At 37.4% G+C, this 144,179-nt stretch overlaps 1 long non-coding RNA gene and 1 pseudogene across 1 annotated transcript; one reads left to right on the plus strand and one right to left on the minus strand.

Annotated features, from left to right (window-relative positions):
• Positions 1-8,941: 8,941 nt before the first annotated feature.
• LOC143677623 (uncharacterized) lies at positions 8,942-113,733 on the minus strand. The gene is made up of 4 exons (XR_013172757.1): positions 113,408-113,733; positions 112,162-112,252; positions 94,296-94,542; positions 8,942-9,131 (listed from the first exon to the last, which is right to left on the minus strand). It is a non-coding gene; the product is annotated as an uncharacterized LOC143677623 (long non-coding RNA).
• On the plus strand, positions 51,673-52,047 carry LOC143676787 (large ribosomal subunit protein eL22 pseudogene; annotated as a pseudogene).
• Positions 113,734-144,179: the final 30,446 nt, after the last annotated feature.

The following is a 144,179-nucleotide window of genomic DNA, read 5'->3' on the forward strand; positions in this document are numbered from 1 at the left end:
GACTGAATGCTTAACCATGGGTCACCAAGTTACCATGAGAACTGAGTTGCCTATCATGAGTTGGGTGCTGTCTTACCCACCAAGCCATAAAGTTGGGCATGGGTAGCAGCATTCCATCATAAAATGGAAATGGTATATATTTCCATTTTATGGGCCAGAGCAGGTCCTGAAGTCACAAGTGAGTTACATGAGGAAGTGGCCCAAATGTCCAGGGCCTGCCCTCCTGCCACATTACCTTCCCTTTACCAGACCAGAGCCATGGCCTCTTGGGGAGTTCCTTACAGTGAACTGATTGAGGAAGAGAAAATTCAGGCATGGGTTACAGGTGGTTCTGCATGATAAGCAGGTACCACCCAAAAGTGGATAGCTACAGCACTACAAACCCTTTTTGGGATGTCCCTGAAAGACAGTGGTGATGGGAAACCTTCCCAGTAGGCAGAACTTCAAGCAGTGCACCTGGTTGTTCATTTTGCTTGGAAGGAGAACTGGCCAGAGGTGCATTTGTATACTGACTTATGGGCTGTTCTTAATGGTTTGCTGGATGACTGCAGACTTGGAAAAGGCATGAATGGAAAATTCATGACAAAGAGGCCTGGGGAAATGGTAAGTGGATAAACCTTTCTGAGTGGGCTAAAAACATGAAGACATCTTTGTCCCAAATGAATGTGCACCAGAGGGTGACTTCAGCAGAGGAAAGTTTTAATAATCAAGTGGATAAGATGACCTGTTTTGTGGATACTAGTGAGCCTCTTTCAACAGCAACTCCTGTCATTGCCCAATGAGCTCATGAACAAAGTGGTCATAGTGGCAGGGATGGAGGTTATGCATGTGCTCAGCAACATGGACTTTCACTAACCAAGGCTGACCTGGCTACAGCCACTATTGAGAACCCAATCTCTGCCAGCAGCAGAGACCCACACTCAGCCCTGATATGGCACCTATGTGGTGGCATGTTGATTACACTGGACCACTTCCATCAAAGAAGGGGCAGCGATTTGTTCTAACTGGAATGGATACATACTCTAGATATGGGTTTGCTTTCCCTGCATGCAATGCTTCTGCCAAAACTACCATCCATGGACTTATAGAATGTCTTATCCATCATCATAGTTTTCCACACAGCATTTCTTCTGATCAAGGAACACACTTCACAGCAAATGAAGTGCAGAAAAGGGCACATGCCCATGGAATTCTCTGGTCTTACCATGCTCTCCATCATCCTGAGGCAGTTGGATTGATAGAATGGTAGAATGGCCTCTTGAAAATTCAATTATGTTGCCAACTAGGTGGCAATACCTTGCAGGGCTTGGGTGATGCTCTCTAGGAGGCTGTGTATGCTCTGAATCAGTATCCATTGTAAGGTGTTGTTTCTCCCATAGCCAGATTCCATGGGTCCAGGAATCAAGGGGTGGAAATGGGAGTGGCACTATTCACAATTACCCCTAGTGATCCACTAGAAAAATTTTTGCTTCCTGTCTCTGCGACCTTGAGCTCTGCTGGTCTACAGGTTTTAGTTCCAGAAAGGGGAGTGCTTCCACCAGGAGAAACAACAATGATTCCACTGAACTGGAATCTAAAACTGTCACCGGATCACTTTGGGCTATTCATGCCACTAGATCAACAAGTCACGAAGGGGATTACTTTAGTGGCTAGGGTGATTAACCTTGACTATCAGGGAGAAATAGGGCTGCAGCCACACAATGGAGGTAAAGAAGAGTTTTACCATGTCCTGTGACTAAAATCAATGGAAAACTGCAATGCCTCTGAAATTTCAAGAATGAAGGCTTGGGTCACCCCACTCCAACCATGGTAGCTAAAGTGCTTACTGAGGGTAAAGGGAACATGGAATAGGTAGTAGAAGAAGGTAGTGATAAATATAAACTACAACCAAATGATCAGTTACACAACCAAAAACTGTAATGGTATGAATATTTCTTCCTTGCTTTGTAATTAGTATCTATGTATTTATATATAAATCAAACATCTTTGTTTTCCTCTTTATTTTATTCCCTCTATCATATGACATAAGCTGTTTTGTTCATGTTATATAGTATTTAAGTTGTAAGATATCAAGTTTAAGAGTGAATATTATTCAAGGACTTGCACCTTATTCAGGGGAGATTTAATGCATTTCCAGTGTACACGGGACAGTTGAGTATTGTTAGGTGAGGAAAAAATGTGTCTGTTATTGTTTTCTATTTAGAGATTAATATCATTTAAGGTAATGTGTATAGTTGCCAAGTTGACAATGGGTGAATTGTGATGGCCAGGCTTATGTGTCAACTTGGCCAGGTGGTGGTTCCCAGTTGTCTGGTCAAGCAAGCGCTAGCCTGTCTGTTGCTCTGAGGACATTTCAGGGACTTAAATCATGACCATGCATCTTGGCTGCATCTGCAGCTGGTTGCATTTGATTACATTTATAATCAGCTATGGGGAGTGTCTCTGCAATGAGTGACACTTAATCTAATCACTGGAAGGCTTTTAAGGAGGATTCAGAAGAGATAATCACTCTACTGCTTCAGCCAGCCAGCTTCTCCTGAGAGTTCATTGAGGACCTTCATTGGAGCTGCCAGCTATGGCCTGCCCTACAGATCTTATATTCTTCCATTCCCATGGTTGCTCGGCCAGCCTATCCTAAGAGTTTGCTGAGGACCTTCGTTGGAGCTGCCAGCTCACAGCCTACCCTACAGACCTTGGACTCTATATCCCCATGGTTGCGTGAGACACTTTTATAAATTTTGTATTTACAGATATCTCCTGCTGATTGTTTCTCTAGAGAACCCTAGCAAATGCACTTCCCAACAACAATCAAATGAAAGCTGAAGGGCTATATTAGTATCAAACAATGTAGATTTCAGAGCAAAGAATATTACCATGAACATCATTACAAAATGATTTTTAAGCCAATTTATCAAGAAGAATAAAAGTCCTAAAGGTTTAAGCTTCAAATAACAGAGCTGTAAAATACATGAGGCAAAAAATTGATAAAACTACACATAATTTTGGTTAAAGATTTTACCACCCCTTTACATTCTTTTCAAGTGCACACAGAGCATGTACCAAGACAGACTGTTTTCTAGATCACACAAGTATCAATACATTTAAGGTTTCAGATCACATAAAGTATGCTCTCCAAACACAGTGAAATTAAAATAAAATCAATAACAATACATCTAGAAAATCCCTACATATTTGGAAAATTAATAACACTTCCAAATAATCCATGGATCAAAGAAGAAATAAAAAAAGTACTCTAACTAAATAAAAATGAAAATGCAGCAAATTAGTATTTACAAGGTGCAGCTAAAACAATATTTGGAGGGATAGTTACTGCTTAAAATGTCTATATTAGGAAAGAAAAATATTTTCATATCAATGACTTCCATATGTACCTTAGAAACAAGAAGAACAATTAAACCGAAAGTAAGCAGAAGAAAGGAGATAGTAAAAGTCAATGCAATAAAACCAATGAAACCCAAACAGAAAATCAATAGAGAAAATCTATGAAACCAAAAGTTATTTGAGAAGATCAATAAAATTGATATACCTCTAGCCAGCTGATCAGAAAAAAAGAAAAGGCACAAACTACTAATATCAGGAATGAAAGAGCAAATATCACTATAAATTCTACATATATTAAAAGAAAAACAAAGAAATATTATGGATGAACTTAGGCCAATAATTTTGACAACTTAAATGTAATGCACATTTGCTCACTCATGTAGAAAACAGGTAGAAAAAGAGAACTTAAATAGTCCTTTATCCATTAAAGAAAATGAATCCACACACACCAAAAAAAAAAAAAAAAAAAAAAAATCCAACCCAGATGACTTCACTAGGGAATTCTGCCAAAAGTTTAAGGATGATGCAGTACCAATTCTATACAAACTCTTCCAGAAAATTAAAGAGGAGGGAATAGGTCCCAGCTCATTCTATGAGGTCACCTTTATCAAAACCACACAATTAGAATACAAAAAACAAAAAACCTGCAAACCAACATCCTCAAGAACATAGATGCATAAATTCTTGAGTACATGTAAGAAGGATAATAGATCATTACCAAGTGGAGTATATTCCAGGAATGCAAGGTTGGTTTAACATTCAAAAATAAATCAAGGGCACTCTGAAGCTGCATCTCCACGAGCCATGGTGACCAGTGCCAGGTGTGGTGTGAAAAAAAGTGCAGTGTTTGTGGTGCAGCCTGGATGGAAGAGCACAATGTTCCTGCACCCGAGCCCGGCAGAGGACCTCGGGGTCACACAATTGCGGGGATGGAGGACTGCATGGCTGGGCCCCAGCTCGGGGTGGAGGCTGAGGCAGCTGGAGAGGGAGCAAAGCCCAGGATGACACTGCAGCCCTTTGGGCTATTCCTGGAGGTGGCCGAGGCTGAGGAGGGTGTGGTGACTGTAGCTTCATGGACTTCAAGAAGGAGGAGGTGGACCTGCAGGACCTGCCCAGCACCAGCATCACCTGCCACCTGGACCCACATGTGTTAGTATATGGCCTGTACTGGGTTACAACATGTAATTTCTGGAGCACGAGGACATGGCTAGATAATCGCCTGCCAAGTGAGCTGCAGTGATAGTTTAACACAAGTCCACATCTGATTATTCTCCAGTCATTCAACCCTGGGCAAGAATGAATTCATACTTTCCACTGCTGCCAGCAACTGTTGGTTTCCATATCAGCTAAGCCTCAGGAAGATGGAAGGACACACTGTCATTCTTTCCATTCAAGCTGACCCAGCTTGCTATCAAGCCTGCATGTGAATGGGTTTAGCAAAGGGAAGTTGCCACTGCCAGTCAGGCTGTGCAGACCAACCACCATCTCCAGCACACGTAAGGACTGGCAACAGGCAATTGATTTCCCAAAGATGACCTCATCTTACCTGTGGGAGCAAAACTAGCTGGGCCTCGCATAAGGAAGAACAAAGGAATGTCATTACTGCAGGATGCTGAAAATAGATGGTAATTAATATTTTTAAATTTTACCTTGTGTGTGAGAATAAAACAAAAAATGTTTATTTGGTACAAATTTATATTTTGACTAGTGCATTTCCTAATATAACTTATGTAGACAGCTTAATTGAACACCATAAGTACATGGAACCTTGAGTAGGACATGAAATTTTGTTGGTTTGTCCAGAGTGATGCCCCAATGAATCCCAGAGTGATTTGATCAGTGAGCGGAAAAGTGTTTGTAATGTCCCCTTCAGAGAATGGTGAGAATGGGGGAAAATTTAACTTCCCCAAGTTGAATTCTTGATATTCTCAGAAGCAATGCAGACAATCAAAGCTATAGGCTGAGCCCCCAGTCTTGGGGTTTGTTCATATGAAACTTAACTCCACAAACGATAGGTCAAGCCTACTTAAAATTAGGCCTAAGAGTCACCCCCAAGAGAACCTCTTTTGTTGCTCAGATGTGGCCTCTCTCTCCAGCCAACACAACAAGCAAACTCATCACCTTTCCCCTGTCTACATGGGGCACGACTCCCAGGAGTGTGGACCTTCTTGGCAATGTGGGACAGAAATCCTGGAATGAGCTGAGACTCAGCATCAGGGGATTGAGAAAACCTTCTCGACCAAAAGAGGGAAGAGTGAAATGAGGCAAAATAAAGTGTCAATGGCTGAGAGATTCCAAACAGAGTGGAGAGGTTATCTTGGAGGCTATTCTTATGCATTAAATAGATATCCCCTTGTTAGTCAAGATGTAGTGGAGAGGCTGGAGGGAACTGCCTGAAAATGTGGAGCTGTGTTCCAGTAGCCATGTTTCTTGAAGATGATTGTATAATGATATAGCTTTCACAATGTGACTGTGTGATTGTGAAAACCTTGTGTCTGGTGCTCCTTTTATCTACCTTATCAACAGACAAGTAAAACATAAGGAATAAAAATGAATAATAGGGGGAACAAATTTTAAAATAAATTCAGAGTGAAATGCTGATGATCGGTGAGGGGGAGGGGTGGGGGGTATGGTATGTATGAATTTTTTTCTGTTTTCTTTTTATTTCTTTTTCTGAATAGATGCAAATGTTCCAAGAAATGATCATGATGATGAATATACAACTATGTGATGATATTGTGAATTACTGATTATATATGTAGAACGGAATGATCAAAAGTTACGAACATTTGCATTTGTTTGGTGTTTTTTGGTATTTTAAAAAAATAAATTAAAAAAAAAAACTAGCCAGGCCTCCTCCCTCCTTTGGAGTCCTTTATTTGGTTCTCTTTTACTTTGAGCTGTTGAAGACATTACAGTACAGACATTTTGGGTCTGAAAGCAATGTAGTATGACACTCTGGCATTAGTGACAACAATTGTAAAAAGTCAGATGGCTTTATTCTTGGGAAATAGCAGGGATGTTTCTCTCAATTACTGACATAATTGAGAAAGAGCTTAGAATGAATCAAGATAGAGAAAAAATGAATCAAGATAGAGAGTGGTTAACGCAGGTTCTATGACCTTGACAATCTCATAAAGGAGAAGTTGAAGGAAGAAAAAGAATGAAACCTCTGCAGTAGAAACAAATGCTGAATGGAAGTTTGACCCAGCAACCTGAAGTTACATAGGATGTATTTATAGTGAGAGCAAATGGCCTAGTTTTGTACTGTTCAATAATCAGAAGCAGGAGTAAGATTGAAATTTGGGCAGACAAGCACAGCAATGGGACATTGATGAGGGGACTCAACCATGGCAAAGTATTTCCATCAGTGATGGTTACTGTGAGAGATTCGTTAGTACACGTGTAATTAGCTAAACTCCCCTACCCTCAACCCCCATCACCATGCCGAAGTTTGTACCAAAGAGAAGTAAGAGGAAACAGTGTCCTCCAGTCACTGTTCACAAAAGCAGAGCCTCACCCAAGCAAGTAATGCTGCTGTCTTGTATGCAGGATATCCAGCTGGCGTATCATAGGATGGAGGAGTGGAATCCAAACAAGCCAAACTCATTCAGTTTCATGGGCTTTAGAACATCTAGTCTGGGAGGAAACCTTAGAGATCATCAAGCTCAGAGACTCTGTAACTGTTTTGTTGTTTTACTTATTGTATTTTAATAAAGAGCTTTTTCACTGAACCCTACACTTACAGCAGAGCAAAGCAGAGCTGCCTCTGATTAGCCCCCCTTACCTCCTGTGCCATCTTCTCAGACCCCTGAGGCTCCCCATGACTTTATAGTGGTGAGACTGAGCCAAAAAGAGGACAGGCAGGGTCAGCTGAATCTCCGCCCCTCAAATACTCAGTATTGTGGTCCATCCAGTGTGCTCTTCTCTTTGCCACCCAAGAAGTGGGGTCCTGGTCCCAAAGGCATGTGCATGAATTCAAACCTCTGACCTTGTCCCTCCCTCAGAGGACATGGGCAGGAGATAACTCATGTAAGCCTTTTTTTTTTTTTTTACCAAAGGCTCTTAGGAAATCTCTCAGTCCTAAGGGAATTACTCACTTGTGTTCTAGTCCCACAAATACACGCATGGCTTGCAGATAGAGTTCAGGCTCATTCTGCAGATTTTCCAGCCTACCACCCTCATACAGATGGGCAAAAAAGAGGACAAGAGGGCTCTCCTAGCAATAGGGGCTGTTCTCTGCCTTTGCTTGGTCACAGTTACGTTAGTGATAATTAAATGCAGTCCCTGATACACATACAGCCAAAAGCAGTTTGTTATATGTCGTTTACCAAGTTAAATAATTGTCTTAATAATTAATTTTAAAGTCATAAATAATTTTTATCTATATTCTCTGTATAGTCTTGATTTAAAGTGAATTTATCAGCATCTTGAGGAAAATATAACTTAAAATTTTAAATTACATTCATGTTTTAACAAACTTAAAAAAAAAAAATCAATAACATAGGTGCACTAATGGTTCAGTGGTAGAATGCTCACCTTCCTTCAATTCCTGGCCAGTGCACCAAAAAAAAAAAAAGAAAAATTCAATCAATATAATTAACCATATTAAGTGAAAAAAAGAAAGATCATATGATCATCTCAAATGATGCATAAAAATATTTGCCTAAATCCAACATCCAATCCTGATAAAAATTCTCAGGAAACTGGAAATAGAAAGGAACTTCCTCAACCTAATAAAGGGTATCTATGTCAAATCATTTCTACCTGGCATTGTAGGAGAGATTCCAGCAAGTGCTAAATGGCATAAATAAATAGATCAGATAGGTGGAAAGATGGATGGATGGATGGATGGATAGATAGATAGATAGATTACTGACATCCAAACTGTAAAAGAAGTAGTAATTATTTACTTACAGATAACATGATTGTTTAGGAAAAAATTCTACGACATTTACGAAATGCTACTAAAACCTATAAGTGAGTTTAGCAAAGTTATAGGATACCATAATCAATGTATAAAAATCAATTGCATTTTTAAATACTAGCAGCAAACAACAAGAACTTGAAATTTTTTTAAATATATTTTACAATAGTATGAAAATGCAAAATACTTAAGGATAACTTTGAAAAAGATCTGTGAGATCTGTACACCAAAAACAACAAGATGATACTGTTTCCTATATTGTTGCTGAATCCTGGTGATCCACCCAAAATTTCTTGCCCATGCTTCTTGGTTATGTAAGCAACTGGATAGAAAACAGGAAAGGTTGTTATTCTTTGGTCTCCAACAGCCATCCTGACCTGACCAACACCCTCTCCAGTTGATTGAACTAACTTGCTCCAGAAATGTTTTCAATTAGCACAAGATAATACTTTTGGGCATCAGAAGTAGCAACATCATGCCCTACATTTCTGAAAAAAAATCTCTACTCCACGTTCTTCAGGTTTCACATTTCTAAGGAAAAATATATTTGCCAACCATCAAGTGTACTGGGACATTACCCTTGTCCCAAGACAAGTAAAGGAAAATTTATTTTTTTACAGCACTAGGGTAAAGGAAGGAATATGTGAACCACACAGCTTTTTTTTCCAAATACTCTGTTGTTTATTGAAAAGAAGATCTATTGGGAAGAAAAGAATTTATATAATTTTGCTTGCAGAGCTTTTCTCATTACTGGGCCAGAAGCCCAGTGCCCTTAAGCTCTAGGCTGGAAGTCTTTAACTGCTCCCTCAAGATTGGATTCATGCAAGTTTTTGCTCAGATATATTCTCATCAGCTGTATTTACTTTAAGAGACAAAAAGCAGAAAAATATTTAAGGAAAACATTTTAAATGCATTGTTAATAAATAATGACCAGAAGTTTTTCGCTTAATAAATTATCTTAGAGTTTTCAAGAGGCATATTGAAAAGCCACATGTGAATAGCTTTAAATATCTCTACCGGGCCATGGTGGCTCAGCAGGTAAGAATGCTTGCCTTCCAAGCCCGAGGACCTGGGTTCAATTCCCGGTGCCTGCCCATGTAAAAAAAAAAAAATATATATATATATATATATATATATATATACCTATGGATATTTTATAAACTACTATAATAGCATTCTATACCTCATTTCTGCCATAATATATGCAATTACGTATTTAACATTTTATGTTAACTTTTTCAAGTACAGGGAAGCAAATTTCACCTGTCTGATTGGTATGTTCATCTAATGCACATATAATCCTCATTACCATTAATTCAAGTGGGCATTTTCTTACTTTGGTTACATAGCTGGGTAACCAGTTATTTACCTGATTTGTAGATGCAGTTAAATTCCGGTGCCTCAGAGTATTATACTTTCACTTAACAATTCATCTCTCCCAACAGTTTCATAAAGTATGTTGGTATAAATACCAACTTTTCTAAGAGCCCAAGAGACATCACCACTACATTTCTAGGTAAATTTGTGCCAGAAGCATTGTCTTAGCCTGTACAGTTCTAAACTATTACATATCCCAGACCTACCCCATCTCCTGGGAGAGCCAAAATTTGGGGGGCTGTTACAGCAAAGAGTTAAGAAGGTAGATGTCATTTTGAAAATACATTTATAGTACAGGTCATCAATAATTGGCCATAATATGCAATTATAATACTACTGAGCATAAGGGATCTTTTCCAAATATATTTTTCTTTCTTATTAACATGTGTGATCATGGAGGTATAGGAAATTTTAAAACTATACACTACAGAGTTTAAGGTTTGAATTTCTAGGGTGTTTTGTTTTGGCATGAGCAATGGACTTGAAGGGAGAAATGTCTTGAAGTGCAAAATGTTTATCTGCATTTTACATTAGTATTATTTTTTAAGGGTGTATATTAAATAATGTGATTTGGTTCTGAACAGGCTGCTGGTATAAGTTTTATTTAATGCATAGTTAACCAAGGAAATAAGAATATTTTCTAAAACTACAGGAGTTGTGAAATCCCCCTAATTTAGTTTACTAAAATTTTACAAAAGTCAATGAAATCTATGAAAAATAATCTTAAGTGTTTTTAGGCCTGGTCAATTCTCTCTGTCCTGTTAATTCTGCCTCTGTTCCATTCCCAATCCCCTGAAAACAACAAAGTCTTCAATAGTCTTTTTATAGATCCATTCTACCTTAACTCAGGTCCTAAAATACTAAATGAGTGTAGAGGCCCAGAGGCACCAACTATTTGGTCTGTATGTGACCCCCAAGGCAAGCATGTGAGCACAATCAAGCCAGAGGCTTAAGCCAAATCCTCTACAGCCCACAGGTCCAAACCACTGGGACAAAACATTCTTTTATGAAGTACTTCAAGGTCTTTACTATTCATACACAACAGGCATAGCTTCAGCCAAGACTAATGTTTAAGCTCTAGTCTAGAACACACCTATACAAATCAACTTTGAAGTTGACCCAAAGAAGAAGTTTTAGTTAGTTAAAAAGTACAATTAACCCTATTTGGAAACCTATACCAAAATTTATCTAAAAAATTTAAATATATTAATATCTTAATATAAATATATCTATAAAATTCACCAATTTAAAGAACCTGAGATTTGCCATTTGTTTGCTTGCTGAGGAGCATTCTACTGAGAAAGAAAGGAAAAGAGACAGTATATGCTAATTCTTATGGCAGAAATTCCTTGGCCATAAGGTAAGAATTTTTTCACTTTTTATTATATAAAATACAGGCAAAAAAAGTCCCCCTGGGGGAATGGTGAGAAAGGGGGAAAATTCAACTTCCCCAACTGGAGAATTCTTGATATTCTCACAAGCTGTGGGGACAACCAAAGCAATAGGCTGAGCCCTCAATCTTAGGATTTGTTTATATGAAACTTATCCCCCCAAAGGATAAGTAAAACCTACTTAAAATTAGACCTAAGAGTCACCCCCAAGAGAATGTTTTTGTTGCTCAGATGTGGTCTTTCTCTCCAGCCAACACAACAAGCAGACTCACCGCCCTCCCCCTGTCTAAGTGGACATGACTCCCAGGGGTGTTGGCCTTCCTGGCAACATGGAACAGATATCCTAGAATAAGCTGGGACTCAGCATCAAGAGATTAAGAAAACCTTCTGGACAAAAAGGGGCAAGAGAGAAATGAGACAAAATAAAGTGTCAATGGCTGAGAGATTTCAGAGTCAAGAGGTTATCCTGGAGGTTATTCTTACGCATTAAATAGATATCACCTCATCAGTCAAGATGTAATGGAGAGGCTGGAGGGAACTTCCTGAAAATGTAGAGCTGTGTTCCAGTAACCATGTTCTTGAAGACGATTGTATAATGATATAGCTTTCACAATGCGACTGTGTGATTGTGAAAATCTTGTGTCTGATGCTCCTTTTATCTACCTAATGAACAGATGAGAAAAACATATGGAATAAAAATAAATAATAGGGGGAAAAATGTTAAAATAAATTTAGTAGATTGAAATGCTAGTGATCAATGAAAGGGAAGGGTAAGGGGTATGGTATGCATGAATTTTTTTCTTTTGTCTTTTTATTTTTTTCTGAATTGATGCAAAATTGTTTGAAGAAATGATCATGATGATGAATATGCAACTATGTCATGATATTGTGAACTACTGTTCTACATATATAAAAATGTTTATTATATATATTTTTTTAACTTAAAGTTAATTTAAAAAAAGGAAAAAGAAAATACAGGCAGAACAGTACACATAGTAAACAGTTGAATGAATTTTTCACAAAAGAATATGTCTGTTTAGCTACTAGATCAAGAGAGCAAGTCCAGTGCCTCAAAAGCCCACCTCACACTCTCTGCCAGCACTTCCCTGCCAACCCTGCACTTGCACCGCCCTGAGAGTTAGTTTACTTACACTCTGTATCCCAGGCATCTCTCTTGCCTCACTCTAGTCCTGCATAAGACCATAATGGTTCCCATCATTACCACTACCACGCAACTCAATATAAAAATCTCAGTATATAGATATCACCAAAGCCAGGGAGTTGGAGGAATGAGGAGGTAAATCCCAATTTGTGCTGATTTGAAACTGTTATGTACCCCAGAAAAAGCCATGATTTTCTAATGCAATCTCGTGGGGGAATACCTATTGTTGGATGGGACTTTTTGATTAGGCTGTTTCCATGGATATGTAACCCACCCAAATTGTGATGGGACCTTTTGATTAGGTTGTCTCCATGGACATGTAACCCCACCCATTCAAGGTGAGTCTTAATCAGCTTACTGCAGGCTTTTAAGGGAGCTGATACAGAAAGCAGAAAGATGACAGATGCTTGGAGACAGAAAATGCCCTGGGAGATGCTAAGCTAAGAAATGAAATCCAGAGTTTTCCACAGAGAAACTAAGAGAGGACCCACAGAAGCTTGAAGAAAGAAAAATGCTCCAGGAGGAGTCAGAAGGACCCAAAGGAGCTGAAAGAACCATTCTGGAAAACAACCCAGGAGAGAAGATCCAGCAGATGTCACATGTGCCTTCCCCTGGACATGATCAGCATTTCTTTTTTTTTTTTTTTTTTATTAATTAACAGAAAAAAAGAAATTAACCCAACATTTAGAAATCATACCATTCTACATATGCAATCAGTAATTCTTAACATCATCACATAGATGCATGATCATCGTTTCTTAGTACATTTGCATCGGTTTAGAAGAACTAGCAACACAACAGAAAAAGATATAGAATGTTAATACAGAGATAAAAAATAAAAGTAATAATAATAGTAAAAAAAAAAAAGACAAATAAACAATCAGACAGACAAAAAAAAAAAAACAAACAAATAAAAACCTATAGCTCAGATGCAGCTTCATTCAGTGTTTTAACATGATTACTTTACAATTAGGTATTATTGTGCTGTCCATTTTTGAGTTTTTGTATCTAGTCCTGTTGCACAGTCTGTATCCCTTCAGCTCCAATTACCCATTATCTTACCCTGTTTCTAACTCCTGCTGGTCTCTGTTACCAATGACATATTCCAAGTTTATTCTCAAATGTCGGTTCACATCAGTGGGACCATACAGTATTTGTCCTTTAGTTTTTGGCTAGACTCACTCAGCATAATGTTCTCTAGGTCCATCCATGTTATTACATGCTTCATAAGTTTATCCTGTCTTAAAGCTGCATAATATTCCATCGTATGTATATACCTCAGTTTGTTTAGCCACTCGTCTGTTGATGGACATTTTGGCTGTTTCCATCTCTTTGCAATTGTAAATAACACTGCTATAAACATTGGTGTGCAAATGTCTGTTTGTGTCTTTGCCCTTAAGTCCTTTGAGTAGATACCCGGCAATGGTATTGCTGGGTCGTATGGCAATTCTATATTCAGCTTTTTGAGGAACCGCCAAACTGCCTTCCACAGTGGTTGCACCATTTGACATTCCCACCAACAGTGAATAAGTGTGCCTCTTTCTCCACATCCTCTCCAGCACTTGTCATTTTCTGTTTTGTTGATAATGGCCATTCTGGTGGGTGTGAGATGATATCTCATTGTGGTTTTGATTTGCATTTCTCTAATGGCCAGGGACATTGAGCATCTCTTCATGTGCCTTTTGGCCATTTGTATTTCCTCTTCTGATAGGTGTCTGTTCAAGTCTTTTTCCCATTTTGTAATTGGGTTGGCTGTCTTTTTGTTGTTGAGTTGAACAATCTCTTTATACATTCTGGATACTAGACCTTTATCTGATATATCATTTCCAAATATTGTCTCCCATTGTGTAGGCTGTCTTTCTACTTTCTTGATGAAGTTCTTTGATGCACAAAAGTGTTTAATTTTGAGGAGCTCCCATTTATTTATTTCCTTCTTCAGTGCTCTTGCTTTAGGTTTAAGGTCCATAAAACCGCCTCCAATTGTAAGTTTCATAAGATATCTCCCAACATTTTCCCCTAACTGTTCTATGGTCTTAGACCTAATGTTTAGATCTTTGATCCATTTTGAGTTAACTTTTGTATAGGGTGTGAGAGATGGGTCTTCTTTCATTCTTTTGCATATGGATATCCAGTTCTCTAGGCACCATTTATTGAAGAGACTGTTCTGTCCCAGGTGAGTTGGCTTGACTGCCTTATCAAAGATCAAATGTCCATAGATGAGAGGGTCTATATCTTAGCACTCTATTTGATTCCATTGGTCAATATATCTATCTTTATGCCAATACCATGCTGTTTTGACCACTGTGGCTTCATAATATGCCTTAAAGTCAGGCAGCGCGAGACCTCCAGCTTCGTTTTTTTTCCTCAAGATGTTTTTAGCAATTCAGGGCACCCTGCCCTTCCAGATTTGCTTATTGGTTTTCCTATTTCTGAAATATAAGTTGTTGGGATTTTGATTGGTATTGCATTGAATCTGTAAATCAGTTTAGGTAGGATTGACATCTTAACTATATTTAGTCTTCCAATCCATGAACACGGTATGCCCTTCCATCTATTTAGGTCTTCTGTGATTTCTTTTAACAGTTTTTTGTAGTTTTCTTTATATAGGTTTTTTGTCTCTTTAGTTAAATTTATTCCTAGGTATTTTATTCTTTTAGCTGCAATTGTAAATGAGATTCGTTTCTTGATGTCCCCCTCAGCTTGTTCATTACTAGTATATAGAAATGCTACAGATTTTTGAATGTTGATCTTGTAACCTGCTACTTTGCTGTACTCATTTATTAGCTGTTGTAGTTTTGTTGTGGATTTTTCCGGGTTTTCGACGTATAGTATCATATCGTCTGCAAACAGTGATAGTTTTACTTCTTCCTTTCCAATTTTGATGCCTTGTATTTCTTTTTCTTGTCTAATTGCTCTGGCTAGAACCTCCAACACAATGTTCAATAATAGTAGTGATAGTGGACATCCTTGTCTTGTTCCTGATCTTAGAGGGAAAGTTTTCAATTTTTCCCCATTGAGAATGATATTAGCTGTAGGTTTTTCATATATTCCCTCTATCATTTTAAGGAAGTTCCCTTGTATTCCTATGTTTTGAAGTGTTTTCAACAGGAAAGGATGTTGAATCTTGTCAAATGCCTTCTCTGCATCAATTGAGATGATCATGTGATTTTTCTGCTTTGATTTGTTGATATGGTGTATTACATTAATTGATTTTCTTATGTTGAACCATCCTTGCATACCTGGGATGAATCCTACTTGGTCATGATGTATAATTCTTTTAATGTGCTGTTGGATACGATTTGCTAGAATTTTATTGAGGATTTTTGCATCTATATTCATTAGAGAGATTGGTCTGTAGTTTTCTTTTCTTGTAATATCTTTGCCTGGTTTTGATATGAGGGTGATGTTGGCTTCATAGAATGAATTAGGTAGTTTTCCCTCCACTTCAATTTTTTTGAAGAGTTTGAGGAGAGTTGGTACTAATTCTTTCTGGAATGTTTGATAGAATTCACATGTGAAGCCCTCTGGTCCTGGACTTTTCTTTTTAGGAAGCTTTTGAATGACTAATTCAATTTCTTTATTTGTGATTGGTTTGTTGAGGTCATCTATTTCTTCTTGAGTCAAAGTTGGCTGTTCATGTCTTTCCAGAAACCCGTCCATTTCATCTAAATTGCTGTATTTATTAGTGTAAAGTTGTTCATAGTATCCTGTTATTACCTCCTTTATTTCTGTGAGGTCAGTAGTTATGTCTCCTCTTCCATTTATGATCTTATTTATTTGCATCCTCTCTCTTCTTCTTTTTGTCAATCTTGTGGGCCCATCAATCTTATTGATTTTCTCATAGAACCAACTTCTGGTCTTATTGATTTTCTCTATCATTTTCATGTTTTCAATTTCATTTATTTCTGCTCTAATCTTTGTTATTTCTTTCCTTTTGCTTGCTTTGGGATTAGTTTGCTGTTCTTTCTCCAGTTCTTCCAAGTGGACAGTTAATTCCTGCATTTTTGCCTTTTCTTCTTTTCTGATATAGGCATTTAGGGCAATAAATTTCCCTCTTAGCACTGCCTTTGCTGCGTCCCATAAGTTTTGATATGTTGTGTTTTCATTTTCATTTGCCTCGAGGTATTTACTAATTTCTCTTGCAATTTCTTCATTGACCCACTCGTTGTTTAAGAGTGTGTTGTTGAGCCTCCACGTATTTGTGAATTTTCTGGCACTCCATCTATTATTGATTTCCAACTTCATTCCTTTATGATCCGAGAAAGTGTTGAGTATGATTTCAATCTTTTTAAATTTGTTAAGACTTGCTTTGTGACCCAGCATATGGTCTATCTTTGAGAATGATCCATGAGCACTTGAGAAAAAGGTGTATCCTGCTGTTGTGGGATGTAATGTCCTATAAATGTCTGTTAAGTCTAGCTCATTTATAGTAATATTCAAATTATCTATTTCTTTATTGATCCTCTGTCTAGATGTTCTGTCCATTGATGAGAGTGGTGAATTGAAGTCTCCAACTATTATGGTATATGTGTCTATTTCCCTTTTCAGTGTTTGCAGTGTATTCCTCACGTATTTTGGGGCATTCTGGTTCGGTGCGTAAATATTTATGATTGTTATGTCTTCTTGTTTAATTGTTCCTTTTATTAGTATATAGTGTCCTTCGTTGTCTCTTTTAACTGTTTTACATTTGAAGTAATTTGTTGGATATTAGTATAGCTACTCCTGCTCTTTTCTGGTTGTTATTTGCATGAAATATCTTTTCCCAACCTTTCACTTTCAACCTATGTTTATCTTTGGGTCTAAGATGTGTTTCCTGTAGACAGCATATAGAAGGATCCTGTTTTTCAATCCATTCTGCCAGTCTATGTCTTTTGATTGGGGAATTCAGTCCATTAACATTTAGTGTTATTACTGTTTGGATAATATTTTCCTCTACCATTTTGCCTTTTGTGTTATATATATCATATCTGACTTTCCTTCTTTCTACACTCTTCTCCATACCTCTCTCTTCTGTCTTTTCGTATCTGACTCTAGTGCTCCCTTTAGTATTTCTTGCAGAGCTGGTCTCTTGGTCACAAATTCTCTCAGTGACTTTTTGTCTGAGAATGTTTTAATTTCTCCCTCATTTTTGAAGGATAATTTTGCTGGATATAGGAGTCTTGGTTGGCAGTTTTTCTCTTTTAGTAATTTAAATATATCATCCCACTGTCTTCTAGCTTCCATGGTTTCTGCTGAGAAATCTTCACATAGTCTTATTGGGTTTCCCTTGTATGTGATGGATTGTTTTTCTCTTGCTGCTTTCAAGATCCTCTCTTTCTCTTTGACCTCTGACATTCTAACTAGTAAGTATCTTGGAGAACGCCTATTTCAGTCTAATCTCTTTGGGGTGCTCTGTACTTCTTGGATCTGTAATTTTAGGTCTTTCATAAGAGTTGGCAAATTTTCAGTGATAATTTCTTCCATTAGTTTTTCTCCTCCTTTTCCCTTCTCTTCTCCTTCTGGGACACCCACAACACGTATATTTGTGCGGTTCATATTGTCCTTGAGTTCCCTGATACCCTGTTCAAATTTTTCCATTCTTTTCCCGATAGTTTCTGTTTCTTTTTCGAATTCAGATGTCCCATCCTCCAAATCACTAATTCTATCTTCTGTCTCTTTAAATCTATCATTGTAGGTATCCATTGTTTTTTCCATCTTTTCTACTTTATCCTTCACTTCCATAAGTTCTGTGATTTGTTTTTTCAGTTTTTCTATTTCTTCTTTTTGTTCAGCCCATGTCTTCTTCATGTCCTCCCTCAATTTATCGATTTCATTTTTGAAGAGGTTTTCCATTTCTGTTCGTATATTCAGCATTAGTTGTCTCAGCTCCTGTATCTCATTTGAACTATTGGTTTGTTCCTTTGACTGGGCCATATTTTCAATTTTCTGAGCATGATCCGTTATCTTCTGCTGACTTCTGGGCATTTAGTCAGATTTCCCTGGGTGCCAACACAATTTCACAATTTTTCTGTGAAATCTCTGGGTTCTGTTTTTCTCATCCTGCCCAGTAGGTGGCGCTCGTGGCACACGTTTGTCTGCGGGTCCCACCAGTAAAAGGTGCTGTGGGTCCTTTAACTTTGGAAAACTCTCGCCGTGCAGGAGGGTCGCCAGCCGAAGCAGCTTGGAAGAGTGCCAGCCGGCCCGGGGGTCCGAACGCGGGGAGGGTCACCAGCCGCCGCAGCCCGGGAGAGCACCCCTCCGAATTTCCTAGTCAGCCCGGGGTGCCAAGCATGGCAGGAGGGCGCCAGCCGCCGTGGCCCGGGAGAGTGCACCGTTCCCAGCCGGACCGGGGAGTCACGTGTTTGGAAGGGGCCCCCCCGGTCACCGTTCTCCACAGCCTGGGGATTTCCGATCCAATTCTCTCAGTTGGTCCGGGGGGCTACGCGTGGTGGGGGCGCAGCCACCGCGGCTTGAGGGGACCGCCTGCCCAATTCTGCCAGCTGGCCTGGGAAGGAGGAAGGAAGGGACCTCAGCCGCTTGCCGCCCTGCCCAGGGAAGCCCGCACCCCTCGGCGATCTCACCAGAGTGGGTTCTCTCAGGATGGGGTACGCTGTCTTTTTGATCTCTGTCATGGCTCCGGGAGCTGTTCTGTATCGTTTCTACTCCCCTAGTAGCTTTTCTGGAGGAGGAACTAAGATCCGCGCATCTTACTAAGCCGCCATCTTCTCCAGAAGTCCCTGTATCACTTGCACAAAAGAAATGTCAGACACTCTTTGGATTTGATTCAGATGATGAAAGTAAGTTTTCTTCCTTTTCAGTAGATATATCGGCGGGTGAGAGCCGCCTCCATTGTCCGGCCCCAGGGCATGATCAGCCTTTCTTGAGTTTAGGCATCCTCTTCTTGGTTCCTTGCTTTGGACATTTTCATGGCCTTAGAACTGTAAATTTGTACCTAATAAATCCCCTTTGTAAAAGCCAATCCGTTTTTGGTATACTGTGTTTCAGCAGCATTAGCAAATTGAAACATGAATTAAGGTCAAAGCTAAAATTACTTAGTTTACCCAGAATGGGCCATTGTGTGTTTTACTATCAGATGAAAAGAGGGCTTGAAATAACTTTTTAGGTTGAGTTGCAGAAGAGGAAATTAAGTTGAATTTTTTTCATGCCTGTGTAAAAGATAGAACTAAGTTTGAGACAAAAATAACAAAGGCTATTTATTCCTAAACTTATAGTAAGGGAACCCTTCTGCTGTAACTTCCATTTCACTGGAAGTTCAAAGGTGCTAGTAAGGAGAGTAAGTTATGTAGAGTACAAGAGAAAATGCCTAAAATGTCTCTGATTTGAAAGTGTTCTATTAAAGTGGGATCTGGGGTAGCAGGGAGGACTTCTTAATTGGTCTTCATACTCATTTGGCAGTCCTTGATTGGCCACAAGAGGCCAAGCAAGCAGTTTGGGGACATTTCAACAGAGGAAGGCTTATTCAATGCTAAGGGTAAGGCTTCTGTGGCCAGCCATTTCCTGGAATAAGGGGAGATCAGTGGGGTCTTTTCTTCTAGTCAAATGTCATTATGCTCTTATGTGTCAGCTATGACAGGGCAATTTCTCACGTGAAACAGGCACTGAAAATTGAACTCACTGCACCTCTACCTGTTTACAGCTGTGACATGATAAATATGAACATAATGAAAATATAGCAACAATTAACAAAGTATTTGTTGAATAGGCAACCCAATCAATTATCTACTCATCATCTACTATAAGACTAACTTTTCCTTTCCCTAAGATGCTGTTTAGAAGAGGCCCTATCATTATTCTCTCTCTCCAACACCTAGAATCTATTACTGGAAATATTGTAAAGTGGCAGACATTGTCAAATTAGTATCCCAAATTGGAAACTGATTGAAGTCATTCTCTTAACCTATGGTCTCCAAATTTTTGATTAAGTGTTTTTGTAAGTAAAAATTTTACTACATTTCTATGAATTTTCTTATACCTCTCACTATAATAATCTCATTATCTAATATGTCAATGCACAATATATACTAAGACTAATTTCTCCCTTAACACAATGAATATAGAAAATACTGTCTTTTTGTAATCTCCGTTTTTTGGCTGACTTTTGTTAGATCTGATTTGATTAGATTTGTTTTTTCCTCAAGATGTGGTTGATGGAAAGCATCTACTAGGAGTAAGAAAATTGCAACTCTATCATTTTCTTGTTTTTAACCTGTTCTTGCATAATTGTGTATTGTCAATTGTCAGTTTCTTCATACTTTCCTTTTAGGCCACAATTCTATCTTGTGATAGTTGGGTAGTTATAGCAAGATAATCCATTCCAAACATCCTCTTAACTGGGCACAGACTACAATACATAAAAATATTTTGAACACAAACTAGGCTTAGGATGGTGGATATTCCCAAACCCTCCAAACTGTGGTTCTCTCATTCTTCTGTTGGGATACTTCACCTACCCATGCAACCTGGGACCTCTGATGTGCAGACCACCTGAGAATACCAGCATCTATCTGTACATCAAATATTACTAAAGCTTAATATCTCTCTGTTTTTACATAAAACAAAACATAGAGTTCTGTACTTTTTTCAAGAATTCCATTGTATAATTTTGAGTCTTCCCTAGGATTTGTAGACCCCATATTGGAAATCATGGTTCTATTTAAGCTAAACTCAATTTTATTCCCTCATTTACTTCCTCGTCTGCTTAATTAATTGCACTGGTAAATAACTATTTGTGGAGCACATTTTGTTCATAATACTTGGTTTGCAATGTGTAGACCTCAGAAAATATGTAACACAAAATTCTTACCCTCAGATAGCTTTTCAGCTAGTTAGGGAAGCTGTATATTATTAGATAAAATACTTAAAATGACAATATGAGAAAGCCTGTGATTAAATGTGAGCATGAATAAATTGTCAAGAAGTTTAGAAAAGAAATTCATTTAGTCTTTTATTTATTCATTGATTCATTAAATACTTATGAGCATTTGCTAAGTGTTAGCACTGGGAATAATACAACAGTGAACAAAAAAGACTAAAGAAAGGGGGCAGGGATAACAAAGCATTGGCTAGATGAATGAAAAAAATATTATTAAACAATAGATGATGAGTAAAATCTGAATAAGGAACCACAGAATTGTACACTTTAAAATAGTGAGTTTTACATGTGAATTATATACCAATAAAGCTTATTTGAAAAAGAAAGAAGTAAAGAATAAGAACATCTTCAACTGGGAAAAGAATTGAAACTTTAATAAATACTTAAGAGACAAGAATAAACATACTATCTTAAGAAAAATATATTGGGTCCACTTTCTCTGCAAAAAAATATATATATATATTATATAAGAGAAATGTAAGATATTGGAAAAGTAAGTTTTGGTTCCATATGGAAGACTTGCCACAACAAGTTAAGAAATTGATATTGCATATTAAGAATGGCAGCTGCCAGGCAGAGATCCTGAGGAATCCACAAAGGGTGGTAGTTCTGTTTAAAACCCAGTGGGAGTATGGAGGGACTTGCTCTAATGATCTGCAGCGGGTGCTGTGTCAGTCTTCCTGCTAAGGCACACCTAATAGTGGAACTTACAGTGAACATCTCATGGTTTTAACTTCTCCACCTAACAGTGGAAAACTCCTCTGAGGAAAAATGCCCTTCTACACTCAGATATTTGGATTGTGGCTTCACCCCTGGTTCAGGAACGAAACATGTGACATAGCTTTAGGCAATTAGTACATGCATTTCTCTGGCAACAAGGACTGCTTCAGAGATGGGCACATGACCTTTTCAGACCCAGTGAGATATGAGACTATTTCTGGGAATGCTGGAGCCAAGACTTTCAAAAAAGGCAAAATGAATTTTCAGCCATCTTGCAACCATGTGGAGACATGCAGTTTAAAAATAGCCAAAACATAGAAACTAGATCCTGATCTCATTTAAATCCCAATACGCAATTATGACTGCAGTCTTAAGCCTGACTTTCAGTTATAGGACCCAATTTCCTTTTCTTAAGCCAATTACTGCATGGGTCTGGTTTATATTTTGTATTATTTTGTTTCTTTTTGTAAAGAGGACTCTCTGTTAAAGAATTTTTTAAACTTTGGGGCCTATCTAGGATCTTATTTATTAGACTCATAAATTCCTAAAAAGTTTTGGCAAAATATTCTGGAAAAGGAGCCAGAAACAAAAAAAATTCCCTGGCAGGACAACAAATCAGAACTAGCATCAAGGGTTCAATGAGTGGCAGAATATAATACAAAATTCCTGAGAAGAGAATTAAAATGTCAACCACTGAATATTCATTGAGCTACATACTAATATGTACTTTCCAGTACATACATGCCAGTTTGAAAGTATTATGTACCCCAGAAAAGCCATGTTTTAATCCTGATCCAAACTTGTGGGGGCAGCTGTTTCTTTTCATTCTAATTCAATCCTATACGATGGAAAACTTTTGATTAGATAGAGTTATGACTCCACCCATTTCTAGTGGGTCTTGATGAGTTCACTGGTATCCTTTAAAAGAGGAAACATTTTTGCAGAGAGCGAGAAACAACAGACTCCTCAGAGCTGATAAAAGAGAGCAGATGCAGACGCTTGGATCACAGTTGCTTCAGACAACAGAGACATGGACATTTGTTGCTGCTTGGAGCCCAGCAGACACCCACCATGAGATGTTAAGCAAGCCAGAACCTGGAGAGAGTGAAAGGAAGCCAAGAGATGAAAGCCAGCCTGGAAAATCAAAGTAAGGAACACCCACAGGAACAGAGACTAAGGCAACAGAGCCCAGGAGCACCAGCAGATGCCAGCCATGTCACTATCCAGCTTGCAAACGTGTTCCAGACCTATCGGCCCTTCTTGAGTGAAAGTTATCTCTTGTTGGTGCCCTAATTTGGACACTTTCACTTCCTCAGAACTGTAAACTTGTAACATATTAAATTCCCTTTTGAAAAAGCCATTCCAGTTCTGGTATAGCGCATTCCAGCAGCTTGCAAATTAACACAATGCACATTCTATTTCACTAAAAGGACTTCAATTCTAGTACTGCACTCAGCAATCATGCACTTCCCAGGGAGAATAACTGGTACTTTCTAAAGAAGTCACCGTTATTTCTACAAGATTCACCCTACACCAGCAGCTTCAAGAATCTTGTTCCAACCATAAGAGATATACGTTGTTTGTCTTTGGAGACAGCTCCTGTGGGTTTTATCTCAGGTGTGCATCTATCCTTACACAGCCTGAGAAGTCTTCAAAACATTTTATCAACACATGATGAAGAACCTGTTGTAAAGAAGGATTTTATAAAACTTAACAGTAGCTAACTTTTCTTGCCTAATTTAGCTATTTACATGTATTTTAGCTTCTGAATGATAGAAATATCTAGGAAAAGCATTTGTGTCATTTTATATTCACTGCTATGCATTTGGTGTGAGTTAAGGATTGTAAAGGAAAGAGTTATGGGCCCCATCAGGCTAAGAAAAACAACTCGGGACCTTCCGGGGTGGTTATCTGCCTCTCCCAACCCCCATGACTCCTTGCACCAGAAATGCTTGTTGTGAAAATGATCGTTATCTGCTTCTTGCATGAAGCAACACCTGTGACCCATGCTCGACCCCCACCCCCTCCTCCTCCCCCTTAAAAGCTTTCCCAAACCCAGGCTCAGGGCTCTCTGTTCCTGCGTGTTCAGTGAGCCCCACGCATGTGTGGTAAATAAACCCCTTGCATGTTGCATGAGAGAACGTCTCTTGGAGTCCTCCTTTGTGTGGCAAAACTCTCGAATTCTTACACTGTTAAGAGTCAAATGTTCTGGTTTTTATCAAAAGAAACTAGAATGTACTTTAGACAGTGTTAGAAATAGAATGATTTGGGCATGGAAGGGACACTTTCATCATTTCTGATTTCAGAACAAAGGAAACTTTTTTAACTTTGAGAAATTAAAAGAATGTAAATAAGAATAGAGTTTCAGGAAGATGAAATAATAGTGTAGGCAAGGAACAGATAGAGAAATGATAGAAAAATGACTGTGAGAGCGATTCCATGCTGTAAATGACCTAAGAGGGTCTTCTACACCACATGGGGAAGCCCTGGTTGAAAAAGTAGAAGAATTGACATGCAGAGAACCAGAAAAGGTCCACCTAGCACAAACAGCCTAGTGTGCGCATTTCCAAATGGAGGCCCAGAACAGTCAGGAGTGCAGGAACAGGGAGACAGGACTAGAAAGCAGGCCAAGCCGGGTTCCTTGAAAGTGCTCCCCTCATGCACACCACCCCCACCCCAAGACCCACAACTCCCCCCACATCCCATGCACCTGAACCCCGTCACCCGCCCCCCGACTACGCTCCAAGATCCCTGACACCCACGCTTTACTCCCAACACCCCCACTCACTCATGCATAAGAGCCTATCCCAGCCTTACCTACTACCTCTCCCATGCAAAGGCAAGTCTTGCTGCGCCTCTCCCAAGCCTGCATACCACATACAGCCTCTTGACCCCACCACCCCCTTCCTGTCGCTACAGGCAGTCACCTGCACATCCAGGCTGTAGGAGCTCACCTTCATACCCGGGCCATATCTGTGGAGCTCACCTTCATACCCGGGCCATATCTGTATCCACCCCATACAGTCGCTCAACCCCCTCCAGGCTCCTCCTGAGCTCTGTGCTAGCGCACATCAGTACCCGGTTCCCCAGGCATGTGAATGCACATGTGCCCATTCATGCCACAAGCCCTAAGCTCTGGGCAGGCGCTGACCTGTGCATCCAGGTCACACCTGCTCCCAGTCCACAGGTGCAATCCAACCCAGTTGCCCCTGACCTCTGTGCAAGCACACACCAGGGCCCTGTCCCCCAGACCCATGCACCAGCACAGCTACATCCTCCCTGCCAGGCACCCATATATCTGTGCACTGACCTCTTGACCTCTGCATACCACACCACCCCACACCACACACATGCACACCCTTGCCCCACCCCAGGGCACAGGTGCCCTTCTCCCACACCTGGAAGGTGCTTTCATATGCATCTCTGCCACATAGCCTCTGCCCTGCACAAATAAGCATCTCTATCCTCCCCCCCACTGCTGAGGAACTGTACCAGGGCCCTGCCCACCTGACATCACCCATACCTGACAGATGGCCCAAAACTCCATAGCCTGTATCTCACCCCTTCACACTCCCGCATCTGCATCCCAGCTCCCCTGGACCCCTCCCACTGCAAGGTCACACCCACACCCTGCCCTCCCTGTTTTCGAACTTCTCTGCCCTATAATCCACACTCCTGAGTCTCACCTACCCCCACAGCCAACACACCACACCTTTACATCACCACAACCCACACCCCATGCTCTTAGGCACAAGCCTAGAGTCCCTGACCCATGCATATACCTGCACCACAACTTGTCACTGCATAATTGTGCCTCTCCGCATCCTGCTCCACACCCATCCCTCATTTACAGAGCTTTAGACTACTGAAGGAAATCAACTTCCAAAGTAACCCCATCAAGATATTTACATGCCACAAAGACAACAGAAAATCACTAACCATATGAAGATGCAGACAGACATAGCCCAGTATAATGACCAAATTAAAACACCAGAGGAGACACAGACTTTGGAACAACTAATCAAAGATGTTCATATAACTCTACTAAATAAAATCAGTGGGATGGATAGTGACATAAAGGAGATCAAGAACAACAAGAAGAGCATAAAGAAGAATTTGAAAGAATAAATTGAAAAATAGCAGCTAACACAAAGATTCAAAATGCTGTAGACCAAATAAAAAATATACTAGAGACACACCACAGCAAATGTGAAGAAGCAGAAGAAAGAATAAGCAAACTTAAGGACAGACAATTGAGTTTAAACACACAAAAGAGCAAATGACAAAAAAAGAAGGAAAAATTTGAATTAGATCTCAGGGAAATAATAGATAAAATGAAGCATTCAAATATAAGAATAATTGGTGTCCCAGAGGAGAAGAGAAGGGTAAAGGGCTATGAAGATTAGCTGAGGATATAATGGGGGCAAATGTCCCAAACCTTTTAAAGGACATGAATATGCAATGAAAGAATCCCAACGAACTCCAAATAGAATAAATACAAATAGGCCTTCCCCAAAACACATACTAATCAGTCTGTCAAATGTCAAAGAGAAGCAGAAAATCCTGAAAAGAACATGAGAAAAACAATCTACTGTGTACAGGGAAACCACATAAGATAAGTTCAGAGTACACAACTGGAACTATGGAGGTGAGAAGGCAGTGGTATGATAAATTTAAGATCCTGAAAGAGAAAGACTTCCAGCCAAGAATTCTATACCCAGCCAAACTATCCTTCAAAACTGAGGGAGAGATTAAAATTTTCAAAGACAAATAAAGATTGAGAAAACATGTCAACAAGAGATGGGATCTACAAGAAATTAAAAAAAGGAGTTCTGCCAGGAGAAGGATGTCTGGAGAAAGGCACACAATTGAAGCGTACCAGTAATGGTAGCTTAAAGGATAAAAAGAGAAAAAGTGAAGACAATATATAGATTTGACAAATAAAATCCAAAAGATAAGATGGTGGATTCAAGAAAAGCATTTGCAGTAATAACTTTGAATGTTAATAGACTAAACTTACCAATTAAAATATATAGATTGGCAGAATGGATTAAGAACTATAGCACAGCTGTATACTGCTTACAAGAAACTCTTCTTGGATGCAAGGATACAAATAAATTGAAAGAGAAAGGATGGAAAGAGATGTTCCACACAAGCAGTAACCAAAAGAAAGCAGGAGTAGCTACACTAATATCAGACAACATAAACTTTAACTGTAAAGACATGATAAGGGACAAAGAAGGACACTATATATTAGCAAAAGGGACAATTAACCAAGAAAAAATAACAACCATAAATGTCTATGCTCCCAATCAAGGAGCTCCAAAGTACTTGAGACAGTCATTGACGAAATTGAAGGGAGTGATAGATACTTCAATAAAAATAGTAGGAGACTTCGGTACACCACTCTCCTCTACAGATAGAACAGCCAGACAGAGGATCAACAAGGAAACAGAGAAGTTAAATAACCTAATAAATGAATTAGACCTAACCAACATGTATAGGTCATTACACCCTCAAGACACCAGGCTATACATTCTTCTCTAGTGCTCATGGAACGTTCTCCAGGATAGATCATATGTTAGGGCACAAAACTAGTCTTTATAAATTTAAAAACATTGAAATTATACAAAGCACTTTCTCTGATTACAATGGAGTGAAGCTGGAAATCAATAACTACCAAAGAACAAAAAACTTTCACAAATATATGGAGATTAAATAATGCACTCTTAAATAACCAGTGAGTCAAGGAAGAAATTGCTAGAAAAATCAGTAGCTATCTGGAGAAAAATGAAAAGGAGAATACAACAAATCAGAACTTATGGGATGTGTTGAGAGGGAAATTTATTGCCCTGAATGCCTATATTAAAAAGCAAAAAACAGCAAAATCGAGGACTTAACTGCTAACCTGGAGGAACTTGAGAAAGAACAGTAAACTAACCCCAAAGCAAATAGAAGAAGAGAAATAAAAAAGATTAAAGGAGAGTTTAATGACTGGGAGAACAAAAGAACAATAGAAAGAATCAATAAACCCAAAAGTTGGTTCTTTCAGAAAATCAATAAAATTGATGGGCCACTAGCAAGATTGACCAAAAAAAAAAAAAAAAGGGAGAGAGAGAGAGAGAGGATGCAAATAAACAAAAATAAAAAATGAGAGGGGAGGTCATTACCACAGACCCTGAAGAAATAAAAAAAAAATAATAATGAGGATGCTAAGAACAAATATACACCAAGAAAACTAGTTAACTTAGATGAAATAGACAAATTCCTGGAAACACACAAATAAGCTATACTGACTCAGGAAGAAATAGAAGATCTCAACAAACCAATCACAAGTAAAGAACTTCAGTCATCAAAAATCTTTTGACAAAGAAAAACCCAGGGCCAGATGGCTTCACAGGGGAATTTTACCAAGCATTCCAAAAAGAGCTAACACCAATCCTGCTCAAACTTTTCCAAACAACTGAGGAAAAAGGAACACTACCTAACTCATTTTATGAAGCTAACATCCTTTTAATACCAAAACCAGGTAAGATGCTGCAAGAAAGGAAAACTACAGACCAATCTCTGCAATGAACATAGATACAAAAATTCTCAACAAAATATTAAGAAATTGAAAATAACAGCACATTAAAAGAATTATGGACTCCAACAAAGTGAGGTCTATATCAGGAATGCAAGGATGGTTCAACACAAGAAAATCAGTTAATGTAATACAGCACATTAACAAATTGAAAGGGGAAAATCAAGATGATCATCTTGATTGATGCTGAAAAAGCATTTTACAAAATTCAACATCCTTTTCCGGTAAAAATACTTCAAAAGGTAGGACTCAAAGGCAACTTTCTCAACATGATAAAAGGAATATACAAAAAAAAAAAAAAAAAACAGTACCTTAGGGGGAGGCTAAAAGCTCTCCCCCTAAGAAGGAAAACAAGGCATGGATGCCCTCTTTCACCACTATTATTCAACATTGTACTAGAGGCATCTAAATTGAAAAGGAACAATTAAAACCTTCATTATTTGGAGATGACATGATACTATACTTGGAAATCCTGAGAAACCTACAACAAAGTTATTTGAGCTAATAAACAAATTCAGCAAGGTGGTAGGTTATAAAATTAATGTGCAAAAATCAGTAATGTTTCTACACACAAACAATGACCTAACTGAGAAGTGAATTAAGGAAAAAGTTCCATTCAAAATAGCAACTAAAAGAATCAGGTACTTAGGAATGACCTTAACTAGGGATGTAAAGGACTTGTACACAGAGAACTACATAACACTGCTAAAAGAAATCAAAGAAGATCTAAATAGGTGGAAAGACATTCCATGCTCATAGATAGGAAAGTTAAATGTAGTTAAGATGTCAATTCTACTCAAATTGATCTACGGATTCAACTCAGTACCAGTCAAAATTCCAACAGCCTACTTTGAAGACTTGGAAAAGCTAGCTACCAAATTCATCTGGAAGGAAAGAGACTCCAAATAGTTCATAGTATCCTAAAGAAGAAAAACGAAGTGGGAGGATTAACACTCCCCCATTTTAAAACTTATCATAAAGCCACTGTGGTCAAACCAGCATGGTACTGGCACAGATAGAAGTATTAACCAATGGAATCAGATTGAAAATGCAGAAACAGACCACCAAACCTATGGTCAACTGATTTTCAACAAGGCCCCCAAATCCACTGAACTGAGACAAAATAGTGTTTTCAATACATGGGCATTAGAGAACTAGATATCAATAGCCAGAAGAATGAAGGAGAATCCTTACCTTACATCCTATACAAAATTAATTCAAAGTGGATTAAACACCTAAATATAAAAACCTGTACCATTAAGCTCCTAGAAGAAAACGTAGGGAAACATCTTCAACACCTAATGATAGGAGGTAGCTTCCTAAACTTTAAACCCAAAGCACAAGAAACAAAATAAGAAATAGATAAATGGGAACTCCTCAAAATCAAATGCTTTTTTGTCTCAAAAGACTTTGCTAAAAGAGGCAGTGAATTCAATGGGAGAAATACTTGGAAATCATACATTGGACAAAGTTTCAATATCCTGTATACATAAAGAAATCATACAACTTAACAACCAAAAAACAAGCAACCCAATTATAAAATGGGCTAAAGATATGAATAGACATTTTTCTGAAGAGCAAATATGATGGCTAAAGAACACATGAAGAGATGTTCATTCTCATTAGCTGTAAGGGAAATGCAGATCAAGACTACAGTGAGATACCACCTCACAACTATAAGAATGGCTGCTATTAACAAACAGGAAACTACAGATGTTGGAGAGGATTTGGAGAAATTGGGACACTTAATGCTGGTGGGAATGTATAATGGTACAGCCACTATGGAAGACAGTCTGGTGGTTCTTTAGGAAACTAAATATTGAGTTGCCCTATGACCCAGCAATACCATTAGTTGATATATACCCAGAAGAGCAGAAAGCAGTAACACAGACAGTGATTGCACACCAAGGCTCACAGCAGCACTCTTCGCAATCACTAAGAGATGGAAACAATCCAAGTGCCCATCAACAGAGGAGTGGATTAACAAAATGTGGTATGTACATAACAATGGGATATTATGCAGCAGTAAGGCAAAATGACATCCTGAACCACATGACAAGAAGGATGAGTCTTGAGGACATAATGCTAAGTGAAATAAGCCAGAAACAAAAAAATAGATACTGTATGACTCCACTTTTATGACCATGGTAAAGGTAAAATTAGAGGCTTATAATTCAGAATATAGAGGATCGAAAGCTACAGAGAAATTTGATATGGGTGAACAGTTAACTAAGGAGGTTGAACATAATTGAAAGGGGATAAGTAAATGTGAAGGCAGTTCACTAGTAGGTCTAAAAGTAATATTACTGTATTGAAGGTGAACATGATTGAAAGGGGTTGTGTAGACTCATGTCCCACTGATTAACACTGTAATAATAAATAAGTTCTTGCATGAACTACTGTAAGGTATGACTCTTATACAAAGAGGTATAATTTCAGAGTATGGGGGGTGGGGAAAATGCTATTGCATGCTATGGGCTATGTTTAGCAGGAAAACATCAATAGTACCATAGTAATACCAGGAACACATAATGGAGGTAGGGACAAGAGTCAGGGGAAGGCTTGGATTTTCTGTTTGGTGAGGGGATGTTTATTGTCTATCTTTCTCTTGGGAACAACGAAATTATCTAAAATTGAGAGTGTTGATGGACGCTGACTTTGGATTTTATGCATGAGGCCCAGTAAATGAACATGGCTGAAAGATTCACTGACTGAGAAGTAGATTAGCAAATGATGGTGTGTACATGTGATTGAACATTGCGCTGCTACAAAAAGGAATGAAGTTGTGAGGCATGCAGTGATGTGAATGAACTTGTGGGACATTTGGTGAAGCAAAATAGGCCAGAATCAAAAGAGCACATATTGTATGACCTCATTTAGAAAATACTTATAAGAAAACTGGGGCCTAGGCTGTAAGCTTTTATTGCAGTCATGTTGAACCCAGAGTGGTAATTATTATTTCTGGATTTTGAGGAACTGTTTTATGTATGTGTAACCTGGTTTAGAGATAGAAACAAAGCCAACCAGGTCAGGATTAAGTTTATTCAGAATACAAGGATAAGGAAGACATTGCTTGTATTCTTTGAGACCAAAGGAAGAAAGGTTTGTTTTGTCCAGAACTTAAATATATTGTAGCACATAATCTAACTCAATCTGTCTGGATAGATCATTTAAACAATCAAAACACAGGGAGCCCAGAATAAGACTGAGAGCTTTTAATCCTGTATAGCTTAATATAATGCCTGGATACGTCCTAGAGTATATTAAGCAGATCATCAAAAAATATTGGCAAAATCCCTTGAGGGAGAAATTTAAAATGTGGAACTATTTAATCTTATCACTGGGGAAACCCCAGATACTGTGTCAAACATTAGGTCCACCCAAATCAATAGGCCAAACGCTTGATCTTGAGGCTTGCTCTTGTGAAGCTTATGTATGAAGCAGAGAAGCTTAACATACCTATAATTCGGCCTAACGGTCACCTGGATGTCCTCTTTTGTCGCTCAGTTGTGGACTCTCTGTCTCTAAGCCCAACTCTGCAAATGAAACCATTGCCCTCCCCTCTTTGTGGGACATGACATCCAGGATGAAAGTCTCCCTGGTGGCATGAGAGATGACTTCCAGGGATGAGTCTGGCCCTGGCACCATGAGATCAACAATGCCATCCTGACCGAAATGGGGGAAAGAAGTATAACAAATAATTTATCAGTGGCAGAGAGAGTTCAAATAGAGTTGAGAGGCTACTCTGGAGGTCACTCTTATGCAAGCTTCAGTTAAACATTGCTACCTATCATAACTTGCCAAACCCCAACCAAAACTATTCCTGCCAATATTAAAGAATACCTAGGGCATTATATAAGATTCTACAAAGGTTCTATACATGTGGGTAACTTTCCAGAAACCTCCAACCTCCGGATAGGTCCCTGGACCAGATAAGTCCTAAAATGCAGAGGGATCAGCCTCTCCAGGAACATCAGCTAGTTTCATCCCCCATCCCATATTACAGACAGAAACTTTCCAACATGAAAATGTTACAATGGGAATAGTCCAAATACCCCTAAAGAGTGGGAGAAAGCTCAAAGGTGATGGTGGAGTTATACAGAGAAGGCAGGATTTAAAAAATGAGTTATGAGGGTTGAATCAGTATAATGGTAATTCTTTTAATCTCCAGTACCTTAGAGCAGCTAGAAATAAAAATCTAAAATTCTGGAATTGTAACCCATACAAAGTTCTGAAATCTGTTCTACAAATAATTGTTGTGATGTGCTTTGAAATTCGTTGCTTCTTTGTATATATGTTATTTTCATAATAAAGAAAAAGAGAGAGAGAGAACTATAACAGAAAAGATAGGATTTATCAAATGCGTATGACTGCTGAATCATTGTAATGATATTTTTGTTGGTTGCCAGTGTCTTGGAGCAGCTAGAAGAAAAAATGAAAAACTGTGGAACTATAGCCCATACCAAACTTTAAAATCTGTTCTATAGCTACTTGCTAAAATGTATTAGAAATTTATTGCTTTTTTTGTATATAGGTTATATTTCACAATAGAAAAAAGCCAAAAAAAGAATGTAAATAAGAGAATTCAGTTTTCTGTATTTGTCTGCTGGCAAATACCAGATTTAAGAGATTTAGTAAACACCTCATACATCCAGCTAAGGGGGTAGACAGATGGCAGGGGGCAGAAATGAGCTACTGTCATATTCTGCTCTAATGCTAGCAATATAAAAACATGAGCACACACAAAAAGAGGTAATTGTTCTGTTTTTATTCTAATAGAAGCCTCCACAACTGCAGCTTTTTTCTTATTTTTTTCTTTATCAGCATTCACAGAATACTGATGATATGAGAGGCAATGTGATAAACACTGTTGATAAGCAATGATAAATCATTCATGCTCTCTTCCTTTAAGAAGCTCACAGGTTAGTGGACATATAAATAAAAACAGTGTTGAATGGATCACAGAAATAGGTTCCAAGTCCTAAATAACTTAGGGGAAGAAATGATCATTTCTGCCTGAGGAAATCTAGAAAGGTTATTACCAAAACAATGATATTTCAGCTGGGTCTTAAAACACAAGTTCTTCTCCAGGAAGAACTTGGGAGAAGCACATAAATTCAAAGGGACCAGCATGTACCGGCTGCAGAGTAGTTTATGATAAGCTTTTTTTTTTTGGTATTAATTTTTAAATTTTTAAAAAATATATATCAATGAATGCAAACATTCTTAACATATGATTATTCTGTTCTACATATATAATCAGTAATTCACAATATCATTCCATAGTTGCATATTCATCATCATAACCAATTTCTTAGAACATTTGCATCAATTCAGAAAAAGAAATAAAAAGACAACAGAAAAAAATTCATACATACGATACCCCTTACCCCTCCCTTTCTTGATCACTAGCATTTCAATCTAAACTTAACATTTGTTCCCCCTATTATTTATTTTTATTCTGTATTTTTACTCATCTGTTGATAAGGTAGATAAAAGGAACATCAGACACAAGGTTTTCACAATCACACAGTCACATTGTGAAAGCTATATCATTATACAATCATCTTTAAGAAACATGGCTACTGGAACACAGCTCTACTTTTTCAGGCAGTTTCCTGCAGCCTCTCCGTTACACCTTGACTAACAAGGTGATATCTATTTAATGCATAAGAATAACCTCCAGGATAACCTCTCAACTCTGTTTGGAATCTCTCAGTCATTGACACTTTATTTTGTCTCATTTCATTCTTCCCTCTTTTGGTCAAGAAGCTTTTCTCAATCCCTTGATGCTGAGCCCCAGCTCATTCTAGGATTTCTGTCCCATGTTGCCAGGGAGGTCCACACCCCTGGGAGTCATGTCCCATGTAGACAGGAAGAGGGCAATGAGTTTGCTTGTTGTGTTGGCTGGAAAGAGAGGCTACATCTGAGCAACAAAAGAGGTTCTCTTGGGGGGTGACTCTTAAACCTAATTTTAAGTAGGCTTGACCTATCCTTTGTGGGGTTAACTTTCATATGAACAAACCCAAGATTGGGGGCTCAGCCTATTGCTTTGGTTGTCCCCACTGCTTGTGAGAATATCAAGAATTCTCCACCTGGGGAGGTTGAATTTTCCCCCTTTCTCACCATTCCCTCCAAGGGGACTTTGAAAATGCTTTTTTACTCACTGTTCAAATCATTATGGGATTTATTGGGGTATCACTCTGAACAAACCTACAAAATCTTACGCCCTACTCAAGGTTTCATGTACTTATGGTGTTCAATTAAGCTGTTCACATAAGGAACTGCACTAGTCAAAATATAAATTTTGTACCAAATATTTTTTGCTTTAGTCTCACACATAAGTTAAAATTTTAAAATATTAATTACCATCTATTTTCAACACCCAGCAACAATGACATTCTTTTGTTCTTACCCATGCAAAAACATTTTTAAATTTGTACATTTAGTCACTATCATTGTACACTCTAGGCATTCCTAGATTATACCATCTCAGTCTTTATCGTCTTTCTTTCTGATAACCTTTAAAGAGCCTTGTGTTCTAGAAAATATTTGGAATTTATTCTTCATTTCTAAAGATATCATACATATACCCCCTCATCTGATCAATCCTTGGATTATAAATTTTGCCTTCCTGATATCTCTCAATTCCATCCTCTTTTCTTCATTTCTACTGCTGCTTACATCCAGACTAAAATCATCATGCACTCTGACCACTTTGACTGCACCCCTTTCTCCATTCTTAGAATCCCTGTGCCCTTCTCCATACTAAAGACACAGTGATCCTCCAAAAGCACCAAGGTAACCATTTATTCCCCCTGCTTAATCTTTTAATAGATTCCAGTTGCCCTGAGGATAGAGTATAACCTTTTCCCCTGGTGCCAAAACTTTCCGTAAACTAGCCCCTGCTAAATTCTCTAACTTCTTACCTTGTTACATATATGCTTATAAGACAACAAAAAGTCCATCATGAAAACAGCTCATCTGTTTCTGCTTTTAACTCATCTGTCCACAGAGTTCAGACAAGATGGGTAAATAGATGTCCCTGCATCATTGACCCCTAGCATTGGTGTGGTACATCTGTTACTGTTGATGAAAGAATACTAAGATAACACTGTTAACTGAAGTCCATTCTTTGCAATAGCTGCATTTTTTCCTATATACCACTCTTGTAATTGAATTGTACATTTGTTCTGTGTTCATGGAAGAAACGTTTTATATTTGTACACAATCATTATCCAACATAAGATTTACTCTGTTATACAGTCCCATGTCAAACCTCTGATTTTCCTTCTGATGACATATATGATTTCAAACTTCCCTTATCATCTGCATTTACACACAAATCAGCATTGTTAATTATACTCACAATAGTGTTCTACCATCAACTCTATCCTTTAAATTCAACCTAGTTAAAAATTCTATATATCTTAAGCAACCACTGTCCATTCTCTAGCCTCATTCTATCTCCTGGTAATCTTTAGTCTAGGTCTATGTCCATAAGTTTGCATATTATTAGTTCATATTATAAGATCATACAATATTTTCCCTTTTGTGTCTGATTTACTTCACTCAACTTAATGTCCTCAAGGTTCGTCCACGTTGTCACATGCTTCAGGACTTCATTCCTTCTTCCTGCTGAATAATATTCCATCATATGTATGTGCCACATTTTGTTTATCCGTTCATTGATTGATGGATGCTTGGGTTGTTTCCATCTTTTGGCAAATGTGAATAATGTCACTGTAAGCTGCCAGAATGCAATATACCAGAAACAGAACAACTTTAAAAAGTTTACAGTTCTTAGGCCCTGAAAATGTCCAAATTAAGGCATTGAGGGAAAGATACCTTAACTCAAAAGAAAGAGCACATGGCAATGTCTACTAGCTTTCTCTCCTCATTGCACAAAGCTTCCCAGGGGGAATTATCGATTTGCTCCAAAGGTTTCTGGCTGTGTGGGTTCTGGTGGCACTGATGGCTCTGATGGCTCTCAAGATTTTTCCAAAATGGTTCCCTCTTAAAAGGTTCCAGTAAGGAAACATACCTGAATGGGTAGAGACATGTTTCCATGGGAACCATCTAATCAAAGGTTACCACCCACAATTGGGTGGGTCACATCTCCATGAAAATAAAAAGGATTCCACCTAGCAATATTGAATGAGGATTAAAGGACATGGGTTTCTGGGGTATACAACAGATTCAAACCGGCACAGCCACTATGAACATTTGTGTGCAAATATCTGTTTATGTCCCTGCTTTCAATTCTTCTGGGTATATACTGAGTAGTGGGATTGCCAGCTCATGGGACAAGTTTATATTTAGCTCTCTGAGGAACCGCCAAACCATTTTCCATAGCAGCTATATGATTTCACATTCCCACCAGCAGTTAATAAGTATTCCTATTTTTCCTCATCCTCTCCAACACTTGTAGTTTCTATTTGTTTAATAGTTGCCATTCTAATAGGTGTGAAACGATATCTCATTGAGGTTTGGGTTTGCATTTCCCTATAGTTAGTGAAGATAAACATCTTTTCATGTGCTTTTTAGTCATTTGTATTTCCTCTTTGGTAACATATCTATTCACGTCTTTTGCCCTTTTTTTTTAATTGCATTGTTTGTCTTTTTTATTGTTGAGTTGTAACTTGGAATTTTTAAGCATTCAACAAGCATTAACTTATTTGTTCCTTTGCTAATCCCCAAGGATTATATAGAGATGTAGACAGTAATGCTGCTCTCTGCATCTAAATGGCCCAGGGATGTACAGAGAACACTAATGTGCTTTTCTGCCAGACACTTTGATTTTTAATTCTGCTCAACTAAAATCAAGAAGTTTTGCAAAGCCCTAGTGTGCTGGTTTGAAAGTATGATGTACCCCAGAAGAAAGCCATGTTTTAACCCTGATAAAATCTTGTGTGGGCAGTCATTTCTTTTAATACTGATTCAATACTGTAGGTTGGAAACTTTTGATTGGATTATATCCATGGAGATGTGACAGACCGAATTGTGGATGTGATCTCTGATTAGATGGAGATGTGACGCCACTCATCCCAGGTGGTTCTTGATTAGATTACTGAAATCCTTTAGAAAAGGAAATATTTCAGAAAGAGTCAGAAATGATAGGAACAAAAGAGATAACAGAAACTTCAGAGCAGGACTGGCACAGATGCCAACACTTGGAGAACAGAGACACAGATGTTTGGAGATGCTTGAAGCCTAGCAGAAGTCACCACGAAATGTTAGGCAAGCCAGAACCTAGAGATGGCCAAGGAAAGCCAAGAAATGAAGGCCAGCCCTGGAAAAGCGAAGAGAGGAACCCCCACAGGAACACAGGCTGAAAGCAATGAGGGAGCAAGGGACTAGCAGATGCCAGCATGTGACTTCCCAGCTGACAGAGGTATTCTGTACCCATCGAGCTTTCTTGAATTAAGAAATAAGAGCTTGAATTATTCAAATAAGAGCTTGAATTAAGAGCTTTCCATGGATGCCTTAGTTTGGACATTTTCATAGGCCTAGAACTGTAAACTTGTAACTTACTAAATTCCCTTTTTAGAAGTCATTCCAGTTCTGGTACATCACATTCCAGAAGCTTGCAAGCCAACACATCTTGGTTATACTTTCATTAAAATATTTCTTCAGATACTACATCCTGGAAAAAAAATAAGTACAAATGATACTTCTTTTTAATATAAATTAATTTTACATAAAGTATTATGGGCTTTATCACTTTCACCATAAAAATGAAATCTGAATTTTCTTAATTGAAATTTTAATAAAGCTGGCCTTCTTGGGTTCTTTTTAATTCCTTCTTTCAATATTGCCCATATCAAGTCAATGTGATCCAAACATTTTTCTCTCTAGAAAATCAAAATGAATATCAAGGTACATGTAGAACATCCTCCAGGAAGTAACTGTATTGGATTTATGACTACAATCCTAGAACTTTACAATATAAAGGGCCTATGGCTGAGCCCCCAATCTTGGGGTTTGTTCACATGAAACTTAATCCCAGAAAAGATAGGTCAAGCCTACTTAAAATTAGGCTTAGAGTCACCCCCCAAGAGAACCTCTTTTGTTGCTCAGATGTGGCCTCTCTCTCAAGCCAACACAACAAGCAAACTCACCACCCTCCTCGTGTCTACATGGGACATGACTCCCAGGGGTGTGGACCTTCCTGGCAACATGGGACAGAAATCCTAGAATGAGCTGAAACTCAGCATCAAGGGATTGAGAAAAACCCTAGAATAAGCTGAGACTCAGTATCAAGGGATTAAGAAAACCTTCTTGACCAAAAGGGTGAAGAGCAAAATGAGACAAAATAAAGTGTCAATGGCTGAGATTCCAAACAGAGTTGAGAGGTTATCCTGGAGGCTATCTTACGCATTAAATAGATATCACTTTGTCAGTCAAGATATAATGGAGAGGTTGGGAGGAACTGCCTGAAAATGTAGAGCTGTGTCCCAGTAGCCATGTTTCTTAGAGATGATTGTATAATGATATAGCTTTCACAATGTGACTGTGTGATCATGAAAACCTTGTGTCTGATGCTCCTTTTATCTACCTTGTCAATAGACGAGTAAACCATACAGAATAAAAGTAAATAATAGGGGGAACAAATGTTAAAATAAATTTAGTAGATTGAAATGCTAGTGATAAATGAAAGGGAGGGGTAAGGGGTATGGCATATATGAATTTTTTTCTGTTGTCTTTTTATTTCTTTTTCTGAATTGATGCAAATACTCTAAGAAATGATCATGATGATGAGTATGCAACTATGTGATGATATTGTGAATTATTGATATATATGTAGAACAGAATGATCACATGTTAAGAATGTTTGTGTTCATTTGTTGTTATATTTTTGAAAAATTAAAAAATTAATTTAAAAAAAGGGCCTATGCATAGGAAGACCACATATCCCAATTTGACCAAGGTCCTCCTAGTTTTTACCTGTTATCCTGGCTTACCACCTTCAAAAGTGTTCCAGTTTGGGTGATAAATGATACAGCCACATTTGCATCATATAAGCTGGTGGTTTGGAAGCCTATTATCAAAATATCCCAGGAGGCTTTTTAAAAGCACATATTCTGTCTATATCCCTATCCTATGCATCAGAATCAGTGTAGCACTCAGAAATCTGTATTTTATGAAGCTTCTCAAGCCATTCAGAAAATAGACCAGTTTACAGGGACATAATCTATATCAGTTCCCCTCATACATTCTTCTCTAGCATGGGAGGACAAGTTGGTATTTTATAGTTTTCCCTCACTTAGAGAATTTTCAGGAAAAGATTGACACTACCACCTAAAAATGCAGATGAGGTGTGAACCAGGTTGTTCAAGTAGATTTCCCCGATGATTTCAGTATTCTGATCATGAGAAAAGTTAATATTTATTGAGAATATATTTAATGTGAGGTGCTGTTCTGAGTACTTGATTTGTATTGTTTTATTTAATCCATTTAAAAACCTGAGATAGACATGATGACAGTTTTAGTTTCCTAGGCTGCTGAAAGCAGTACCATGAAATTGGCTGACTTTTATTTATTTATTTGTTTTGGCATGGGCAGGCACTGGGGAATTGAATCCATGGGTTGCCTTTTAGCAATGAGAATTTATTAACTAACAGTTTTGAAGCTGAGAAAAATGACCAAATCAAGGCATCATAAAAGCAACGATTTCTTCCCAAAGACTGGCTGCCAGTGATGCTTGCTTGGCTCCTCTGACACATGGCAAGGCACATGACAGGATCTGCTGGGTTTCATTATTTTCAGTTTCTTGCTCTTATGTCTCTCTCTCTTTCTGAATTTCATCTTATAAAGGACTCCAGTAGGAGGATTAAGACCCACTCTGATTGAGGTGGGTCACACCTTAACTGAAGTTGCCTCATCAAAAGTTTCTACTTATAATGGGTCCACACCCACAGGAATGGGTTAACTTTAAGGACATGCTTTTCTGGACCATATACAGTTTCAAACCACCACAGTTGTTTTTATAGAAAAAAATGGCACTTGCTCCAGGTCATGGTACATGTAAATTGGGACTTGAATCCAAGGAGTCTGACTCTTCCAAAGCCCATGTTTTTAACCACTATACCATGATTTTCTAACTCACTTTTCCATTGAAAGCTTAAGCAAATTCTTAACGTGCTTTTTTTTTTTTTTCAACTACTACAAAAGTTTCTGTTAAAATGAACCAATTTCTCCCCAGCGCCCAGTTTGCTGCCTCCTTAATAGTGAGTGCCCTCAAGATCACCAAGAAAATAACCAAGCATTAACTCCTTCCACACTCTGGGGCACCATTTCTGCCCTGCAATAGTTACTCGCTTCATTATTCTAGCAAAAGGTGTAACAGATTCAGGAATTTTAATGAAGCATTGCTTCCCTAGTGCCTATGTCACCTCAAGACAGAAAACCAGGAAGACACCTCTTAGACAGAATTGGTAACCGTGAAATTGCAGGACTCAGTACATTTGTGTGCATGATTTTTACCACTAGAAAGTCAACTGGATGCTGAACAAATTAAGACTCATTAACAATTACTGTGCCTACCAACTCTTGTTGCCTTAGGGTAGGAGACCAACTAGCAGAAGGGGCACTGCAGGGTGCAGATTATATCATCCAGTCACAGCAGCTGATACCTGTGAACACTTGTAATATAAATACACCAGCCTTACAGAGGGATTACCTACTGTGGGAGAACTGGGATTTCTAAAATGCTTTGAGCAAAAGCAGCCTCATTGAATTTCTTAGGGTGAAGAATCTGAAGGTCAAAACTCTTTTGGATGTACCGATAACTTTTTAAAAAGTAACTCCTGCTGGTTCTCAGAGATATCTTATAATGTTAAAGGACAATATGGGTGGAAATTTAAATGAGAAACCCATATACATGTCTTTATAAGAAGAGTATCAAGAGGTTCAGTGTCACCTGAAGCTTTGTCTCAAAGCCCTGGGGGATCTAACATTCATTCCCTCAGCAAATATTTATTGAGCCCCTCCTGTGTGCCAAGTACTGTTCCAGATGTCACAGATGGAGTGGTAAATAAAGAGCAAGGTATATTTCATCAAGCTATTACCTGGCTAGTTCCATGTAAGTGAATATCCTGGAACAAACCAACAGCACATCTACTCTGAAGAACAATTATTTATTAAAAAAAAAAAATTAAATATATTACCTTGTTTACATGAAGCTTCTAAATCTTATTTGGTGAGAAATTATTCTGCTTCTCATTTAAAATTGTATTGACCCTGTTTTAGATTCCTACCTGCTAAAACAAATCCCATAAAATGGGTCGGCTTAACAAATGGAATTTATTGGCTCATGGTTTCAGAAGCTAGAATAAAAGGCTTGCTTCCTCTAAAGTTCAAAATCCCTTGACTATTGGAAATCTTTGGGGGTCCTTGGCTTTCCTATTACATGGCAAGAATGTGGCAGCTTTCACCTTTTTCTTCTGGATTCTGTTAGCTTTCAGCTTCTAGTGACTCCCTATATCTCCTTTTACTGTGTCCAATTGGATTAAGTTTCACCCTCATTCAGTTTGGGCAAACCTTAACTAATAATGGCCAAAAGTCCTATTTACAAATTAGTTCACAGTAACAGGACCAAGGGTTGGGACCTGAACATATCTTTTGTAGGAGACATGATTCAATCTCCAACAGACCCATATGCAGAAATGAGGCTGAGAGAAAAAGGTTGGCAGTTTATAAGTAGTGTGAACATATGAGAAATATTTGTAAGGTAAGGTTTGAAGAGGACCATATAATAAGAAGCCCTGTAATAATTCCATGCCTAGAATTCACTGCTTAAAATGCTAATAAGCCTTTAAGGAGGGAGAAAGCAGTAGCAGTGATGGCAAAGATCCATAACGCCAGAACCCTGAAGCTAGATACTTAAATACTGATGAACTTAGCTTCCAGGTATGGAATATACAAAGTGTAAAGTTCAAATTAATTTGTGAAATGAAACAACACTTTCACTTATTACTGAGTGCATAGTTATTGTAGTGGCTTGGAACTATGTACCCCAGAAAAACATGTACTTAGACTTAATCCATTCTTGTGAGTGTAAAGCCTTGCAAATAGAACTTTGATGAAGCTACTTCAGTTAAGGTGTGGGCCAACTGAATCAAGGTGAATCATAATTCTGTTAATGAAGTCATTTATAAGCAGAACGAAATTCAGACATACAAGAGAAAGCAAAAGGAATAAGTTAGAAGACAACAGAACTCAGAGAAGCCAGAAGAGGCTGCAATATCCATTGCCATGTGACAGAAAAGCAAGGATCAAGGATCAAGGTAGCCCCAGAATACCCCAGTCTTCTGAGAGGAAGCACTGCCTTGCAGACATCATGATTTTGAACATCTAACCTCAAAACTGTGAACCAATAAATTCCTGTTGTTTAAACCAACCCATTGCTTGTTATTTGTTTTAGCAGCCAGGAAATTAAAACTGCCCTATATACTGATGGCCATATTAAAGGCAAGGTTTCTCAGTCAAATATGCCATTAGTTTGAAGGTCAAACACATAAATAAAGACACAATTAAGAAATGTGTTCATTCATTTCTGACTAAAGGCATTATTCTGTCATTGTTCCTAGACAGATATTTGCAGTCATAAATCAGATATAAACAGATTCGCTGGGGGAGGGGCATGTTTTTCTGCCATAATCACCTCACTTAACATTTTCCTTATATATGATTAGAAATGCTAAAATAAAATGTCAAGTATATTTTGAAAATTAGAATGTAAAATAAGCAGCTGGTGACATTACAGTCTGAATGTGGCAGAATTGGGTTTTCTTTTTCTTTCATCCCCTTTTATCCTTGACTCATCACTCCCCCCTGGGTGGAGTGGAGGGATTTTAGGTAAAAAGAAAGCTAGGCAGAAATTTTTCAGCATATTAACCATATTGGTCAGGGTAGACAAGATTATGCTGTGGTGCTAAATGCCTCCAAGATCTGAGCGGCTCACAGCCGCAAAGGTCTATTCCCTAATCATGCTAGGTGTCCACTGGCATTTGCAGGCATCTCTGCTCCCCATTTTCTTTACTCTGGTGCCCAGACTGAAGGAGCAGGCACTATTTGGAAGAATTCTAGTCTCATGGCAGAGGAAACGAGAGTGTTTGAAACGAAAACTGTCTCCTAAACTTTCTACTAAAGTGATACACATCAATTTCACATTTTGTTGAATGATGCAAGTCACGTGGTCAATCAAGCGGGGGAGGGAGAGTGTAATTCTTTCCTAGGGAGAGGGGAAGCAGATACTGGCAAACAATACAATCTCTCACAATAAGACATCAAAGTTTTTCGATGAAAGGCAAGTTCCTTAAATAAAATAAAGTTCTGTTGTCTTCTAGAATATTCGTTCAAGCTGCCCTAAAGCAATTGTGTTAGTTAGGGTTCTCTAGAGAAACAGAATCAACGGGGAACACTTGCAAATATAAAATTTATAAAAGTGTCTCACGCGACCGCAGGAACGCAGAATCTAAAATCCACAGGGCAGGCTGCGAAGCCGACGACTCCGATGGATGGCCTGGATGAACTCCACAGGAGAGGCTCACCAGCCAAAGCAGGAATGGAACCTGTCTCCTCTGAGTCCTCCTTAAAAGGCTTCCCACGACCAGATTTAGCATCACTAATCACAGAAGACACTCCCCTTTGGCTGATTACAAATGGAATCAGCTGTGGATACAGCTGACATGCTCACGACCTAATCCCATGAAGTGTCTTCATCGCAACAGACAAGCCAGTGCCTGCCCAACCAGACAAACAGGTACCACAACTTGGCCAAGTGGACACGTGTCCCTAACCGTGACAGCAATGAACAACATAGAAGGATTTGAAAGTCAACTCTTATATAGAGCTGAATCTCTGGAGAAGAATAAGGACTAGAAAAAATAAAATCACACAAAAAGTCACTGGGGAGGGAAAAGAAAGAGACCTAGGAAAGAAAGGATTCTAAGATGCCCAAACTTTTCAAAGACTATCAGTTTTCCCTCAAATATATGTAACTCCTTTTTGTTGACTGTTTACCAGAGGATATGGTCTCCCATAATAAAGATAACTCCAAGTACCCTTGCAGCTGGTGTGGCCATGAAACCTCAATTCTGACCAAAGGGATGTGAGCACAGGTAACTTATGGCAGTTTCAAGTATACTCCCGGAAAGAAAGGAGACTAGTGTTGTCCCTGTTCTTTATACCATCCTTTGCCCTGCCTTTCTGTACTATTTGTTATTTTGTTTATCAATTTGATTTTAAAATATTTAAATTAAGAAAAGAAGAGAAATGTGGAGTTGTCAGAGAATCATCTGTGTTAGTCAGGGTTCTCTAGAGAAACAGAACCGATAGGAGAGGTCTGTAAACATGAGATTTATCAAGGTGTCTCATGCAACCACGGGAATGGAAGAGTCCAAAATCCATAGGGCAGGCTGTGAAGCTGATGGCTCCAGTGAAGGGTCTGGACGAACTCCACAGGAGAGTGGCTGAATTCTTCACTGGCTGAAGAAGCACTGAAATTGAGTCTCCTCCTTCTTAAAAGCTTTCAACTGATTGGATTATCATCCATAAAGGAGGCTGGATTTGAACTGGGTCTTAAAGAATCTATAGAATTTAGACAAGCAGAGTTAAAAGGTGAGAATTAAAATAAGCTGACATTTGTCAAGCATCTAATAATAACTTGCAATTTCTGAGCATTTTCTCCATACCATGCACTTGTGCCAAACCCTTTATTTTATTCAATTCTTGCAACAACTCAGAAATATTAATATTATCTCCATTTTCAGATGAAGAAACTGACATTTAAAAAAAGAAGATAAAAACTTTCCCAGGGCTGTTCAATCTACAATTTAAAAAATCCAGGTTTATCTGATATAAAGGCGCTTCACTTTAAATAAACAAAAGGATTTGGAAGAAATGTACCTGATGGTTTTTGCTTTTTTTTTTTTTTTTTTTTTGGTTGTTTGTTTTTTGCATGGGCAGGCACCAGGAATCAAACTCAGGTCTCTTGCAAGGCAAGCGAGAACTGTGCATGCTCAGCCACCATGGCCCTGCCTTATGTTTTTTGAAACAGTAACCTACCATAACAGAATCCAATAGACTTTACCACAACTGGTGAATGCTCTCTGAATTAAACTTGAATTTAATATTAATTTTAAAAGAACCAATTACGAGGATATATTTGCAATCAAAATAAAAATCACATAACACCTTCCAAAGTCAAGTAAATATATTTCTTAAATTATGTGCATTTAAAAATTATTTATGCTACTGTTCCTCTCCTATGTAGAAAATTAATTTGACTGTATTCTAAATAAGCACACCTTTAGATTTAGGAGAATTATACAACATTCACATTTCAAATATATATTTTATATCATACTCATTTAAACATCTCAATTATCTTATCTAACATTGGAATAGCACCTGTTTCTGCAGCGTGGTTTGCAAACAATCTATTACTCTGGTGTACATGCATTTAACAACATAACATAAAGCATTTTGGAAAGCAATTTAGTATTGCCTAATGGAACGCTTTATTGTAGTTACTAACTTTAGTTTCCAAAATTCTCATCAGTGGTAGCAATGGCTGCTGAATTTGTACTTCTCAGACTTTCATTCAAATAAGCAAATATAATTTCATGTAACATCCCAAATACAATATACATTACATGCTTCTTTAAAGAACTTTAATTACAGAGTCTATGCCTGTAATAAGTAAACCTGGAATTGTCTAATACTAGGACACTTCCATGAATAAAAGATCTGATTGAAATTAGAAAATTCCCACATTTTCTCACTTGTAAGCCTTGCATTTTGCAGACAAACCAGACTAGAAAAACACTTAAGCTTTATCTCTATATGAACTCATTATCTAAAACAAATGATAAAACTCAAAGAAATTATTGAAAATGATCCATATTTGACATAGGTTTCAACAAAGCAAAATTATCAAATGCCAAGTTCTATGATGGGGCAAATGATGTAGATGGAAAATACATTGCTTTCTCATTGTTATGATCTTTCGAATTTCACACCAGAAACTTTCATATAGCCCTTTAATGTCTGTTTCTTGTCTTAGCTGAGCTGTTTTCATAAACGTGAATAGCTTTTCCATCTAGTTTCAACACTGTAATACGTGACGATTCATATTTTTCTTTATTCAAATCTGTGAAAGTAAAATTTAGCTTTTGTTCAAACTCACTATAACCATCTTAGGTGAAAAATCATTTTTAGAAGACTTGTAAAGTTCAAGGCAACACTCCATATTTCTTGATTTGAAAACAGAAAGCATCTTATTCAATATATGGATTACAATACCTTACTATTCTGGTAAAATATATTTCTTCTCCTTATACTTTTGTTATTTCTTAGTCTTCTTCCACCCCAAAGAAACTCACTGAATAGACTAAAGTAAAAGCTCAGATTTAAATTCTGCTTTTGGTTTCATGCAAACACATGCACATTCCTTCTCTAGGTGTTTCACTGCACCTTGGGGTGCACCAACCAATAACTAACACTCATGTAAACATATATGGGACTATTCTGGGTGCTGCCCAAATACAGTTTATTAAAAGGCATTGTTCATGATTTCAGAAAGCATTTGGGACTTTTTTTCAAGCTATGTAAACCAACATAAAAGATCTACTCAAAGTTGTCTTTGACCCAATCAAAATAACTTACATATATAATATTTGTTTACTTCCTTTTCATCAGTTATGGAAATTTAGACATTTGGATCATTGCAACCAACAATTCTCTACTGTGTTCTCTACCAGCCTACAAAATGTATTCATGCCACACTTCAAAGCTGGTGAAAGTTCTCTGTAAGCAAAATATAAACTTGAGGTAAAAACCAGACTTCCTACAATCATCAAACTTGCGCATGCTTTTCTGAACACAACCCGGATTGAGCCCTTCCATTGTTTCAGTTTATATGTTATTTGCCACTGACCCTCTTTGATGTTTTTTAAATAAACAATTAGGAGGAAGAACAGTAGAGAAATCCCTAATAAAAGACTAATCCAAGCTAATGATAAAGGCTAAGTGATGTGGAGGACCTGCAGCAGGGCAAAAGTGTGGGTCTGCTACAGAGAAATAAGTCCAAGGTCACCAAGGATAAAATGTGAAACAAATAAAACAGAGGGTGATGGGGGCAGATGTTCTCTAGGGACTGATTACTTACAATAAACAAATGGAAAGAATAGCACAATAATAGATCCATAAAACAAATACCTATTCCCTATGGAATAAAGCCATTTAAAGTGAGTCACTCGCCGGGAAAAAAAATAGAAAAAAAATATTATGTTGAGTGAAAATTCAGGATGCTCAAACTGTGTCAAACTGACAATTAAGCTAAAATTATGCATAGGCAAAAAGTAAAATGTATACACAGTGGTTCTTTTGGTGGTGGGACAAAGCGTATCTTTTTCCCTTGTTTCTGTTTTTCTGTATTTTTCTGTTCATCAAGAGCATATATTACTTTTGCAATGAAAAAACATCTGATGAATTTTATTTTAAAATAAATAGACAACCTTCTATGAAAAGCTAAGCAAGGATAAAGCCCAAGAAGAAAGAAAAGAAAGTGATTATATTTCCTTCTCCCACCAGCTAAATAAAGTGCTACAATGTTGATCCAGCTATTGCATTTTCCTACTTCTAATGAGGGTCCTGCCACAACTCCCTATATAAGGATCTTTATTATTCAGTGTAGAATTCAAAGCTCAGTTGGCAAGGTGTATTAAAAGAGTGGTCTGTGCACGTTCCTCAGTTTATCAGCAACTCCACAGTGATGTATTTTCTCTTTTTTTCCTCTACTCATGATAGTAAGAGCTTCAGCTATGCAAGACTCTCTATATTAAATTGACACTGTGGGCTCAGGGATCATCTTTATAACTCTCTACAGGTGGTGGGTAGCCAGCTTTGCAGTAAGTACTTTACTATTTACTACTAAGGCTGGTGGGTTAGCCAAGAGGCAAGAGTTACATGAACAATTCTTTTGAATAATGATTAAGAAAGGGTATGTGAAAGTGAATAAATGAAAGAAAAATTCACTTTTATTTCTTTCTAGTGAAAGAAGGCAAGGTTAACCACAATGTGAACACAAAAAATCAGTAACTATGAAAGACTGAGAACACCAAACAATGAGGGAACTCAATTTCTAAAAAAATTTTTGACACAAAAACTTAACTTCAACAAATGGAAGCCATCATTCTCTTCATTTATTCTACCCATCCTCCTTTATCCATGCAAAGTCCTATGGAGACACATTTCATTGAAAAAATACAGCTTCTATCAGACCATTTCATACCATAATCAGTTTCCATTGGTTTGCAGTCATTTTGTCTGCTCAAAATGCTAATTTCAAAACCACGACATGGATATGGGTTTGACTCATATTTTGTTTACTCTTGTGCGGCTAACCTGGAGGACACTTACCTACTTTATTAAAAAGCATTAGTCTGTAATTCAGTGACTCGAATGCCAGAAGTTATTGTGCTTATTTGCCATTTGCTTAGAACCTCTCAGAGCATGTAGACAATTGATACAAAAGAAAAAACAGCAGCTATTCCCTCTAAAGGATTATTTCATACTTGTTTACAGAATACCTGACCACATGAATGCTCAAAAAATATTTAGTGAGTCAATGAAAACTATCTGTATTGTTCTAAAATCATTTCATAGGCAAGAGCTCATGCTTCATAAACTCTTTCGAATCTTCAGCACACAGTGTAGTCGTGGGCAAATGATAGTCGATCTGCATTTTTAATTGAATAATACAAAAAAATGCTTTTTAAAATAAATATATAAAAGCTGCTAAGCAAGTTTTTGCAAGCTGTCCAAAAATAAACTTAACTCTTTGCATTCCTCTAATGTCCAATTGACTTTCATAGGTTGACATTCAATCCTCCACTCTACTTATACCAGCTTAAATTGTTGATGTAATACCCAAAAGAACTTGGGTATAATGACTGAAAATTATGATTCATATTGTGCCTGTCCTGCTCCCCTCTTTGTGTGACCTCAGTTAGTTGAACAGACACATTCAGCCACCCTTAAAAGGAAATGCATTAGCCACAGTAAGAGTCCTAGCAGATGTGATGGTGGAATTTAGAGCAGTGTGCCGGTGTGGAAGACTGAATTATGTAACCTAGCAAAGGAATGTTCTTAATCTTAATCTACATTCCTGTGGCTGTGAACTCATGTGTAAATAGGACCTCATCAAGATGTTATTTTTGGTTAAGGTGTGGCCAACTTAAAGGATAGGTCTTAATACATTTTACTAGAGCCCTTCTTAAGAAAAGAAACTGAAGCCAGAAGTCAGAGAAACACAAGAGTAGCCAGAAGCTAGAAGTCAGAGAAAAAATGGAAAAGCAAATGAAAGGTGAGATATTGCCATGTAACTGGGGGCAAAAATACAAGACAAGGAACCTGAAGAATTGCCAGCACACAGCATTACAATACTAGAGACTTTGGAGAGAGGTTGGCTGATATCTTGATTGGCATTTTTATAACCACTAAACCACATTGTTAAGAAAAAAAAAAACAGGAAATGCATTAGCCCCAGGACAAGTACTGAACCATAATTGGAGAAATCAGTAATCATTTTGCATTGGTATTTGACAAGAAGCAAAACAACTGTTTTCAAATCTGACTTTTTGGAAAAAATGATGATAATATAAAGCAGATTCTACTGACATTGAAAGTAGCTCTGAAACCTCCTAAAACCGTTTTGTCTGTAAGGGATTAGTGGTACAAATAAATATCCCATCATTTAAATATATAACATAAAGCATAAAAATAGCTCATGTAGTCATTCACACAGCAGACAACTTCTCACGGTTATATGGGAAAATTGATAAGTTAAATAACTTAGTGATGCTTCACTGAAGGTTCTGGGCAAATATTACCCATCAATAAGAAGGAGTATTGGGAATTAGGTTTGTCTAAGAATATTTGGGAAGAAGGGAGGATAATAAAAACAATTCAGCTGGACAAGGAAGAGTTGAACAAAACAACTCGGTGGAAAGATAAGTGCACCAAGGATATTAGCATTTCTATTAGAGTTGAAGAACAAAATTTACATAGTTTCCAAATTACCTCAGGAAATAAGGCTTATGTGAAAATTACAGACTCAGTCTCATCTTTGCTTCTTTTAGATGGCCTGATCAGACCAGAGCTTTGCTTACACTGTTGGCCAATTACACCCGCCTGCTCATGCTCAGCTTCCCCATGAAAGCCTCCCCACACTGTCCCTAAACACTCCCCAGTCCTCGTCTTCGTTTTTTGACCTCACATTCTAGTTTCCTCCCCCTCTCACTCACTCCTCTGCCATCCTAGCCTCCTTGCAACTCTTTGAGCAGACCCTTTGAATCTTTGGTCCTTTGCACTTATTATTTACTCTGTCTACAACAGTCTTCATGCTTCTACACAACTTGCTCCCTTGCCTCCCGCTCAGATAGCATCTTTCCAATGAGACTCTCTCAGAGGCCTCTATTTAACATGGGGCTTCAAACATTACACACTACATATTCCCTACCTCCTTGTCTCTGCTCTGTTTCTTTCTAAGAACTAAGGATCAGCAGGTTCTCCTCAGGTGAACCAGGAGGGGATCGTGAGGAGCAGGCTCAGCTGGAGGCATGGACTGGAGGCATGGGATGTTCTTTGCCAGGGGTCACCCTCTGCCAGCACTAGCCGCATAACCCCTTTACCCCAGGGATAAATGGTCCCGGTGCAGGGCCTCACCTTTGACCTTCCCCCCCCAACACACACAAAAGGAACAAACAAAATAGCCTCCCTTTCCTGTTTGGGGGCCAGCCTTAGTTTTCTAATGCTGCTATCACAAATATCACAAACTGATTTGGCTTAAACAAGTAGCTTACTTAATGGTTTTGAGGTTAGGAAAAGTCCAAAACTGAGGTGTCAGTAAATTAATGCTTTCTCCCCAAAGTATGTAACATTCTGGTGCTGGCTAGCAGTCACCCTTGGGGTTCCTTGGCTTGTGTCCCTGCCTTAAGTCACAACCTGTGGCCTCTCCTTTCTCTTATGGGTTCCATTGACTTCTGGCTCCTTTGCATAGCTTTCTCTGACTCTGGCTACCCATTTCCTTCTCTTTACAAGGTCTCCAGTCAGCTGATAAAACCCAGCATCACTTAGTTGAGCCACACCTTAATTTAAAACAGCAGCTTCAAGAGATCTTTTTACAGTAGCTTCACAATGACAGGAATCTGGGTTAAGATAAGAACAAGTCTAGCAGGCTCTTTGTATCTTAGTAGCTTGCAGAACTCTCTTTCTGCCTTCACTGCAACCATGGTGCCAATGAAAAAGCTTGTGGCAATGGGGGAAAAAGGAAGGAGGTTCTGAAGTTCATCTTTGACTGCACCCACTCAGAAGACAGAATCATCGATTCTGCCAATTTTGAGCAGTTTCTTCAAGAAAGAATCAAAATTAATGGGAAAGATGGTAATCTCATTGGAGAGGTTGTAAACATTGAAAGGAGCAAGAGAAATACGACTCTTTTAAAAAGGCCTTTTTCCAAAAAGTGTTTGAAATATCTCACCAAAAAATTTTTGAAGAATAATTTATGTGACTGGTTGCACATATTTGCTATCAACAAAGAAAACTATTAATAAATATTGCTTCCAGATTAACCAAGATGGAGAAAAGGAGGAAGGTGAGCATTAAACCTCACCTTATTATATATGAATATATATAATTTATTTATATATTTTGTGTATTGTTTGCCCTGCCCATAACCCCATATGTATCTTTTCTTTCTATCTCTCTCTTTCTGTCTTTTACAGACACACAGACACTTCACATCAGGATATAAACTCCTCCATTAAGACAAGAATTTCTGTTGTTTCGTTCATTTTTATCTTGCTACCTTCCCAGTACCTAAAAGAGTGCTGGAACACAGTGGTCTCTCATTAAATATCTATGGAGTGGGTCACATTGTGAGGTTAATTGTCTTTAAATATCAACTGATAACATATTGCTAAGGGTTTCTTTTCACAATAGATTTAGATAACAGTGCCAAGATAAAACATGGCTCAAGCCTTATCTCTCCAATTAGAACAGCAATAGTCAATGTTTCAGAGAATAAAGTTTTCTAAAATCCTACATTCATTTTATTTGTTTGTAAAAAGTATTGTTTGGGGGGCAGAGAGTAGAAGGAGGTATAGCTGAGAAAAAGAGTGATAGATGTTCACAGTTGTTGAAGCTAGATAAGGTACACATGAGGCAGGATAGAATAGGGTATCAAGGCTGTGGTCCCTGGTCTTCTGTCCAGCACCAAAAGAGTTAATGCACAGCTGCAAACTTTATGGGACAGAAATTTCCCTGACTGCCCCAAAACTTCCCCAAACCATCGAAACCTCCAAAATCCATAAAAGCTTGTAAAATTCGGCTCAGTTAATGACAGAAAGCATAGCATTAGAAAGACTGTTTAACATCTGCCCAAAGACAAATTCTAGCTATGTGATGGCAAGCCACAGGCTCTGATAGCTATCTCCTCCTAGAACAAAGAAGATACCTGACATTCAAAAGTTGAGATGGAAAATCACTGAAAAAAACTTCCTTATATTACAAGCTAACTCACTGCCATTCAAGGCGTGACTCCCTTGAGCATGTCCACGTTATCCCTTTAACTTGTCCTCTCTCTCTTTCTTTAATAGACTTTGCTACTTATTCCTACTGGCCCTTTTTTGTCTCTAAATTCTTTCTGCAACAAGATCATGAACCTGAAACAGAACTTGGCTGGCTCTATTGTCAGCAGGGCTCTGGTTATACACAGGAATCCATTAAAACTACTGTGTTTACATTGACACAGGAATCCATTGAAACTGCTGTGTTTACATTGTATAAATTTGATAATTTCCACTATAAAAAGATGAAAAAAAAACCCTATATTGAAGTTTCTCTCCTAATCAAACTGGAAAATAAGGTGCAAGTGTATCAATTCTCATGGTAGCTTATAGGCTATTTGAGATTTGATGTCTTTCTCAGGCTCAGAAAAACAAATCCTAGAAGTCAGAATTACCCTAAGTTTGTGATTCTACTTGTCTTAGTCAAGTTGATAAAGCCATCAAGGTATGAAGCCAAACTGTAAAGAAGTGCATGTTTGGAGGGAGAAGTGTGGATCACAGGCCTCGAAGACTGTAAAGAGAATGCCACTCCCAACAGGGGTGAAAGCAGGTAAAGATGGGTTGTGTACACCTGCACCAGCCTTCCCCTGCTGCCTAGAAGAGGACAATAGGCCTGATTACATGCCCAGCTGCGGAGAGGCAGTCCTCCCTCCTCTTGGACTCATATCTCCAAAATATATCTACAACTCCAGGAATAGCTAAAATCCTTTAGGGATAATGATGGATTTTCACATTAGAAAAACTCTTTTGGAATGCTGAAATAATTTAGAAACAAAGAGAAGTCAGTGATGGGCTTCTCTATCCCTTTTTAGATGTCTACAATCTTCAAAATTCAAAAGATACATGATTTTTAGACAAGAAATTTTGTCTTCTTACAGCATGCTGATCATTCAAACTTGTTGATGTGCTTTCTATTTATTCAAAATATGTAGTGTTTTTCATGGGGGTGGGGGAAGTTCTAGCTGCATAGCTGCAGGAAAGCATATTTCTTAAAACAGGCTAGAAGTTTTTTGTTTTTATTTTAGAGCAAGTAGGTAAGAAATTTACTAAGTACACATCAGAGAAAGGAGTATAGGAGCATACAGGCACTCTAACAAGAAAGATGGAGAGCAAAAGGCAATAGGCAATGTGGGGACATTTGCTTTTATAGATTAGCTTTACTTATTCCCCCTTCCCCTTTCTTGTTCAGGGCTCACTCTTCTACCCTCCAGTCTCCCCAGGGCGGAGACTGCTTTTGAGTGGGTCCCTGGTTTCACCCTTCTCCATAGATGACTCATTCAGGTGGGAGTCCTCTCGCTTTCGATGGGTTGGCTGCTGTCAGGTGTAAACCTTAAGTGGGTAGCTCCTGGGCAGAGTGTTGCTGCCTGATGCAGGGCCTGCTAAGCTTAATTAAGCATCCATGTTCAACAGCTCCTTCATGTTTATCTCTCTCTCCTCTCCCTGTTTTAGCCTGCCTCAAATTCCTCCTTAGAAAGTTGTCACCCTTTAACCCTAAGGGGTGCTAAGGGACGACAGTCAGTCTTCTGTAGCTGCTTCTGGCTTGTTAGAGAGTATAGGCCCTGCCTGGTGAGACTCAGAACTCAAGCTAGAAGTTATTTTTAACCTTTTTAAATATGATCAATAAAATTAGGAAGAGATATTAGTGCTAAATGATTCTACTCTGACCTCCAATCCATTTGCTTGCACAGTTTACCAATTTATTGAAGCCCTAACTTGAGTAGAAACAGAAATATCATATTTAGGCTCATTTAAGACCAGATTCCTTGGCTAATTATTATATAGCAGATGACCTGAAATTCTCAGGGAAAAAAAAACACTTAAGCTGGAGGTTTTATAAAGGCTAGTGACTGGCTTACACCTTACATGTCTATTATAAGCAATTGCAGAAAACCAATAAGTCACTACAAAAAGACACTGGTTCAGTAAAAAGGCTTTTGTCTATCTGACAGAACAAAGCCTTTCCCCTCCTATTTTCAAAAGTCTTTTGAAATCATTGCTGACATTAGATGCACTTGTAGTCATGCTTCTGATAATTAAAATCATTTAGATGAATAATTCCAAGGATACAGAGTAAATCAATTGGAAGCGCTAGCATATAACTGCAGAAAGCAGAAAAGAAATCATGGCTGGTCAAGCTTGATGAGGTACCACTTTGAGGGCAGAGTGGCTGGGTTTGGCTGTGTCCAATATCACAAAAGGCTCTCGATTATAAAAGTCCGAAGTGGACTTTTGACTAACGTGACAACTGATGCACATTACAGCAAAAAACCTGATCAGATGCACAATTTAGGGGAAAAAGTGTCCATATGTAGGCACAATTTTAAGTTAAACAAATACATAAATAACTATAATCAGACCACTCTCTCCTGTTTCTCACCCGTCCCTCATGATCTTTACCCACTGATGTACTAAACAGCAATTGAAAACCAACTACTGGATACAACTGTAGAATTCTAGAGTCAGAAGTACAGAGATCATCTTTTCCATGGATCGACAGTGTCAGCTTTCATTGTGGTCTTAGTTCCCTAGGGCTGCTGAGACTAAATACCACAGACTCAGTGGCTTTAAACAACAGAATTTATTATCACCCAGTTCTGGAGGCTAGAAGTCCAAAATCATGGTGTCATGCTCCCTCTGAAACTGGTAGGAAAAAATCTTTCCTTAGCCCTTCTAGCTTCGAATTACTTGCCAGCAATCTTTAGCATGCCTAGACTTGGTGCTGCAAGATATCAATCGCGGCCTTTGTCGTCACATGACAATCTCCCTTCATCTATCTGCATCTCTTCTACGCTTTTTTTAAAGACACCAGTCATTTTGGATTAAAGACCTAAACTACTCCAGTATGACCTCTTTTATTTTTCCCCCAGGTTTTTAAGACTTCATTTTTTTTTTAGAGAAGTTGTAGGTTTAAAGAAAAGTAGAAAGTAGAGTTACCGTACCCTCACATGTATACAATTTTTCCTATTATGAATATTTTGCATTAATATGGTACATGTTTTACAATTAACTAACCAAAATTGTTGGAATTTTTTAATTGAGAAGTAGGATTGCAGGGGGCCAGGCAACCTCTCTCACAACATGCTCACTATACCCTGAAGTATATTTTATGAACGCACACAACAAGGCTAAATGGGTAGAATTATATTATTAATTACAGTCCACAGTTTACATTAACACTCTTTGTATTGTATGGTTCTATAGGATTGGTTATTTTAAAATTTTTATTGTAACAACACACATAAAACATAAAATTAACCATTTTAACCACTTTTAAATTTATGATTCTGTAGTATTAATTACACTCACAATGTTGTGCTAACATAACCACCATCCATTGGAAAATTTTCCAACCCCCAAACAGAAACCCTGTACCCATTAAGCAATAACTTCCATACCCTCTCCACAACCCCACCCCTGGTAACCTGTAATATACTTTCTGCCTTTATGAATTTGCATATTCTAATTATTTTGCATTAGTTTTCTAATTACTTTGTGTTTAATATTTTTCCTTTTGTGCAGTAAGACCTCATTTTACCTTAACTAAGTCAACCTACAATTACCCTATTTCCAAATACAGTTATATTTACAGGTACTGGGGTTTAGGATTTTAAAATATCTTCACCACAACTCAACCCATAGCACATAGCAATCATTTGGTATTAGCTGCTTTGAAAGTGATGCTAAGAAAGATTCTAAAGCTACATCTACATCTGGGCTCAGTAGGAAACCGTGCTTTGATGGCTTGGTTATGTCTCTCTTCAGAGAGACTGAAACAGACCTGGGAATAAAACTCCTGGTCCAGAATCTGTTCTACTGAACAATATACTGCCTTACCAAGCATAAGAAGCAAATTTAGCAGGCTAGAAAATGGAATTTACTTTATGTATGCAGGTCAAATTCCAGTCCACGGAAAAGGAAGTGACCTGGGGTGGGAGTCGGGGTGGGGGGGTGGGGGGTAGAGGTGGTGCATTTTAGAGTATCTTCTTCAACAAAACAAGAATTATCATAAGTGCAGTCAGCCTTTGAATATTGATGAGATCACCAGAGGAGAGATGGTAAAGAATTATAAAAGCATGAGGCCACCATTAGAAAAACAAAAAAGCCAAGTTAGAAAAAAAATAACCATAAGAATAAGAGAAGAGTATCCACAACATTCTTCTTAAAAACGAGAAGGGACCTTAGAAACTGTTCTAGTTTGCTAGCTGCTGGAATGCAATATACCAAAAACAGAACAGCTTTAAAAAGGGGAGTTTAATAAGTTGCTAGTTTACAGTTCTAAGGTTGAAAAAATGTCCCAATTAAAGCAAGTCTATAGAAATGTCCAATCTAAGTCATCCAGGGAAAGATACCTTGGGTTCAAGAAGGCTGATGAAGTTCAGCGTTTCTCTCTCAAGTGAGAAGGCACATGGCGAACACGGTCAGGGTTTCTCCTTCATGTGGAAATGTTCATGGTGAACACGGCATCATCTGCTGGCTTTCTGTCCTGGTTTCCTGTTTCATGAAACTCCCCAGGAGGCATTTTCCTTCTTCATCTCCAAAGGTCACTGACTGGTAGATTCTCTGCTTCTTGTGGCTATGTAATTTTATGCTCTCTCAGAAATATCTCACATTCTCCAAAATGTTTTCTCTTTTATAGGATTCCGGTAAACTAATCAAGACCCACCCAAATGGGTGGAGACATGTCTTCACCTAATCCAACATAACAACCACTCTTGATTGAGTTACCTCTCCAGGGAGATGATCTAATTACAGATTCAAACATACACTATTGAATGGGGATTATTCTGCCTTTATGAAATGGGATTTTGATTAAAGCATGGCTTTTCTAGGGTACATACATCCTTTCAAGCCAGCACAGAAACTTCTAGTTACCTTATGTTTTAGTTTGCTTAAGTTGCTGAAATGCAGTATACCAGAAATGGGTTGGCTTTTACAATGGGATTTATTAGCTTACAAGTTTACAGTTCTGAGGACTTTAAAATGTCCAAATCAAGGCATCCACAGCTACCAAAGATCTGGGACTCTTCTGTCATGTGGCAAGACACATGGCAAGGTCTGCTGGTCTCCCCTCTCTCTTGGGTTTTGTTGCTTCCAGATTCTGGCTTCAGTGGGCTTCCTGTCTGTTTTCTGTGATTTCTCTTTGTTTTCTGAGTATCCTTCTTTCTCAGCCTCTCTGGCTTTTCTCTCTCGGCTTCTCTGGCCTTTCCCTCTTAGCTTCTCTGAATTTCACCTCTTATAAAAGGACTCCAGGAAGAGGACTAAAACCTACCTACTGGAATAACCTGTAAAGAAGGATTTTATAAAGCTTAACAGTAGCTAACTTTTCTTAGGTAAAGAAGGATTTTATAAAGCTTAACAGTAGCTAACTTTTCTTAGGTAAAGAAGGATTTTATAAAGCTTAACAGTAGCTAACTTTTCTTAGGTAAAGAAGGATTTTATAAAGCTTAACAGTAGCTAACTTTTCTTATGTAAAGAAGGATTTTATAAAACTTAGCAGTAGCTAACTTTTCTTGCCTAATTTAGCTATTTACATGTATTTTAGCTTCTGAATGATAGAAATATCTAGCAAAAGGATTTGTGTCATTTTATATTCACTACTATGCATTTGGTGTGAGTTAAGGATTGTAAAGGAAAGAGTTATGGGCCCCATCAGGCTAAGAAAAACAACTCGGGACCTTCCGGGGTGGTTATCTGCCTCTCCCAACCCCCATGACTCCTTGCACCAGAAATGCTTGTTGTAAAAATGATCGTTACCTGCTTCTTGCATGAAGCAACACCTGTGACCCATGCTCGACCCCCACCCCCTCCTCCTCCCCCTTAAAAAGCTTCCCCAGGCGGGCCGCGGTGGCTCAGCGGGCAAAGTGCTTGCCTGCTATGCCGGAGGACCTCGGTTCGATTCCCGGCCCCAGCCCATGTAACAAAAAACGGAAAAACAAAATACAATAAAACAAGAAAATGTTTAAAGATGTTTCCCTTTCTTCCTTCCTTCCTTCCTTCTATCCTTCCTTCCTTCTCTCTGTCTTTCCTTTAAAAAAAAAAAAGCTTCCCCAAACCCAGGCTAGGGGCTCTCTGTTCCTGCGTGTTCAGTGAGCCCCACGCATGTGTGGTAAATAAACCCCTTGCATGTTGCATGAGAGAACATCTCTTGGAGTCCTCCTTTGCGTGGCAAAACTCTCGAATTCTTACAAACCCATTCTAAAAGCTCTCCTACAGTAAGTCTGCACCCACAGGAGTGGATTAACTTTAAAAGCATGATCTTTTCCAGGTTACATGCAGCTTCAAACTATCATGCCTTCTATTAGGTATGAAAATTTATAAAGGCTCTGAATATGTTAGCTTACTCCAGAGAGGATTTAGTTTTCTTTTGAAAAGCAGTTAGACCAAAAGCAGATCCAATTATGAGTTGAGATGCTTTGAGTCTAGGCTTCAATCTTTGAGAGGGCTAGTCTGGTTCTGGTTTGCCCTTATTATTATTGTCTAACCTTTCAAAAGTCTCATGTCAGGCATGTACCATGGCCCCTCCTCCTTGGTGGGGTCTGAACTCCAGTTTTTTTCTTCCTAGCCCCAAGAGAGAGCTGAAAATTTTGGGTTACAACTTTCTAATCAGCCTCTCAACCCTGCTTAAAACTAGCAAAAACCTAGAGGAGAAAACTAGCATCGGATTTCAGAATTATCTCAATGTGCTTTCCTTCTCTTTGTCTTGGCCCCTCAAGTCCTAGCCAGCTTGGCTGCTTTCTGATGTCTTCAAACAGCTATTTGCATATTTTATTCAACTTATATCTGTTCTCAGTGAGAGAATGTATTTGATATTAGCTTTCCATTATAGTCAGAAGCAGATGTATATTTTATTTTATTTTTTTTTCTTTTTTACATGGGCAGGCACCAGAAATCGAACCCAGGTCCTCTGGCACAGCAGGCAAGCATTCTTGCCTGCTGAACCACCATGGTCCGCCCAGATGTATATTTTATTTTAATAGATTCATTTTTATACTTTTGAATGGTGTAAATGTTTATAATAAAATTGAAAAATTCAAGAGAAAAGAAATCACCCAAACCCCCTACTATCTTGACATGTCAGCATTAGTATTTTAGTATTTGGTATTTCCTTTAAGGTACTTACTTAATTCTTCTCTCCCATGCATTTGGGTAGACCTTTTTATTTCATTGTAATAATAGTATAAATACAATTTTATATCCTAGCAGGAACTCTAAGGAAAAGTACATAAATTTTTTTAGATCTCTTCAGCAGGAAGTATGAGGATTCAGATAACCAGATATAGTCTATGATACCAATGATTTTATGATAACAGTTAATGAGACCAAATATACATAACACTTAAAAGTTTTCAAATTACAGATGAGACAAAATCTATTTCCTAACCACTTTCTCTAGTAACAAATAACAATGAAATTATTTTCAGTGTTTTCATAAACAAGGGGTCCCAGGGAAATTGAAATGTAAAATCTGAATAAATATGGCCAAACTGACATCACAAAACAACAACAACAAAAAAATGGATTTCCTTAAACTTTTACTTAAGCTTCCATTGCTTCTAAAAATACATAAAATTGTTTTCTTCCCACTTTTTATTTATAATATCTTCCCAGTAGTAAAAATTCTGCATGTATTTGTGAGCCAACCAGCTAGCTTTTTGCTGAACTTTTATATCTGGTTAATTGAAGATTGAGCCACCACGGTACTAAGCTGATCACAACCCCCACTTCTGATGAGCTGTTTTCCTGTGGGGTCAATGTGTTCAGGATAGAATTTCATAGTAGTGGCTTTCCACATCTATGTTGGAGGAAAAATTATTTATGTTGTAATAGATTTTTTGCTAGGCAAATGGAGTCAGTACTTTGTAGTGTCGATATTTACTCTCTCTTCCCTTTTAGGTGCCATATTCAGTCTTGTCCTGGAAACAAGACAGGCCAGCATGATGCCCTGGATACCATGCTTCAGACCAGAAAGGACCAGTATGAGCTCAGGACATTTATCACCCTGCCAGACCCAATGAGTAGCTAGCTTCATGGTGGTCGCCCCTTCCAAAGTAGTTAAACTGCTTAGCCAACAATCTGTAAAGCCTATCGTGTGTATTTTAACCTGGTTAGTATGTACGAATCTAGGGGTTTCTCACAAGCAAAGTATAAAATTACGAAACATATTTTGGGAAAATGCATCCTTCTGAATGAAAGGACTCAGCTGTTTCCATTCACATACCCAAATTGAAATTCTTTATAAATAAAGCATGATGCCATATGAAGTTTATGTTCCAAAGAAAACATTACTAATAATATCTTGAGTTCTTTAATATCTATTATAATCAACATAAACTAATGAGCTCATTAAGAAAAATAAATAACAAATTGCAAAGCTGAGAGATGTTTAATGTAAGTCACGGAGGACTTTCAATTGTCCTGTTATTTTTTATTAGCAGCTCAGGGAAGTGATACTTGTTTTACTCTTATTTTGTACAGACCCTGGATTTCTTCAAAATGTGTATAAAACAGCCCTTTGACAATCATAAATATATGTTCCCCAGACTTTCATAAATTCTCCAATTTCTTAACAGAATTGTTTTTGATAATTCTCAGCTCACCTCAAAATTACATTATCATCAAAACATGTATTCTGGGCAGTTCTTTACATTACTAAAATTTTATCCTTCACTTAATGACCATTTTCTCACACACACACACAGCTAATGCAATATGAAAATTAGTAGAGAACAACAAAACTTTAAAACTATATTGAGATACAGAAACTGGACAGTTGTCTAGGCTCACTGGGAGCAAATGATAAGCTGTCATCAGCCCTCCTTTAACCAAGCCCAAATCACAGCTTTTCAAATGTCTCCCACTCCCCCACACTCAACCCCAAATCACACCTTTTGAGATTCAGAATAAAGTGCATGTCATGAACCTTGGGAATTCAACAGAAATCACTGCAAACTGCAAATGTCAGATCCTTGAAGGACAACGATCGGTTGTTACTGACTATTTGATAACAATGTGAAGCTTGCAGTGTGGCATATAAATATTCATGGAAAGGCTTTAAAAAACCATTAGATGGACTCTGGTAACTTAAAATAGAAACATTTAACATTCAGGAAACAATAACATTGTGGAATTATCAAAAGGTTTTCTCTGAAAAACGGCTTGTACAAGTAGAGAGGATCAACTAAACAAGCTTTTGAGATTCTAAATCAAATCTTATTCTTCTTTAGGCAGGTTGCATTTTTGAGGGATCATGAAAGTGGGTGATCTGTTTAAGATTAGTATACTTCTGATGCAGAAGAAAAGATGTCCTTGTATATAACAGTATTTACAGCAGACATTTCCATAAGTAATTATTTTTGTAAATGCAGCATTTTAGTACTTTTAAAACCTTTCTACTCATACGGCATCCAAGAAAAAAATAGGCCAATTTTTTAAAAAGCTCATTAGAGAAATCCAAGTAGAAAAGCATTGAAATGTATCAACAATTATCATTTATTATAGCAATAAATAAATGTCTGTTTACATAATTAAAATCTATGAGAAAAATCATAAGAAAAAAGCTTGAGCAATGACCAAGGAAATGGTCTTTCTTTTTAAAAAAAAATTATATATATATATATATATATATATCCTATTTCTTTAAGATTTTCAAAGGATCACTGTAATCCATGTAAACCACAGAAAGAGATGGGTGGAAAATGTCAGTGATAGGATTACAGCACTGTAATTCTGGAGCCTAGAACATAATAAAATGAAATTCTAGTCCCATAGTTTGTAACAACATAAGACCTGCTAACGGGTAGTGTGTCAATTTATGAACTGCCAGAATGTGATACACCAGAACTGGAATGGCTTTTTAAAAGGGGAATTTAATAAGTTACAAGTTTACAGTTCTAAGGCTGTGGAAATGCCCAAACTAAGGCATTTCAGGGAAAGATGCCATAATTCAAGGAACACCTCTGTCAGCTGGGAAGGCACACACTGCTCCATTGCTCTTGGGCTCCTTTGCCTTCAGCTTCTGTTCCTGTGGAGGTTCCTCACTTTCCTTTTCCAGGGCTGGCTTTCATCTCTTGGCTTCCCTTGGCTTTCTACAGGTTCTGGCTTGCTTAACATCTCATGGCGGGTGTCTGCTGGCCTCCAAGCAGCAACAAATATCCATGTCTCTATTCTCCACATGTCTGCATCTGTGTCAGCTCTGCTGTGAAGTTTCTATTTTCTCTGAGGCTTCTATCATTTCGCTAGTCTCTGTTGTTTCTGTCATTTCTGACTCTCTGCAAGATGTTTCCTCTTTTAGACGATTCCAGTAAACTTACTGTTCTAGTTTGCTAGCTGCCAGAATGCAATATACAGAAAAAGAATGGCTTTTAAAAGGGGAATTTAATAAGTTGCTAGTTTACACTTCTAAGGCCAAGAAAATGTCTCATTTAAAACAAGTCTATAGAAATGTCCAATCTAAGGCATCCAGGGAAAGATACCTAGCTTCAAGAAGGCCACTGATGTTCAGGGTTTCTCTCTCAGCTGGAAGAGCACATGGCAAAGTCTGCTAGCTTTCTCTTCAGGCTTCTTCTTTCATGAAGCTCCCTGGGAGACATTTTCCTTCTTCATCTCCAAAGATCACTGGCTGGTAGACTCTCTGCTTTGTGGCTCTGCAGCACTCTGACGCTTTCTCCAAACTACTTCTTTAATAGGAGTCCAGTAAACTAATCAAAACCACATGGAATAGGTGGAGACTCATTTCCATTTAATCAAGTTTAATACCCATATTTGATTGAGTCACATCTCCATGGAGATAAGATAATCAAAGTTTCCAACATACAGTGCTAAATAGAAATTATAAGAAATAGCTGTCTTTACAAAATGGGATTAGGGTTAAAACATGGCTTTTCTAGGGTACAGAATCCTTTCAAACTAGCACATTTATCAAGACATACATGGAATGGGTGGAGTCACATCTCCATGTAATCAAAAGTCACACCCACAATTGGACATGTCACATCCCTGTGGATATAATCCAGTCAAGTTTCCAACCTATAGTACTGAATAGGGATCAAAAGAAATGGTTGCCTCCACAAAATTGGATTAGGATTAAGACATGGCTTTTCTGGGGTGCATAATACTTTCAAACCGGAACAGGTAGGTTAGGCTTTCCTTGAAAGTTCAAAGACTCAGCCAAAATACTTGAACCTAACAAAGCCGTTTCCTACCTAGAATGTATTAAATACTTTAAAATCAGAAGACATATAAAAAAAAAATATCCTCTGGTGTAAATTGAAAAAATCTGAATGGCTTGCATTGCAAGAGAGGGAATGCTTTCCTTTGCCAATGTTTGCAGGGCCAAGATATCTTGAAAAAATACCCATGCCCAAGCTTTACAAGAACGGAAAAACCTTCTGAACTCACCCTGATATTTTTTTGCATTTCACATCAGTCCAGTATCGATGAATGAAGGACAATAGTAAAGGGAGGAGGCAAAAACATCCCAGGAATTTGTTTAGGCTTTGTCTCTACCCCACATTACTCAGAATACTCATGGAGACCATAGCCTTTCTCTGTTGATGAAATAAGGGGCAGAATTGAGTAAAAAAAAGGGGGGTGGGGTGGGCAGGCAGGAGTAGGGGTTGAACATGTATTTAGATACCAGGATTTTTTTTTGACTTGACCACTTTTGTGTGACAGTTGGTTAGTTGTTACAAAGCAAGGAGTCTAATAGTGAATTTCCTAATGTTTACATCACAATACATAGCTTTCCAGGGAGCCTGTCTTGGGCAAGTCAGTTCAGCTATCTGAGCCTCAGTTTTGCATCTATATAATGAAGAAACAGAGAAGACTATTATTGTTCTCAGCTCCAGCTTTAAAAGGCCTTCAATGTACAAACAGTCTGTTGCATACGTATACACAAGTCTAGTTTTTACCATTGTCCCTCCTTCTAAGTCAAAACCATTGCTTAAGGAGGGTGCGAGGGTAGTTCAGAGGTAGAATTCTTGCCTGCCATGAGGGAGACCTGGTTTTGATTCACTGTCCATGCACTTCCCAAAAAACAAACAAGCAAAGCAAACAAACAAAAAATTGAGCAAATGGTGCTGCAATAATGGGATACCCACATGGAGAAATAGTGAAATGTGACCCTGCCATATAGCATAAAAAAAAATTGCTTAGAGTCACTTCCTCAGTGGCCTAACAAAAGTAACATATGCAATTCATTTATGATTCTTATGAGTGAAATATACTAGGTGGGAAATTATTACTTGGGTTACTCAGGTAATTAACCAGCTTCATCAATTCACATAGTGACAGCTATTAATCATATCTTTTAATTCTTTCCTATTTTTTTATCTGTTATTATTACTCTTATTCTGATTTTCTGATCTCTTTACTTTCTCTCAATCATTTTTTTTTTCTTTCAGAACAAAAGGAAGACTGAACTCTTCCTGACCTTCTTTTATACTGGATAATTTCCCCCCTTGAAACTCTCATCTCATTTCATCTCAGTCTTCTAGCTTTCTAGCTCCCTCTGCTTATTTTAACCAGTTTGCTTTCAATGGTCTAGGCAGACATCAGATAGAATCACTATCCTCCAGTTCTCTAACCTATAATTATGGTAGAAAATAATTTGTTATTTGGTACATTTTGGTGGCATCTTACAGACTATATGGTCCTACCCCAGCCCTTTTTTTGAGTGAAACAACCAGGCAAAGAAAGCATAAGGAATTTGCTCAAACCCCAGATCTGCTAATTTTCTACAGTGTTCTTTGTTCTGCAATATGCAGCTCTGTCTGGAAGATCAAATGGAGTAAAATATCATCACCAGGTACTTATATTTCAGAGAGAGAGAGAGAAGCAGAGAGAGTGCTCTAATCATCCAGGATCATTGTTCTGAAATAACATGTATCTGGTGTTTTCTGTCCATGTTCTTATCTAAAGAATTGTGGAGTTGAACTAAATCAGTAGATTTTCAACTGTGTTCACAGAATCCCTAGGGTATTTAAAAGTTGCCTCTAGGGTTTGAAGGTGGTTCCACTTTTATGGATTTTATATATTTGGCATTTCAATAAGATAGTTTTTTTTAAAGACCCTACAAAAAATAACTATTCTATATGATTTCATTATTCCTTTGGTAGCTGACCATCATTACATGATGTCTTCAGCACCCTACTGATTTCTCTGCTTTGATTTTGAATTCATAACTCTGAATAAACCATATTATTGCTATCACTGCCCCTGAAAATTCCAGACAAGAGAAGCTGGTTCAATAGCAGGCTTATTAGGCAATGCTTTCAGCGAGAAACAACATTTTCCCCTCCGGCTAATTAAAGCAGAAAAGATTTATTAAAGGATACTGGGTAATGTGAGAAATCATAGGGAGACAAAAGGCTCAATTTCCAGTTAAAAAAAAAGCCCTCAAACAATGCCACAGAATCAACCTAATGAGGAAACTACTGCTAGTACTGCTGCTATCTGCAGAATTAAATTCCAGAACTTGAATTTACTGTACCTATTACAACCTCAAACATAAATGCTACTTCTTACTACCTTTGTCACATCCTGAATGTCAGCTGCCTACACAGCCATGCGAACCAGGCAATGGCAGCCAGCATTACCCTCTGTCCTCATGCTTTCTTTCAAACCAAAATTCTAATAGAAACATCTGATTGCGGGCACACCACCCCACACATATGTCCTAAATGCAAGGGACACTAAGATGTGGACATATCCCCAGATATGCAAAGCTATCCCAAAACTGATGGGCAGCTTCTGGTTGACCAAGATAATGGCAAACAAGATTCTTTAGGGTGCATTCTCCTGCCAAATCTTTGAACAACTAGCATAAATCAGCAGAGCCATCATCCTCAAAGCTGGACAAGCACAGTAACTGGGTTGCAGTAATTGAGTGAGTGTCAAAATAAGTAAACAAATCTTTAAAATAGTCTGAGAAACTTGTGGCACCCTTGCTGGGCTCTCCTGTAAGCCCTCCCTCGTATGGTATGGAGCCTGCCTGTACACCCACTGTGGATCTCTGGCCCTATTCCAGGGGGAACACAGGATCCCCTATGTGCACACTACAATGCCTATAGGTATGAATTTATCTACTAGGTGGCAGCCTGAAAAACTGAGTCAGGAAACTTTCCTTGGGCTCACCCTCCCAGAACTTGAGCTATAGGCAGAAGCAGCAAGTGAACATCTAAAACAGTATAAAAAATCAGTTAAGTTGAATGGGCCTCAGGCAAAGGAGTGCCTGTTTTATGTCATACAACAGAGCACCAGGAGAGGAGAAAATCTATATCATAGGGATTAGAGGGGGCACTGGAATTCCTATAAACATGGGAATTCCTTAGACTATGAGCAAACAAAAGCCTAAGAAAAGATACAGAAAAGGAGAGGACCCTGCACTTCCCATTTGCCTCAGGCTGATCTTGATATAAGAGCTAAACTCTTAAAGAGACCATCAGCCAAAGCAGAGCCAATTTTCAAAGACAATAAGAGGTGTTTTCTGCATTTGCTTGTTTCTGTTACTTCCTGGCACTGTCATTTCACTACTTGGATACAAACTTAAGGAATAGACAGCCTAAGGGACAAAAATCCCAAAGTTAATTCTTTAAAAGATTAAAATGTACAATGTGCAACAAAAGGAAACAAGACAAAATAACAGGAATGGTGGTCTCTCCAAAGAAACAAGATGAAAATCCAGAAACCATCAACAAAGCAGACCAGACTGTGACACTGTGAAGACTTTAAAGAACTAGCCTCAATAAGCTTAATGCTTCAGTCTGCTAAAGCTGCCAGAATGCAATATACCAGAAATGGATTGGCTTTTATAAAAGGGAATTTGTTAGGTTACAAGTTACAATTCCAAGGCCATGAAAATGTCCAACAAGAGGATAACTTCTCTCAAGGAAGGCTGACCACATGCAGGGTTTCTCTGTTGCATAGGAAGGCACATGGTGATATCTGCTGTCCTCCTCTCCCAGCTTCTGGGTTCAAATGGCCTTCTCAGCTCCTTCTGCACCTCCAGACATCTATGTCTCACCACTTTCTGCATAAGTTCTGAGCAATCTATCTCTCCATGAACTCTTTTAATGACTCCAATAAAATAATTAAGATCCTGCCCATTATTTATTAGGAAATAACCTAATAAAAAGTTCCCACCCACAATTGGGTGGATCACATCTCCATGCAAATAATTAGTAAAAAAAATCCCACCCACAATAAGTCTGCATCCACAAGATTGGATTAAAAGAACATCATTTTTCTAGGGTATATAACAATTTCAAATCAACACACTTAAGGAGAGAAAAATACAGAGAAAGAAATAAAGTATATCAAAAAACAATGAATGAATATGAGAATCTCAATAAAGAGATAAATTTTAAAAGATTCAAGCAGAAATAATGGAGTTGGAGGCCACAATAACTGGAATAAAAAATTCTCCAGAGGATTGGAACTGGCAGAAGAAACAATCATGAATTGAGAGACAAAACAATAGAAATGATTCAGGTTGAGGAACAGAAAAAAAGAATTTCAAAATACACATGGAGCCTAGGAAACCTCTGGAACACCATCAAGTATACCAATATACACAACATGGGAGTCCCAGGAGAAGAGTGAAAGGGGCAGACAGAATATTCAAAGAAATAGGAATTAATGGAAGAATTAAGGGACAAAAAAGGCATAAGACTTACCAAGAACAAATAGCAAAATAGCAGAAGGTACTATATTATCAGTAGTTACTTTAAATGTAAATGGATTAAAAGCTTCAGTCAAAAAGCAAAGATTGAAAGAATGGATAAGAAAGCATGATTCAACTATAAGCCATTTACAAGAGACTCACCTTAAATTCAAAAACACAGGTAAGTTAAAAGTGAACAGATAGAAAAAACATATCATATAAATAGTAACCAAAAGAGAGTTGGGGGGGGGGGGGGAAGAGAGTTGTGATAGCTATACTAATATCAGATAAAAAAGACTTTAAGTTAAAAATTCTTGCAAGGGATAAAGAAGATCACTATGCCCCTCAATAAAGGGGGTCAGTTCAATAAAAAGACATAAGGATTATCAATATGCATGCACCCAATGGCAGGGTCCAAAATATATGAAACAAAAACTTTACAGATTTGAAGGAAGAAATAGATGGTTTTACAGTAATAGCAGGTAGCTTTAATATACAGCTTTCAATAATGATAGACCTTTCAATAATGATAGAAGATCAATAAGGAAATATAAGGCTAGACCTAATTGGCATATAGGCATATATAGAACATCACCCAGTAGCAGCAGAATAAAAATTCTTCTCTAGTGAACATGAATCATTCTTTAGGACAAACTGTAGATTAGGTCACCAAACAAGTCTCGATATATTCAAAAGCATAGGAATCATACAGTGTACCTTCCCAATCACAATGGAATGAAGCTAGCAATCAATAACAGAAGGAGAACTAGAAAATTCACAAATAAATGGCAATTAAACAATGTACTCTTAAATAAATAATTGGTCAAAGAGGAAATCACAAGGGAAATTAGGAAATATCTTGAATCAAATGAAAACAAAAACAAAATACATCAAAATATGTGGAATGCAGCAAAGACAGTACCGAGAGGAAATATGTGGCTCTAAATTTGTAGCTTACATGAAAAAAAGAAAAGCTCAAATCAGAGACACAACATTACAACTGGAGGGTCTACAAAAAGAAGAGAAAACAAAACTCAAAGCAAGCAGAAGGAAGAAAATAACAAAAATCAGAGTGAAGATAAGTGGCATAGGGGATTTTTTAAAAGAGGAAAATCAATGAAACCAAATGTTGGTAATATAATTATATCAATAAAATGGACAAATCTTTAGCTAAACTGACAAAAAAAAATAAAGAGAGGGTGCAAATAACTAAAATCACAAATGAAAAAGGGGACATTACTACTGACTTCACTAAAATTAAAAGGATTATAAGAAGATATTATGAACAGCTGTATGCCAACAAATTAGAGATCCTAAATGAAATGGAAAAATTCCTGGAAACACACAAATACCTACAAGCTCAAGAAGAAATAGAAGCTCTCAACTGACTAAAAACAAGCAAAAAAAACAAATCAGTTATTGAAAACCTCTTAACAAGAAAAGCTCAGGACCAGATGGTTTCACTGGTGAATTTCACCAAATATTCCAAGAAGAATTATTACCAATCCTGCTCAAACTGTTCCAAAATATTGAAGTGAAGGGAACACTCCCCATTTTCCTATTTCATTCTAACAGTCCAATATTATCCTCAAACCAAAGACAGATAAAGATGCCACAAGAAAAGAAAATTACAAACCAATATCCCTTATGAATACATATATGCAAAAATCCTCAACAAAATACTAGCAAACAGCCCACCAGCACATAAAAAGAATTATACACCATGACCACGTGGTGTCTATTCCAGATATGTAAAGATGGTTTGACAAAAGAAAATTCTTTATGTAATATACCACATTAATAGAATGGTGGGGGGGAACGCACATGATCATCTCAATTGACACAGAAGAGGTATTTGACAAAATCAAGCAACTCTTCTTGAGTTAGAAAGCTAGGAATAGAAGGAAATTTCCTCAAAATGATAATAAAGGGCATACAGGAAAAATCCATAGCTAACATCACATTCATGATGAGACAAAAATTTCCCTCTAAGATCAGGAGCAACGAGGATGACCACCGTCAACTCTGTTACCCACTATTGTACTCGAGGAAGTTCTAGCCAGAGCAATTAGGTAAGAAAAAGAATAAAAGTTTTCCAGATTGGAAAGAAGGAAGTACAACTTTCCCTCTTTGCAGATGATATGAGTCTATATATAGAAAATCCTTAATAGTCTAGAACAAAGCTACTAGAGCCAATAAATGAATTCAGCAAAGTGGTAGGGTTCAAGCTTAACATGCAAAAATAAGTAGTGTTCCTATACAGAGTCATTAACAATAAGAAGAAATCAAGAAAAAAATTTCATTTACAACAGCTACTAAAGGAATCAAATATCTAGGAATAAATTTAACCAAAAGTGTAAAGGACTTATACCCAGAGAACATAAAACGTTGCTAAAAGAAATCAAAGAACTAAACAAATGGAAGAACATTCCATGTTCATGAATTGGATCTCAATATTGTTAAGATGTCAATTCTACCAAAAGCAATTTACAGATTCAATGCAATCCCAATCAGAATTCCAACTGTCTTCTTTCCAGAAATGAGAAAGCCAATCATCAAATTTATATGGAAAGAAAAAGAAAAAAAAATTTTTTTTAATTAAAAAGACAAATCAAAAAAAAAATTTTTATATGGAAGTGTAAGGTGTTCCAAATAGCCAAAACACCTCGGGAAAAAAAAATTAAGTTGGAGGATTCAGTTCCTTATTTTAAAACTTTCTACAAAACTACAATAAATGAAACACCATGGTACTAACACAAAGACAGGTATATAGACCAAGGGAATCAAACAGAGAGTTCAAAAATAGACAGTTACACATCTATGGCCAATTAACACTTTCTTTTTTTTTTTTTTTTTTTTTGCATGGGCAGGTACCAGGAATCGAACCTGGGTCTCCAGCATGGCAGGTGAGAATCCTGCCAGTAAGCCACTGTTGCACCACCTGACCAATTGACTTTTGACGAAGCTGTGAAGCTCATTCAATAGGGAAAGAATAGTCTCTCAACAACTGGTGCTGGGAAAACTGGATATCCATGTGCAATAGAATGAAAGTGGATCCTTACCTCACACCTTATAGAAAATTAACTCAAAATAGATCAAAGGCCTAAATATAAAAATCAAAACTATTAAACTCCTAGAAGAAAACATAGGGAGGCATCTTCAGGACCTTGTGTTAGGCAATGGTTCCTTATATTCCACATCAAAAGCATGAAAAACTAAATATACTTATAGGTATACATTTTATTCCTATAAATTTATTCCTATAAATGCAACCCCACCAAAATTAAAAACTTTTGTGGGTCAAAGACTTTATCATAAAAGTAAAAAGACAACCTACAGAATGGGAGATAATATTTGGAAACCACGTATCCAGTAAAGGCTTAATCTCCAGGATATATAAAGAAGTCCTACAACTTAAAAAGAAAAAGAAAAACAACCCAATTAAAAATAGGTGAAAAGCTTGAATAGACATTTCTCCAAAGAGGAATACAAATGGCCAAAAGCCACATGAAAAGATGCTCCACATCATTAGCCATTAGGGACATGCAATGAGAAACCATTTCACACCCACTAAATGGTGACTATTCAAAAAATGAAAACAACAACTGTTAGAGAGGATGTGAAGCAATGGGAACACATTCATTTTTGGTGGGAATGAAAAATGGTGCAGCCACTGTGGAGAGTTTGGCAGTTTCTCAGAAAATAAAGTACAGAATAACCATATGTGCTGGTTTGAAAGGATTTTTGGGCCGTAGAAAAGCCATGCTTTAATCCTAATCCCATTTTGTAAAGGCAGTGGTTTCTTCTAATCCCTATTCAGTACTGTATGTTGGAAAATGCAGCTTATCTCCATGGGGAAGTGACTCAATCAAGTGTGGGTATTAAACTTGATTAGGTGGAGATGAGTCTCCACCCATTCCATGTGGGTCTTGATTAGTTTACTGGAGTCCTATAAAAGAAGTATTTTGGAGAAAGCTTCAGAATGCTGCAGAACCATGAAGTAGAGAGTTCCTTTTGAGAACGACAGGAGAACGAGGAGATTCTGAGAGAGCAGAGAATGCCACAGAACCACGAAGCAGAGAATCCACCAGCCAGCAACTTTTGGAGATGAAGAAAGAAAACACCTCCCAGGGAGCCTCATGAAAGAAGAAGCCTGAAGAGAAAGCTAGCAGACTCCGCAATGTGCCCTTCCAGCTGAGAGAGAAACCCTGGACATCACTGGCCTTCTTGAACCAAGGTATCTTTCCCTGGATTCCTGGAGGTTGGACATTTCTATAGACTTGTTTTAATTAGGACATTTTCTTGGCCTTAAGCTAGCAACTTATTAAATTCCCCTTTTTAAAAGCCATTCTGTCTCTAGTATATCGCATTCTGGCAGCTAGCAAACTAGAACACCGTATAATCTGGCAACCCCATTTCTAGGTAAATACAAAAAAATTGAAAACAGGGATGCAAACACATATTTTTACACTGATATTCACCACAGCATTATTCACAATTGCCGAAAGATAAAAGAAACAAAGTGTCCATCAACCAATGAACAGATTAACAAAATGTGATATATATATATATATATATATGAATATATATATATATGAATATATATATATATGAAATATATACATATGGTGAAATATTATTCAGCCATGAAAAGGAATGACGTTTTTGCTTGTATTTTGTATGCTGTATGATGTGGTCACATTTCATTCTTTTTTTCCATGTGAGTATCCTGTTATTGCAATAGCATTGGTTGAATTTGTGTTTGTTTGTTTGTTGTTGTTATTGCTTTCTTTGTTTGTTTGGGAAGTGCATGAGCCAGCAATTGAACCTGGGTCTCCCACATGGCAGGCAAGAATTCTATCACTGAACTACCCTCACGTCCCAAAAAGAATGAAATTTTGATACATGTGACAACATGAATGAATCCTGAAGACATCATGCTAAGTGAAATAAGCCAGGCACAAAAGGGCTGCTATAATATGATCTTACTGAGGTGAAATAATTAGAATAAGCAAATTCATAGTAAGAAACTAGGCTATAAGTTACCAGAGCCCGGGGTAGAAGTAGGGGTTAGGTTTAATCGGTATAGAATTTTGTTTGGAGTGATGGAAAATTATGTTAATGAATGGTGGTGATGGTACTACAACATTGTAAATGTAATTATCACCACTGAATTATATATTTCAATGTGGTTTAAAGAGGAAATTTTAGGATGCATATATGTTACTAGAAAAAAAAATTTTTAACATAGGAATGTACAAACAGTGAACTCTAATGTAAACCATAAGCTATAGTAAATAGTACAATCATAATAATATTCTTTCATCAGTTGAGCCAAAGGTACCACACTAATGCAAAGTGTTGATAATAGAGAAAACTGCATACATGTGTGATGGAGAGGAGGATGGGAGAAGTTATATGGGAACTCTGTATCTTTGGGGTGATTTTTTTGTAAACCTACAACTTTTCCAATAAAAAAATTATTTAAAAAAATATTAGTGGGAAGCCCAAGTTCTCACAAGTATGGATTTCAATTGCTCATTAAAAAGTAGAACCCATTCCCCTCTTCCTGCTACCTTCCCTGGTCTTACCTGCTTTACTACAACACAATTACATTAACAAATGCCTCAGTTTCTACAGCCAGTGGAGAACAATCAATACCTCTTTACCCACATGAACCATCCAGAGCAATACTGGCATACAGTGGGTATTTAACAAGACTTATTCAAATAACAAATGTGTTTATACCTTGTTTTTGTTTAATCAAACCAACAAACATCAAGCACACACACTATATCTAGGGCTTGCCTGGAATGCTGAGGGGCAATAAATAGAGAAATAAAATATGGTCCAGCCCTCAAGGAATTCATAGATTAAGAATAGGAGGAATATTTCAGGACCAAAATTAATATACCTTGACAAATACTATGCAATAATAGAAATACGATAAATGTGTCATGGAAACATAAGAGGAACAAGCAATTAACTCTGCCAAAGAAAGCTGGGAAAGCAAGGTAGCAATATTTGGCCCAAAGTACAAAATCATTTTATAGAGGAAGAGAAAGGGCTTTTCAAGTAGAGCTACTAGTAGAGCTAAAGCAATGCCAGGCATTTTTCCAAGTGTTTTACATGTAATAATTCACTTAATCCACTCAATAAGCCTGTGACATGCTACTATTAATATTCCTGTTTTACAAAAATCATCTTGCTTTCTCCATTAGCATAGGCAGGAAAGGGTATGGTGTATTCAACCAAAAGCAGAAAGTTCAAGCATTTTAAGTGTGGTTGCTGTATGTAAAGGTTTGGGGGTAAAGAAAAGGCTGAAAGATGTGATCATCATGAACTACCTTAAATTTAGAGAGCACTCTTAGCCAATTTTTAAGACCAAGAAGGCGTATCTATCCCTGCAGAAGAAAGGAGGGAGGATGCCATAATTTGAAGCTGCTGTGCATCCCTGAAAATGCCATGTTATTTTAATCCATTCCTGTGGGTCCAGACCTATTGTGGATGGGATCTTTCATTTAGGTTATTTCAAAAGAGATATAACCTACCCCATTCAAGGTGGGTCTTAATCCTTTTACTGGAATCCTTTTTGAGAAGATAAAGGACAGAAAAAGTCCAGAGAAGTTAAGAGATGAAATAGAGAGAAAAGCCCTAGAGAAGCTAGGAGAGGACCCACAGAAGCTCAGGGAGGAAGCCGCCGGAACCAGAAGTTGAAAGTAACAAATCCCCAGAGCTAAGGACCAGCAGATGCCAGCCACACGCCTTCCCAGATGACAGAGGTGTCCCAGATGCTACAAGCCTGTCTTCAGAGTCCAGGTATCATCCTTAATTGGGACATTTTCACAGCCTAAGAACTGTAAATTGTAAGTTAATAAATCCCCTTTGTTAAAAGCCAACCCATTTCTGGTAGACTGCGTTCCCATAGCTTTAGCAAAGCAAAACAGAGGAAAGCTTTCCCCTGCCCCTACAATTGACCATAGAAATGGTGAAAGTTTGTGCTAAGGGTAGTATGTGTTGCACTGTGCTGCAACATTTCCACATTTGACTCTGGGGTCTGCATGAGTATTCCCTGTATGATGTGCCCAATGTGGCTTCAGTAGGAACCTCCGCTCTTCATCCCTTATACCATGTTCCCCAGACCACAGACTTCAGACAGAACCCAGCAAGTATTCTACTGAAGGCAACTTCAGAAACCTTCTCACTTGAATTAAATCAAACTACTCTTTTTGAAAACCTCCTGAATGGAATAATTCTCCACTAGAAGAAAATGATCAGCTGGTTTACTTATCTGACTCTTCCATCCCTGATGTCTGTGATCCTGTGATATAATTCCAATTTGCCTTCATGGAAAGCTGTCTGCTGAATTAATTGTACGCACTCTTTTGTACTTAGCTCTTATGTTTATTTCATCGCACTATTTACAAAGGGACTTGAGAAATAAGTCACTATGCAAATGAAAATATGAATACATGATTCAGAGGAATATTAAAATTCATTAACCTTATTTACATTTAAACTATTATCATGTATATTTGAGCACAGTGCACCTGCCAAAATGGATGTTAAGCCACATCAGCAGTACAATTATTAATCTATTCATTGCCTTTATTTCCTTGTCAACTAAAGTAAAAACTTCCTCATCTTGGACATATTCAAAATTACTACTGAGCTGATTTATTCATTAGCAGCTCTTATTGCTCGAGAAGTCTAATACAAACTTGAAGTTATCCTTTGGCATTCTGAGGATCCAGTCCCTTAAAGAATTTTTTTCATCTTTGTTAATTTTGAATTATTCTGTTTCTCTTATCACCCACCTGGAAATGAAGTAGATGAAGCTTATAATTTTAGAAGCTGACAAATAAAAGCTATATATCTACATGACACCCTACCCCACCCCCCCCAAAATCAATTCTATAAGAAAAGGAAAATTATAAAACGAAAAGCAGTCAAATAGGCGCCTTAACGTCACTTAGGCAAAACAATCAGCCCATTAGAATTTTTATTATTCAGTCATTGATTTGGTTACTCTCTTGACATGAGTTAGAGCTTGGTATCAAGTGGCAGGTCAAAGCAGTGAGCAGAGTCACCATGTGCAATGCTCTCTAAAGGGCTGTGAGAATAGAATCTGCCTTTGACAGCCCACTTGACTTCAGGTAGTATAGCAGAAAAAAACATAATCCACAAAAAATGGTATGTGATCTACAAGTGCCATCTGACAGAGCACATCACATTAAAGTGCAGGACTTTTCTACTATTGCTTTCCTGGGTTTGTGAATACAAAGTGGAAAGTAGGAACTGAAGAGATAAATACACTAGGGAGAAGGTATTTTGAAGACAAAAAAGGAGCTAATGAGAAGGGAAGAAGTTGTGCACCATCTGGTACAAAGGTCAGGAAAATAGCCCCTAAAATGATATAGTTGAAAAGAAAGAACAGGAATTTCTAACATGCCTTTTTAAACTTGTTTCCTCCTGGGTGTGTGATATAAATTAAATACCTCCTCACCATGCCTCTTCTAGTCTTCAGTAAGTCAACATTGTTCACAAATGATATTTGTGTGAGTGGATTCCTCCAAGGGGTGTTGAAGTTCACATCTCATCACTGCAGTGAAACAAAGAGTCAGCCCAAAAGGCACTGGAGCCTGGACGCAGATGGCTCAGTGACAATACAGATCCAGAGCTTGTATGGAAGTACAGGCGATTCCTCAAACATAATTAAGCCATGGAAAGGGAGGTTTTGTTGGAACATTGGTTTTCAACCATTATTCTGAATCAGAATCACTTAAAAGGCTTATAAAAGAGATAAGTGGAATGTTTATGGCGGCAGTGTTCATGACTCGAAATGGATGGTGGTGGCCTAAGGGTACAACGACCGAGAAAGGGAAGAAGAGATCGTGGTGTTTACAGACCGAGCTGCTGCAAAAATGTACAAAGTTGTGAGGCATGTAACTAGATGAATGAAACTAAGGACAGTATATTGAGTGAAATGTCAGAAACAAAAAGACAAATATTATCATACCTCACTCATATGGACAAATTATAATATACAGACTCAGAGAATTGAAGTTGAGAGCATGGGCATTCAGATTGGGGCTTACGGTTAAGTTTCCTAGATTGTAGGCTCTTATAGCAGTCATGTGTATTTAGTAGTTGTAACTGTTATTTATAAATTCTGAGATCCTGAGCTATTTTTATATAACCTGGTCATTCCCTGAAATTTTGGGTATTTATGGGACACCTGAGACTCAGAGTTAGAGCTCTGAAGCTATGAAAGTCAGCATTACCCCATTCAGCAACTGTTTAAAAAGCTTAAAAAGTGATCAGACTTCGACTAGAGATATGAATGAAGTCTATCTAGATAGGACTAAGGCAAATCAGAATACTTGGTAAAGAATATTTTCAAACTTCAACTTCTGTGTAAGATCAAGGGTCATTATATTCTGGATAGCACATTATCTAATATAACTGGTGTGGTCAGTTTACTTGAACACCACAATTACATGGAATCTTGAATAGGGCGTGAAAGCTTGTTGGTTTGCACAGGTTGGTGTGATGCCCTGAAATATCTCAGGGTAATTTGGGCAGAGAATGAAAAAGTATTTGCAAAGTTCCCTTAGGGGACTGGGGAGAAAGGAGGAAATATTTAAGCTTCCCCATCTGGGAAATTCCTGATATTCTCACAAGTAGTGAGGACAACCAATTCAATAGGCTGATCCCTCAATCTTGGGGCTTGCCCCTATGAAGGCTATTCCTGCAAAGGAGAAGCTAAGCCAACTTACAATTATGCCTAAGAGTCAGCCCCCAGAGAACCTCTTTAGTTGCTCAGATGTGATCTCTCTCTCTAAGCCAATTTGTCAGGTAAACTCACTGCCCTCCCCACTACTTACAACATGACTCCTAGGGATGTAACTCTCCCTGGAAAAGTGGGACCTGACTCTCAGGGATGAGCTGGGACCTGGCATCATGGCACTGAGAAAGCCTTCTTGACCAAAAGGAGGGAGAGAAATGAGACAAGATAAAGTGTCAGTGGCTGAGAGATTTCAGAGTCAAGAGTTTATCCTGAAGGTTATTCTAATGCATTATATAGATATTCTTTTTAAGTTTATGGCATATTAGAGTGACTAGAGGGAAGTTCTTGAACTGTGTTCTAGTAGCTTTGATTCTTCAAGAAGACTGTATAACTATACAGCTTTTATACTGTGACTGTGTGATTTTGAAAACCTTGTTCTGATGCTCCTTTTATCCAGGGTAAGGATAGATGAGCAAAAAAAATAATAATAATAAGGATAAAAATAAATAAATAATAGGTGAGGATAAAGGGTAAAAAATTGGTTAGAATGAAATACTGGTGAACAATGAGTGGGAGGGGTAAGGGGTATGGATGTATGAGTTTTCCCTTTTTATTTCTTTTTTTGGATTGATACATATGTTCTAAAAATGATCATGGTGATGAATACATAACTATGTGATGATATTGTGAGCCATTGTTTATATATGGTTGGACTGTATGTGTGTGAAGATTATGCAATAAAAATATTTCTTAAAAAAGAAAAAAAGAATTCATGAATATATATCAAATCCAATTTTTTTCTATTGAAAATGAAAACAACCTGAAATAAATCTTTTTTCTTAAAAAAAAAAAAAAAGAGATAAACTGCCCAGAAAAAAAGACATTGTTTAGACAACTGAAAAAATTGGAATATGGACCATATGCTTTATATCAGTGTTACATTTATACAGCCCTACTTACCATGGTTACATGGCGAGTCTCACTGTTCTTGTAAATGTACCAGGAATTGTTAAGTGTTAGAGAAGCATGGTATATGCAGTCTATTCTCAAATGTTTAGATAATAGATGAATAGATAGATAGGTAGGTAGTAGAGAAGGAGGGGGGGAAGGAAGGAAGGAAGGAAGGAAGAAAGAAAGGAGAGGAAGGAAAGAGGGAAGGAGGGAGAGAGGGCACTTTCCACCTTCCACCCAACCACGTCCTCTGATACGCATGGAACCACTGTCCTGCTGTAAAGGATGTAGAGTTTATTACACTTGGGACTCAGTCTCACAGACTTGTGGGCCCACCTTGGAAAAGATCCAAGGAAAGCTAAATTTTGTCATTCTTTATGGAGAAAAGACCTTGAAGAAAAAAATTACTGGGGATAGAGGATGGGAAGAGGAGATTTCTGGCCATCAAAGACAGACTCCACAAAAGAATCCAAGCATCTGGGAGAAGTTGTGGGTCTGCAACCAAGAAATCAAGATTTAAGGGATGTTTTGTTGCTTTGTTTTGTTTTTTGTATGCTGTAGGATGGGGTCACATTTCTTTTTCCATGTGAGTATCCCATTATATTGCAGCAATATTTGTTGAATTTGTTTGTTTGTTTGTATTTTTTTGTTTCTTTCTTTGTTTGGGAAATACATTGGCCGGAAATCAAACCTGGGTCTCCCACATGGCAGACAAGAATTCTACCACTGAACTACTAAGGGATGATTTTGATTACTGAATCATAATATAGATATTCCTTTTTTGCTTTCTGGAATATTGGAGTAGACAGAGGGAAACATCTGAAATCTCTAAATGTAATCCAGCCATCTTACTCTCTGACAATGATTATATAGCCTTTATCTTGTGCCCCGTGATTGTAAAAACCTTGTGATTAACCTTCATTTCTTATCCTGTTTTTCAACCTTAGAGTCTTGATTTGGAACCCTTGGCATAAACACTGAGTGGTTAGGTTATTAGATTTAAAACTTTGTATCACTACCCCATAGAAAGTCTCTCTAAAATAGGAAGCATAGTAATGAGAGAAGACAAAGGGTAGTAGGAATATATGCCAAAAGCACATCTATTCCAGCAGGTGGGCAACTTCTGAACAGGAGCTACCCTTTGGAATTATCCCAGTACTCAGATTATCACTGTTTCATTCACTTTACCTTAGTATTTTTAAAATTCAAATCTTAGTCTCCCCTACCCACTTCCCCACTTACTTTTCTTCCCTCCTCCCCACTTCAAGCACCATTTTCCATTGTCAAGACTTGCTGGAGAAGTCAGACACATCCAATGTCCACCTCTCAGCCCTTCTGTACCTCTCTCCTTTCCCCTCTGACTTGCTTGCAGTATGTTTCCATTTCACAAGAGACCAGAAGCAGCCCCAGAAGTTAAATCTCAACTAGCCCAAGCTGTTTGCCAGGGCACAAAGTTTGATAAATGCTTTTTGGTTTTTGGTCATTAGCAGGGCCCCCTCCCCTGAGTTGTATAAAAATCTAACTCTCCACCAGCACAAGTGTCTTTCATCTCAAAGCAGCTGACCATGGTCCATGCAGTTGATCTCCCTGGAGGATCAGCTGCAAGAACCCTTCCCCTGCTCTTTTGGACCTTCATGCTCTTTAAGTAATAAGGTGGTCATTTGCTGAAAGTCCCTCTGTGGCTGATTCTGTGTTCCCATAATGCATCATGTACAAAGTCACTCCACAAATTCCCTGCATAGAATCCAAATGTTGTGCCCTATCTGGGTGTGTCCAACAGTAAAAAAAAAAAAAAACAGTTCTAGATACAGGAAAAAGTAACAGCAACTGCCCTCACTTTTTTAGCCATGCTTTCCCCACTATACAGTCTTCAGAGCTGTGCTTATTCAGGGGTGATAGTTAAAGTATTTGATGACAGGAACAGTATGGACACCCACAGCTCTACCGGTACCTGCTAACTAAATATCAGTCTATCATTGGTGACATATGCTACCGCAGTTTTGTACATAAATACTATGGATCATCAATAAAATGTCATTCTAGACCCCAAGCATAGGATAAAATTAAGGTTTACTAATATTTGTAGCTATGCCGTAGTTAGAGAGACTCAGGTGGATCTGTGCTAAATACATTCTTATACAAGACTGCTACAATAAGGATTCAATATATAATTCAGTAGTACCTACAGGCTCTCTGATTAACTAAGTCATAACATACCCACACATTTCATACACAGAAACACATACATATAAACATTTACCAGATAAATCCATATGATAATATAAGAAGATATTTTTATCTAAAATCCAAGCATCTTAATAAAAAAATCGGCCAACTCCTATGTGAAAATGAGTCTCACTCAGGTACGTGTTCTTTTCTAACAACAGCCACAACAGAATCAAGTTCCCTTTTGCATGTACTTGCTTCCATCTTCTGGGACAAGAAATTATAATGCAGTTATAGAGCAAGGGAAGATTTAAGATAGCCCCTTCTACTTTATCAAAAAGATAAAGAGGCAGCAACTCAATGGGAAAGAATATCTGATAACCATATATATGACAAGGATTTGATATCCAGTACATATAAAGAAACCCTACAACTCAACAATAAAAGAGTAAACAACAAATAAAATGTAAAGAATATATATGAATAGATTATTTCTCTAAAGAGGAAAAACAAATGGCTAAAAAGCACATGAGAAGATGTTCATTTTCATTAGCTTTTAGGGAAATGCAAATCAAAACTGCAAAGAGATATCATCTCATACCTATAAAAATGGCCACTGTTAAACACACAGGAATATGTGTTGGAGAGGATGTGAAGAAATAGGAATACTTATTCACTACTGGTGGGTATGTAAAATGGTACAACTGCTGCAGAAGACAGTTTGCTGGTTCTTCCAAAAACTAAATATTGAGTTGCCCTACCACCTGGCAATTCCGCTACTCAATATATACTCAGAAGATCTGAATGCAGGGACATGAACAGACATTTACACACCAATATTTACAGCAGCATTATTCACAATTGCCAAAATATGGAAACAACCCAAGCATTCATCAACAGATGACTGGGTAAACAAAATGTAGTACATGCATACAACAGAATATTATGCAACAGTTAGGAAGGAATGAAGTCCTATAGCACGTGAAAACATGGATGAATCTTGAGTACATAATGCTGAGTGAAATAAATCAGACACATATAATATCACAGATATTATATGACTTCACTAATATGAACTAACTAGAATGTGTAAACTCAGACTCTTAAAAAACACAGGATATAGGGTACCTAGAGACAGAGAGAAGCTAGAGAAGGGAGAGCAGTTATCTAAAATGTACAGAATTGCTAACGAGGTTGAACTTAAATGTATGGGAATAGGTAAAAGTGATGGTAGCTTGTTTTGAGGATTATAATAGTGCCATATTTTAGCTGAATTTGGTTGAAATGGGTTGCTATGTTACTAATTAACACTACAAACATACACAAGTTCTTGCATGAACTCCTACAAAGATACAACACTACAAAGAATTAAAAACAGATTCGTATACAGGGAAAAATCACCAATTGCAAGCTATAGACTATAGTTAATAGTAATACCTTAATAGTCTTTCATCAACAGTAACAGGTGTAGCACACCAATATTAGGGGTCAATAATGGGGGCACGATAAGGGGAATGGGGTGTTTTGGTTTTTTTGTGTGTCTGTTATTTTTCTCTTTGAAGCAATGAAAATAGTCTAAACTCAAGTGTGATGAAGAATGCACAATTAAGTAATGATACCGTAAGTCTTATTGTATGCTTTAGATGGAATATGTAGTATGTGAATATATCTCAATAAAATATGCAAAAATAAATAAACAAATCAGAAAATTTAAAGGTAGATATATTTTCATTTTAGGGACTTTTTATGAGGGAAGAAATAGGTCATTAATTTTTATAGTTTTTAATACAAATAAATCAGCAAAGCTTCCCACATATTACTAACCTTATTTGTATATTAAATATAGAGCTAATATTTTGTAAAATATCTAAACACGCAAACCATTTTAGCTAGTCAGAAAGATCAATTTGCTACATTTACTTCTTTTCTTCCTGTAGTCCACAAGCATATGTCTGAATGCTGGACTATCTACATTCTGGATTACTGGTGGATTACTGGTGGAAAGCCAGTAAAAATAAACTTTATTATGACATTGAATGCAGTTGCTGGAGTAAAAATGAATTAAGAGAGATCAGTCGCTCAAGAGGAGTCTCCCCTCATTACGATAGATCAACTCAGGTTTAGAAATGGAGCGTCAGTGGTTCACCTGGGGCCCCTGGGAAAAAAAGACCACATCCAATATTACACGTTGATTTAAAAGGAAAAATGTCGACTTCTTAATTTACCATCACAGTTTATTCCCTCTGGAGATGCTCATGAGGAGATGGAATCACAAATCAGAATTAGGGGAGAGAAATGTGTCTTCTTGACCTAATGTATGGAAATGAATCTAAGGCTGGGATTCTCAATCATTAGTTTGCATCAGAATTCCCTGGAGGGCTTGTTAAAACACAGATTTCCGAACCCCACCCCAAGAATGTTCGATTCACTTCTAATGGGGTAGGACCCAAGAATATGCGTTTTTAACAAGTCCCAGATGAGGTTGATGCTATTGGTCCCAGGATCACAGTCAAAGGGAACTGGATAAATCACCCTTGTCCACTGATAGCTATTTCTGTCCATATAACTAGTAATCACTTATAGAACTCCAGTCCGTCCTTCCTCCAGATAACAGAGGGTCCACAAATTTTTTACTCTCCAGATTGACTCTTTGAGTCAAATATAGAACAGCTTTACCTCATGTTATAATTCCCAAAAACCTAATGTACACTACTTGTGCTTTAGAACGAAGCTCTCGGGTGGGCCATGGTGGCTCAGCAGGAAAGAATGCTTGTCTGCCATGCTAGAGGACCCGGGTTCAATTCCCAGTGCCTGCCCATGAAAAAAAAAAATAGAATGAAGCTCTCCTGATGAAATTATTTGCAAATCTGCTACTCTCATTTTAAGAGCATGATTATGAAAGTCCTCTTAAATATGCTACTTGGGCAGATTGTTTAATTCCACTACTCGAACAATGATTATCATTAGCTTCTGCTTTCATCTTCCACATTTTACTAATTTCAAAGTCTGAAGATGCCTTCTGGATCAGTAATGATTACATTGATCTATAAGTAGCAAAAAAAGTTGATATAGAGAAGTCTAGACCAAAAGATTTATTTTTTTCACATCACAAGAATCTGAATTAAAGTAGTCGAGAACTGCTGCCACTTTTCAAGAATGCTGTTATAGACCCTGGCTCTTGCTTCCTCCTCTGCTGTCTCTTACATGTTAGATTCGCTCCTCTTGCTTATTGCCTCATTGTAACAAGACGGATGCTGCATTCCCAGTGTCTTACCATTATTATAGACAAAAAGAATAGCAAAATATGTAGGAGGGCTAGTACCCATATCAGAAACTAAAAAGTTTGCCAAGAAATCCTCAATTTAAATCTCATTGGCCAGCACTATTAAAAATGACCATCTCTCATTCAGGAAAAGAGCTTTTAGTTGGATATATAATTGTCTCCCCCAAATATTGACATTCCATTAGGAAAGATGAAGGAGAGATTGATTTGGCAATGTAAGCTCCATTACTATACTCGAATTACACATCCCATCCCAGAGCTCAGCTCTCACTACAATAAAGGCTGTCAAGACAGTTGGGGGGGGTCGCAACCTAGGCACAGAGTCACCTGACCACATCGTAAAGAGAATAATGAGAATGATACTGATGTAAGGAGTTTGGTTACCTGTGGGAAGGGAGAGAGGAAAGATTGAGGGGAGAGTTAGCTCTAGCTGTATGTTTATATAACTTTTTAAACAGAAAGAGAAAGATCTGTAGCAAGTACCACAAATATTAACATTTATTTAGTCTGAGTGGTGGTTTTTGGTTACCTAATACATCATTTTCCACACATATGAAATATTTCATTATTAAAAATACTTGAAAGAAGGAAGGGAAAAAAGAAAGAAAGCATGCAAGCACCCTATTCTTCTCTTGTAAGAGCTACAAATTCCACAGAATCATTGGCATGAAATCTCGTTGTCACCAGCAATGCCGAAGGTGCTAGAGAATTGTGTACACATCTATGAATAAGACTATTCTCATCAAATACTCTTAAAGCAGCCTAAGTGCCCACAACACACAGGTAGGCAGGACTCCAGGGTGTTTCAGTCATTCCTTTAACAAACTCCATGCTAGGTATTAAGCTAGTTATTATATAAGATATCCCCCGCTGATCTCAAGGAACTCAGGGCTAATTTGAGAATAATCAGAGTAAGGAGGGAGGAGGATGACACACTGAACCTTGTTCTGTCTCTTCTCCAGTGTATTAGTTTGCTAAAGCTGCCGGAATGCAATATACTAGAAACAGACAAGCTTTCAAAAAGGGAATGCATTAAGTTCAAGTTTATAGTTCTAAGGCCACAGAACTAAGACATCCAGAGAAAGATACCTTACTTCCAAAGAAAGGGTTTGATGATGTTCAGGGTTTTTCTCTCAGCTGGGAGGGCACATGGTAACATCTATTGGCTTTCTCTACCAGCTTCTTCAAATGGCTTCCCTGGGGCGTTTTCCTTCTGCTTCTTAGAAGATCTCAGGCTGTGAGGGCTCTGTCTGCTCTTTCCAAAATGGTTCTCTCTTAAAGGACTCCATAAACAACCCCACCTTGAATGGGTAGAAACACATTTCCACAGAAACCACCTCATCGAAAGGTCCCACCCTACAATTGGATGGGTCACATCTCTATGGAAACAATTTAATCAAAATATCCTACCCAGCAATATTGAATCAGGGTTAAAGAACATGGCTTTACTGGGATACACAGTAGTTTCAAACCAGCACATCCAGGTACACGGGGCAGCTGATCTCTATATCCAGGAACTAAAAGGTAATCTGACTGGGTCATGATGGAACAGAATTCCTGGCCTATATTAGCAGAAATTCATCTTACAGCCATTGTGGCTCCCTAATCCCTGGAAAAACTCCCACCCAAAACTCAGCCTGGCACAGTGGTTAAAGGTGCAAGCTCACAGTGGACACCCAACTCTTATACTTAACTTGTATGAATCATGGGCAGATGTTCAGCCTCTCTGCCTCTTAGTTTCCACCTCTGAAAATGAAAGTGATGATAACAGTATATTCCTCACAGAGTTTGTCACAAGCATTAAAACTTACGACACTGAGAACTGTGCTGAACACACCAAAGTTGGTCCTTTGCATCACTGCCATGTATGAAAAGCTATGTTTCCTCACACAGCACTACCTACTCATACTCTGCCTCATGCAGTATCTGGACCAAATCTGCATGTCTGTATACACATAGAATGATAAAAAAAAAAAAAGCCAAAAATTGTTCTCAAGTATTTTTACTATAGAAGGATCTGTTCCACCTCCTAAGATCAATTTTGATGGGCACTGAAGCTTTTGTTGTCTATAACAGAAAGCCAGGAGATGAGCTTCCTTGTTTTTACTATAAATGAGTTTTCAAGACCCAGAAAAAGCAGTTCCTCTCTTCAGGGGAGAATCTTTAGATATAAATCAACTGGGCCAAGATGGCGGCTTAGCAATGTGCGCGTTTTAGTTCATCCTCCAGAACAACTAGTAAATAACCAGAAACAATACAGAACAGCTCCAGGGGCCACATCAGTGACCAGACACACAGCGTAGCCCAGCCTGGACCAGCTGAACTGGCTGCGAGCCCCCCCAGAACCATGAGTTCCCCAAGCTGCTGTGGCCGGTGCCCCTCCCCCATGGCTGCTTCACAGAGGGGAAAGGAAAGAGACTTTACCAGTAGCAGCAGCTGAGCCCAACCAAATGCCAATTGTGGAATTAATCAACAAATTCTGACTACTAAAAATAGGCTCCCAGCTCAGGTGAACCTGGTCAAAGCAGAGGTCGCTCATTTTTGCCCTGGCACCAAGGGGGCAGGGCTGATGGAAAAAGGAAAAAAAGAGAAGGAAACGGAGGTTTTTGTGGCTGTGTATTAACAAAGGCTTGACTGCCTCTGCATACAGGGGCAGAACTTCTCAGGCTGCAACTGCCCCAGGCATAGGCAGAAATAAACTCGTTTTGAGGGCCTGTCTGGAAACTGTGCCTTAGCCAGGGGAGGGGTGAAGCCCAACTCAGTTGGAATCCCTCTCTCAAGGAATTCAGACACCAGGGCTTGGTAATTTGAAACCATTAAAACCAGCCTACAACCTCTCCTCTTTCTCCACCATGCCCCCAACCAAAGTTAAAGGTACCGCATCATCTTATGCTGGTGGGATAGGATAAGAAAACAGAGCCCAGAGACTTCGTAGGAAAGTCTTTCAACCTGCTGGGTCTCACCTTCAGGGAAAACTGATGCAAGTGAATCTTTCCTCCTCATAGGAGACCAGTTTGGTCTGGGAAAATCCTACTGGGGTCTATAATACCTATGTAGACCCTCCTCAGAGTGGGGAGAGAAAAAAGGCACCATATGAGCCGGGCAAAATACAAGAAAACAAGAAATGAAAAATTCTCCTATGTTAAACAAAACCTAAACTAGAGGTCCAGAAAAAGCTGAACTGAATGTCAAAGAACAAAGAGACAACAAATTCATCCAGCAAGAAAACCCTAGGTAAAAGAAGTGCAAGCAATCTCCAGAATAAACTAATTAAAGTAATTAAATGCCTAGACACCAGCAAAAAATAACAAATCACACTAGGAAAATTGAAGATATGGCCCAGTCAAAGGAACAAACCAACAATTCAAATGACATACAGGAGCTGAAACATTTAATTCAGAATATATGAACAGACATGGAAAACCTCATCAAAAACCAAATCAATGAATTGAGGGAGGATATAAAGAAGGCAAGGAATGAACAAAAAGAAGAAATTGAAAGTCTGAAAAAACAAATCACAGAAATTATGGGAATGAAAGGCACGGTAGAAGAGATGAAAAAAACAGTGGAAACATACAATGGTATATTTTGAGTGAAGAACATAGGATTTCTGAACTGGAGGATGGAACATCTGAAATCTGGCAAGAAAAAGAAAATATAGAGAAAAAAATGGAAAAATATGAGCAAGGACTCAAGGAATTGAAGGACAATATGAGGCACATGAATATATGTGCTGTGGGTGCCCCAGAAGGAGAAGAGAAGGGAAAAGGGGGAGAAAAACTGATGGAGGAAATTATCACTGAAAATTTCCCAACTCTTATGAAGAACTTAAAATTTCAGATCCAAGAAGTGCAGTGTACCCCAAAGAGAATAGATCCAAATAGATGTACTCCAAGACATTTACTAATCAGAATGTCAGAGGTCAACGAGAAAGAGAGAATCTTGAAAGCAGCAAGAGAAAAGCAATCCATAATATACAAGGGAAGCCCAATAAGACTATGCATAGATTTCTCAACAGAAACCATGGCGGTGAGAAGACAGTGGGATGATATTTTTAAATTATTAAAAGAGAAAAACTGCCAACCAAGAATTCTATATCCAGCAAAATTGTCTTTCAAAAATGAGGGAGAAATTAAAACATTTTCAGACAAAAAATCACTGAGAGACTTCATGACCAAGAGAACAGCTCTGCAAGAAATACTAAAGGGAGCACTAGAGACTGATATGAAGGCAGAAGAGAGAGGTGTGGAGAAGAGTGTAGAAAGGAAGACCATAAGTAAAGATAAAAAGAAGGAAAATTAGAAGGTCATATAAAAACCAAAAGGCAAAAAGCCCGGGCAGTGAGAACACTGATGTTGATGGATTAAGCTTCCCAACTGGGGGACATGGACTGGCAGAATGGATTAGGGAATGGGACCCATCTATATGCTGTCTCTACTCAAAGGACATAAGGGCAACAACGCAAATGGACATTTGCACACCAATTTTTATAGCAGCATTATTTACAATTACCAAGATATGGAAACAGCCAAAATGTCCATCAACAGACGGGTGGCTAAACAAACTGTGGTATATACATACGATGGAATATTATGCAGCCTTAAGACAGAATACAGTAATGAAGTATGTAACAACATAGATGGACCTTAAGGACATTATGCTGAGTGAGATTAGCCAGAAACAAAAGGACAAATACTGTATGGTCTCACTGATATGAACTGACATTAATGAATAAATTTGGAGAATTTCATTGGTAACAGAGACCATCAGGAGATAGAAATAGGGTAAGATATTGGGTAATTAGAGCTGAAGGGATACAGATTGTGCAACAAGACTGAATGTAAAAACTCAGAAATGGACAGCACAATACTACCTAACTGTTAAAACACTGAATGAAGCTGAATGTGAGTATGATAGAGGGAGGAGGGCTGGGGGTACAAATGAAATTGGAAAGAAAGATAGACGACAAAGATTGAGATGGCATAATCTAGGAATGCCTAGAGTGTATGACAGTGACTAAATGTACATATTTAAAAAATGTTTTTGCATGGGGAAGAACAAAAGAATGTCATTACTGCAGGGTGCTGAAAATAGATGGTAATTAATATTTTAAAATTTCAACTTATGTGTAAGACTAAAGCAAAAAACATTTATTTGGTACAAAATTTATATTTTGACTTGTGCATTTCCTAATATAATTTATGTAGATAGCTTGGTTGAACAACATAAGTACATGGAACCTTGGGTAAGACATGAGATTTTGTTGGTTTGTCCAGAGTGATGCCCCGATGAATCCCAGAGTGATTTGATCAGTGAGTGGAAAAGTATTTGCAAAGTCTCCTTTGGGGAATGGTGAGAACAGGGGAAAATTCAACCTCCCCAAGTTGAATTCTTGATATTCTCACAAGCAATGTGGACAACCAAAGCTATAGGCTTAGCCCCCAGTCTTGGGGTTTGTTCATATGAAACTTAACCCCACAACGGATAGGTCAAGCCTACTTAAAATTAGGCCTAAGAGTCACCTCCAAGAGAACCTCTTTTGTTGCTAGATGTGGCTTCTCTCTCCAGCCAATGCAACAAGCAAACTCCCCACCCTCCTCCTGTCTACGTGGGACATGACTCCCAGGGGTGTGGACCTTCCTGGCAACATGGGACAGAAATCTGAGAATGAACTCGGACTCAGCATCAAGGGATTGAGAAAAACCCTAGAAAGAGCTGAGACCCAGCATCAAGGGATTGAGAAAATCCTCTTGACCAAAAGGAGGAAGAGTGAAATGAGACAAAGTTTCAATGGCTGAGAGATTCCAAATAGAGTCCAGAGGTTATCCTGGAGGTTATTCTTATACATTAAGTAGATATCACCTTGTTATCTAAGAGGAAATGGAGAGGCTGGAGGGAACTGCCTGAAAATGTAGAGTTGTGTTCCAGTAGCCATGTTTCTTGATGATGATTGTATAATGGTGTAGCTTTCAAAGTGTGACTGTGTGATTGTGAAAACCTTGTGTCTTATGCTCCTTTTATCTACCCTGTCAACAGATGAGTAGAACATATGGAATAAAAATAAGTAATAGGGGGAACAAATGTTAAAATAAATTTAGTTTGAAATGCTAGTGATCAATGAAAGGGAGGAGTAAGGGGTATGGTGTGTATAGTTTTTTTTTCTGTTTTCATTTTATTTTTCTGTTGTCTTTTTGTTTCTTTTTCTGAATTGATGCAAATGTTCTAAGAAATGATCAGGATGATGAATCTGCAGCTATGTGATGATATTGTGAATTACTGATTATATATATAGAATGGAATGATCACATATTGGGAATGTTTGTGTTTCTTTCTGTAATTTTTTTAAATTAATAAAAAAATTAATAAATAAATACATAAATAAACTGAAGTCGAAACTTGACTTTATTAGAATTCTTTTGACCACCTGAGTTCATTTCTCCATGTGCTTAAAACAAGGCAAAATATGCCACAAAGGAGTCAGACCAGATGAAGTTGAAATAAAAAGTGTGTCACTTTAACCTTAAACTGGCAACTGAAATACCCACAACCGGGCAGCCCCAAAGTAGGTCTCATACTCTGGGTAGGCACTCATACCCAGAGATCGGGGATTTGACAGTAGTTGATTCCAGAAGGTTGAACTGAGGCTTAAGAGACTCATCTACCCTCACTAATCAATGCTCATGAGCTCACTCACACATATCACCAGCTCTGGGAGAAGGAATGATTTTCAAAACCCAACATGAAAACGGAAACATTTTCCTTTTATGCTAACATATGACAATCAGTTGCTATCATTGTTCCATGCAATATGTTAATCCTTATTTTTAACCTTCCTTGAGACCAGAAATGCTATATGTTCCTCTTCTCTCTCTCTCTAACCCCCAAAGTGCCTAGCCCCATATCTTGAACACTGTGGGTGTTCAACAAATATTTACTAAATATATAAATGGCCCATAATTCAAAGGCCACCTTGGGTGTGATAACTGCTAGCTTATTATCTCTGAATGAGATCTTACTACTGCACTCTGTTCCAAAACAAGATTAGAGACAGCCTCCATGGGCATACTAGAGGACCACAGCCAACAAAATCTTGGCCCTGACTTCAGCATTCAGCATCACTGGGACCTCATCTTGGAAGGCTGACAGAGGATCTATACCAACAGCAGTGCCAAGCCATTGTCTGCTGAGGCCCTCAAGGATGCAGGAGGAAGGAGTGCCAGATCGGCTCAGCTGTTTGGATCCCTTCAAACCATACCCTCATTGATTTGTCAGGTTAATCACAGCTGCCTAAATCTTACTAAAATTGTACAATTATAACACTGTAGCACTGTTCCATTATTCCATTGGGAGTACAGTATATCCCTATTTCTATTCCAGCAGGCAAAGAAAAATTCTCATTCATCATTTTTTAAAAAACGTACTAATTAAAGCCTGGATGGACACTCATCTCAATGTTTCTTCTTCCCTTGAGAACAAATGTAAAATTGCATGACCCAGGGTGCACAGGTAGTTCATTGGTTAGAATGCCTGCCTTCCACATGGGAGACCAGGGTTCAATTCCTGGACCATGCACCGCCCCCCCCCCCCCCAAAAAATTGTAAAACCCAGTTATCACCAGAAGAGGAGCCCATTGATTCTTCCCTCCAGTTTTGAAGAATTCAATAGTTTATCTCCTCCCAAAGTGAGGACAGAGATTTTCTTGATTCTCCTTTCTGGGCACCTTTATATTCATTTAGGCAAACATCCTTAGCATTCCTGCATTTCATGGTGACCTCAGCATGCTTATTTTGTGCCTAGGTGAACATATGACATTCACTTTGGCTACTCAGCCTCTAAACCTCTTTCTATGTTGGGTGCACTCTTACCTTCATAGCCTGCTATGAGAATTAAAAATGTTAGGTGCTTGCTTTCCTAATATCCTTCAAAACCAAGGGTTCAAGCTTATAACCAAGTCTTCAGCCAAAAAAAAAAAAAACCATCCATATTGGACTTTGACTAAAGCAGGAACTAAGGACTAAAGCAGGAAAGAAAGCATCTCAATCTCAATTCTCTCTCTCTCTCTCTCCGTATAATATCTTTATCCCTATTTCCCTTGCATATTTCTTTATCACTGTCTATCTTTATCACTATCTCCCTTATGACTCCTTGTCCCCTCCTTCTTGCACATGTATACTGGCAGCAGGTAGCAGTGGCTGCAAGGTTGAGTTCCTCACACAAGCACTAGTAGTAGTGTTGGCAACTGGTCAGTTTGAGAAATTGATTCGGGCAGCTTTGCCTCTAGCTTGGCACTATGGCCCTCTCAACGATTCTCTAAGTTATCCCATATTCTTCTGATAAACTCTTTTTCTACTTAATCACACAGAGTAGATGTTATTGTTTCTAACTGAAAGCTCTGATTGATGCAGTAAATTTCCTGTGAAAGTGATGCCTTTCCCCAAAATCTCCTCTCATAATAATGATGGGTTTGGACATCAATAGGCTGAATTGAAATCTTTATTCAGGTTACAAGTTTCAGATACCTACATGGGCACATTAAGAGGGTTCAAGTGAATCCTAAATTCCCCTCAGCACAGCTGAGACTTGGATTCAGGTTTCCTGACTACAAATCAAATGCTTTTTATACTTGTCTGTTTCTCCAGGCACAAACACACAAATTTCTCTTGAGTGGTCAAACCAGTTTATACAAATACAGTGTTATTCATTTGGAATAACTTTTATACTAAAAGTTATGAGTAACGCATCTTCATCAAATTAAGGGGTTTTTTCATCAACTTCACACATTTCTTGATATTACACAATGTAGATCATTATTTACAGCACAGTATTTGCAGGCTACTCCTGGCAAAGATTGTGCTAAAACTATAAGACCTTTTTCCTCCTCACAAATAATAGGCTATTCTGCAGAATGTATCTGCATTTCTGTACCCACCCACAGAGCTGTATTCTCATCAAGAATCAGTTGTATTTTTTCCAAAACATATTCATGATCATTGTACTTACTGCAGATCCATAATTTAATAAAATATTGGAGAAACCAAAGAAATACTTAAATAAAAAGAATTTTGATGAAAACAGTTATTTTGAAGACTTAGTAGAGGCATGGCACTAAAGAAAACTTGGTGATGAATTAGATTTTTCATCATAAAAGACTGCAAAAAATCATAAACATATAGAAGGTTCTTCCCTCAGAATACTTTTAAATGATCTTTAAATTCTCAATCTACTTTAAAAAGTCTGAAACTGGAAATTATGGAAGACACATTATGGATATGGATATGTGAGAAAGAAAAAAATGTACTCCAATCACCAGACCAATACTTAGAGAATGCCCTGACCCAACATCAAAATATTGAAGAATGAATATGCATGCATATACATGTAACTTACACATTTTATTTAAACTGCATTTAAATAAAGTGTGTAAATTATACGCACCATTTTTATGGCTCTCCACTTTTAGCTGACTTCGTTGGTTAACTGCCCACCTCCTGGGTCCAATCACATCAGAGAGAAGACCTGTCACTGTGGTTCTATTTGTGGCTGCTTCCCTGGCAGAGAAACATACCTGTACTGAAAGATGCAGTTAGGAGATAGCCTTGATTATTTGTCATCCGTGTCAGGATAGCAATGTTTCTGGATATCTTTGCTCTGTAAACCATTTCTATGAGGTAGATTCTTCCTCCTGTTCATGGGTCGGAAAACTAGGTATTTAGTGTTTGCGGGAAAATTCTCTAAGACTTAGCTCTCTTAAAGAAATCATCAATTTATGTTTTGTCCTATATAGTCCTGAGACAACACTAAGTGATATGAATTTTTATGCCCAAATCAGTCCAAATACCAAGTTTATAATCTGGAAAGCAGTGGCAACTTTTAAATCTTCTATAGATGAGGATGGGATTTGGATAAGAGAATGCTTAATTTCTCTAATAATGAATGCTCATCATGCACATGTACATGATATTCAGAATCTTCTTCCAACATAATATAATATCATTCCTTCTTTTATATTCAGAACTTATTAATTGAGCATCTCCTATGTGGGAGAAATTATTCTAAACATTGTGGATACAATGGTGAAAGAAACAAAGTCCTGCTTTCATGGAAGTTACATCCCAGTGGGATCATTTATTTTCTCTTAGTCTGTGAGCTCCTAGAGAAAATGAATTGCATCTAAATCATCTTCATATTTCTAGCACTTAGTCCAATGCCTGGCACAGACAAAGTAAATGGTGTTGGGTTGAATTAAATAAAATTGAATCAAATCAAATCAAATTTTATGAAAGTAAGATCTTACCAAACTCAGTAGTTATTTTTCTATCATTTTAGAGATCTGGACTGTTCCCTATTTCTCCAAATTTAGTTTGAATTATATAAATTCAAATTATATAAATGTATGCCACAACTGCACACAAACAACCTATTTCCGAAGGAGAATTTTTGCCAAGCAAGTTTGGCTTTTTAAATTTTTTTCGTTTTGTTTGCCAAAAGCAGACTTTGTTTCAGAAAACTGAATTCCAAAAGATGTCATCAGGGTTTCCAAAACAACTTTTAAATATAGCAGGTTTGCACACAGGAAATTTAGAAAGGCAGTTCCAACATAAACAGTGAAAGCAGTCAAAGATCAAGACATGTAATAATTTCACCCAATCACAGCATAAAAGGAATAAATAGTAAATCCCTACAAAATGTATACAAGCATTTGAATGGATGTGTGCAAATCAGCAATTATCATTTTATCATCTTCCTACAACATCCACTATTGGAACTTAATATATAAAATGCTATTTTTATTTTTTTAATTCAAAGATATTTTTAATACAAAAACTTTGATTCAGCAACAAAAAATTTTGAACGTGTATTTTTGCCAGGCACTGTGCTAGGAATCCCAAATGGTTTTAGCATTGAGCATCGTCCAGTTTTCACATTGATTTCTCCCCTAAGGAAATAGAAACAGATGTTCTCTTTTAAATCTGCTTCCATAGCCCAGACTTTTCACAGCTTGTAAGAAGAAAGATGCCATATCATTCTCAGAACTTGTTTTCCTATCACCCCCCAAAGTAAATTATTTTTTTGAACAGTAGAACAGCACCTTGCCTCCATAGCAATGTGATGGTCTGTTTTAGAGATGCTGCCTCTAGAGCTGGCGACTATGCAGTTTGCTTATGGAACTGCAGAAATGGCCACCCACAGGGCCAGGGAGGAGAGTGCAGGCTCCTGTCTACCACTCCACTCCTGCCCTTTCTGGACTCTTCGAGCCATCTCTGCTACAGGAACAATGCAACTTTCTCCCATCTTGGAAGCTCTATGTTGTAGCCTCATCTATGCTGAAATAATTAAAGCGAACTGCAATTTTAATAATATTATTAGTGTTCTTAATTTTAGTGTTGGTCTTTTAAAAAATTAAAAAGGGAATAGAGGGCAGTGCGATGGTGGCTCAGTGGCAGAATTCTTGCCATGCCAGAGACCCAGGTTTGATTCCCAGTGACTGCCCATGCAAAAAAAAAAAAACAAAACAAAAACCAAGCTATCAAGTGAACACTGTAGTCTTAGTACATCCCTTGGATCCCTTAGTACATCTCTTCCAAGCATGCAAATAAAACACAGTCATCTTAGAAAAACTATTTTCTAACAGATATCTATGTAGCCATAGCAACATTAACGCGTCAGGCTCTGGAAGCAGACCAGGGTGACGTTGATGGGAATTGGAAGGAATTCCTTTTAAATATTTTTGACATAATAATCATCAAAGGAATATATGTAGAAAAGTACAACAAGACCCAATACATTTTTCATAAAAACCTGAGACTCCTGGGTCTCAGAATAAATTCTAAGATGTATGTTTCTGTCTACCTAAACCTTCAGATGGCACGACTGTTTGGTGTCTTTTCAGGAACAAAAGAGCAATCAGGGGAAATCCTTCAGGGCCCTCCAGACAAATGCTGACCCTTCTCTAAAGAGCAATAGTGTAGGCCACACAGAATATGGACAAAGGAAAACAGATTGGTATTTTTGTTAAAGGGTTTTCTAAAAATATTAAAAGTGGCATTCCCATTGTGCTGTTTTCCCTTCCTCTCTTCAGGGCCTCTCCTGGAAGGAGCTGTGTTATGTAACTGCACTTGCAGAGAGAGGATAATTTGTTGGCCCCAAGGGAATTCTTGGAATGGTGAAAGAATATGTTGCTAGATGGACCCCAAAAGGGGAGCATCTGGTTGCTCCAAGGATAATGCTTACTGCAGGGAAATCACCATAAATAGTTTTAACAGGGGCCAAATGTGTCCTTTTCAATCCAGTGTTTTATTACCCACCAAGGGAATTTATCAAGGTGAAGGGAGAGAGGAGGAATGAAATAATTTTAGCAGGGCATGGTTCATAACTCTTTTATTAGGACCAATAGGTCAAGGTCTTTAACAACTATGAGATGGAAAGTTAAAATCATTGTGGTCCAGCCATGTTTAAAGAATGAAAACAGAGAGAAGAAAACCTGTTTTTACCAAAGGACAAATAGGAGAGATTGTGTTTAAAAGGTGATTTGGAAAATTAGAAAGTCATATGTACGTTTTTGAAAAAAATCATAAATAAAATTTCCCAGTTTTTGTATTACATTCTGACCCTCATAAATTCAGGATTTTCTTAACCAGTCTCCAAGGAAATGAGTTGAGGGCTCTAGCCTTAGAAGAATTAGTATGTACTAAAAGTGAAATAACAAGCTCGTGTCACTAAAGTAATACAGCCATCAAACACACAGGTTTACTGCAAATGAACTAAACCCCAAACGTTGGTAACTCAAATACACATATATGCAAAAAGGGCATGCATATTTAAGGATTATTTATTTTATTTATGTAGTAAAATAATAAATTTATTTTATTTATTATGGCTATGTGGCATGGAAAGGATGAAAGATATTTTAATACGCTATAAAAGGTGCATCTCTATTTCTAAGGACATGGGGGGAAGTACTGTATAAAACTCCACAAATAAAAACCAGTGGTTTGAATTCTGATGAACCACAAAAAGACTATCTCCATGGGAAATTTGGGAATCTGTGGAGAGCCCATAGACTCAACTAAATCATTGGCATTCTTTCTTAACAGGATGGCATCAAACCAATGTGCCATGACTACTGGAGACATTGCCCAATGTCCTGGCATCACAAGAATCCTCTCATTTTGGACAATTAATGTGAACTTGGACATGAAATTTGAAAACAGTATCCACTGCACTCTCCTCCCTACTTTCTTACAATATTCCTTTTAAACTAACTGAATCTAATTTCCACAGAAGTCCTTACTTGTTAGATGTCTCAAGGACCAAGTTGCAGGGGCTTAGATTTAAACAATGTTGCATAAATGGAATAATCAAAATTAAATAGGGTTTGGCATATGGACAAAATTGATGCTTTTATCTCTTTCTGTTTTCCAGACTATTCCTTGAGATCTACTGGTGTGCAGGTGATTTAAATTAGAAATAGCTCTGGTGTTTCCCCTGCTGCAATCCCACCATTCTTATAATGAAAGAGCTAACTGCCATCTTCATCACATTTTACAGCACACAAACAACCCGAACCTTACTACAGATGATTGATTGAGCCTCTAAATGCATCAAAATCCTGTAATTCAGCTGTCTGAACAGTATCAAACGCCCACAGAGATGCGGCAGGAAAATAACTCTGACCTATCTCATCAAAAATAAACCACCAGCCTCCTTGCCTTTGTCCCACCCTATGAAAAGGTTGTCCTACCTCTACCTCATCAAGAAAGAACCGTTTGATTTAATGAAGAAGTGTTACTTTGGCCAACATTTGGTGCACTCTGAGCATATCTTATTTTGACAGTATACCTCTAACATCATCTGACTTTCTAGCAGCAGCGGTCTCAGAACCAAACCTGTGCTTGTTGAATAAGAGAGACCATATCAGCATTGTTGAATAGCAACTCCACAAGACTGGCTCTCTGACCTCTACTGCATCTGACGTTTTTCCCCTTAGCGTCCATTTGCAGTCTTTCATTGCAGATGCTGACTATAATTCATCCCTTTTTCTAAAGCCACCAACCAGGTCTCTCTCAACCCAGTGCCAGCATCATGAATCCTGATTGCAGTGGCAGTAAACTGCTATCCACCATCCAGTCCCTTCCACCCTTCCCTCCTCCTCTCAGAACTGCCAGTCAAAGCAGGAACTCTTTTAGTGCCTGCATGTTTCTACTAATAACAAAGTAATTACGGTGAATCTTGCTTTAGTTGAAGTAAAGCCAATCTTAGTGGCACAGTCACAACAGCGTTTTGATTGTGTATTTTCTAGTAAAAACGACAGTCTCTGAAGGTTGTTCTTCCTTGTCACCTTGGAAAGGGCATGAGGAAATTTGGGGAGACAATGGAAATTTTCTTTATCTTGATTAGGGTGGTAGATAAATGAATATATATATATTTGTCAAAACTCAACAAACTGAACACTTAAAATAGATGCATTTATTATTTATATATCATACTCAAAAAAAGTTAATTTTCAAAATATGGCAGAAAAGGGGGGGTGGGGAGAGTGAAAGAGAGAATAAAGCATCAGCTGATTGCAAAACCAAACTCATCCAAATAACGAATCTTTCTCAATTTTCTAAGTTTACACCCCAGATTGAATTCTCTGAAATAAAACTGAACATAATTTGGAGCTTTATTTCATTCAGAAATTGTTCATGTGATATTCTGAAAGGTTGGTATGTCATCTATTTGGAGCCCTGCCAAGTGCTTGATCAGGCAGCATGAGTTATACTACCTTAACACAACTATAAGAAAAACAAGCAGTCTAAGTTCTCCTATATATACACTGCCAGAAGCAAGAAACTTGTTTGTCCAGAAATTCTCTAAGAATTAGCATTTCTCCTGCAATTCTCACTATACATGGCTAGGGAGAAATTCCAAACCTAGAGGCTGGAAGAAATCTAAGGCCAAAGAGATGAATTTTTAAATATATGAAGAAAAAAATCTAAAATATAGTGTTTATAGAGAAAAATAACATTTGTTTTCTTCATTGGGCAAGGTTATTTTGAAGGTGAGAGCCAAGCTCAACTGCTACTTGTAAATCAAAACAACCCTTTCATTTTTACCTAACAAAGAAGAGAAAGGGGAGAGATTAAGGTTACCAGGTGATATTTTTCCCTGGTGGGAATACTGAAAAGAATGCCTTGTTGTCAAAATGCACAAGGTGTATAAATCATGAGGGTTAGAAGTAACAGGGCATGCAATTAAGTAGACTATTGGGAAAGCACATTTTTTTCTTTTGTAAGATTGAATTGCTCAGTATAAAGTCTAGGAAGAACCAAGTGAAAAAGGGAAAAAATAAAGAGAATCTGGAATAAGGTACAGTTTCCAAATATCAGATGTTATAGAGCAAAGGAAAAATACCACAAAATATATGATCAACCCTTGACTATTCAAATTAGTAGTATATAGGAATGGCATATAAATTTCAAAATAGTAGGTGATTAATAAATAACATATTTAATTTTATAAGGCAGTAATACAGAGAAACCCTACACACACACACACACACACACACACACACACACACACTTTTACACTCCCTAGTCTTAACATTCTTTGCCCTCCATCCTCTTGTTCACAGGGTGACCTTCAGCTGAAGGCTGGAGTGAAAGTAGGCCAAGAAGTCTGTGCATATGTGTTCCATAAGACTTTCTCCTGTATTTTCAGGATGGATGTTGACAAATTATTTTAAAGTAGCTCAAAGAAGGAAGCATCGCTCCTTGAAAATGATGCTCCTTTGACCATGTGAGATAACATATTACAACATTTATTTTGCTTTAACAAGCCAGCAGCTTCCCAGCCATAAATTCTGAGGCATTTCTAAATCAGTTGCCCTAAGTCTTCATCAAAGTAGTCCTTGATCATTCACGGGACTAATGCCCAAACCAATCATGTCAAGAGAGGCAATCTAATAAGTACACCATGTCCTTTTAAAGGATTGAAAAAACGCTTCCAGATGTTAGCACTTAAATATTTAAACACCCCAAACATTTGAAAATAACCATCTTTCTTCCTAGGGATATTATGTTTAATTTAAGGACATGACTTTATAGTGCATAGGTACTAATATGTGCCAGGTACGCAGCTAAGCATTTGACATATATTAACTGATTCATTCCTCACAGCATCTCCATGAGGTAGGTATTATTATATCATCATATAACAGACAAAGGAACTGTGATTTATAGAGGATAAGAAATAGGAGCAAAGGCACATGGCTAATAAATGGTAGAAGCAGGATTCAATTCAGGTCTTTCTGAAACCTAAACCCACGCAACCACAGCTGGCAAAGCTGTATCTCAACACCCAACAGGGCAGCCACCCAATTAGGACATTACTAACAATAAAGTCGGAACATCACGTACACTGAGAAAATAGTTTTGTTTTGTTTTTTTCATAGAGAAGCTGTACGTCAAAGTGGTAAAGGAAAACAGACTATGTGGCCAGACCACCTGGTTTCAAATTCTACCCCTGTCACTTATTTAACTGTGTGACCTCGAGCAAGTTGCTAAAACTCTCTGGGCCCAAGTTTTTTCATCTGTTAAAATAAAGAAAAGAATACTACTTAACTAATAAGGTTTTTATGAGGGTTAAATTTTTTTTTTTTTTTTTTTTTTAAAGAGAGAGGGAGGAAAGGAAGGAAAGACAGAGAAGGAAGGAAGGATGGAGGAAGAAAGGGAAACATTTTTAAACATTTTCTTGTTTTATTATATTTTGTTTGTTTGTTTGTTTTTTACATGGGCTGGGGCCGGGAATCGAACCGGGGTCCTCCGGCACGGCAGGCAAGCACTCTTGCCCGCTGAGCCACCGCGGCCCGCCCTTTATGAGGGTTAAATTTTTTAATGGTTAATTTTGAATTTTATTCTTTTTTGAATATTTTTATTGATAAATGTTAACAAACATATCACATTCTTAACATCAAACATTCCATGCATGGTGTACAATCAATGGCTCATGATATCATCATATAGTTGTGTATTCACCACAAAAAAGAAATAAAAAAGAAAAAAGAAAAAACTCATACATACCATATCCCTTATCATGAGGGTTAAATTTATGTGTGGTACTGGTATTGGATCTTTTTTTAAAGTCCTTATCTTTTAGGGATGCATTTTGAACTACTTAGTGAAAAAATTTTATGATGTCAAGATACTAGGTGCAAAGGGGTATAGACAAAACAAAATTGTCAATGAATGGATAATAGTTAAAGATGAGGTTCAAATACTATAAATACACAGATATTCCTCTGTGTGTTTGGAATTTTTCATAATGAACAGTTTTAAAAAGTATTTTTTGTCAAGCACTTAAATTTTTACCTGGCACATAGGAAGTACATATAACAGTTATATTTATTATTACAATAGTTTAAATCATTTATGTGAATAAATTTTTATTTTATTTACATTTACCCCTCCCTACTTCTAATACATAAGGAGTAGTAAGTAATAAGAGATTTTTTTTTTTTTTTACATTTATAGTTGGCTTAGAAGAAAGTGCAACTGAAACCATCTAAGGAAATTTTAACAAAGAAAACCAAAGAATAGTCTGTCATTCAGATAAGTGTTGAGGTGAAGTAGTCTGATTTAGTGTTCAGATCCTAGATGAAAAGATTCTAAGTCATGGAGGAAAAAACTTTAAACTGAGGTTTATAAACACCCTATGAATAAGTGGCATGCTATAGTAGAGAGAGAGAGAGAAGGCTGTGGAGTCTAATAATAATTAAAGTAATAACTCGTGTATTGAGGAGATATTATGTGGGAAGTATCGTCATAAGAACTGTTAGTTATTAGCTCATTTATTCCTATCAACTACCCATCCTATGAAATGAAATGAAATGGGGATAATAATTATTATTATAATTATATGAAATTATAATTATATAAAGCATGAAAACTTTGACCAAAAGGTTAAGTAACCATGTGATTAAGACTGAAATTGCTGCTATATTTGCTTCCCCAAACATAACCGGCTCAGGTACTGAGGTGTTCTAAAATCTTTACAGACTAACCAAGAAATGACTTGCCTGTCAATCAATCAATCACTAGTCAGTGCAGGAGCTGACACAGAGCCCTCAGCCAAACCTGCAGTCTGACACAGAGCCCTCACTCTCAGCCACTTCACTACAGAAAACCTGGGTTCATCTAGGCTTATAATCATGCGCAAATCACCTTTTAGCTCTACTTAAGTTATTTCAATTGCTTTGTCTTTCCTAGCTCCTTTTGCCTGATGCCACAGTAATGCCCAATTGCTTACCTTAGCATATTTGAATTTCAGCAACAATCAAGAAGAGGCAGGAAAAATATCAGCAAAATCACAATCACCAGGAGTTTGTTGCTAGATCTAGATTTAGTCAACATATGGCTACAGCAGTGGCTGTCAATCCAGGCTGCACATTAGAATCACCAAGGGAACTTTTAAAAATTACCAGTGTCAGGCCCTCATCCCAAATGAATTAAATCAAAGTCCCTGGGGATGGAGTCTGGGTGTCAGAAATCTTTACGATTCCCTAAATAACTCTATTGAATTCAGTGTTGGAGCTACTGAGTTAAAACCTATAGTTGAACCTGGGGATTTAGTAGAAGCCAAATAATCTAAATATTGAAGTAAACACTTCAAATCAGTGCTTCCCAATATTACCATACCCTACAAGTGCTTATTTTGAAAATCCTAAATCCAGATTTAATATGTAAATAAACTATTCGTAAATTTACAAGGTATGCTTACATGTATATACACATATCAATATACACAAACATATATATAAGTATGACTGTGTGCATGCATTATTTTTACACTATGACTTTCCAATATTCTGGACATCAGATTTTCTGATAAAATTAGGATCAAAATTTAATAGTATTTCCGTTCTACCAGTACACAAACAGGCACACAAGCACGCATAAATCATCCCAGTGCTCTGCAAGTCTCGACTCCCATCTCTGCACCTAAGATTGAAGAATGAGACGAGTTATTTGAGCTGCTGAGGAATGAAAAATGTTAGAGTTACATATATGAACTGAAGAAATAAATGCCTTAAACTTTGCTGATTTCCTGTTGTCATTTAAATTGGACATTTTAATATGTATAGCAGCTTCTCCTGAATTTTTATATAAGCATATGTTTAATAATTTTTCTTATGTCACACAAAGAATTTAACGTGCATAAATGAAAGGAAAAAAGCAATGGCATTAAGGTATTTTTAAAAAGTTGGGCATTCTTTCCACATTTTTCTGGGTGACTTACCACCATAAATTACACTTTTTGCACAATGCCATTTGTTTTCCCCAACTGTTTCTATATGGTGAAATAATTACATGCTCTGTTGAATTCAGAAGAGTTAGTGAAAGGTTAGATGAACAGTGTAAATATAAGGAAATGTAAACAAAAAGCTGCAGTTTTATCTCTGTCAGTTCATAAATAAAGGCAAGTGAACAGGAATATCATGGAAAGTAGTGAAGACACCATCTTTCTTTTTCAGGTTTACATTTGACACAAAGTTCTATGTTAGAAAACCTGCAACAAACCCACCTTAAATGCAGTATAATTGTCTCAAGTCTGTTTTTCCTTGCATAACCAATAGAGAAGCAAAAATGATATCAGAAAAATTGTGTTTGAATGTCATTCTAATAGCATGTAAGAATAAATGGCCAATTTTTGCTATAAAAAAATAAAAACAGAAATCAACAGAATTGGATAGTCTTTTCTCATAGACCAATGAACAAATGAAATCTGAGCATATCTCTTATAACACTTCAAGTTTTGGTGAGGTATCCTATATGCTTAAAGCAGAGAAACGGTGATAAAGCTTCTCTGCTCCAAAAGCCAGCAGGTACCCACAAAACTTCATAAGTTGATCAACAATATACGAAGTCAGCTTCTAAATCTCCCATTGACTTGATTAGTAAACCGAGGAATGGATGCCTCCTTGCACTCTGCACATACTGTGTCTTAAGAACCAGCCTTCAAGATTACGCTTTGTACTCTTTTTCCTGTATTAAAATATGGCATGTGAAGGGAGGAGCAGATGAGATAGCAGGAAAAATACACACAGGATGATTTGCTCTGGACCTTCCCTTCCCTATGAGGAGCCGGTACATTACGAGTGTATTTATGCTGAATTTCTAAATATATTCCTGATAGAATAAGAACGAAAATGACCTCATAGCCAAGCAAGAACAAAAATTATCTCATAGTCAAGCAAGAACGAAAATCATCTCATAGCCAAACAAAACTCTTCTGCACTGAAATGTGACAGTACGTTGCTTAAGCAGCTTGTTGCCAGAAGGATACGCACCATTTCCAGCAGAAAATTGGTTTCAGGAACTCACCCAAAAGCCCAGACACAAAATAAACTTCCCTGGCTCTTTGCAACAGGCCAAGCAACTGGGATTCACCCCTGCTCCATACATACAACAGAGTCCTCAATGTCCTTCAAAGTTCAGATCCCAAACTAACTGAACCATATTATGCTTCAAATACCAAAAACCAGCATTACTTTCTGGAGCATAGCTATTTCTTTGATGAATTTATTCCATAGAATTGCTCATGATTCTAGACAGCATTTCCTAATTAGGCCCCAGTAGAACTCAATCTAAGCTATCACCTAAAAATATGCATCCTAACATTACCCAATAATGCAGTTTGTCACTATTGGACATGAATTGTTTAGGTATACTAAAGACATGTTTTCCAAAAGTTCTGTGCCTCTTCTTGCTTTCACGAAAGCACAACACACATGTCCTGGAAAGTTAGGTTTTAATATGAGTAGGGAAATTCATGATTTGGTGTTTTCAAAAATGGTCTCTAAAATTTCTGTTTTATAAAATTGCACTGCCAGATGCAAATTTAACAATCATTCAGCCTACTCTTCTCATTTTACTGATTAGCTAAAGGAGACTCAGAGACGCTGGCCAATTTGTTCAAATCATGTAGTTATCTAGAGTTGAACCAGAACCAAAATCCAGCTTTCCAAATTCCTTGTGTCATTAAGAAATTTTGTCTATTCAGAGGAACAGAGAAAATATATGAAAAATAGAAGGTCTAAAGAATGCAGGTCTTTTCAAGGAAGAGATGCCCTTGTGGGTGACTCTTGAGGGCCTGGCAAAAGCTGCTAAAGAGATCAGTGACTTGTCCATCATAAGGGAAGGAGACAGCACAAAAGATGAAGAAATTATCAAAGAGCCCCACTAAAGCACCAGACCCCATAAAACCATTAAGTCCTTTAGTGTTATAAGCATATATAACTTAAAGAAAACCTGAACTGTATAGTCCAAACTTATAAATCAGATAAGTCAGGAGGCATGGTTTGTTTGTAAAAAGGAATCTTCACTTTACTAAGCGCTTCACTACAGTTTTCTCTGAAATAATGACCTCCCTTATGATTAATAAATATTCTGTTCAGGTACAACTTTCAGGACAAATTCTATTGCATTAAGCAAGATGTGCTTCTGTACTGTTGACTCCTATGAATTTTAACTTACTTTCTGATTGTAATTAGGAGCAAAATGCAAATGAGAAGTGTGTGTTGGCACTGGCTCACATCAGTTGTGCTCATCTCTTCCCAACTCCATGGTCAGTGGTTTTAAGGAGTCTAATAGAATCTGACAGAGTCTGATAGTTCATCAATGCAGGAAAAGTGAAGGAGAGTATGGGAAGGTATGAAGACAAGCTTGTTTAAGTCTGCTCTGCTGCTCCAAATAAAAAAATACAGATCACACAGAAATGGCCCAGAACTCTGATGGGATTTTGTGCGGCCTAGAACCGAGGCATAGACAGCTTAACTCCCTACACAGAAAAAGAAAAGGAAACCCACTCAGCTTTGGAATGGAAGTTTAATTAAGCCACTCCAATGCCCCATGCTGCTGGCACAGAGACCCCAGTCCAGGCCATGCAACAGCATCAGCAGTGCTGTGATAGCAATAGAGTGGCCAGTCCTGCAGTGGACAGGGGATGCCTGGAGCTTCATGACCCACATACTCCAAAATAAGTGGGGTGGCCAGGGCAATCTTACTACTACTAGTTGGAAATTAGAAGGCCCTTAGGAATATGTAGGAGAGTACGGTTAATATGATCAACTAAGAAAAAATGACACACTGTCTACTGGGCTGGTGTCCCTAGGAGAGATATATCTGTTAAGTGAACCATAAGGGATGAAAAAACACAAAGCAAAAGCTAATACTTTGGCATAATAATCCCAGTTCTGTCCTCCGAACAATAAAATTCCATTTAGTCTGAATTATTTGATCCCAAAACCTCAATGACAGAGTATATAGCTAAATCAAGAAACATGCACATCTACCACCCACTTAGGAGCCACTAATCTCTGAGACTATTTGTGTATGGGAGTAATCGCTGGCTCATAGGATATTAATGACAATATTAAATGAGGACCATGTCTTCATTCCAGCAAATAGTAGAAAGGATTTATAATTAGTAGACTCTTGATAAATTTCATAGCACAACCTCAATTGGCCCTTTTGTGGGTAATAGCACATTTAGGATCTACCACTTAACACCATTATATTCCTTGCGGACTCCTTTGTGATCTTTAGTCTGGCAGTTATTACCCACCCAACCCATGAGTTAGAGTGATATAAACTTATTGAGCCTGATAATGGCCCATTGATTATCCCTTGCTAAATATAACTGGCCTTGCATTAATTAAAGACCCAGCATATAAGTTACCTAATATTCAAGTCTATGGCCAAATCATCCCACTATTGCCCCGTGCAACTGTGACTTACTAAAATTTGGAGGACACACACAAAAAGAATAAGTTAAAATCACAACTGTTGTTCAAACTGCCTCTCCAATTAGACCAGAGAATTATAATAGGCAGATGTGTATGTGTGTATATGTGTGCAATAAATTTGAATAGTCAGTTTCATTCAAATAATCAAATATTTCTCTTCTTATAACCTAATTCCTGAGTATGAATAAAACCTAAAATGGAGAAGAGGATTTGTTTATCTTTTCATTATTGATATCTCTGGTTCTATTTTATATCATTGGGGTTAATGAAAATATTTGGAATAAGGATCATTTTAAAATTATACATGCTTTTTTGTCCAGGGCTTTGGCTCTTTTTTATTTATTTATCATGATTATTATCTAAAACATTTTGTATTGGGTTAATGGTAAAATATTCTGGCCTTAAGAACAAAAAGAATTTTGCCTAAGGTTTTTCTCATTTGCAAAATGACTTGAAAAATAAAGTTCAACATTCTTTTTATTCCATAATCCCATTATGGGCTCAACTGGCCAATAAAAGTATCCAGCTGGCACATAGATTCAGGGTCCAATCTTAATTTATTTGCTTTGAATCCTTCCAATTAATCACCTCACAATAATTTCCAACTTTTATTTCATTTTGTCCCAGACAGACCCAGTAAAAATGCCTGTTTTGGAAAAAAGGGACTATTCTACTAGTCAATCAAGAAATTTCCATAAGAAGATAAAAGGCAAGCAGCTTGAATTCAGAAATTTACCCAATTCCAAGAGAATATGTTCTGTTCTGTGATAATTTGGTTTTACATCTGTGCCTCATCAAGGCAGAAGTAATCACCCAATCACTGAACAAAATACCAAATTCGCAAACTGTCTACAAACTGTCTGCAGTTCATTTGAGTGGTTTTTTAAGAAAGTTTTTTTATTATTAAATAAAATTTTTAAAAAATACATGTTCATTGTAAACAATTCAGAAACTCTATACAAGAAGAAAGGAAAAAATAAATCATCCATAATTTCCTTCTACTTCTAAAATAGATTTTGTGAACATTTTATTCTGTAATCTTCCAGTTCTCTTTCTTCATCTGTTTGTATGCATGTGCAAAATATTCTAAAGATCTGAATGCTGGAATATTGGAATTGCTTGCCCACATTACTTGCTTTGGTCACATGAACTTGTCTATTTCCACCACATTAAGAGCATATCCAGAGTCTGTGTCAGAGAGTTTTGAGCTCAGAATTAGGATCTTTGTTACTTCACATGTCCCCTTACTATTACAGATATTTTTGCCTTGATTCTGACACTTTTACTTCAAAATCCTTTGTCTGACTCTACAGACTTCTGGCCAACATTTTGTTTCCACCTGTGAGAGCTGGACACCTGACCCTGCCATGCTGTTGATAAAGTCTTTGCCTCAATTTCATCCTCTCCTCTGTTTCCAACCTCCAACCCAAACATGGCTTATTTTGACTTTCTCTCTCACTTTAACTGGACATCTTTGTCTCTTTCTAGATTTCCTAACACTGTAGTTTTCCCTGTTGGATTTTCCCAGATGGGTCAACCTAATCTTCTGACGTAAGCACTGCTAGTCTAATACATGTCACCTGTGTTGGTTTGAATCTATGGTGGACCCCAGAAAAGCCATGTCTTTCAATCTTCCTTCAACATTGCTGGCTGGGAGCTCTTTGATTGTTCCCATGGAGCTGTCACCCACCCAAATGTGGGTGGTAACTTTTTATTAGATGGCTTCCATGGAGTTGTTACTCCATCCATTCCAGGTGGGTCTTGATTACTTTACTGGAATCCTTTAAAAGAGGAAGCATTTTGGAGAGAGCCACAGATTCATGAGAACCCAGACAGCCAGAGACCTTTGAAGATGGAGAAGGAAAATGCCCCCAGCAGAGCTTCATGAAACAAGCCTAGAGAGAAAGCTGGCAGATGCCACCAAGTTCGCTATGTGCCTTTCCAGTTGAAAGAGAAACCCTGAACTTCATCGGTCTTTCTTGAGTGAAGGTAACCTGTTTTTGGTGCCTTAATTTGGACGTTTTTATAGATTTGCTTTAATTGGGACATTTTCATAGCCTTAGAACTGTAAACTAGCAACTTAATAAATTCTTTTTAAAAGCCATTCCATTTCTGGTATAATGCATTCTGGCAGCTAGCGAACTAGGACACCACCAATAACAAAAACTGATTCTGTCTTGGAATGTGTAGAGAGTCTATGAAGGACTGTTCATTAGGCAATTTTAAAAATTTCTTAGGCCTTTCCCTCTGAGATCAAAATGAAATCATTTAGAAGCAATTACCTGCACTTTCAAACTATGTTTACTTGTAGGCAATTGTAAAACAAACATAATTTCCATTCCTGGAAAGGAAAACACAGATGTACACAGTTTATCATGTTTATCCTGGTTAGGAAGAACTGGTACACATTGGTAATGATGTTAAAACAACTCACTAGGAGGGACAAAGCTAAGGGGTGGTTTAAATTTCCTATTTGGTGAGGGTATGTTTATAGGTTGTCTTTCTCTTGGGAACAATGAAATTATCTAAAATTGAGAATGTTGATGGACTGTGGACTTTGGGCACTATACATGATGCCTAATGAATGCAGGTGGCTGAAGGATGGACTGACTGAGAAGTAGATTAGCGAACAATGGGATAAACTTATGAACGAAGGCTGTCCTGCTACAAAAAAGGAACGAAATCATGAGGCAAGAAACGATGTGAATGAAGATGTGGGACATTTGGTGAGGCAAATTAAGCCAGAAACAAAGGAACAACAATGGTATGTTCTCCTTTAGAAAATGTTTACAAGAAAACAGGGGCCTAGATTGTAAGGTTTTATAGCAGACACATTTAGTCCAGAGTGGTAATTATTATTTCTGGATTTTGAAATGCTAATATTTAGAATTAAGAACAAAGCCGATCAGGTTAAGGTTAAAATAATTCAGAACACAGGGGTAAAGAAGACAACGTCTGTATTTTAGAACCACACATACTCTTTGAGACCAAAGGAAGAAAGGTGTATTTTGTCCAAAACTAAATTTTCTGTAGCACATAATCTAACTCAACCTATCTGTATAGCTCATTTGAACAACTGAAACACAGTGAGCCCAGAATAAGAATGAGGTCCTTTAATCCTGTATAGCTTAATGTAACTCCTGGATACATCCCAGAGTATATTAAGCAGATAAACAAAAAGTATTGGCAAAGTCCCCTTAGGGATGGGAGAAAAAAATATAGAACTATTAAACTTTACCGTCAGGAAATCCCCTGATACTATGTCAAATATTAGGGACACCCAAATCAATAGGCCATGCCTTTGATCTTGAGGCTTACTCTTGTAAAGCTTATGTAGGTAGTGGAGAGCTTAGGCTACCTTTAGGTATGCCTAAGAGTTACTTCTGGAGGACCTCATTTGTTGCTCAGATATGGCCTCACACCAAGCCCAGCTCTGCAAGTGAAATCATTGTCCTCCCCCCTACGTGGGACAAGACATCCAGGGGTGAAAGCTCCCTGGCAATGTGTTAGATGACTTCCAGGGATGAATCTGGCCCTGGTACTGTGGGATCAACAATTCCATCCTGACCAAAAGGGAGAAAGAAGTGTAACTAAGTAAATATCACTGGCAGAGAGAATTCAAATAGAGTCGAGAGACTACTTTGGAGGTTGCACTTACACAAGATTCAGTTAGACATCGCTACCTATCATAACTTGCCAAACCCCAATCAGGACCATTCCAACCAATCCTAAAGAAGATCTAGAGCAATATATAAGATTCCACAAGGGTTCCTTGCACTAGAATAACTTTTCAGAAACCTACAACCTCCAGAAGGGCCCCTGGACCTGATAAATCCTGAAACCTAGAGGGCCCAGCCTCTCTAGAACATCAGATAGTTCCATCTCCCTACCCCATATTAGTGACAGCCCTTTCCAAAATGGAAAAGTTAGAATGGTCATAGCCCAAATATCCCTTAACAGTGGACAGAAAAATCAAAGGTGATGGTGGAGTTACACAGAGAAGGTAGGGTTTAACAAACAAGTATGATTGCTCAATCATTAAATTGATATTTTTTTAGTCTCCAGTATCTTCAAGCAGCTAGAAGTAAAAACCTAAAATTGTGGAATTGTAACCCATACCAAACTCTGAAAATCTATTCTCCAACTAATTGTGCTGTGCCTTGAAATTTATTGCTTTTTTGTTATTTTTCACAAGAAAGAAAAAAAGTCAATTGTGCTGATAAAAATTACTTATTCCTTCTAGCCTCCTATATTCTGGACAATTATAAGGGAAAATCTGAGAGGATGGCATGCCAGCTCATGACAAAGTCAGGGATCTGTCCTGGAACTACTTGTTGAAGACTGCTTTGAAAACTACTGTTTTTTTCTTTCTTTGCTTTGAATATATGTTATATTATACAACAAAAGAGTTAAAAAAAAAAAAAACAATTCAATAAATAAATAAATCTGCATCCAAAAAGAAACAACTCACTGGACTTAGAAACAAATTATAATTTTAAGCAAGCAACTTTCTACCTTGTTCTTTCTGGTTTTGATGCTCCTGGTCTTAGATCTTTATCTTGAGTCCATGTTCCATTTGCTTTCCCAACTTTAGTACCAACAATTACTATGAAAAGAAAAGTTTGTATTTTGTTTAGAAAAACAACTTAATATGTAAACCTAATATGTGGAAACTTTTACTGCTTTATCTTGGTTGAATATTACTTTTAACTCAAAACAAAATTGATGTGAAAATTCTAGTATGTCCAAAATTTGGGTGTCTCAAGAGTTCTGATTTCTCCTGCAAAACAGTATTCATTCATCCTGTATTCTTCAAAGCACCAAGGCAGTAATCAAACAAGGAAGAGCTAAAGACAAAACCCAAAGGCCCAGGCAGGCAGAATGGGGCATTGGCTCCACCCTGCTTCCTATTCAAGATAGTGGCCCAACAATTCTTTCCCCTATTCTATACTATCAAATTTCATCTCTAATGGCTCCTTTCCAACAACATACATTTCCTTTCTCCCTGTAACACCCCTTGTCTCCCAATACAAACACCCAACATACAAACATATTCAGACTAAGATTCAAGATTACAGACTGTTCAATGGACCCCTAACTAGGTGTAAGATAAAAACAATCAGGATGAGGATATAAAGATTTGTTCTCTCCTCCCATCTTCCCCTTCCAGGGGACAAAATATAAAAACATGTTAGGAAACTGCACTGGAAGAAAAGAGTACAAACTGTATTTGGGACCCCACCCCCACTCTCCTGCTTCCTCCTGCAATTCTAAGTGGATAGTGGGTGCCTGGGAGAGTTTCTGGAAGTGTGAGGGTGATTTGAATAGAGGGGATTGCCAACTATTTCTCCTCTGGTGAAAGGAGTCCCAGCAGGCAAGGCTGAACAGTATGGGAGAAAGGTCAGCAAAGAAATGGAGAAAGGGCAGTTAGGCAGGACTAGACAAAGCATCACCTCTGGTTTCCCAGGCAGCCAAATCTGTGAATTGGAAATGTCTAAGGTTTCTTAAGAACTTAGAATAAACACTTGGAGATATCTGCAGAGATGATTCACCTTGCTAGCCCCTAAAAGGGCCAGCCTGAAAAATAAAAAGAACAATACTAGCAAAAACTGGAAAGGGAAGGAGGGGAAACAAACATTGGACATCATTCATGCCAAGACAGTCAACAATGAGCATCAATAGCTGGACTGCACTAGCATTGGGGAAGAAAGGAGATTAAGGGGTGGACCAGCCTTTATGTTGCTTCAACCATATACCCTACCACATAAATAAACTCCCGCCTTTGTCTTCTACCACCAGGTTATGGAAACTTCAGCTGTATGGAAAAAGAAGCAGATCCATGAGTACGGAAAAAAGAAGATTCAACAGGAAGCTGTGAAAAGTAACAAGAGAGATAGTGATGCATATATTTGACTGCATATTTACAAAAACAAAACATTTCAAATAGAATTGACTAGAATATGGGGATAAGAGAACATTGTTTTCCACTGCCAAGTGGGATTGGTAGTTTCAAAAGGACTTAAGTTATATTAAAGAACTAGACTTTCTTTTTTCCCATCTGATTAGTAATCACTTATCTAACTTCTGATGTCATAGGTACACAGAAATCAGAAAAAAAGTTGACCCATTATGCATTGGACTAAGGAATTAGATAACGAACAAGATGAGATCACGATGATTCAGGCAGAGGGAATTAGTTTAATTTAAGATTAATTTTCTAGTTCCAAGGTGGAGCCAAAAACACATTTTTTTTTTACCTAGGGAAGTATACTTTACACAGAAATACAGACTTACAGAACATGATAAAAAGGACAAGCAAGATTTAATGCCTCCTCCCAACTTCTCAAATCCAATGGGAAAGAAAGTGTCTCTAGCCAGAGAGAAGGTGAACCTTCCTCAACAGTTCCGGCAGGGCATAGCCCATACTTATGGTTGAGGAGTCCTAAGGGTAGCAGTAAAGCTCAGCAGCCACAGGTCTGCTGGAAACTGGGTTCCAGCTCATCAGTTCAGCCAAAGGGAACCAGACACTGAAGGAAGCCAGCTCCCCTAAACGAAAAAGTTGGAGTTCAGCTAGTCAGAAGCTGAAGTTTTTCAAGTGATGGAGTTAAAAAAAATCAAACCTCAGGGGTACAGGGGTGGTTCAGCAGCAGAATGCACACCTGCCATGCGAAAGACCCAGGTTTAATTTAGGCCTATGCATTCTGCCCCCAACCCCCACCAAAAAATAACAATAATAAAATAAGCCTTTTAAAATACACCATTAAAAGCCCAATCACACAATTTTGTTTCAAAAATCAAAGTGAACTTGTTCAAGCAACTTGCAAAGACCAACTTTATATCTAAGGCCTAAAGGCCTCAATTATAATGTTGGGGATTATCTAGAGACCAAAGAAAGAAAATCTCAATTCATGGTAGAATTTGCTCAGAAGGGCGTTACCCCATGAAGACTGTGTAAGAGATCCGTAACCAAAACTCCTTGCATAGTGAACCTAATTTCTCAATTCTCCTTGATTGCATATTATAGAACTCTATCATAATAGCAAAGCACTGTTGGGGTAAAGGGACTAATTGTGCCAACAAATGTTTATATAGAGAAATGAAACCTTTTTAAAATTTCTTCTAATTTATTTATTAAATATTTCTGTCACTAACAGACCTCAAGGTAGATATCAAAATACAAATGACAGTATTTAGTCAAATGTGTGTGCTAAAAAAAAGAAAAAGAATCTGTATAAATAATGGCAAGACAAACAGGTATCTACAAAAATCTTAATATTTGTATTATTTGTATGGTTCCATAAATACAATTACTAAAGAACTGAAAGATAATAAATTACTGGATTATTGAACTACTTGTGTATAGCCTGGTCATCCCCTGGAACTTTGTGTATTTGTGTGACACCTGAGACTCAGAGTTAGAGCTCTGATTCTATGAAAACCAGCATTACCCCATACAGCAATGGTTAAAAACACTGAAAAAGAGATCAGACTTCAACTAGAGATTGAAGTTCTGTCCAGATAGAACTGAGGTAAATCAGAATACCCTGTATTCTCATGATACGGTCTATATTTGAAAACTTAAACTTCTATGTGAGACCAAATGGAGAGAGGTTTATTTGGTGCAAAATTTATATTTTTGGTAGTGCATTATCTAATTTAATATGCATGGTCAGCTTATTCGAACACCATAATTACATGGAATCTTAAATAAGGAATGAGATCTTGTTGGTTTATATAATAGGTTAGTGTGATGTCCCGATACACCCCAGAGTAATTTGGGCAGAGAATAAAAAAGTATTTGCAAAGTCCCCTTAGGGGACTGGAAAGAAAGGAGGAAACATTAAACTTCCCCATCTGCAGAATTCTTGATATTCTCACAAGCAGTGAGGACCACCAATTTCATAGGCTGAGCCCTCAACCTTGGGGCTCACCCCTATGAAACTTATCACTACAAAGGAGAAGCTGAGCCTTCTTATAATTATGCCTAAGAGTCCCTCCCAGAGAACCTATTTTTTTCCTTAGATGTGGCCTCTCTATCTAAGCTAACTCAGCAGGTGAACTCACTGCCATCCCTGCGATGTAGGACAGGATCCGCAGGGATGAGACAGGACCTCATACCATGGATTGAGAACGACTTCTCAAACTGAAGGGGGAAGAGAGAAATGAGACAACTTAAAGTTTCAGGGGATAAGATATCTCAAACAGAGTCAAGAGGTTATCCTGCAGGATATTCTTATGCATTATATTAATATCCCTTTTTAGTTTATGGAATATTGGAGAGGTTAGAGGGAAGTAGCTAGAACTGTTGAACTGTGTTCCAGTAGACTTGATTCTTGAAGATGAGTATATGACTATACATCTTTTACAATGTGACCATGTGATTGTGAAAACACTGTGGTTGATGCTCCCTTTATCCAGGGTATGGACAGGTAAGTAAAAATATAGAGACAAAAATATAAATAAATAATAAGGGGACATGGGGTGAAAAAAATTGGGTAGATTGAAATACTAGTGGTCAATGAGAAGGAGGGGTAAAAAAAGGTTTTTTTCTTTTATCTCATTTCTTTATCTGAAGTAATACAAATGTCTAAAGATGGTCATGGTGATGAATACACAACTATGTGATGATATTGTGAACCACAGATTGCATACTTTGCATGAACTGTACAGTGCATGAAGATCTATCAATTTTTTTAAAAGCTTATGAGTTAAAAAATAATAAGCTTAATATTCATATTATTTGTGTATGGTTGCACAATTATAATTACGAAGGGTTGAGAAATAAATTATTGGATTCCCTTTAAAAATGACTTAGAATCTTAATCTCTATGGTAACTTGCCAAAATTTCTAAGATATTAAACTATCCTCCCACTTGGACTCAGTTGATTTTTTTATAAACATGTTTACCATTATGATTATAACTTTGAAAATATTGCCTTATAAATATTTTATCAACAAAAAGTTTAATACACTCTTACCTATTGAATATGAGATAGAAAAAACTGTCTTCCTCAAGCAGTTTCTTCCATATATATGGAAGAAAAAAATCCATATATATCCACAAGTTTTGACAAATTGGGGCAATTTATCTTGAGTCATTCTGAATCGACACTTCTAAATTCCAACTGTGAAAGGTGTATGAAGGACATTATTTTTTGAGCTTTTTACAACTCGAAACGACCTGTTACTTTTGGAGTACCGACTTTGGCAGTCTACAGATGATTCAGCTAATGTTCTTGGAAAAACTACAGTAGGATAAGATTTTTTTTAAATGATTGTTACAAATTAGATTTCCTCTTATAGTTAATAGCTTTAAAAATAGTGATTTGATACTACTTCCTGACACACATGTAAATGTCTTTCTTCCTCTCAAGTTGCCTTTTAGGATTTATAATTACTTGAAACTCTTTATGGTGCTAATGCATAGGAAAATGAGAAAAGGGTATTATGAGTTTCTTTAAAAGATAAAACCAGTCTCTGCCCTAGACTGAATTCTTCCAGCCTGATTTCAAAAACTAAAATGGTACGTGAGCACAACCACAGGCTTATCGGTTTCAAGTCATTTTCAACCTCAAGACTCTGATAAAAGGGAAAATAATGATTCAGAAGAAAGGCACAGGATGTTTTTTTCAGGGCAATAAAAATTTATGCCTCTTGAAGTGTTTTTAAAGCCATTTCCAGAAATAGCTGGCAAAATAATGCTTCTAAATGTATAAGCCAAATTAAATTGCTTACAAATGATCAGAAATCCTGGTTGCCATGGTTTCAGATGCCCACAATGTGGTATATGGACTAAATACTGCCTTGCAATAAAAATGCCTTAAAATGTATTAAGTGTGAACCACAGAACACTAATTATATTATTCTTGGGCATCCGCTTATCTTACCTGTTAGTGTGATAGTAACCACTTACCCCTGCTCTGCATCCTCAGGCTTATCCCTGCACTAAAACCCAGCCTCCCACAGCAGCCCAGCAGAAAACTAAATAGCTCCTCTCCTACTGATAATGCCCTTACAATAACATGAAGAAAGTCACAGTCGGTCTCTGATCATTCAGGTATTCTTAGTGTTCAATAAGCAATCTCTGATTCTCTCAGAAGTTGTTTGAAATCACTTTCCCAAAAGAATCCGAAACTTTGTGATGGAGTTTAGTTTTAGTTTAGTTTGGTTTTGTTTACCAAAGGAGAGTTCTATTCTCTTTTCCTTCGCCCCTTATTTCTTTCATTCCACCCCTAATATGGAGTTTTTGTGGACTTAAATCAGTCAATCAATAAACACTTACTGAACAATACTAGATTAGGCACTATTTCATAATACATTGAGGTTACAATGCTAAGTAAGACGCAGTCTCGTCTCTCATAGAGGTCAGTTTTATGTTTGAGACAGCAAATAGTTATTCGCAATACATAGTAAATAATAAATAAATAGTAAAGCAGTGGTTAACAATATGGACAACATATGATGCATAGGACAGAGAACACAGAAGAGTGGCATAAACGTCAGACTAGAATACCAGAGAGGTCCAGAAAACTTTCTGGAGTTTACTCTGGAGTTATTGTCAGTCAGCAGTAGGAGTTACCCAGATGAAAGGGAAGCAGGAGAGAATTCCAGTTAAAGGATCTTATTATACCATATGGCACAATGTGGCACACTATTACAAGTTTGGGTGGCAGGAAATTAGGTTGGAAATATGAACAAAGGAAAAATTCTAGTTTCTTATGTGCCAGCCAAGTTTAGGAATGTAGACTTTATTTTGGAGGTGGGGTGGAGGCACTGAAGGGTATTAAGGAGGAAAGTGATAATGGTCTTATTTCTCTTTTAGAAAGTTGACTTTAGAGGGCAAATTTGAAAGGGACAAAGTGAAAGCAGGAAGACCTGTTGGGAGGCTTTATTATTTGTAATATAGTGTAGTAAAGGACAGATAATAGCAAACCTTTTAAAATATACAAGATGGCCTAAGATGCAGATGACAAAGGCTTAAAATGGGGTAGTGATAATAAAAATGGAGGTGAGTATAACTTAAGAAGGAAAATTAGCACTGCTTAAGGATTAAAATGTGGGGAGGTAGGAATGGAATAGGAGTCAAAGACCATTACTCTGCTCATTGTTTAGACGAATGCTCCTACCACCAATTGAGGTAGAGACCCTGGAGGAGGCAACAGCCTAGGTAGGGGGTTGTTCTGGTTTGCTAGCTACTGGGATGCAATACACCAGAAATGGAACAGCTTTTAAAAAGGGTAATTTAATAAATTGCTAGTTCACAGTTCTAAGGCCAAGAAAAATGTCCCAATTAAAGCAAGTCTATAAAAATGTCCAAATCAAGGCACCATCAAGAGGTTACCTTCACTTAAGAAAGGCTAATGAGTTCAGCATTTCTCTCTCAACTGGGAAGGCACATGGTAAACATGGTGACAGTCTGCTAGCTTAGTCTCCCAGTTTCTTGCCTCATGAAGCTCCCCAGCAGTGTTCTCCTTCATCTCCAAAGGTCACTGGCTGGTAGACTCTGTGGTTCTCTCATCATTCTGCTTGGTTCTGCAGCTCTGTCCTTATTCTCAAAAGGCACTCTCTCCAAAATGTTGTCTCTTTTATAGGATTCAGTAAACTAATAAGCACCCATGTAGAATGGGTGGAGATACAACTCCATCTAATCAAGTTTAATACCTACAATTGATTGAGTCATATCTCCATGGAGACAATCTAACCAAAGTTTCCAACATACAGTACTAAATAGGGATTAGAAGAAATGGCCACATTTACAAAATGGGATTAGATAAAACATGGCTTTTCTAGGGTACATAATCCTTTCAGACCAGCACAGCAGTAGTTTGAAACATGCTAAGGTTGAGGTGCCCTGAGCAACAGAGTTGGATATATGAGTCCAGAGCTCAGAGGAGAGGATGAAGTTGGAAATGAAGATTCAGAGGTCATCTACTATCATTTGGAATTATATTCACCACACTAAACAAGAATGACCAGGGATAGGTGGGAAGAAGAGAAAAGCAGTCAGAGGCAGAACTTTAAGAAGCAACCATATTTAATGAGTGGGTAAAGAAAAAAAGACCATAAAGAAGATTATAATAGCAGCATTGAAAACTGTAAAGGCTCTGAGAGTGTACCCTACTTGCAAGCTAGCAAGTTGGCCTGCCAGTTTCATGGATGCTGGCAGAAGACATGAAATTCCTGAGTGAGAGACAAATGACTTTACTGCTAACAATAGCAGTAGCCAGAATATCAGCATTTTCTTGCACTGGTTCCCCAAGCACAAATTCCCACGGGTTTGTATATTGATACATCTCTTCCTTCTCCCCTGAGAAAAGGATTAAAGAAAAGAAAGGTCCTGGTGGAGTTGTAAGTAAAAGCCAACGTAGAGAGTGGAGCTGAAAAAATTGGCCAAAAGGAGTAAGTCCACTCCAAGGTGACTAAGGATCATCTCCTGCCATGGACCAGAGGCACGATATCCACCAAGCAAAATGGATTTTCCATAGCTTTTAGTTATCTACAAAGGCTACCACTGGGCCTAGATCATTGAGAATGAACCAAAATCAAAACTGTTATGGAGATATACCTTAAACTTAGAGGAATGGTGAGAAATCCTATCATTGAAATTAAAAATTGTTCATTTCCATCCTTTACTAACTCATACAACCCACAAGCTACAAAATTAGCAATATATTTTCTTCACAGAAAAACAAAAGACAAACAAGAACAGCAAAAAGGGACAAAATCTCTGTATTGAGGAAACAAGTCATCAGGTATTCTGAGTTCAGTGGTGCAAATCACTGCTGTGTTGAAAACTGGCATAACCTTTTTAGGTGAATAGTTCTCTGGAAAAGCACTTACAAATTAGTTTGGGAACTTCAAGCATGTTTTAACCCCCAAAGTACTCTTAATTGCTTGAGCATATGTGTTTTATTGTTCAGTGAGGAAATTATAATCTCTAGACACATGTTCATGAATTTGGGGCAACTCAAAGACCTTACTTCATTGTAAAATATGGTGCCTCTGTGGAGATCTCAATAACAGTTTGAAAAACAGATGACTCAGAGAAAGAGAATCCAATTGCAGCTCATAAAAATGTATATTCAACGTAATTGCATATATATATATGTATTTCTAATTATATGGATTATGTACTTTATTTCATTATATGAGTTATATATGTCTTATTAAATGGTATATACTATAATACCATTTAATAAGACATACTAAGACAAGAAAATCACTCAAATGTTATTTTCATCATTTGTACAAGTTTTTATATAAAATGTGGTAAATAAAGAGATTACTCGTAACTTCATATTTCCTGTGAAAGAATTTAAGCAACCACACAAATCAACTTTAACAGTAGTTTCTTCACTTGGCATTTGAATTATAGAATTTTTAAACTCACATAATTCTCCATGCTTCATAATGGAGTTTATTCATCTCTCAAAATCCAGATCAGACTCTACTTGCCCTGACAAGTCACCCCATTCACCATTCTTACCCTAATATAGTTTGGCACTCCCTCCAGAAATTATTGTAAACTGTCTACTATTGTTCTTATGTTACTGTATGGTAATTGAGTTGATCAAGCATTTGTCTCTCCAAAATGGCTTCCCAGCAAACTATAACTCTGTCTTAAACATCTTAGAAGGGGATGGAACAGAAAGTGTAGAATCACTTCCAAACTTACAGGACAAGTAAAGAAAGCCCAGTGAAAAGATCATTTACAAAGTATGCTTTGAATGATGTTTTTCCTCCAGCAATCATCACTGGTCTCTCTTGTTCTGCCTCCTTTTAAATGTTTTTTGTATCTTTGTCTGTTTGGAAATAGGTATCTCCTAAATGCCAAGCAGACAAGCATTAGATACTGTAACTATATCTCAAGAGACACAGAGTAGAAGCACTTTGAAGATACAGTGGACCATCATTGACTTAGCAGCACAGACTACCGAGCGGTCTGTGTCACAGAATTAGGAACAGGACAGACCTCCCAGAATCAGGTAAAGAGGCCTCCTATGTCACAGCAATCTCAGAGGCTTGGGGAAAGAATGCAAAACCCAATAACCCACAGAATCACAGTTAATTGGCTTCTGCTGGTCTGGAGCCAGGGACAGAACAACCTTAAAAGTCACTGAGGTATTTGTTAACCAATCAATAAAGCGAGAAACATTTATCAAGTACTTACTGTGTGCCTAGCACTCTAATGAATGCTCCATAAGATTTTTTAAAAAAGTATAAATCAAGTACTACAAGTCAGTGCATAATCAATGTTAAAATTGATTAGAGTGAGTATACAATATAAGGTGACTACATGTGACCCAGGATTGTTCCTGTTCCTGCCTGTTGTCCTGGTTTGGATGATAAATCTGTGTGGCTCAGTTTCATTCAAGGGAAAGGACTTTTTTTTTCTTTCTCTTTCTTACCCTCTCTTTTTTTTTTTTTTTTGGAGTAATGACCTTCATTGTTAATTTTTTACTAGGATAGAAGGAGAAGTAAAACATTTTCTAGTAATCAGGTATTAAAGAAACTCTCCTGGTTTTTATTGTTCTGTTTTGGCTTTTGCACTTTTACTAAAATCTGGTAACCAAGGACTAGTTATTTTGATTTTATAAATATAGTCTAACTATATTTAAATCTTTTTAAAAGATTAATAATTTTTTTAAGTAATCAGTAGCATTCTTAGTCAACATTCATATTTCGCCTATTTAAAAAAAAGACAAAGAAGTCTCTCAGGGATCAAAAGTGGAGATGAGAAACAGGACAATTTTACTTTTAAATTTATTTTTTTCTGTAAAGTTTTAATTTTTTTCCATGTGAATGTGCTATATTTATGGCAAAAATTATAATGTTTGATCTTATTATGTAAATGTTTGATTTTATTATGTAAAATAAAAATATTTTTAAAGGAGAATGAGGACTATACAAATAACTTTCTCTGAACATCTCTCTTACACAAGAAAGCCAAAGTCTATAAGGGATATCTGAACATCCTAAAGGGATTTTTAAGGCACTGACCAGCCTCTAGCCCTAGCTCTTGCAAAGCAGCATGTACCACTGCTGTGGAAATGTTTATAGACTCTTTGTTTTGTTTTATATTCACTTTAAAAATCTAAGGAAAGCAAGGGGAGGTATTAAAGGCTCATAATAAATGTTTACAAGCCTGGGCAGTGAAGGAAACTACAGAGTGTTAGGAGGTGCTAAACAAATTAAATTGGCTAAACTTTCTGCTTCATTGTCATGATGTTCTAAAGCCATGCACACGCGGCACACAATATGGAGGCAATTAGGTTTAGCCTGGTTTGGAAGGATAAATTTCCAGACAAGAGTGTTGATTTAGGATGTGCTATGTGGGCCACAGAATTCTCATTCTAATCAACTCTGGCCTTAATGTTGGCAAAACTACAAGTGAGCATAAAGAAGCAAGACAGACAGAAAATGATGACAAACACACAAAATGCAAATATTTTCATTTTCTTCCTCATTATTGAAATTTTCCTGCAGGGACAGTGATAAAAGAACCCCAGAGGCAGAATAGAATGTACATTTGTTTTTAAATATTACTAAGAAGACAGTCTTCTATGGCATTTTAGGTGCGAGATCTAAATGAACTGACAGTTTTTGTGCAAACTCATTCATCTATTTTGCTATATAAACTGGTTTGACCAAAGAAACTTCTCCCCTGTCCATTATATAGTCTCCTTATAAACTCATAGTTTCATGCATTACGGACAGATCTACAGTAATAACTAAAATAGCAGTCATTTCTTCTGTACCAGATCATTCAAGTCCATTCAAGTCAATTTGTTAAGGAGAGTACACAACTGATATTCTCATGGGCTATATCCTGAGACCTTTGCAAATCTGTAAATATCACTATAGAATAAAGGTTTATTCCCATTTTTTTAAAAAAAAGAATAGAAACATTTCAACAACCCCAAAATTGGGGGAAGAAAAGCTGGATTTTAGGGAGCCTTTTTATCCATAATCAGTATGTTTCTAACCAACTTTTTTCCACAAAGAATTCAGTTGTTAGTGGGTTTTCTTTTGTTACTTTGTTTATAAAAATAATAGTAATTGAAACAGCAATCAAATAAATACAAAGACCACAAAATAGACAAACTTTAGTAAAAGACAGATTAAAAAAAGAAAGAAAGAAAACAAACAAAAAAAACAACCTTAGATTGGTGTGGTAGATTGAATTGTGTACCCCAGGCTGGACAGGTTCTTATTTTTGGTCTATGTTCTATTAGGTGTGGATCCATTGTAAATAAGATCCCTTCAAGGTGCTTCTCCAGTCAAGGTGCAGTGAAACGAGATCAGGGTGGGCCTTAGTTAGTGTGTATTACTGAAGTCCTTTATAAACAGAGTAAAAGTCAGATAGAGAGAACCTGCAGAAGACAGACAGGAGCTGGAATTACACAGAACCTGGAAGAGAAAGAGGTCAAGAGAGGCTTCCTTGTGCATTGCAATGTGACAGAAAAGCCAAGGAGCAAGGGTCACTAGTAGTCAGCACCAGAATGCCACTGCCTTCAGGGAGAAAACACTGCCTTACTGACACTTTGACTTTGGCCTTCTCCTAACCTCAAAACTATGAGGCAATAAATTCCTAATGTTTAATCCAGTCCGCTATATGGTATTTGTTTTAGCAGCTAGGAAACTAAGACAGATGGGATCAAGAAATAGCATATAACAATAGCTACAAAGAATGTTCTTTTTAATTTTTACATTGCTACAACTTTATACCATTAAATTTGAATATGTAGATAAAATGGGTAATTAGGAAAATGAAAATTAACATAACTAACTTAAAAAATACTTAGTAAACCTAAATGGATCTATAAGCGTAAAAGAAAATTTGAAATTAATAAAAAAAAAATCTGTCCCATAATAAGGTACTAGGCCAAAATGGTTCTATAGGCAAATATTACTAAATCTTCAAGGAACAAATAATTTCTGTGTTATATGAACTATGTAGCATTTTTCCTGAAATAGAAGAATGGTCGATATTAGCACACCTAATGCAAATGAATACATTAAGAGATTAAAGGAAAATCTCTAACAAAGAAAAGTCCAGGAGCAGATGGCTTCACTGGTGAATTCTACCAAACGTTTAAAGATTTAACACCAATACTACTTCAACTCTTCCAAAAAAATAGAAGAGGAAGAAAAACATTCTGTGAGGGCACCTAAAGCTGATACCAAAAGCCAAAAAAGATATCATAAGAAAAGAAAATGACAGACCAATATCCCTTATGACTATAGAAGCAAAATTCCTCAATAAAATACCAATAACACATTAAAAGGATTATATATCATGACTACCAAGTGGGATTTATCCCCGAAATGTAAGGCTTGGTCAACAAAAGAAAATCAATCAATGTAATACAACACATTAATAAAATTAAGGAGGAAAAAAGAACATAATCATCCCAATAGAGGCAGAAAAACTATTTGACAAAACTCAATACTTTGTCAGCAAACTGGAAATAGAAGGGAACCTCCTTAACATGATAAAGGATCTTAATACAACATCCACAGCTAACATCACATCCAATGTTGAAAGACTGAAAGCTTTCTGTCTAAGATCTGGGACAAGACAAGGATGCCTGTTTTCACTGCTGCTACTCTACATTCTACTGGAAGTCCTAGCCAGAGCTATTAGGTAAGAAAAAGAAATAAAAGGCATCCATATTGAGGAGGAATAAGTAAACTATCTCTATACACTGCCAGAAAGCAGTCCAGAAAAAAAAGAAAGAAAATTCCATTTGCAATAGCAGCCAAAAGAATAAAATACCTAGGAATAAATTTAACCAAGGAGGTATAAGACTTGTACACTGAAAACTACAAAACATTGCTCTGACAAGTTTAAAAAGACCTGATTAAATGAGAAGACATCCCATGTTCATAGATTGGAAGACAATGTTGTTAAGTTGGCAATATTGCCTACAAACAATTTACAGATGCAATGCAGCACCTATGCAAATTCCAATGGTTTTTCTTTTTTTGCAGATATGAAAAAGCAAAACCGCAAATTCATGTGAAACTACAAGGGGTCCTAAATAACCAAAATAATCTTGAAAAGGCAAAGCAAAGTAGCACTTACAACTTCCCATGTTCAAAACATCATAAATCTACAGCAATCCAAAACCATATGGTACTGACATAAGAATAGACATACAGACCAAAGGAATAGAATGTAGAGTGCAGAAATAAACTCAAACATCTATGTCCAATTGATTTTTCAACAATGGTGCCAAGACCATTTAAATGGGGAAAGAATAGTCTCTTCAACAAATGGTTCTGGAACAACTGAATAACCACATGCAAAAGAATGAAGTTGCACCCCCTACCTCACCCCATACAAAAATTGACTTAAAATGAATCAATGGCTTAAATATAAAAGCTAAAATCATAACCTTCTTAGAAGATAACACAGAGGTAAATTTTCATGTCCACAGACTTGGCAATGGAGTCTTAAATCTGACACCAAAAGCATGAGCAATAAAAGAAAAAAGATTACTTGGACTTCATAAAAATTAAAAATATTTGTGCATCAAAGGACATTATCAAGAAGTTAAAAAGGCAATTATAAAATGAAAAAATATTTGAAAATTATATATCTGAAAAGGGATAAATATTCAGAATAGATAGAAACATTTACAACTCAACAACAAATACACAATTTTTAATTGAAAATTGAAAGAAATATTTAAAACAATGAAAAGAAATATTTAAAACAAACATCTTATTAGGTAAGAAATCGAATAGGAAAATTCATACTTAATGATTAAACTTAAGAAGCATTCATATTAAAGTTAGGAATAAGACAAATACTTCTATCACTGATACTCTTCAACATTGTTTCTGTTTGTCCTTTGCCAGGATAACGACTTGTCATGATTCTCTATTCTAAGCACTTAGTAAGTGCTTAAAATTTATCTGATTGAAGGTATACAGTGTAGGTAATAAGGACCAAAGATTAGTTAGAAAATGCAATTAATGAGAAAATGTTGTTAGAAAACAACAAATACATTTTTAAATAAATATTCGAAAAATAGCATCTAAATCTTTTGAGAACTGTTTTCTTTTTATCATTCTATTAAGAAACTCTATCTACTCTAACCATAATTATCGGCTATAAAGCCATTTAAAAATTAAGTAAATACATTTTCTTGCACATTCTGCTTGACAGGAATATGAATCTAATGATAATCAGTACAGTAAGAATCATTTTACTGCCTCGGGTTTCATAGCAGCTCAGTTTAAATACAACATAAATTCATCTCAACAGATCTAATTCAGGGGAAATGTCATTACAGTAAGTCAACAGATTGTAAGCTCCACAGGCACCATGCCTTCCACTGATTGGCTTTCGTTGCTAACAGAGAATGCTGACTGCATTTATTTTAATAAAAGCTTGTGGCTGGTGTACAAATTGGAGAGGATTTTTTCCTTATATCAATTTTATGGGCTCTAAGATCTAGACTAAAGGCTACAGATTAGAAAAAAGAAAACTAGAATTTTCTGGGCCTTAGAGCCACAATACCTCTGAAATACACAACAAAATAAATTTAAAATAGCATTGGATTGTAATCCAAAATATAAAATAAATATCTATGAGCCAATACTGATATAAAGAAATGGCTGAATAAATACAGAAATGGAAGAAAATAGATAAAACTCCCTTGCAGAATTCCAAATCATTTATGTAGATACTCCCTACTCAAGGGAGGTAGATTGTAGCTCTCCCTACCCCACCCCTACCACTGCCCTTAGTGTGGTTTGTCAATAATGACTTTGACCTGTAGTAAAAAGAGGGGCTTAACTTCAATAGTAATTCATCATGTTGATAACATGGACCCTTGATAGGATGTGAAAAAATGAGGGAACAGAACTTCACCTCTGTGATTATCCTCCCAAAAACTCAGTCTAAGCATGAAAAAAAACATTCGACAAATCCCAATTTAGAAACATTCTATGACATACCTGGTCATCAAAAGTTTCAAGGCCAACAAAAACAAGAAATGTCGAAGAAACTGTCACAGCCAAGAGGAACTAAGGAGATACGATAACTAAATGTAATGTGGTATCCTGGATGGGATTAGGACACTAAGTTAAAACTAAAGAACTCTCAAACACTTACAAATTTAGAACAAAGGAATGTCAATATTTCAGGGTGTTGAAAATAGATGGTCATTCATATTTTAAAATTTCAACTGCTCTGTGAGACTAAAGCACAAAATGTTTATTTGGTACAAAATTTATATTTGACTAGCGCATTCCCTAATTTAACTTATATGGGCAGTTTACCTGAACACCATAAGTCCATGGAAACTTGAATAGGGTATGGGATTTTGTAGGTTTGTCCAGGTTAGTGTGATGCCCCAATAAATCCCAGAGTGATGTGAACAGTGAATAAAGAAGTATTTGCAAAGTCCTCTTGGGGAAATGGGGAGAAAAGGGGGGAAATTCAACTTCCCCATTTGGAGAATTCCTGATATTCTCGCAAGCAGTGGGGACAACTAAATCAATAGACTGAGCTCTCAACCTTGGGGTCTGTCCCTATGAAGCTTATCCCAACAAAAGATAGTCTGAACTTACTTTACATTATGCCTAAGATACTATACATGACGCCTGATGAATGCAGGTGGCTGAAGGATGCTCTGACTGAGAAGTAGATTGGCAAATGATGATGTATACTTATGAACGAAGGTTGTGCTGTTTCAAAAAGGAATAAAGTAGTCGTGAGGCATGCATGATGTGAATGAACATGTGGGACATTTGGTGAGGCAAAATAAGCCAGAAATAAAAGAACAATGGTACGGTCCCCTTTAGAAAATGCTTATAAGAAAATAGTGGCCTGGATTGTAAGCTTTTATAGCAGACACATTAAGTCCAGAGTGGTAATTACAATTTCTGGTTTTCAAGAGGCTGTTTTATATATATAACATATAACGTGACATTTAGAGATAAGAACGAAGTTGATCAGTTTGGGGTTAAAGTAATTCAGAACACAGGGCTAAGAAAGACATTATCTATATTTTAGAACCACACATACTCTTTGAGACTGATGGAAGAAAGGTTTATTTTGTCTGGAACTGAAATTTTCTGTAGCGCGTAATATAGCAACCCACCTGTATAGCTCATTTGAGCAATCAGAACACAGGGAGCCCAGAATAAGAAAGACATCCTTTAATCCTGAATAGATTAATGTAATCCTGGATACATCCTAGAGTATATTAAGCAGATAATCAAAAAGTACGGGCAAAGTTGCCTGAGGGATGGGAGAAAGAATATGGAACTATTAAACCCTGATACTGTGTCAAACTTTAGCAATACCTAAATGAACAGGCTGTGCCCTTGACCCTGAGGCTTATTTTTGTGAAGTTTATGTAGGTAGTGGAGAAGCTTAGACTACCCATAGGTATGCCTAACAGCTACTTCTGGAAGACTTCTTTTGTTTCTCATATGTGGCCTCACTCTCTCTAAGCCCAACTCTGCAAGTGAAATCATTGCCCTGCCCCCTTTGTAGGACATGACATCCACGGGTGAAAGTCTTCCTGGTGATATGCGAGATGACTCCCAGGGATGAATCTCACCCTGGCACCATGGGATCAACAATTCTATCCTGACCAAAAGTGTGTGTGGGGGGGGGGGGGGGGGGGAGTATAAGTAATAAAGTATCAGTGGCAGAGAGAGTTCAAATAGAGTTGAGATGCTACTCTGGAGGTTGTTCTTATGCAAGCTTCAATTTGACCTTGCTACCTATCATAACTTGCCAAACCCCAACCAGGACCATTTGAACCAATCTTAAAGAACACCTAGGGCAATAAATAAGATTCCACAAAGGTTCCATGCACTAGAGTAACTTTCCAGAAAACTACAACCTCCAGAAAGGTCCCTGGACCAGATAAGTCCTGAAATCTAGAGGGCCCAGCCTCTCCAGAACATCAGATATTTCCATCTCCCTACCCCATATTAGTACATTAGTGACAGACCTTTCCAACATGAAGAAGTTAGAATGGCCATAGCCCAAACACCCCTAAGAGAGGGATGGAAAAATCAAAGGTGATGGTGGAGTTGTACAAAGAAGATAGGATTTAACAAATGAATATGAATGCTGAATCATTAATTTGATATCTCTTTTAGTCTCCAGTGCCTTAGAGCAGCTAGAAGTAAAAACCCAAAATTGTGGAATTGTAACCCATAGAAAACTCTGAAATCTGTTCTACAACTAGTTGTGATGCTGTACTTTGAAATTTATTGCTTTCTTGTATATATGGTATTTTTTTTTTTTTTTTTTTTTTTTTTTTTAAAGAGAGAGGGAGGAAAGGAAGGAAAGACAGAGAAGGAAGGAAGGATGGAAGAAAGGGAAACATTTTTAAACATTTTCTTGTTTTATTATATTTTGTTTGTTTGTTTGTTTTTTACATGGGCTGGGGCCGGGAATCGAACCGGGGTCCTCCGGCACGGCAGGCAAGCACTCTTGCCCGCTGAGCCACCGCGGCCCGCCCTATATGGTATTTTTCACAAAAAAAAGAAGGAAAAAAGTTAATTGTGTTTGTAAAAAAGTATTTAAGCCTTCTAGCCTCCTATATTCTGGGGCAGCTAGAAGGAAAAATCTGAGAGGATGGTATGGTAACCCATGACAAACTCTGGGATCTGTCCTGTAACTACTTGCTGAAGAGTGCTTTGAAAACTATTGCTTTTTTTTTATTTCTTTCCTTGCATATATGTTATACTATACAGTAAAAAAGCTTAAAAAAAAAATTATGCCCAAGAGAACCTCTTTTGTTGCTCACTTGTGGCCTCTTCTCAGCCAACACAGCAAGTAAAGAGAGCCCTCCCTTTTCTACGTGAGACATGCTTCCCAGGGGTGCGAACCTCCCTGGCAATGTGGGACCGAACTCCCAGAGTGAGCTGGGCCTCAGCATCAAGGGACTGAGAAAACCATCTCCATCAAAAGCGGGAAGAGAGAAATGAGTCAAATTAAAGTGTCAGGAACTGAGAGATTAAAAGAGTTGAGAGGTTACCCTGGAAGTTATTCTTATGCATTATATAGATATCCCCTTTTTAGTTTAAGGTGTATTAGAGTGACTAGAGGGCAGTGCCTGAAACTGTAGAGCTGTGTTCCAGTAGCCAAGTTTCTTGAAGATGATTGTATAATGCTATAGCTTGTGCAACGGGATTGTGTGATTGTGAAAATCTTGTGTCTGATGCTCCTTTTATCTATGGTATGGACAGATGAATAAAACATATGAACAAAAAATAAACAAATAATAGGGGGAACAAAAGTTAAAATTAACTGAGTAAATTGAAATACTAGTGGTCAATGAAAGAGACTAGTAAGGGGTATGACATGTATGAGTTTTTTTCTTTTTTCTTTCTTTTGCTGGAGAGATGCAAATGTTCAAAAAAATGATCATGGTGATGAATACACAACTATGTGATGATATTGTGAGCCATTTGTTGTAACCATGTCAAGAATGTTTGTATGTTTGTTTGTTGTTTATAATAAAAATATTTTTAAAAACTTATGAACTTTAGTTGATAATAATGTTGGGTCATTGACTGTGACAAATGCACCATACTAATAATGTAAGATGTTAATAATAGGAAAAACTGGGTGCAGAGTTTATAAGAACTGTCTGTACTATTTCTTCTGTAAAACTAAAACTGTTAAGATTATAGTTTAAAAAATAAAAGAAATACAGAAAAGGGGACCTATCTTCTTCTTTTTCATTTCTCCAACAGCATCCAGTCAGTGAAATGAGCCTTGCTACTCACAGATTTCATATTTATTCGATACCTTGATTGATAGATTAGCGCATAAAGAATTTTAAATGGGAGATCATTTTCCATCATTGTTTTGAAGGCATGTTTCTATTATCTTCTAGCTTCCCGCTCTACTGTTGAGATGTTGATGCCATTCTAATTTCTCTTTCTCTCTCTGTATAAAAATTTGCCAATTTCTCTTTTTTCCTTAGTGTTCTGAGATTTCATGATGTGCCATTGTGCTAGAAACTAGATGGGCCCGTCAACTTAGAACTTCATCTCCTTTGGTTCTAGGTAACTTTTGTAAATTATTTTCTTTATTATTTCTTCCCAGTTTTTCTGTTTTCTCTTTCTAGAACTCTTTTTTTTGCATTTTGAATTTCCTAGCTTGGTCTTCTAATTTTCTTATCTTTTTTCTCTTATTTCTCTTCTGTAGTTTGTTTGTTTCTCCACTTCCTAAGAAGTGTCCTCAACTTCATATTTCCACCATTCTTTTTCCAAGAACTCTTTCAGTTTTTGTTATTCTCTGAGTGTTCCTTTTTAAATAAATATCCTATCTTGTTCCTAGAAAGAGTATCATCTATCCTCTGAGGTCTTTAATTGACATGTTTTTTAAACTAACTTATCCCTGAATAATCTGTTGTTTTTTTACTGGTCTGTTTGTTTTGGTCTCTTTCTTCTTCATGCAAGAGTCTTTCCTCTGATGTTTGGTTAATTGTGGGTTGTCTGCACATATTTAAAAATAGTGTATTAAAAGTTGATTAGAAATTCAGTGCAAAAGTACGGTCCTGTTTGCCCCGAGCTTCAGTGCCTGGTGACAAGAGAAGCTATATTAGTAAAGAATCCCTGATGTTAATGGCATTAGGTCTTTCCTCTTAGAAAGACATGGGGTGCCCAGATTCCCCAGAGATAGATCTTCCAAAATCTTCTCCTACAGGGTATAGACTTAGCTGCCAGCTTTCTGAGAGATGTGGAGAAAGAGCGTCAATGATTCCAGGATCAAGCATGCAAACTTTAACTCATTCCCCTCTGCTTTCAGTATAATTCCCTATCTTCAATTGTGTTTGGTACCCTCCAGGTTAGTTACTTCCTTCATTGCCCTCTCCAAAGAATAAACTCCAATCTTTTCTTCTAGGATAAGGAAGGAACAAGCCATCCTACTGTTCTGTGGAGTCAGGACACTGATCTAGAGAGTCTGCTTCAAAATCAAACTAATTTCCCTACACTTAAAGAAGTATCTGCTCTATTTCTTGAGCCTTGGGTATTCCACGGTGTCAATCTGTTTTTTACCCAATCTTTCCCATTGCCAGATTGGGGTTAGTTTGCTCAGGTCTGCTTAGTCAATTACCACATTCCCCTCTACTTATCCATTTCCCAAGTATGGTTGTTTGTCTCATCTCTTATTCTCAAGGTTTATGCCTTTAAAAAAAAAATCCCATTACTGTTGTATTAGCAAGAGGATGGTAGCTATTGCTTAAATTCAATTCACCATTGTTACCCAAAGAAAGTGATTTGTTTTCTATAGGTTCAAAATCAGTACCCAAGTTGCTGCATTGAAGGTGATGTAGAAGAGAGAAAAGGCACATTAGAATCAGTTGACGTGAGTAAGATTCTGGGTCTAACACTTTCTTGTTGTGGATAATAAGTTAATTAACTTTTACTTACTCTCAATTTATCTGTTTAAAGTATAAAGGTATTAACTCTTAGGTTTATTTTGAGAATAATGTGAAAAGTGTATATAAAATAATATATGCAAAGCCTATATGAAACATAACACATGCGCAATAAATACTAATTCACCTTCCCTGCCCAAGATTAGTTGTTCAGTTTACCCTCTACTAGCTATTGTAACATCTTCCCAATCTGAGATTCTCCCTCTGGTTATGACTGAGTCTTTTTTGGGAGCGATATCATTTAGTTGAAATAAGTACAAATTTTTACATTTTATATATGTATTTTGTATGTGGCATGGCGGGGTCACATTTCACTATTTTTCCATGTGAGTATCCCATTATTTCAGCACCATTTGTTTAATTTTTTGTTTGTTTGTTTGTTTTGCTTACTTATTTGTATTTTGAGTAGTACATGGGCCGGAAATCAAACCCGGGTCTCCCGCATGGCAGGCAAGAATTTACTTGCCTGAACTACCACTGAACTACCCTTGCACCCCCTAATTTTATATTTTTTAAGTTTTTATTTACTAAAATAAATGCATTGTTTTGAGTCTCTTAGTCAAATCTCCTTTCACCCTGTTATAATACTGAGCTTTTCAAAATTTTCCTTAAAAAATAAAGTGAACTTTTGTTAGATATCAGGATCTGAAAGACCATGTAGAACTTTCACCATCGAGCTCATAATTTTATTCATTTTCTTGGAGGTAAAGAGCTGCTGGTCCTCCATGTAATTGCACTTCACTCCCAACCCACACAGTAATAATCTAAAACTGAAGCAATGACATGCCAAAATCAGAAGTTCTTTGAGAGACTGATTATCTAACTGGGTCTCATGCCTATTTCTAGGGAGGTAGATAATCCTTCCAAAGTAAAAAATAGTTTCTGAAGTCCTATAAAAGAGGAAATATTTTGGAGAATGAGAGACTCAGAGAGCAATTCAGAGAGAGCAGAGCAGAACAATGTAGCCATAAGAAGCAGAGTCCATCTGCCAGTGACCTTTGGAGATGAAGAAGGAAAATGCCTTCCGGGGAGCTTCATGAAACAGGAAGCCAGGAGAAGAAGCTAGCAGATGACACCATGTTCACCATGTGCCCTTCGAGATGAGAGAGGAACCCTGACCATGTTCACCATGTGCCCTTCAAGATGAGAGAGGAACCCTGACCATGTTCACCATGTGCCTTTCCAGATGAGAGAGAAACTCTGACTGTGCTCACCATGCGCCCTTCCAGCTGAGAGAGAAACCCTGAACTTCACTGGCCTTCTTGAATCAAGGTATCTTTTTCTGGATGCCTTTGATTGAACATTTCTATACACTTGTTGTAATTGGGACATTTTCTTGGCCTTAGAACTGTACATTAGCAACTTATTAAATTCCCCTTTTTAAAAGCCATTCTGTTTTTGGTATATTGCATTCTGGCAGCTAACAAACTAGAACAGTGAGCTTGTGCAAAAGAAGGGAAGATGGGAAAATGGGCAAACAAAACACAATGTGACCACTATCACAAGGGCCAGTTCTAGGATTTCTACATAGAAGGGTTTTAGAGGTAACGATCTGATTGAAAGATAGCAAAAGAGGCTGCACGTTCGGCTTTGCCATCACCGACTGGGAGCGTGGGATCCTAAGTGGAGTCTGGGACCCTGGGAAGTAAGGCGCAGACCTTTGGGCTGTAGAGGTGCCATTGGGACAGTGTCCAAGATGAGTACTGACAGCTTATTTATCAGTTTGGACAGGCTTTTGCTAGAATTTGTTTGTTTTCCAGTATGACCAAGACATAAATTCTAAAGAAGATATGAGTCAACGAATTAATACAGATTGCAAGACTTTATGAAACTAAGAACCTTTCAGAGACTCTGGAAGAAAATAATAATAATTTAGAAAAGGGAAAAGAATTGAAAGAAGGAATCAGAATTCTTGAAAATGATGAACATATACTTGTATTGAATAAAACCCCTCAAAACACTCAACTGTTTCTTCCTTATGGATCTCAGAAGTTAGTCAGCCAATAAAAATACATTCTTCAGAACCAAGAGTTACATATAAAAAAAGTAGAAAGTTCTGTGAAGCAGTCAAGGTTTGCCAATATTGACTTCAAACAAAAAGAAAATGATACACACGTATTTAGTGACTCTGCTGTGAATAACCACTTTAAATGTTCACATGTACCAGCTATTAAAAATTCACAAAATTTTATGCAACTCAGATTGTTAACTCCACAGAAACAATCAAATTGCAGTCAAGGGTTTGAAAACAGAGATGCAAGTGCTGAGTGGGAAGATAAAGGGAGTGAGACAATTAATAGAGTTAAAATGTACTTCACAGAAATAGAAACACAGTACCTGCAGGTCAGCCCAAAGGGAATCCCTGCATGTCCTTTTCTTATAAATTATGCTTCTCAATCACCTGGATTGAATTTATTTGATCCTTCTATATTTGATTTAGAAATCCCATCAGATCAGTTTAGTGAATGTTAGTCTGCAGGAAATTTAAATACCTTCTCAATATGACAAGAAATTGGAAACTTATTTGGGAAACCTGAAGAAGATGTTTTTACATTTTCTCTTCTATCAGACTCTTGAACTCATACATTTGGAGTAGGAAAAGTTTATTTTAGTTTTCTGTTTTCATTTGATCAGGATCAAAATTCAGTGCATTCTTCCTCTTTAAAAGGTTTTTCATCTTCCTCCCAAAGTTTAACACAATTTACTTTCTTTGAACTACTAATTTTTAAAATTTTTCTGTTCTGTAATTCTGTGAAGCATAAATTTCCATTAGTATTTAAACCACTTTATTTTATTGATTGAAACAATAATGGGTTATCCTAGTAACACTATTTTGATTATATTTATTTATTTAAAGAAATAAACCCTATAATCTAATTTTATTTTTATTCATAGTATTAACTAATCATTATCCATTTTAATTTTGATTTGTAAACCATATTCAGATGGAATTTATATCAATTTTAATATTTGATGCTTTTTAATTAATATTTGTTGTAAATATTAAGCCAGATTAGACCTAAATTTCATTCTTGTAGTATTTTAAGTGCTTTAAAAAGATTGTTCTTGGGCAGGCCATGGTGGCTCAGCAGGTAAGGACGCTTGCCTGCCATGCCAGAGGGCCCAGGTTTGATTCCCAGTGCCTGCACATGTAAAAAAAAAAAAAAGAGAGAGATTGTTCTTTTCAGAATTCCTTCAGGTCATCAGGAGACCTTTAAGTGATAACTTGCAGAATTTTTGCTGAAGTTGACGTTAGCTACTAAAAAATTTAAAAATTGCTAGGGTTCACTTATATTTCATTGTTGTAGTATATGGAATGGTACTATGCAATAGTCTCAGAGAGTTTATGCATGAATAAAACCTGTGTTATTTTCTTCTAATACAACAAATGGCAAAAGCAAGGGTTATTCTAAAGCCCTTTAATGGCAGGAAATTAAATGTGAAGGGCTAAAGTAATTTCTGAAAATTGGATTGCAGTATCAATGGTGACACTTTATCATTTTCTTCTTTTATTATTAATTTTTAAATTTTTTAAAAAAATATAACAAGCACAAACATGCTTAATTTATGATCATTCTGTTCTACATACATAATCAGTAATTCACAATATCATCACATAGTTGCATATTCATCATCATGATCATTTCTTAGAACATTTGCATCAATTCAGAAAAAGAAATAAAAAGACAATAGAAAAAAAATTCATACATACCATACCCCTTATCCCATCCTTTCATTGATCACTAGCATTTCAATCTAAATTTATTTTAACATTTGTTCCCCCTATTATTTATTTTTATTCTGTGTGTTTTACTCATCTGTTGATAAGGTAGATAAAAGGAGCATCAGACACAAGGTTTTCACAATCACACAGTCACTTTGTGAAAGCTATATCATTACACAATCATCTTCAAGAAACATGACTACTGGAACACAGCTCTACATTTTCAGGCAGTTCCCTCCAGCCTCTCCATTACATCTTGACTAATAAGGTGATATCGATTTAATGCATAAAAATAACCTCCAGGATAACCTCTTGACTTTCAGCCATTGACACTTTATTTTGTCTCATTTCACTCTTCCCCCTTTTGGTTGAGAAGGTTTTCTCAATCCCTTGATGCTGAGTCCAAGCTCATTCTAGGATTTCTGTCCCACGTTGCCAGGAAGGTCCACACCCCGGGGAGTCATGTTCCACATAGGCAGGGGGAAGGCAGTGAGTTTGCTTGTTAGAGTTGGCTGGAGAGAGAGGCCACATCTGAGCAACAAAAGAGGTTCTCTTGGGAGTGACTCTTAGGCCTAATTTTAAGTAGGCTTGACCTATCCTTCGTGGGGTTAAGTTTCATATGAACGAACTCCAAGATTGAGTGCTTAGCCTATTGCTTTGGTTGTCCCCACTGCTTGTGACAATATCAAGAATTCAACTTGGGGGAGTTGAATTTTCCCTCTTTCTCAACAATCACTGAAGGGGACTTTGCAAATACTTTTTTATTCATTGCTCAAATCACTCTGGAATTTATCAGGGCATCACTCTAGACAAACCAACAAAATCTCATGCCCTACTCGAGGTTCCATGTGCTTATGGTGTTCAATTAAGCTGTCTATATAAGTTATATTAGGAAATGCACTAGTCAAAATATAAATTTTGCAACAAATAAACATTTTTTGCTTTAGTCTCACACATAAATTAAAATTTTAAAATATCAATTACCTTCTATTTTCAAAACCTTGCAGTAATGACATTCCTTTATTCTTCCTCATGCAAAAACATTTTTAATTTGTACATTTAGTCACTATCATTATACGCTCTAGGCATTCCTAGATTATACCATCTCAGTCTTTATCATCTATCTTTATTTCTTATTTCATTTGTGGCCCCAACCCTCATCCCTCTATCATTCTCATATTCAGCGTCATTCACTATTTTAACATAATTGTATTACAATTAGGTAGTATTGTGCTATCCATTTCTGAGTTTTTACAATCAGTCCTGTGCAGAATCTGTATCCCTTCAGCTCCAATTATGTCCAATATCTTACTCTATTTCTATCTCCTGATGGTCTCTGCTACCAATGAAATTCTCCAAGTTTATTCACTAATGTCAGTTCATATTGACATATGTAAGTCCATACAGTATTTGCCCTTTTGTTTCTGGCTAATCTCACTCAGCATAATGTTCTTAAGGTCCATCCATGTTGTTATATGCTTCATGACATTATTCTGTCTTACAGCTGCATAATAGTCCATTGTATGTATATACCACAGCTTGTTTAGCCACTCATCTGTTGATGGACATTTGGGTTGTTTCGATCTCTTGGCAATTGTAAATAATGTTGTTATAAACATTGGTGTGCAAATGTCCGTTTGTGTTCTTGTCCTCATGTCCTCGGAGTAGATACCTAGCAATGGTATTGCTGGATCATATGGCAATTCTATACTTAGCCTCCTGAGGAACCACCACACTGTCTTCCACAGTGGTTGTACCATTTGGCATTCCCACCGACAGTGGATAAGTGTGCCTCATTCTCCGCATCCTCTCCAGCACTTGTCCTTTTCTGTTTTATTGGTAATGGCCATTCTGGTGAGTGTGAGATGATATCTCATTGTGGTTTTAATTTGCATTTCCCCAATAGCCAGGGCAGTTGAAAATATTTTCATGTGCCTTTTGGCCATTTATTTTTCCTCTTCTGAGAAATGTCTGTTCATGTCTTTTGCACATTTTGTAATTGGGTTGTCTGTCTCTTTGTTGTTGAGTTGAACAATCTCTTTATATGTTCTGGATACTAGACATTTATCTGATATATCATTTGCAAATATTGTCTACCATTGTGTAGGCTGTCTTTTTACTTTCTTGATGAGGATCTTTGATGCACAAAAGTGTTTAATTTGAGGAGTTCCCATGTATTTATTTCTTTATCCAGTGCTTGTGCTTTGGGTGTAAGGTCTAAGAAATTGCATCCCATTATAAGATTGATAAGATATTTCCCTGCATTTTCTGCTAAAAGTTTTATGGTCTTAGATCTAATGTTTAGGTCTTTGATCCATTTTGAGTTAATTTTTGCATAGGGTGTAAGATATGGATCCTCTTTCATTTTTTTGCATGTGGATATCCAGTTCTCTAGGCACCATTTATTGAAGAGACTGTTCTGTGCCAGGTGAGTTGGATTGACTGCCTCATCAAAGATCAGTTGTCCATAGAGGAGAGGGTCTATATCTGAACACTCTATTCAATTCCACTGGTCAGTATATCTATCTTTATGGCAGTGTCATACTGTTTTGACCATTGTAGCTTCATAATACGCTTAAAGTCAGGTAGCATGAGGTCTCCAGCTTCATTTTTCTTTGTAAGTATATTTTTAGCTATTTGGGGCAACTTGCCCTTCCAGATAAATTTGGTTATTTGTTTTTCTATTTCTGAAAAGTTTTTGAAATTTTAATTGCTATTGCATTGAATATGTAAATCAATTTAGCTAGAATTGACATCTTAATTATATTTGTCTTCCAATGCATGAACACGGTATTCCTTTCATTTATTTATGTCTTCTGTGATTTCTTTTGCAATTTCTTGTAGTTTTCTTTGTATAGGTCTTTTGTATCATTAGTTAAATTTATTCCTAAATATTTTATTCTTTTGGTTGCAATTGTAAATGGAATTTTTTCTTGATTTCCCTCTCAGATTGTTCACTACTAGTGCATAGAAACGCTACAGATTTCTGAGTGTTGGTCTTTTAACCTGCCACTTTGCTGTACTCATTTATTAGCTCTAGTAGTTTTGCTGTGGATTTTTCAGGGTTTTGACATATAGTATCATATCATCTGCAAACAGTGAGAGTTTTACTTCTTCCTTTCCAATTTTGATGCCTTGTATTTATTTTTTTATTTTTATTAATTAAAAAAATTACAAGAAAGAAACACAAACATTCCCAACACATACTCATTCTGCTCTACACATACACTCAGCAATTCACAATATCATCACATAGTTGCATATTCATCATCATGATCATTTCCCAGAATGTTTGTATCAATTCAGAAAAAGAAATAAAAAGACAACAGAAAAATAAGACAAAAACAGAAAAAAAAATTTACATACCATATTCCTTACCCCTCCCTTTCATTGATCACTAGCATTTCAAACTAAATTTATTTTAACATTTGTTCCCCCTATTATTTATTTTTATTCCATATGTTCTTCATCTGTCAACAAGGTAGATAGCATCAGACACAAGGTTTTCACAATCACACTGTCACATTATGAAAGCTATATCATTATACAATCATCATCAAGAAACATGGCTACTGCAACACAGCTCTACATTTTCAGGCAGTTCCCTCCAGCCTCTCCATTACATCTTGGATAATAAGGTGATATCTACTTAATGCATAAGAATAACCTCCAGGATAACCTCTCAACTTTGTTTGGAATCTCTCAGCCATGGACACTTTGTCTCATTTCACTCTTCCACCTTTTGGTCGAGAAGGTTTTCTCAATCCCTTGATGCTGGGACTCAGCTCATTCTAGAGTTTTTCTCAATACCTTGGTGCTAAATCTCAGCTCATTCTGTGATTTCTGTCCCATGCTGCCAGAAAGATCCATACCCCTGGGAGTCATGTCCCATGTAGACAGGGGGAAGGTGGTGAGTTTGCTTGCTTTGTTGGCTGGAGAGAGAGGCCATATCTGAGCAACAAAAGAGGTTCTCTTGGGGGTGACTCTTAGGCCTAATTTTAAGTAGGCTTGACCTATACCCTGTGGGGTTAAGTTTCATATGAACAGACCCCAAGACTGGGGGCTCAACCTACAGCATTGGTTGACCACACTGGTTGTGAGACTATCAAGAATTCAACTTGGGGAAGTTGAGTTTTCCCCCGTTCTCACCATTCCCCAAAGGGGACTTTGCAAATACTTTTCCACTCATTGATCAAATCACTCTGGGATTCATCAGGGCATCACCTGGACAAATCAACGAAATCTCATGTCCTACCCAAAGTTCCATGTACTGAAGGTGTTCAACCAACTATCTACATAAGTTATATTAGGAGATGCACTAGTCAAAATATACATTTGTACCAAATGAACATTTTTTGCTTTAGTCTCACACATAAGTTGAAATTTTAAAATATTAATTACCATCTATTTTCAGCACACTGCAGTAATGACATTCTTTTGTTCTTCCTCATGCAAAAACATTTTTTTAATTTGTACATTTAATCACTATCATTATACACTCTAGGCATTCCTAGATTATACCATCTCAATCTTTATCATCTATCTTTCTTTGTGATTTCATTTATGCCCCCAGCCCTCCTCCCCCTATCATTCTCACATGCAGCTTCAATCAATGTTTTAACATAATTGTACTACAGTTAGGTAATATTGTGCTGTACATTTCTGAGTTTCTATATTCAGTCCTGTTGCACAATCTGTATCTCTTCAGCTCCAATTACCCAATATCTTACCCTATTTCTATCTCCTGATGGTCTCTACTACCAATGAAATTCTCCAAGTTTATTCACTAATGTCAGTTCATATCAGTGAGATCATATAGTATCTGTCCTTTTGTTTGTAGGTAATTACACTCAGCATAATGTCCTTAAGGCCCATTCATGTTGTTACATACTTCATAACTTTATTCTGTCTTACAGCTACATAATATTCCATCTTATGTAAATGCCACAGTTTGTTTAGCCAACCATCTGTTGATGGACATTTTGGCTGTTTCCATCACTTGGTAATTGTAAAAAATGCTGCTATAAACATTGGTATGCAAATGTCCATTTGTGTCCTTGCACTCATGTCCTTTGAGTAGAGACAGTGTATAGATGGGTCCTGTTTTTTAATCCATTCTATCAGACTATGTCTTTTGATTGGGGAGTTTAATCCATTAATATTCAGTGTTATTACTGCATGGGTAATACTTTCTTCTACTATTTTGCTTTCTGGATTTTATATGTCATATCTAATATTCCTTCTTTTTACCTTTACTCATAGTCTTCCTTTCTACACTCTTCTCCACACCTCTCTTTTCTGTCTTTGTATGTCTCTAGTTCTCCTTTTAGTATTTCCTGCAGAGCTGGTCTCTTGGTCACAAATTCTCTCAGTGATTTTTTTGTCTGAAAATGTTTTAATTTCTCCCTCATTTTTGAAGGACAATTTTGCTGCATATAGAATTCTTGGTTGGCAGTTTTTCTCTTTTAATAATTTAAATATATCATCCCACTATCTTCTTGCCTCCATGGTTTCTTCTGAGAGATCTGCTCATAGTCTTATTGGGCTTCCCTTGTGTGTGATGGATTGCTTTTCTCTTGCTGCTTTCGAGATTCTTTCTTTCTCTTTGACCTCTGACATTCTGATTAGTAAAAGTCTTGGAGTACGTCTATTTGGATCTATTCTGTTTGGGGTACACTGCACTTCTTGGATGTGTAATTTTAAGTATTTCATAAGAGTTGGGAAATTTTCAGTGATAATTTCCTCCATCAGTTTTTCTCCTCCATTTCCTTTCTCTTCTCCTTCTGGGACACCCACAACACATATATTCATGCACTTCATATTGTCTTTCAATTCCCTGAGTCCCTGCTCATATTTTCCCATTATTTTCCCTATATTTTCTTTTTCTTGCTCGATTTCAGATGTTCCGTCCTCCAGTTCACTAATCCTATGTTCTGTCTTTCGAAATCTACCATTGTAGGCTTCCATTGTTTTTTTCATCTCTTCCACCTTGCCTTTCATTCCCATAAGTTCTGTGATTTGTTTTTTCAGACTTTCAATTTCTTCTTTTTGTTCATTCCTTGCCTTCTTTATATCCTCCCTCAATTCATTGATTTGGTTTTTGATGAGGTTTTCCATGTCTGTTCATATATTCTGAATTAATTGTTTTAGTTCCTATATCTCATTTGAATTGTTGGTTTGTTCCTTTGACTGGGCCATTTCTTCAATTTTCCTAGTGTGATTTGTTTTTTTTGCTGGTGTCTAGGCATTTAATTACCTTAATTAATTTATTCTGGAGATTGCTTTCACTTCTTTTACCTAGGGTCTCTGGCTGGATGAATTTGTTGTCTATATGTTCTTTGACATTCAGTTCGGCTTTATCTGGACCTCTAGCTTAAGTTTTGTTTAACAGAGGAGAATTTTTCAGTTCTTGTTTTCTTGTTTCTTGCCCTACTTGTATGGTGCCTTCCCCCCCACACACACACACACACTCAGGAGGGCCTACTTAGGTATTATAGACCCCAGCTGGATTTCCCCAGACCAAACTGGCCTCCTATCAGGGGGAAAGAGTCACCTGTATTGGTTTTCCCTGAGGGTGAGACCCTGCAGGTTGAAAGACTTTCCTGTGAAGTCTCTGGACTCTGTTTTTCTTATCCTGCCCAGTATGCGGTGCTTTTATGCCTGCACATCCCCACCAGTGTAAGATGATGTGGTACCTTTAACTTTGGTAGGCTCTCCCTGTTGGGGGCATGGTGGAGACAAAGGAGGGGTTGTAGGCTGATTTTATGGCTTCAAATTTCCAAACCCTGGGTGTCTGAATTCCTTGAGGGTGGGATTCCACCTGAGTTGGGCTTCACCCCTCCCCTGGGGAAGGCACCAGCTCCAGACAAGCCCCCAAACAAGCTCGCTTCTGCGTATGCCTGGGGCAGTTGCAGCCTGAGAAGTCCCGCTGTTATATCCAAAGGCATTCAAGCCTTTGTAGAAAGACAGCCACAAAAACCTCTATTTTCTTCCTTTTTTTTTTTTTCTTTTTCTGTCAGCCCTGCCCCTTTGGTGCCGGGGCAAAATGAGCAACCTCCGCTTTGACCAGGTTCACCTGAGCTGGGGGCCTATTTTTAGTAGTCAGAATTTGTTAATTAATTCCACAATTGGAGTTTGATTGTGCTCAGTCCCTTCTGCTGATAAAGTCCCTTTCCTTTCCCCTCTGGTTAGCAGCCTGTGCTGCTACCACAGCTTTGGTAACTCACGGTTCTGGGGGGGCTCGCAGCTGGTCCAGCCGGTACAGACTGGGCTATGCTGTGTGTCCAGTAACTGACGTGGCCCCAGGAGCTGTTCTGTACTGTTTCTGGTTATTTAGTAGTTGTTCTGGAGGACGAACTAAAATGCACACCTTGTT

The sequence above is a fragment of the Tamandua tetradactyla genome, chromosome 3 (genome assembly GCF_023851605.1).
Source record: "Tamandua tetradactyla isolate mTamTet1 chromosome 3, mTamTet1.pri, whole genome shotgun sequence".
Taxonomy (NCBI): Eukaryota; Metazoa; Chordata; class Mammalia; order Pilosa; family Myrmecophagidae; genus Tamandua; species Tamandua tetradactyla.